The sequence below is a fragment of the Saccoglossus kowalevskii genome, chromosome 7 (assembly GCF_978046115.1).
Source record: "Saccoglossus kowalevskii chromosome 7, keSacKowa6.1, whole genome shotgun sequence".
Lineage (NCBI taxonomy): Eukaryota > Metazoa > Hemichordata > Enteropneusta > Harrimaniidae > Saccoglossus > Saccoglossus kowalevskii.
In genome coordinates, this window is record NC_140647.1 from 13,533,211 (window position 1) to 13,677,389 (window position 144,179).

Genomic DNA, 144,179 nt, shown 5'->3' on the forward strand with positions numbered 1-144,179 from the left:
CATATAAGCACACTGTTAGTTTGTATTAGAAACACAACGAGATAGGAGTCAGGTTTTAGTAAATTGCACTCTGGCTTCCGCGAGACATTTACTCAAACAGGATCATAACTGTGGGTTTATATCTGAAAAGCCACACCAAAATGTTTCGAACTTTTACTACGAAAACGCTGAAATTAAAGATTCAGCAATTAGTTATATTGCTTTGTGCATGACATTTAACTGAAGTTAATTTACATACTGATCGCATATGCACTATACGCCTCCCCCTCCACAATATAAAACACCTTACAGCTTAATTCTTCATATTACTTAGTTAAAAAACGGCTACAGGGCTCTGAGTTAACGGCCTGTTTGGGGTCTACATGACTCAGACGTTTACTAGAATCCCGACATCGAAAAGACCGATAACTGTCGTAGCCGTTCATTAACTATGTCTCCGTCTTATTAAATGTTGAAGTTGCTAGTGTGATATAAATGAAATCAGCCAAATTACATATTGCTAGTAGATAATTGTGACGTCATAAGTTAATTATCCAATCATCAAACAAGTGATATCGGGTCATAGTATATTTTATCACGCTCAACCACATTTCATCGACTATTTATTCATTTGGGGAGACGTTTTATTAAAGGAAGAGCATGATGTAGAAAGTATATTTATTAAATTAATAACCGTTTGCGTCAATAGGTCATTTCGCTTTTGGTGGCCACTAGGTAAGTTCATCAGTACATATCCCACATTGAAACGTGCAAGATTGTACTTGACAGGTAATTATGATTGTATCCGTTACTTTTACAACATATCGAAGAGATATGTTAAAGCTCAACTTTCATTGATATTTCTGCTAAAAAGAAATACATCCCCCAACTTGACCAATTCACTCTGCAGCAAAGTGTTGCCTTTATATCTCTTGACGGTGCGGGTATACTAAACAGTATTGGCTTTTCAGATTGAATAATCACGATGGACACTGTTGTAACAAAAGTGATTACCATTCTCGTTATGTGTATGACATATGTCTAAGCTGACGGTAAGTTTAATTTCTTCTTCAAAAATTCATAGTCGAGGTAGGCATCGTTGAGATTGCATTGATGAACTGCCGTCCCCGGCTCAACCTCCACCATCCTCCGCCAAATTAGTTGTAACATAAAGTGCTCAAAGCGCGCGTCGAATTTCATGAAAGAAACACTATTTATCACAGATGTTGTATACTAGTATATTCCTTGGAACCTGAGTCATACAACGAACTCATTGCTTTAAATTGCGAAATGCTTTCAGCAAAAACTACAAAGGAACAAAACATACAAATACATACAAATTAACAACTAACAAGTCAGGTTGCCAATGCCTTATGGTTGTATTATCTGTTAAACTATTTCAAAAGACTTTATTGGTGCCGTTTGTAATTCTATTTTTATAGCATTTTGTTGTGGATTTAAGCTTGTTATTTTTAAAAACTGCGGTAATTTTTCATTATAATAGATCAAATCAAGTATCTTTCTGTATATTTATATTTTTCATATGTCAGGGTATATGTATCTGAAAATACAATTTTATTAAGGAAATTACCTTGAAATTCGTTTTTTACTTTGTATTGTTTTTGCTTTATTACATTTACCTCATCAATATAGACGATACGCATTGGCATTCATTATCTCATTACTTAACTAGGTATGGAAAGGAACTTCACCATTTTGTCATCCGAGTGGAACAGCCTGTGATGATGCCTCCATGGATGATATTTTGACAGCTCGGTGCGACGGTCGTGATGGCACCTGCTGTTGGACAGGACTCCAAGAGAAGAAACTTTGTTATCCAAGAGACGAAGTGGTGCCGGTGGAAGTACCACATACTAATTCTGGTAAGAAATCAAGTACTTGGCACGTGACAGGTATGCCGAACGACTGGCAAAGAATCGTGAAAATGAAACAAGTACATCATAGTATATTGTCAAATTAGAAAGAAAAATTTTAAAACATGGAGTTTCATAAATAAGTGTTAGCACATCCCACTTTCACGTGGCTACACCGGACAACAATTGTAGTCACATAATATTCAACCACAAGCTCATTATCTAAATAAGAATAAAATGTCTCTTTAAAAACGTCGTAAAACATATACCCTAGTGGTAGAGAGCAATATTACTATCAAGGAATGGAAATACGAAATCTCAAGTTCTAGTATTGAGTGTTATTTAATTTGTTATTTAAATTGCTACAATGTTTATCTGTGAACATTATTATCTAATCTTAGCATTGTTCGAGTTTGAAATACTCTTGCTTTTAAACATTGTTTATAATTTATTAAACGTTGATATGTAACAGGCTAGTACACACAGTGTTTACACGGACTGAGCTGTATTAATATGTGTCTAATCGCAGAGTAACGACATAACGCAATAATTTAGTAAACGAAGTGCACGACTTTCTTTTCAAATCACATCAGGTTGTTGAAGCAAATTTGACCAGTAAGCATGCGAGCAGATTCTATAAAAATATTAATTATCTTTCGTATCTTATAGGTCTTGAATGTGCTATGTGTGATGTGTTCGGGTTTATCTGTAACACTACCATTGAATTGGAACCTGGTCAGCTGTTTCTAGATGGCGATCACGCTCGATATTTGCCTCCACCACCAGTGCCACTATGTGACACAGAGTACAACGAACTTACTGTAATTAGTTACAACGTCTACGAAATACCATACCCCGTTGGACAGTTTGGTCAGAGAGAGCGGCTGTGTCGTATCCCTAATCGTCTACCCGAGGAACATCCTGGAGTTGATGTGATAATTTTCCAAGAGGTATTCAAGGGTGGGTGTGGATATGAATTTGGTGTTTCTCTCTTGGCCGCAAATGGATTTATTTACTCCACTACAACTGTTGGAGACCCACCAGAAATGTATTTCCGACCTTACAATTGTTTTCATCGCATCAAGATGGCCAATTCTGGAGGAAAGTTCAACTACTTTCGATCCTGTACCTACAGAGGATATATACCTAACAAAGGGAGTGGCATACGCCAAGATTGAGAAATCAACCAATGCCGGAAGTAAAGTTTATCACATTTTTGGCACCCATTTTCAGTTTACACCAAGTGGGGCAGACCATGCTGGTTATGACCCAATAAGAGTATTACAATCACAACAAACAGCACAATTCATCACAGCACAGAATATCCCACAAGACGAGCCAGTGATCTAGGGTGGTGACTTAAACGCCGATAGTATTAAATATTCCGACCATCGTGATGAACTATTTGGCATAATTGGTGCAACGGTTCCTCCTATTATTGGTGATTTGGATCATGTTATAACCCAACTCCCGGGAGAAGGGTTTATTGGTGCAATACCCGAATGGCTCGACTACGTGTTGACGTTAAACGCTCATCAGTAACCATCGTCTTCAAGTCTTGAGGCATTCCGTTTAGTGTCCCACTATGATGACCCTATAATGTATTGTTACCCCGATATGGTCTATAGCGATTTTCTATTCCCTCCAATCTCGTATTCCCCTGAGGTTCTTGCCACAATGTGTACCTTTGCGTACGATCTCTCTGACCATTTCCCAGTGATCGGAACCGAGTGATAATCTTTCAAAAATTATTCATTGGAAGGTGTGGGTAGAAATTTGGTGTTTCTCTCAGAGTTCCTGTGCGCGGCCACTATCTTGTCGCAGAGCAGTCATCACCTTACTTCCTAAAAACTACAAAAAACTACAACTGACTACAAAATTCTCACTAAAGCCCTATCCTCACGTCTCAAGTTAGTACTATCACAAATTATTCAAATTGATCAGAGCTATACAATTCCACACAGACAAATATTTGACAATATCCATCTATTACGTGATTGTGTTACATACTCTAATCAAGCAAACGTCCCGTTAGAAATTGTTGCTCTTGATCACGAAAAAGCTTTTGACAGGGTCAACCATCAATACCTATTCAATACCCTTTCTGCATTCGGCTTTGGTGAGAACGTATTATCATACATAAAACTCAAATACACAGACACTGAAAGCTTAGTACGTGTAAATAACTCTTTGACTGCTCCCGTTTCTTTTCAACGCGGTATAAGACAAGGGTGCGCTCTCTCTGGCCAACTGTATACCATCGCTATTGAACCACTATTGCATAAGATTCGCACCAGAAGCAAAGTTCAAGGATTAATTATTCCAAAATCCAACAACCGGAAGTGTCAATTGACAGCGTATGCCGATGATGTTAGTCTTTTTAGTCACAGAAAATGGAGACTTTCAAAAGTTGTCACATATGCTCGAAATTTATGAGAAGGAAAGTAATGCCCGTGTTAACTACGGAAAATCACAAGGTTTATGGGTTGGATCTTGGAAGCATCGCATTGATTCGCCAATGGGCATTCAGTGGAATAGTGTTGGTCTTAAAATGATTGGAACATTCATTGGCAATACAATCGAATATAACAAACAGAACTGGGATGAAGCTCTTAAAAAGATTACTTCAAAATTGGAATGGTGGCAGCGTTATTCCCATGCAATCTCGTACCAAGGCAGGGTTATTATCATTAATCAACTAGTTGGAACAAAACTTTTTCATCGACTTGTTTGCCTCTGTCCGCCACATACTTTCATTAATGATATTACAAAACTATTCGTCGATTTTCTTTGGCAAGGTCGCCATTGGTTACCAGCTACACTTATTTACCTACCATTGAAACAAGGTGGGCAAAGCTTGGTGCATATCTCTAGTCGGATAAAAGCATTTCGTCTGCAATATTTACAGCGGTATTTATACTCTGGTCTAAACCACCCATGTTTTGTATTCACTGATTAATTTTCACAACAAGCAAATCCATTTAAATATGTCAAACAGCTCTTCATTATTGATCTTCTCAGAACTGATATATCTTGTTACCAAACCTTCTACCACGTGATACTTAGCAGCTGGAGATCACTCAAAATTGTTGGAAGAGATCGACCAGATTCTTCATCAATTTTGAATGAGCCGCTTTTCAACAATAACTAAATACTGCACTCACTACGACAAGAGCTCTTTGTTCTTAACCACTTCGTAGATGGTGGCATATGTGCAATAGGAGACTTAATGCATCCAAGCGAAAAACGATGGTTAAACTCAGCTGAAATAAAACAACGTGTTCCTGTATATTCCATGCGTCCTTTAGACAAAACAATAAAGACTTTATTCAATTCTATTCCCCAATCTTTCATAGAAGCCACACAATCTCATCTTACAGGTAATTCATCGAAAAATGACAATAACAATAATCCTTCGAACTACTTATTGGAAATAACATGCAATAACTCGAATAAAAAAATAGTATGTCCACTCTACAAAATCGAACAAGGTGCAATTTACAAGATTCTTATACAGGCACAAATGAAGGAAAAATAACCATAATATTTGGACGCAGTATGGAGAGACTTGTTATCACTCCCTGCTGAGATATATCCAGACTTCACCACATGTTATCTTGCAATTGCTCCCATTCCAAAGCAAGATGACGACCTCCAATCCTACATGGCGCTTATGCAACAGGTAATTTTTTATACAAGAACAAATACCGCTCTAGTTCTGATTGCCCATTCTGCCAAGAAAAAGACGACCTGCCCCATTTCTTCTTACAATGTTACCGCCTGGCACCACTGTTCAAAGTAGTAAAGCTAATATGTGAAACCCTAATGGGAGACAACTTTACTCTACCCTACTGGTGGTTTGCAATAAGTATACCAATAAAATCCTTTGGAAAAAAGGAAAAACATGTAAAATAACTGGTAAACTACATTCTGACGTCAGCAAAACTGGCCATTCACTCATCCCGAAGAAATGCCATAACTGAAGAAACTCCACTTGATGTTGTCAAGGTTTTCAACTCAAGACTACGTTCAAGGATTGACGGAGAATACAACTACTACTTGAGCAACGGAAATACAGAATGTTTTGCAGACAGGTGGTGCATCAACGAAGCCATTGTTAGATATGATGGTGAACAGCTAATTTATGCAAGATATATCATATAAGTACAAACATTTGCTATACTGTAAGTCATTAACAATATACTCACAATATATAAAATGAATTTATCTGAATGTTAATTTAGAAGTGACGCTCACCTGTATTGTATCAATCTATGTATAACGACAATGTGTCTTTCAATAAATGTACTTTTTAAAAATAAAAAAAAATCCTTTGCGCGGCTTTATGAAAACAAAGCAGTTGCAATGTTCGTCACTTGGTGGCGCTATCAAAGTCGTTTGTATATACCAGTATATTTTTTGTGGTCTCGTATTCCTAAGAGTTGTTAGTTTTCTTCGGAATTTCGCTAGAGGGCGCATCTGAAATACCCGGATAACGAGCCTGCGTGGGATTGTTTTTATTGACGTTCTGTATTCTTACATGCGTGTATAAGGCAATGGGTTGGAAAAACAAAAAAAGTTCCAGAATTTAACTCGGCAAATTTCTTCAGCATCGTGGTATAACTTGCAGCGATGTTTGTAATGCTAAACTTATTGAACTTGTTGAGTTGGCAAACGATTCAAACAAACGTCGTCGTACTGTAAAACACAGTAAAAGTCGACGATAACTTTGGTAGATCCGTATAACGTAAAAACTTGGTAAGAAAAACTTCATATTTCCTTCGTTTGAAATAGCTGATATGTTCGCATATTTGTTGCTAAAAGACTATCGACTTGACAATGGTTATTCACTTCATAAAGATGGACACATCATCATAAAGCTTCATCATGTGCAGAATACAAAATTTATTATCATGATGGCACAGTGTATTCGGCAAACATCCATGACGGAAAATCCTTATAAGCTATGGTTTATTATTAAATCAAACTCTGAAATAGTTTCTGGTGGTTGTTACTGTGAGGTATAAGTTCAATTTCATTTTCTATTTTATTCACCAGGAGATCGGCAGGCGCAGATATATAAATGAACGTACGTTTTTCCATTCCGTAGTTAGCAATTTGGCATTTTATCTTCAACTTCGCAATAAATGCCATTCTGAACAAAAAGATCAATGTGGGAATCGGCAAGAAACAAATTTACCATCAAATCCAGCTCACTGTTTCCGTTTGCGCTCGTCTTTGGAAGCTGACAGAGTTTTTGTATTTCAATCAATGTATAACTACGGTTGAAAGCCGGCTGTCTCCAGTTATTGGCACAGGATGGTTTTCTGCTAGCCCTTTTCCATCTGGAAATGCTGTGAACAAACCCGGGAGTATTTATTTGGCGTCCACTCAGGTTCCCGACGAAGCATTCGAATCCACTGGCGTCGAAGACTTAGACGAAGGAAAATTAATGCATCTCGGGATATTTAGCTATTTTTGTTTTGGCTTTTTAATCGCACTCAAGGAACAGCCTGGGGCATTACAATACTAGTTAACCATTTTGACAGTCAATTCTTGCAATTCGATTGTAAAAAATAATTAACAGTAACCCTATTGCTTACAGCAGACGCCGCTCAAATTCCAACCACACCACGAACGTTGAACGGGCTGTCATCCGGATACTTTGGGAACGCCCTCTATCGGATTTTGTGGGGGGAATAGTAACTCGGAAATTAGGAAAAAAGGCTTTACCTTGGTAATTAATATTCATGACAAAAGTGTGTTGACATCCAGTACCGGGCAAGTGCCGGCTGTCCCTTGCAACCGGTGAGACAGATTATGGCTTCTTAATATATGTATAATTCTCTCTCAAATCGAAGTTATTGTTCTAGCTGTCATTAACAGCTGCTCGGGGGCCGAACCATACGAGCAGCAATATGAATTGTTGTCTAGGGTAGGTAAAAAACGGATGCAAATAGTTTAAAGCCTGCGCCTAACACATTTTTTTTTTCAATTGTTGATACCGGTGAAGTGTGCCACATGTGGTAGAATATGGGAGATTTTTGTTTTAGAGGATGTTTTAATGATCAAGTCAATTTTTATTTTATTATGTATTTGAATGCATTGATTAATGTTTTGAATATGATGATTGTTGTATTGAATAATCATAATACAAAAATTGACACGCAAAGCATAGCTGTTATTGTTCCGGGTGTTTTTGAATATGCGAATGTAGATGGTTTCTATGATAGTGTTTTGAAACTGTAGTAAATATTATAGCAACGGGGCAACGGCCAGACACTTGTTCATATTTTAACGCGAGTTATTTCTCCGTAATTATTTGAAATCTGAATTTAAATGGAATAATCACTGTTCTATTGTCTTTTCTTGGTGGAAGACATTCATGCGCATCCAGTGGTTCTTAACATTGTGCGAGAAAAGAAAGTGAAAGTCCAGTGCAAAAAACGGAGAAAAGTTTAAAAAAGAGACGTAGGAAAACCGCCAGATTCAATTTGGAAAGAAGGGGTAAAATTGAAGTTTGGCAGGGAACAACAGGAAAGAGATAGGGGACTCCGAAGGAAGGAAACATATAGAGTTAAGTATATTTGGCTTATTGGTATAATGAGTAACATAAGAATTATGAACTAAGTTTACAAAAAAAGGTTTTGGTGAAATCAGACAGAAAAAATGTGAAAAAACTAATGCGTTTAGCCAAGCAATAAATCAAAAGATACAAGTGTGTTACTGCAAAATCAATTAAGTATACACTATAATAACCTGCATAAAACAAGTAAATTGCAATCAGCTGAATGTGTAAACCCGTGTTTGAACGTTATGTCGCATAAGTAGGTTTCAATAAATTGTTGCAGATGTTTTTGTTATTTTACTGCAGAATGCTCTAGACAACAGCATGTGAAAAGTGCACGGCAAACTCTAATAGCATAACCATAAGTATGTATAGTTAATCGCACGAGTTGGAGTACGTTTATAACTATAAAGGCCACAGTTTTTGTAAGTTGTAAATGCACGACAACGACTTGCGATTAACGGCTTATACCATGCATCCCCTTGCATTAAACGATTAAATTGCAAGAGATTTTTAGTGACTGTTTCGGTTGTGTGTGAGATTGTGCCACTTCAAATTTGCATGAGAATGCTCTTTGAGATTCAAATTAGTAAAGCTCTTCTGCGTTCATCGAATACGATTGGATGTTAAATGATATGACCAATAAGCCTTATTTGCTGAATGGTCTTTTCAAATAAACTCCACTCATTGGTCAATATTTTGAATACATTTGAATTTTCCACGTGTCAAAGCATGGTCTTGTCATTTCGAAGGCAGGCAGCGCTCAGTGATAGTCGAATACAGTGACATCTCCGATTCGGAGTACAACTATGACATTGAGAGATTTTGCTCTCAATACGACGAAAAAGAAGATTTTAAGTTAACAAAACAACAAGAACGTCAACGTTTCGGTTTACCTGTAGACAATGAACAGATAGCTGCCATTCAGAATTCGCGAGTGCCAAAAAAAACGCGTAGATGTACTAACTGGGGAGTGTCTGTGTGGGATGAATGGGGTCGAGCCAGAAATGAACGAGTCGAGAAGCACGGGGTAAGCAGTAGTGACGTGTTCACATTTGTTCCCAGATTATGCAGCGAACTTGGTGTACGTGAACTTTCATTTTGGTTGTGTCGCTTTGTTGTCGAGGCTCGTCGACAAGACGGAACAGAATATAAATCTAATAACCTGCGTGTGCTTTGTAGCGCAATTCAGAGATATTTACGTGAGGAATGCAAAAGAGTTGACTTGTGCTTTATGGATACACATGCTCGGGAATTTATGGAATTTCATCACACCCTGGACGGTGTAATGAACAGTATAGACAGACGGGGAATAGGTGTTATTAAACGTCAAGCTGAACCATACACAGATGATGATGAAAACAAATTGTGGGATAAGGTTTTTTCCCCATAGTCTGCTACAAATTTGAGTTATGCGGTCTACTTTTATGTGTGTAAAGTGTTCGCTCTCCGAACAGTCGACGAACATAGTAACCTTACAGCCGAACAGTTCGTACAAGGATCAGACAATGAAGCTGACTATATTAAATTTAATGGTACCGTGTAAAAATAATCAAGGACTGTATTACTCGCGGAAAATCCCGTATAAAAATGTGCGCCAATACGGCGATCCTTCCAACACGCGTTGTGTTGTTCAGTTATTGAAACGTTATTTGCAATGTATTCCACCGAAAGGTCCCTTCTACCGACGTCCACTGACGGCCAGCGGAGGGCTCAAATTTTCTAAACAGAAGATTGGAGTAAATACTTTACGACAATATCCAAAAAGAATGTGTGATCTGGCTGGAATAGATGGGTATCATACTGGACACTCGGGTAAGGTAAGTTTGTCTCAAGTGATTCTGGGGTGGGTGGGATCTTGGGATGGGTTCAAATGTGTTTGAATTTCGCAGATTGAAAACAAATATTGTATATTGGGAAAACTTATTTCAAACGCGATGCAAATAAATGTCGGTATATTTACTTCTCAAATCATTCTTTTCATACTTTTAGGTTACTGCGGCGACTTCGTTGTATGAAGGCTTTGGTGAGCAACTAATCAAAGAACGCACTGGTCACAGATCGGATGATGGGTTGAGAACATATAAACGAACAAGTAACTCTCTTCAGAAAATCGTATCTGATGCTCTCCAACCTCCACTCCCGAAAACAAGTACTTCAGCCATCGTAATTGACGATTCCGATTCCGATTCCGATTCCGTACACAAGCCTAAGGTTGAAAGATATGAACAGCCACCGCCTGGACCAGTGACTGCAACATCACATGCAGAAACAGAATTCAGAGAAATGTGTCGTTCAAAATTGTTGTTCTAAACAAATTAAAATTAAGATCCAGGACGGAAACAAATGTGTCAATATTGAATTGTAGTGTTGTAGTACTTTTTTCCCATAGAAAGTATAATTAAATTAGTGTGATTTGTGTGATTAAATGCATATACTTTGTTTAATTTGTAATGCAAATTGTAAACGGTAACGCTTTGATTGATATGCAAATTGTAAACGGTTACACTTCTATTGATATGTTAATTGTAAACGCTACACTTTTGATACAAAGTGTAACATTTACACTTTGCATATGAATGAAAGTGTAACATTTACACTTTGCATATGAATGAAAGTGTAACATTTACACTTTGCATATGAATGAAAGTGTAACATTTATACTTTGCATATGAATGAAAGTGTGACATTTACACTTTGCATATGAATGAAAGTGTGACCGTTTACACTTTGCATATTTGCGAATGCGTTGCTTTTTACAATTTACATATAAATTCACCCTGTTTGCAAGAATAAATAGTTGGCGAGAACAATGATGCACGTGACCAAAAGTGGTATAAATATAAGAGGTTGATATCATTCTGGTCACAGGATATTGATAAGGAAATACCTGCTATGTGTACTAAACAGTCGCATGCTGGGATGATACATTAATTTTCTGGAAAATTTTCGGCGAGTATGTTAAGCAATTACAACCACTGACATATATTTATATATACGTGGTTTAAATGGCTTATTGCAGTTATATTTGATTTAATGAGTTTTTATACCAGTATATCACGCTTGGTTTAAGTACTCTTGTTGTCAACAACAACAATCCGGTCAACACAACCTGTTATATTTATCTATATACCCATATGCTACGACTATTGGAAAATGTCTTTATCATTGTTAATACATACACATTATGTCCATTTTTCTCGTATTACTGTTATTTTCATATGTCGTGACTGGGAACACTTTTGTGTTAGCAGACGGTCGGGTGAACGAAATCAATGGTGTTATTTTCCAATTTATTATTTCAATTCACTAACATATGGTGCATTGACAAATGATACCCTGAATGCCATAAATCAGCGAGTTTTATGCCGACATACGTTTTTGATTTTAATGAAAATTGTCATTTCAGTGAACTTTTACCTTCTCCGTTTCTTCACCGATATTCTCCAACTCAAACACCGAAAAAGCTTGATTCGGCGAACCTTGAATAAATAGATACATGATATCAATGACACAATTTGCGTAAAACATAATATTTATATTATAATGCTGTAGTGTGTATTTTTATTTTTTATAGTTATTTGCTGATGCATGCACGATTGCAATCCACGTGAATGCGGCTTCATCATGTGTCAGGTCATCAACCCCACTGAACCACCGAATTTGGTCTATAGTATGTTACAATTGTCTATGTAAAATAACACAATCAAGAAAATTGCTTTTACACTATAGGCAGGCGCGTTAATTACCAATCAGCTCTCATTGCACCAAAACACGCAGTTAAGAAAAATTGCCACAGGAAGCCGAATCTCGAACATCACAAAAAATTACACAATTATTTTATAAGAATAGTTCAGTTATGCAGATCGTGATAAGGTGATTTAAGTAACAATTTTAGTATATAAACTTTCTAACGTGAAAAATATTAGAACCCAACACAAGATACATCTAATATATTTCTGCGATAAACTGCAATAGAAAATGATAAAACAATCATACATCCTATTTCTAGAACATCAAGTAAAATGTACTGATCGAATCTCATATGCACTGTGAGATATGTTCATATCCTTCTGGCATTATAACAGTAATCTTAATAGTACCTTCAGCAATATAAAATGTACAACCAGGATGTCGATTTATTCGTTGAACAGTTTTAAAAAAACATTGTCAGTTAATCCCCATATGTTCTTCCCTGTGGGTGTCCACCAGGTTAGTTTAATGTATTCATTCAACTATCTATTTTACATTGAAGGACACTATTGTATTTTATTTTCTTCCAGTCAAATTAATATAAATACATGTACGATCACGAGTGATTAGGTATACGTGTGTTTACTAAAATATATTAATTGTTATATGATTTATTGTAAAATTGTATTCTCGGCAAACATAGAAGTATTCTTTAAGCAATAATGAAAACGCGCGTGTGCCTGTTTACCTTTGTGTAAATGTAAATCCAAGCACAGGTATTTGCGTTTTACATTATATATCATTGAACGAATACAGTAATATTTGCTAATAAAACATTATTTACAGTTTTTATAAATCTCGTCACATTTAGTTTACTAAAATACAATACCACAGATTTTATTGCTCAAAATACTCCTTTAGATCACAAGATACGTAAATGGTTTCTTTTTAAAATCAGTGAAATTCACCACCGTTCGATTGATTCGTGCAGGAACGACAACCTACAACATTTGCAATGTATTTGCACATCTGTAATATATATTTAAAATCAGTGATACCGTTAGGCGATCACTGTGATCCGCCAATAAACTTTGTGTAAAAGAGCCCACATAACATGTTGGTTAAGATTTTTTGGTTTGTTTTTGTGGTAATTTTTGTACTTTTGTTCTAGGTGACAGTAACCAAAATGTCATTGTCTCTCTATGCTCTACTATACACACATTAACAGTGTATAATTAATTTTACCATATGAACTATATATATTACATGATTGGGACTATGTGCAGATGTGTGAGCAACTTTTTATCATAATGAGATATGAGATAGCCCTGCCCGATTACTTTTAACCTTTCCGTTTCTTCATCGAGATTTCCCCCACTCAAACACCATGAGAACCTTGACCCGGCGAACCGTGAATAAATATACAAGTTTATATTAATGCCACAATTTGAGTAAGACAAGTAATGTTCTGAAATTAATGTATGCTATTTATATTTTTTATGCTGTAGTGTGTAATTTTAATTTGCTGGTGCAATTAAAATCACTTGTGTATGTGTGTGTGATTTTCAGTGGTTTCACGTATTAATTCCTCTGTGATTTGTTTTTGCTTGGCGAAGCGCCAATATTCCAATTCAACTGACATACGGTGAATTAAAAAAAATGTTAAACCTCGAACGCTAGAAATCAACAAACTGCGTGTACACCACGTGTAAGGTTGCCTATAGCCTAGGTCATGTTATAATTGTTCACCCAAAAGAAAAATAACACAATCAATAACATCATCTCGTCGTTATAGACAGAAGCGTTAATAACAAAACAACGAACATCACAAATAACCATGAAATTGTTTTGTACGACTTGTTCACGGTTATGCAGATCGTTGTAAGGTTATTTAAGTAATAATTTTGGTATATAAACTTTCTAACGTAAAAAAATAACAATTTGTATTGCGTGATTGGCATTGTCTAAATTTCAGTATTGCAGTATTGTTTAGGATAAACAACTTGCATGTTTAAAGTATACATTGTAAACGTATATCACAGGCTAACTGGAATTTTATAAATACATTGTTTAGTAATTGTATTCAGTAGTGGCAACTTTGCAATGCTTTAACCATAAGACACACCTCCTGGTAATCACGTGACCATGCCAACAGCTGCGGTGATTGGCTGATCGCAGGTTTACTCTGACATGCCTCAGAGTTTAATTGTAGAGTTTGTAAGATTTTGTAAGAGGGGAAGGAGACAAAAATATAATGAACTAATGTGCAATTCTTTGGGTTCGAACCAGATATATCTAAAGTGTAAGAGTCATCTGCACGCACGCCTTACTCACTAAGTTTCTATTCGTGAAAATGACAAAAAATCGTACATACGATTTCTAGAACATCCGAACGCGCGCGGTATTGATCAAATCTCATCTGCGACATAAGTCCCTCTAACATTCTAACACAAACCCCTGATTAATTAATGGTATTTCCCTTCAGAAATTAATATGCTATGTAAAACCGGGTGTGCTAATTTATTCACGGAACAGTCAGTATACTTGTTTAAAAAGGATTGCCAGATGATTGATCTCGATATGTTGTTTTCTCTCTGGTTGCCCATCAGGTTAGTTCAATGTATTCGTTCAACTATATATTTCACATCGCATGACACTATTGTATTTTATTTTCATCCATTCTACATGAATGTGAAAAAAATGTTAAACTTCAAATCAACAAGTTGCGGGTAATCATTCTTATCATAGTAGTGACTCTGAGGTATATATGCAATTAAAGATACACTGCTACCATTTCGCTAGTATTTCGTACACGTTTATTAATTCAATGCACTACAATTTGGTTTCAGATATATCAAATCACGATGGACCCAATGCTAGCAAAAATTATTGTTGTCATAGTTACGTATCTTCAATGTGCATATGCCGAAGGTGAGTGTATTTATACGAAAATACAATAATTAGTGTTTCTTCGTTGGAATTTGAAAATCTTGTACTATACGTACCAATTGATTCAACTCGGCAAAATATTCAAGACGGAATTTTAAACTTACCATTAATAATTTGTATATATAGCAAATGAAAGTGTCGATCATTTATTATGCAAAATGAAATATTTGAATGGTTGCATGCATGCGTGTGTGTGTGTGCCTGTGTGAGCTCACCGAGAACGGCGTAGGTTTTTTAACACGCCCTTCCTTGCTTTATCAGAATACACTGTTGGCTGGAACGCTAATATTCCTGGAGTGCCCCAAATGGTATGCACTGGAGTCGGTGAATTGTCATGTACTGAAAATGGCGATACCCTCGTTTCTGTTACAAACGAAGATGCCGGCACGCCATGTATACCCCCTGGTGTCATCGTGACTTGCGACGAAAGGGAGACTGTACCTAATGAAGTAAGCACAGCAGTTTAAATGTTCACATTAATCGCTATATCGTGTAGTATAAGTGTATGTATATATATATATATATATATATATATATATATATATATATATATATACACTTATTGTATTTTATTGCACAGACCATTGTCAAAATAATATATATGATGTCATATTAAATTATTAGTAGTTATTAAAGAGGTAAGTAGGTAGATTGCTTAGAACGCTTACTTTTAGCAGTATGCATTTCTCCCATGTGAAGACAAATAAAGACAAAGATACATTGTGTTCGATCATCGCGAATAGCATTAGTATACCACATTCTCATTCAATTGATACCATTGTCATAAGGTATGGAAAGGAACTGCACCATTTTGTCATCCGAGTGCAACAGCCTGTGATGATGCCTCCATGGATGAAGTGTTGACAGCTCGATGCGATGGTCGAGATGGTGCATGTTGTTGGGCAGGACTACCAGAGAAGAAACTTTGTTATCCGAGAGATGGGGTGAACCCGATAGAAGTACCGCCCATCAACACAGGTAGGGCAAAACTAACATGTCTCACGACGGTCCAATCCCAGCTCACGTTCCCTGTTAGTAGGTGCAAGTGAGTGAAATTCATGTAGAATGTACCTCGCTACTTGGATGAGGACGCAAAATTAAAAATTATATCATTAATCGTTCTTACTATTTCTTACTACCGATGTCGGTCACTGTATACTTTTATACAGATACAACCAAGCTCCAATCTGATTAAAATAGTATGTATTGTACGGCGTGTATTTTCATTTATATATTTATTTTACTTTTACTACTTTTTTAATTATTTTTTTTGTTTTTCTTGCGTACCTGATTCGCTATATTTTTAACTATCGCCACATACATCTTGTTTGGCATTCCCAATTACCAAACTTTAAAAAACATATCAATAAATAAATAATAGATCCAAATTAAATTAAATTAAATTAAATTTCATATTTATTAAATTTTCTTATAGGTCTCGAATGCGCTATGTGCAATGTGTTCGGGTTTATCTGTAACACTACCACTGAATTAGAACCTGATCAGCTGTTTCTAGATGGCGATCACGCTCGATGTTTGCCTCCACCACCCGTACCACTGTGTGACACAGAGTACAATGAACTTAATGTAATTAGTGATAACGCTTACGAAATACCATACGTTGCCGGACAGTTTGGTCAGAGAGAACGTCTGTGCCGTATTCCTAATCGTCTACTCGAAGAACATCCGGGAGTTGATGTGATAATCTTTCAAGAAGTTTTCAAGGGAGGGTGTGGGTACGAATTTGGTGTTTCTCTCAAAGATCTTTTGACTGCAAATGGGTTTATTTACTTTACGTCAATTGTCGGAGACCCACCAGAAACGTATCTCCGACCTTTCAGTGGCGGTGTTTTCATTGCATCAAGATGGCCAATCCTCAAAGAAGATGCTACTGTTTTTTGACCTGTTCCTACTCAAGATATATACCTAACAAAGGGTGTAGTATATGCCAAGATTGAAAAATCGACCAACTCCGGAAGTAAAATATATCACATATTTGGTACCCATTTACAGTTTTCACCTAACGAAGAGGATCATACGTTGTATAATGGAGTCAGAGTATTACAAGCGCAAGAGATTGTCACTTTCGTCGCATCCCAAAATATTCCTCAAGACGAGCCGGCAATTTTAGGTGGTGACTTAAACATTGATAGCATGAACTATCCAGACCATCGCGATTTAATATTCTATGGTATACTAGGTGTCACGATGCCGCCTATTACTGGTGATTTGGATACAACATACAATCCTGATATAAACCAACTTCCGGGTGAGGGACTAGATGGTGCCATACCCCAGTGGCTCGACTACGTTCTAACATTTGACAATTATCAGCAGCCATCGTCTTCAAGTCTCGAGGCATTCCGTTTAGTGTCCCACTATGATGACCCTATAATGTATTGCTATCCCGGTGTGATCTATACCGATTTTATATTCCCTCCAATCACACAACCCCCTGAGGTGCTTGGCGCAATGTGTACCTTTGCACACGATCTATCTGATCATTTTGGTGTCATTGGAACTTTCTCCTTCTAGCTTACGTACATGGTGATGTATATATTGTTAGAGATATATTGTTACTGTCTAAATCGAATCAATATTAATTCATCATTATTATTATTATTATCATCGTTATTATTATTATTGTTGTTGTAAGTATGAATGTACTAATCAGAAAAAAAGATGCCACTTAATCGTGTGTACACGGTGCGAAATACATTGCATTTCTGACATGATAAAGTGTTGAAAATTGTAAATTACGATATTGTGAATAGCTTAAAATAAAGTTCAATACATGCATATTTGTTGTTCGCTCTCTTATTTTGCCCTCTTACAGAAACAATCTGTACCATGCAAGATCGAAAACAAGGCTTGAAATGTTATTTAGTGACGTCGGTTCATTGTGGGAATTCATATCGCACGATCATTAGTGACCTTCTATGCTATTCACACCTCCTAGCTGAGTATAGATAGATGCTCTATGCTCCACACTGCGTTTTGGTAATGATGGTCAACCTGAGTGAGTGCGCGCCATTGTGGGGTATAATAATACGCTTAAGTTGAACTTGATGGCAGAATAAAACAGTCAGTGAGGATGCAAAACACGGTATGGTTTATTGCTGGATAAACTGGCATAGAAACATGTAACACATGAATAAGGAGCCCCGAAACTCCGAAACTAGCCCTTTATATAGGTGCGTATCGAACGTGAGAGAAAACACGTAAGCGGGAAATACAAAATGTAAGTACGCGGGAGAAAAAGATACAATACAGAGTAAAATGATTGGCTGAAATTAAATGATTCTAATTGGTCGAGAATTACTCAGAGGAATCCTTCATGCGAAAGGTAAACGAATTAACTATAGCGAAATGACATGTAATAATAACAATAATAGCAATATAAAACGAATACAAATATATATTATGAATCTCCGACATTCTCCCGACTTTGAGAAAAAGTACACATTCAGGAATAATATATATATATGAGAATAAACGAATAACGATTGATAAAATAGTTCACTAATAATTATTAGTTCATTTTTTCAAGTTCAGGGGAACACAAATTGAACTTGTAAACTTCTGGTCTAGTGTGATTTTCACTAAGGTTCAAATTAAATCTTTGAGTCTGACATTGGCGGCAGCTGCGGCGTCACGGTGTGATCTGCGTTGTGGCAATGGTTTCATCATCTGTACTTCCACTAGTAGACATGTTGATTTCATCATGCATGTTAGTGATACCATCTGTGGCAGTGGGTTGCGTTGTGTCATCGCTGGATGTCAATTCTTTCGACACAATTTCTAGCGGGAACAATTTATGAATAGGGCGGGACATATGACCATTGGAAGTTTTCACCTCAGCTGATCGGATAAGTCCATCTTTGCCGTAAACTAGACTGTTTACTATAGCAAGTTGACACTTTACTCGGCGATTAATGTCGTCGTGTACTATGACAACATCACCTACTTTAATAGTATTGTTCTTTGTACCGGTAGTAGGGTGACGTTCGCGTAGTGCAGTGAGATATTCTGTCTGCCATCGACGCCAGAATTGTATGTGTAGACGAACTAAATGTTCATAGCGTTTGTTGACTTTCGTATGACTGTCATAATCGGGGTCATAGAGTTCATCATCGGTAATGTTTATGTACGGTAACTGTGTCAATGACCGGCCGTTGAGCAGATGAGACGGTGTCAACTGACGTTGTCTTCGATGCTGGAAGACACGTATGTTAATGGACGATCATTAACAGTAGCTTCGATTTCGGTAACTATGGTAGAAAGTTCATCAAAGGTGATCAGCGCACGGCCCAATACCTTTTTGATGGCGTTCTTGGTTATGCCGATTAACCTTTCCCAGAATCCTCCGAACCATGGAGGCTGGCAAATCATTAATCATAGAAGGCCCGGTTTGGAGACAATCGTTCAAACTCGGGGAATTGGCGTTTCGGCGGCAAGAGCAATCGTACACAATACGAATCGGGGTTGTAGTAGAGTCCTTTGCTACCGAGCGATGGGGGTAGATAATGTCCGACAGTATTGTCATCATTGTAGACTTCTTCGATGAAGTCGCTGTTAAGTTGATGTTCGATGATAGAGTTGTATGTGTCGAGTAACTCAGGAGACAAACGTCTGAGCATGGCGCGCGTTCGACCACAGGGAGCCCAGGAACTATAATCAACTGTAATACGCAGTCTCTATGAGCGCGGGGGGGGGGTATCGGCTGGTATCTAGTGTAAGAAATAGACAAGGGATGAAGGCTCCAGCCAGCTCACATTTTTTAGACTCGAAAAAACAGACGAAAAAAATAAAAAATAAAATCTAAAAAAAATACCAGATTGAAGAATATTAGTTGCTCCTTCGAATTTCGCCAAAGCCTGTATGAAATGTAGCAGTAATGTCCGGTTGATACCGTGAATTGTTGATTGACGAATCGTCGAGCGGGTTCCCGGATTGGATCGCGGTTATTTCGCGTAGCAGTGCTTTACGTAGATTAGATAAACTCCAAGCTTCTCCCCCGATTTCGTGAGCGATTTGCTTTCGAATGGTTGCCGGTAGTTTGTCGCAGATGATCGGAACGAGGAGGTCGCCGTAAGAACTTTCCGGGTTTCCGAGTGTTTGTAGACCACGGATATGTCCTTCCAGCGCGTCATAAAATCTACGCAGACTTTTGATGTCGCTGGTGGGTTGTTGTAATTGCCAGAGCGAAGTCATATGTGCCTCAGTAACTAGGTGGTCACGTCCGTATCGTTCCAAGAGCAGTTCAATAGCGTGGTGGTAGTTACCATCAGTGAGAGATAGTCCAGCAATAGTTCGCGCTGCCTCGCCCTTTAGCATGGTGCGTAGGTAGGTGAACTTTTGTACTTGCTGAGAGAGTCGTCATAATGAATCGAAGATCTGGAAATGTCATAAAAGCTAGCCCGTTCCAGTACGTCACCTTCAATCTGTGGTAGGACGATCTTGGGTAGCGAGACAGTCTTTGTTGAGGAGGTAGACGATGTACCTGTCGATGAGGTGCCTCTAGATGAGTTGGCGGACGCGATGCTTGCGGTGTCAAGTAGCGGTTCGTTTTCTGTCTTCATCTTGTTAATGAAAACGTTCAGAGCGTGATTCTTGCAGAATACGTCGTCAGTATATTCGGAGCTCTCTTCGCTGACTGAATCAAAGAGTGCTTCTTCAGTGAGTTCGAGAATTTGTTCTTCGAGCGTGATGAGCGTTGCGTAGCGGTCGGTCAGGAGAGAGTGGAGCGCGACGAGTTGTTCAATCTCTGTAAGCTTATTTTCCCGGCCTTCCGCGTCGGCGATTTGTTTCTTCTGGGTTTCGGCTTTGTTGAAAAGTCGTGTGAGCTGCCCTCTTTGGCTCCTTCACTTCAATTTCAGCTTTGCCAATGCGTTTGTCGTCTCCACTGCTTGGGCATCAGCAGCGGCGTTCTGTGGTGGCTGTTCTTCTGACATCGTGTTGAGCTGAGATATCCTGGTCTAGGTCACCAAATTATGTGGGGTATAATAATACGCTTCAGTTGAACTTGATGGCAGAATAGAACAGTCAATGAGGATGCAAAACACGGTATGGTTTATTGCTGGATAAACTGGCATAGAAACATGTAACACATGAATAAGGAGCCCCGAAACTCCGAAACTAGCCCTTTATATAGGTGCGTATCGAACGTGAGAGAAAACACGTAAGTGGGAAATACAAAATGTAAGTACGCGGGAGAAAAAGATACAATACAGAGTAAAATGATTGGCTGAAATTAAATGATTCTAATTGGTCGAGAATTACTCAGAGGAATCCTTCATGCGAAAGGTAAACGAATTAACTATAGCGAAATGACATGTAATAATAACAATAATAGCAATATAAAACGAATACAAATATATATTATGAATCTCCGACAGCCATCTCACTGCCAATGTTAGGGTTGAGAACAATACGCATTGGTGATATTGTCCTCGTACAGTGACATTACCAAAGTGGTGACAGCATAACAAGTGACCCAGAGATCCACATGCAATTGGGCAAAACAAATCATCCAATTTCTAATTATACCCTGAAAATCATTACTATACCACTGGAAAAAAGTATACTAGAAATCTATAATTAATACCAGATCAATGTTCGATACACCTTCTGAAGATGATGACGATTAATACGTTGTGGTAGATAATCTGGATGACACAGCGCCCCAAACATACGATCTAGATGAAATGCTGCTGAAACAGATAGGTTCGAAAGCAACATAGACTTTGGAGAAATTTGCCAACCATTCTAACACTTATTTTGTCTTACTATTCTATGATCTTCTATCTTTCAATATAATTAGTTGTTTTAACATTTCTCGGATTCATAGGTAAGTTCTCTGCTTTCTAACAGTCTAAACCAAGTCTTATAACACACGAATCATTTGCCATACTGTGCCTTGGAAAAGTCGATCGTTGTTGAAATAAATATAATACAAACTGCTCAAATCCAACGTAAGAAGCAGCTTTTTTCGTCATCAGTAATAATCAGGTGGCAAAGTAACTTCCATGCAAACTCATTGATTATTGTATTATTGTATAATGTTATAAATCATAAATGGAAATGAACGTATCTGCATAATGATTTACATTGCAAACTTTCCGCGACCATGCAGATGCAATTCTTAGTTGGAATCTATATCGGAGCCTAACTTACTTTCTTTCGGAAATTAGTTTCGTTGCCCGTGCATTGAACATAGGTAAATTTACATATACATAAAAAAGAGAACGTTCATCGGAATCCGTAGTAGCTGTGACGTTAGTGGTCACGTGGTTGCTGTTCTCAGTTAGATCCTTTGGTGAATATGATAAAGAACTGTGTTTTGTAACACAATGTCGGTTCATAGAAATAAGAGTAATGATTGAGCAAAGGGTCACGTGACCAAAATTGAAGTGAGTCACTGTACAAATAATTACAAACAAATATACGAATAAGGAGTGACCAATAAATCCTTGATATATACAAGACTTATTTGTGAATGTCGGAATGAATTGAATTCATTAATTTCGACACTATAAAATATCTTTACGGGCTATAATGTTACTATTTATATACTAAAAGCACGTTTCCTTTCGTGTTAACACATCTGGGCAGATTGTAGAGGGCGTGCTAGCGTTAAGGTTACAACTCCCGCGCATACATTACGCTAGCTAATCATTGAAATTCTATTATTGTTATCAATAAGCTGATTTTCCATGGTATATCATATTTTTTATTTTATCAAACTATTTTTATGAACCAGATGGCATTACATTTATACACATGTGACGTAATACACACCTCTAACTTAACACCCGCAATGTGACGTAACTGAGTAAAATGAAAGCAGTTCTCGTCATCGCTTTTATATTGAGTCACAAACAATCAGTCACTGAATAATATTAGTAATGAAAATTTAAATTTTTTTTGAAAAATGATGGACGACTTTAGAACCAAACAAAGTGTTAGTTCAAACAAATTAGCCGAGTATGAGTCTTATCAAAGCTGATGTAGGAAAATGGTGTAAACATAAAATATAATTTGTATTTTTCTCAAAAAAATTGTTGTTGTGATAGAATGTTGGTTGATGACGAACGCAAGTTAATAGCGATGTGAATTAGATAATTTATATATAAATGACTTGGGTGGCATTGTTCTCGATATTCTCTTTCAACCAAACGCAGGGAAAAAAGTAATATTGCAAGACAATAAAATATCAGAGATGATTGAATATATAAAAAGTTTGCATAGAATGTTACGTCATGTCAATCGTCATGTCAACTGATATATTAGTTTTTAGCTAATTATGGAATTCATGTATTCAGATCAGTGTATGATCACGAATAATGGTGACAATTCATGACACTTATTATAATTTGCTGGAATAGTTTTAATAGAATTTTATACATACATATCAAACATTACATCTTTCTTGTGTGGGCGACATATATGTACAGTTCTGGTCACAGTTATTTTGTCACTTTGATGTTTGGTGACATACCCTGGAAACTATAGTTGGGCAAATAATACACCAACACACAAGGTTTTTAATGGAGTAATTTGAAATATATCTTATTAAATATTGACGTCAAATCTACATATGATACTCACATTTACATAATTAGTACATTATTATACCATTCCGTTTATTCAGCATTATTGAACACATGTTATATACTGTTTTTGAATAGTAGTGAGATGTGCATATGTTAATTGTATAATAGAAATACAAGAATATAATATACAACTTTACTTATGTGAGTGAAGCACACCACACGACGTCATAGCTAGATTACTGCATTGCTTCTAATACTGCATATTGTGCAATCATTGATATTAACATTATGTATGACTATGTTACATCAGATCACACATCTATGACCATTGCCTGCCAGTGTGGTAGTATGAAATCATGTGACTTCATGATTGAGATGTAAGAAGCGATCAATGCGTCTTGACTGGTCTAACATCTCGATGAAACAAATGAACCATAACGTTCACAACACGGATATAGGCCTGCATAACATTGTTATACCAGTGGATGCCCTGTGTTGTAGGCATGTTAACTGTTAGGATAAACTTAATTTGTTCACTTTGTACACGTCATATAATACTAAATGTGATTTCTGATTGGCTGCGGCGATGATGTCATGTATAAATAATAAGTTGTACCACAATTCCTTGCGTTGTGTTCTTCAGTGTTATCTGTTAATAAAGTACACGCATAGATCACTTTGATTCATTATCTAGTCTATGTCTTGTATTTTACAAGATGGATCAACAATGTCCAACAGGTTATGGGCCCAGGGCGCAGTTGCTGTTTGACGGAGATGAATCGAAGTATGAACTTTAGGAGGTGAAATTCCTCGGTCATGTGCGCCTACAAAAATTGGATGAAGTGATTGCACCAGCCCAAGATGGCGCCGAAGAACCAGATGCGGGTAAAAATAAGGATGCGTATGCCGAACTTGTGCAGTGCCTCGATGATAAGAGTTTATCGCTAGTTATAAGGGAAGAACACAACGACGGACGAAAGGCTCTCAAAGTTTTACGCGAACATTACGTTGGGCAAAGCAAACACCGAGTTATCGCTTTATACAATGAGCTGATGGCCCTGTTGATGAAAGACAGCGAGGGTGTGACCGACTATATAATTAGAGCTGAAAGTGCTGCTACGTCACTCAAGGCTGCAGGTGAGGTGATCAGTGACTGTCTTTTAATCGCCATGATGTTGAAAGGACTCACCCCGACATTTGTTGTCGTCATAACTCAGAGGGAGAAACAGCAAACATTTTCAAATTTCAAAGTAGTGGTAAAGAGCTATGAGGAGACCGATAAATGAAGGCCAGCAGCGGGAAAAATTACCCGTGCAAGATGGTGTGATGAAGGTCACGCAAAGCCAACAGTTTTCAAACAGAGAGCGGGCACGCCAGTTCCCTTAACATACGGAAACAAAATGTTACCGATGTAGCAAAATGGGGAAAGTGTTAAATAATATATGCAAACACGAATGAGCAGAATTGTTCCATGAGTTCAGAGAGTATGAAACCATTACCAATCAATGTAGTACTTTAGACAAATCCTCAAAGTATTTTATGAATTGTTTGTTGAAACACTTGTTTGATAAGAAAACAGGTTTTTCAATCATTGAAGTTTTATTTACATTTACAAATTCACAGTTTTTGTGAAATAGTTTGTCTCAACAGAATAAAAATCTACTTGGCATCAACAATTTGCTACTATGGCAATATTTTTTACCCTAGGCCAACAATCCAATTTGTGATATATTATGATATATCTGTACCATTTGAAAAAGTGGTAAAATTCACAGTTATGCAGTTATCATTTATTTAATGACACCCTACCAAATAATTAAATATTACACTCGTCACCTATAGAACCTGGAATGCAGTGGTATGATGCATTATGTTGCTTTTTCTTCGGCTCCTATGTGTCTCCAATTTCATTCAACAATGTGTAAATTGTAGAAGTGTCTGTATGAAATTTGTATTACTGTGTGTCCCAAACATGATGTAAACATTATGTAGGTAGAAGCCTTGGTTGCTGTGATAACTGGTTTATGGCTGCAGGTATACATACCTTCATCTTACTACCTGTATTATTATAATTACCTATACAATAAATTCTGCAGCTGTCCTCTGTCTGTCAATTTTAACACATCTTGAAACAGTCTATGTATCTTGCTGTTTTCCTCTTAGAATGTGCCTCACAGCTGTATATATGCCTTTGATTAAGAAAGTGTTGGATGATTTTGTAGATGAATGGAACACACATCGTATACGTAAACAAAATAGAGTCCTACGACCTTGTGGTATTCCTGAAGACATATATAATTTCCCTGAGAATCATGGTTAATATGAACTATTATAATAATACAATTGATTACCGGTATTTTTTAAAAAAGCAATACGACTTTATTCTGGGCATGGGAACTGTTATATATGCAATGTCAGTTAACATATTGTTCAATATATAGGAAGGAGATATATCTGTTGAATGGTCTAGAATATAAGATTTATTAAAAGACTGTAGTCATTTTCATTTAATTTGTTATTAGCTTTTGTCAAGTAACAATTAAAAATTATGAGCACAGATTCAAAACATAGTAGAGCAGTCATTTGCATAAAATGTGACATTTGTTACTCTGAAATTCTAATGATTGATTCATACAGGCACACAATATTATCGATTAGGGGGCATTGAATGTGGTTTCAAACCTTGTCAGTCAGACATTGATGAAATTGCAAGAAGACACAATTTTTTTATGAACATACAGATGGTTATCTACCGGAAGATTTTAGAGAGAAAGTTAAACATTTAATTTTGAATGTTAACATTTCAAATGCAAGACAATGTTATCTTGAACTTAGAGATCATTTTGCGTCAACTTGTACATAGATAGTATAAACCATTAGCCATGGTTTCACCTTCAAATTCGACAGAATGCTGATTTAAGCACATATTGTGGTGAAAATACTTCAAAATATGTCTCAAATTATTTGTTTTTAGTATTAGTGAACAGTATGTAAACATTCTTAGTTCCCTGTCAATCTATATTTTTTAAACCCGAAGATTTCTAAAATACCAATTTTGACTGGTTACGATAAAGTGGTATATATATATATATATATATATATATATATATATATATATATATATATATATATATATATATATATATATATATATATATATATATATATATATATATATATATATATATAGTCTTCTGAAACTGAAGTGACTTTCGGCGAGTAGCAGTTTTTTGTAAAGTTTGATTCACCATCAGTCAAAAATAGTTTAAAATGATCACAGGATTTAATCAGGTATATTTCTATCAGTCTGCAGTAGTAGACACAGTTTAATATTTATTTGTTCACAGTTTTTAAAATAAGTTTACTTCAGATGGAAGTTACTTAGTTTAACTATTCAAAACTGAATTACAATGTTCTTGTATGGTCATCGAATCATTTTTGTGTCATTCTTATAAAGCCACTATACCCTAATTCGACCATTTCAAGTTGATTATATTTATTGACAGAAGTTTATTCCCCTGTATTAATTGTCAGCAGTGATTAAGATCGACATTACTGAAATCTCCAATATGATTAATTCATGTACAAATTCTGTCCTTCACTTGTGTACCAGAATGTAAGCTATTAATAAACAATATATCTTGTAACTATGCCACATTTCTTTATAGCTAATTTACCTACTATTGCTTGGTGTTATGTTTATACAATGACTAGTTAGGGTGCAGTTTAGTGTACGACATTGTCAATGACATAGTCTCTGTCTAGTTTTTATACTCTTAATTGTAAATAATGACAGATGTTGATAGAATATAATTAATGTTGCTGAAGGTCAAATGAAAACAAATAAATGTTTGGACTCATTCAGCAGAGACTTAAAAACGGTGCAGGTTAACATACATTTATTCCACACAAGTCACATTTAGGTAGCAATAAAATAAGGGAATTATACCAACCAAGTTTGACACACTATTTAATAACAAATTAAAACAGTTTGTATGTGTACTTCTGAGATCAATAAACAAACACAATGAAAACAATGTAACTCACTGTACATAACCAACACTTGTATAATTACCTTAAATGAATATCTTGATGTAAATCCAGAAATTGCAAAATCATGAACTGTGAGTAACCCGCATGAAATAATGCCTCAATTGCCTCATATTTTGCATCCAAACATAACAATGAAACAAAACATAGCATGAAATGTAAGTTTACATTAAAGAATCATTAAACAAATTGTCGCATACGACTTGCTTACCACTTCCGTGTGACTGAGAATGTTCTAGATTTTGTTTAGAAACTGGTTGAATAGGTAATAGGACACTGTAGGAGGCAATAGACGATAATGGAACATTCTAGAAATTTGTAGTAAGTTCCAGACTCATTATGTATGCTGATGTAATGGTCTATTTATAGACTGTGGGTATATATAGGGGAGTTGTTCAGCACTGAGATCAGATCGGAGATCTCGTTGAATTGTGTTGGAGTTTAAGTATCTAGTTATTGGAGGTTTGGAGTTTTACCGAGTTATTGTACTTGATGTTTGCAGAGTATAATAATACCAGTACCAGTTGAAACCTCATCTGTTGACTCCGTGTTCGTATGTTATCATCGCCGCCAGGGAAGTCTTTATGTTACTGTTGCCATTTTTGTATTTGAACCATCACACCTGTACTATACCAATTACGGTAATATTACGTTGCGTGTGACAGTGATTTTATTTATTATTCATTAATTATTTAAAATAAATGCAAATATGCTGTTTTAGTCATCACAACAATGCGGGGTGTTAAGTATGTATGCATGATAGAGTTAAAAGAAACGACAGAACAATTAGATATACCTATGGATTCTAAAAAATATGAAATGTAAGTTCATTTTGATTGACATGTGCCATAAGTAATTTACTACATTGTACATGCTGAAAATATGTTCAGAATAACACAGATATGCGTATTTCATTATGAATGGGCTGTGCACATTGTATATCAGTGTTCTTATTTTTGAAATGTTGTGACTGACTACCATATTGTTAAAGCCTTTTCGTTTTTAGCGTGCGTATCGGCACGTGGAATTCAGCGAGGAAGAAGCTGAGGCTGCAATAATGGTATGCACATTTTTCCAAAATCGGGGACTATTAATTTGAGTTACATCCGTCTGTACGTGCCACATTCAGTTTTAACAACCATACTATGTTTGGTGACTTACATATGACCATCAATTTTCATTACCATTTGATCAAGTATGGTTGAATGGCGACCACTTTGGCCCTCCGCCCTGGGCGGGTTTGTGCATGAGTGTGGTCTTTCAACCGAAATATTCTTCGCCTTCTTTAACACGAACCTTGGCGTTACGTAATCATCGTCTCCTCTGCTCACATTTATAGGATATTACACTATTGGCAAGAGTCTTCTGTTTTACGTAGATTACCCCTTTATAAACCAATTTATTCTGATTGCGAACGGACTGAAAGTATTCCATGTTTTTTTTTTTCGATGCAATGTAGTAAGATAGCGTGAACACGTAATGATGTACTGAGACTGACCAAAATCCTCTGTTTCCAATTATTTTATATCTTAATTTTCTTTGATGGTGGGGTGTCGCCGATATTTCACACTTTTCCACCAATTAAATTCCACCAAAAGCAATTACATTATTGTTTGCATGTTTTGGTAACTGACAGCATAGAAATGAGTTTGTTTGCATGTGTTACGTTTTTAAACTGTTCAGATATTTTTGGAAAAATCATATAGGGAAAACATACTCTCAAGTTGAAACCATATTTAAAAAAACAATGGAAAGTGCTCATTAGAATAAAATTAAAAAATTGGTTCATTTCATTACACAAATTTGGTTTCGACCATTGTTACCATGATGTGAAACAATGTGTTCATTCTGTCTTTTCATATTTATTGAAATTTACTTGTGCATGTACGTTGTGGATTAAAGTTTCAATTGTAAAAAACGTAAAATATTTACTATTTGGGCAGTTTCGTTATTACAAAGGAATTTAACTATTTAAAGCGAGCCTCAATGTGGCCTTAATTTATAGTTGTGTAGATTTAAAACTGTATTTGAAATACAATTGCAATGTTTTTTTTTTATTATAACTGTAGCGTTGAGAGGCATTTGAAATGCTTAAAATCAAACCCCATGGAGGCCATTCCTGGAACCTGGTTATTGAGACTATTGTGATAGGGATGTGAACGACGTGACCTGTTGGCGACCGTGAAGGTTAAACACTTCTTCCACACTCAGATTACGTTTCGAAAATATTGAATTGCCAGTTTTTAGGGAAAAATCCTTTTTTCGTCGAAATCAGTGCTACAAATCGCATTTTAACATCGCGGCAATTAACTTCTGCATTGAGTTGAAAAAAATGATCATCAATAATCAGAAAATTTCGTCAGTACGACACAGCATTGTGATTGGTTAATGAAAGACGTGACCTGTTAGGTCAAAGAACTTTGTTTCAGGTCAAATCGTGATGGCAAAGAACACCATGACGAAAGTTGTTTGGTATCGAGACTTTGCGTGCGATCGAAAACATACCAAAAAGAAGATAATGACAATTAAAAGATCTTGCTTTCGACTGTTTCCCCGCAGACCCTAAGATGGCGTTGACGGAAGTCCTTCACAGTTTTATGGTTTCTCATATTACAATCATCACAACTCTGAAGATAATCATCCTTTTTTATTTTATTAATCAAATTTATAATCAATATACATAACTTAAGAAATACAAATTAGGCTCTATTTAGTTCCCCTTCATGAAAATGTCCACACAAAAAAAAATATTGTGACAAACGGTAACTTTACTGTTAAGTATTACAGTAATTTTTGTTTACAATAGTGGTTTCTAGTCTATGGATTACAGTTAATTAGTTTGTTTAAGTGGCCATACTCTGTACATTAAGTAAGGAAATTTTCAAAAATACTGAAGACAAGGTTTTAAATTTGTGAAATATTCCCGGCCTGTACGAGCGATACACTTTAGCGTCAGATGATTAACACCAGAACAGACCCCATTTATGACGGTACAATCTTTTGATCTCTCGCGTTCGATAATCAAGTCTGTGACTGTAAGCTACCAGAGTATCCTGTGGTTAGAGCACCACCAGTGGCAGTAATCTATTATTAGTGCGGTTCGTGTATGGCGAGAGTCTCGTGTTTTGCGAGAACCGCCATTTTTACTTTACTTGTTGTGCACTGAATTCTACATCAAAAAGGTCTCATGCCACTAATTAACCAATGGCTGCTCGTAGCCCGCAATTTAAATGCCTAGCAAGAACCAATGAAATTTTTTAAATATTATTTTTCTCAGGTGCTCCCTGTTTGAGGGCGTAATCACCTGGGTCAGAGGTGAGACCAACATGTGGTCTTTTGTTTACTACTTAGCGGCTGTGTGCCTGTGGGTTAATTCTGTGTGTTAATGGATGTTCTAATCTTGGTGTTTTTCCAGTGATTTCTCTTGGTGCAATCCAAATACAGTAGGTGTGTCTTGTTTACCTGAGATCAGTGCTACAAATCGCATTTTAACATCGCGGCAATTAACTTCTGCATTGAGTTGAAAAAAATGATCATCAATAATCAGAAAATTTCGTCAGTACGACACAGCATTGTGATTGGTTAATGAAAGACGTGACCTGTTAGGTCAAAGAACTTTGTTTCAGGTCAAATCGTGATGGCAAAGAACACCATGACGAAAGTTGTTTGGCATCGAGACTTTGCGTGCGATCGAAAACATACCAAAAAGAAGATAATGACAATTAAAAGATCTTGCTTTCGACTGTTTCCCCGCAGACCCTAAGATGGCGTTGACTGAAGACCTTCACAGTTTTATGGTTTCTCATATTAAAATCATCACAACTCTGCAGATAATCATCCTTTTTTTATTTTATTAATCAAATTTATAATCAATATACATAACTTAAGAAATACAAATTAGGCTCTATTTAGTTCCCCTTCATGAAAATGTCCACACACAAAAAAATATTGTGACAAACGGTAACTTTACTGTTAAGTATTACAGTAATTGTTGTTTACAATAGTGGTTTCTAGTCTATGGGTTACAATTAATTAGTTTGTTTAAGTGGCTATACTCTGTACATTAAGTAAGGAAATTATTCAAAAATACTGAAGACAAGGTTTTAAATTTGTGAAATATTCCCGGCCTGTACGAGCGATACACTTTAGCGTCAGATGATTAACACCAGAACAGACCCCATTTATGACGGTACAATCTTTTGATCTCTCGCGTTCGATAATCAAGTCTGTGACTGTAAGCTACCAGAGTATCCTGTGGTTAGAGCACCACCAGTGGCAGTAATCTATTATTAGTGCGGTTCGTGTATGGCGAGAGTCTCGTGTTTTGCGAGAACCGCCATTTTTACTTTACTTGTTGTGCACTGAATTCTACATCAATAAGGTCTTATGCCACTAATTAACCAATGGCTGCTCGTAGCCCGCAATTTAAATGCCTAGCAAGAACCAATGAAATTTTTTAAATATTATTTTTCTCAGGTGCTCCCTGTTTGAGGGCGTAATCACCTGGGTCAGAGGTGAGACCAACATGTGGTCTTTTGTTTACTACTTAGCGGCTGTGTGCCTGTGGGTTAATTCTGTGTGTTAATGGATGTTCTAATCTTGGTGTTTTTCCAGTGATTTCTCTTGGTGCAATCCAAATACAGTAGGTGTGTCTTGTTTACCTGAGATTTGCAAGAGTTTGAGCTGGCCAACATGTTAGTTTTTTTCATATAGTTGATTACTGGCATGTTGATTTCCCATTTTTGAGCCATATTTTCAACTTTCTTCGTCATTTTCATATAGCAATCTCGTCATATGTTAACATTGTCGTCTATGGAAATTCAATTAGTGGTATGAGCCCAAAATTACTCTACTAGATTTCCTAGCGTGGTAAGTTTAGTTACATAAATCGTTAATTATTTGAGTTGTCTACTACAAGGAGACTTATTCAAGATTATTGCGAGATATGAGTTTATATTTCGCGTAAATTCTGTCGAGTTTACATTCTTTGTGATAGACTTTGAACTTGTGCGGTTTTGCTGAATAGATCTCAAGTTCGTCTACGACTTATGTAAACAAAGTTTAAGGTTCTCTGTTCTACCTTTTGTAGTTGAGAATACCATTTCAAACGTTTATTATTGTTAGTTAAGGTATATATATTTGAAAGTACAGTGAGAAATTCTCGTTCACCACTCGTTTTATGAAGGGTTTTCTACGCAACACGTTTGGCCATCTAATTCAATTTGTTGTTTTGCATGGTGCACTCCTTACGAATTGTTATACCCTTTGAATTATTGTGATATTTCTGCATTGTATTCTTATTAGTGTTTGTTATTTTTTCTGTATTTGCAGTTTGAACATTTATTCATTCATTCACTGTCAATTACCATTCGTTTACCACTTATTCAACAATTCATTGGTTCGCCATTTATCAAGGGAACATTCTGCTGTTCATCATTCTACCAGTGAACATTTAACCAATCAGTAACTACTACTCATTGTGGCATTTGTGGTATTTATTGATATTGTCAACAACAACAACTTCTACTACTATTACTATCAGCTAACTTTAATAACAATTATCAACATAACAACAACTACCTGTAAACATTAGTGGTGAATGCGTTCAGCACAAGGGAAATAAATATATTCAACGACCAATCTGTTAATGTTGTCATTGTATTGGCTACAGTGACAATTCACGCATAATTAGCGGAACACTTGCGTGTTCAATGATTAACACTAGGTCAGAACCATTACAATGGATTCAGAATCTTTCTAACTATTTTTATTTTAAATAATGTTATAAATAATAAATTAATGTTAGTTTGGGAAACATCTTTTTTCACATTATGAACCTAAAGGCTCTTCATCAAAATTAGGTTATAGAGCAATGTGGCGTTTGGTGAAACAAAAATACAGCTTAAATGTATCTAGGTAATTATTATTATTATTACTTTATTATTGTTGATATACTTGTACCAATAAATAATTTATAAATAATGAAGAACACAATTCCGCATTATTATCACTGCCAATGAGTGTGTTCCTCCTGACCAAAAGAATTTTTATGAGACTGTTATGTCACATTATATGCTACCATAATTATACTACGTGCTAACATCATTATACTGTGATCTACCAACATTGTGCTACATGCTAACATAATTATACTGTATGCTAACATAATTATACTGTATGCTAACATCATTATACTGTATGCTAACATCGTTATACTACATGCTAACATCGTTATACTGTATGCTAACATCATTATACTGTATTCTAACATCATTATACAATATGCTAACATCATTATACTGTATGCTAACATTATCATACTACATGCTATCATCAAAATACTACATGCTAACATCATTATACTGTATACTAACATCATTATACTATGTGTTTGTAATATATAGTTAGACAGCAATATAAGGCAGCATTGGCTTTTCATATATACATAATGATACTGTGTTTTTTTTAAACTCTGTAGACAAACTATTGCAAAATTAATGCGTGCCTTGGACCCAGAAGGTGTTAAGATGAGGTCAAAGAAACAATTCAAAAGAGGATTGTATCGTAGTGTGGTAAAATTGTATAACTTTCTGTGAAATTAGACATGTATACTTGACATTTGAACTGTAGAAACAATGTTGTATGATGTACCTGAACATGACTTTGAAATATTGGTGTCATTAACATACTTTTCTCATTTTCAGGGCCCAAATCAAACTTGGCATATGGATGGATGAGTGTTACTTCATATGTTGTAGCTAAATTGATACAGAGTTTATATGATAGAGAGGGGCAGTTGGCTAGGATGACTCTAAGATTATGGTTCTTATACATGTAGTACTTGAGAAAGACTACAATATATTACATAACATTATACTATCTAATGTAGTTATCCTTTGTTATAGATATGGCAAGCTGAAGCCATATGATATATGTAAAAGTGGATGTATAAATGGGTAAGTTTTTTTTAACAATTCTCAAACAGATATGTGCACATATTGTGTGAATAATGCCTTTGTTATAATGTATTGCAAATAAAATAAAATATCTTATCAATTTCAGATACTCAGATTTTAAGATTTTATGGGTGAAGGCAGCCAGCACAAACAGTGACCCTAGCGTTATTGCCCATTACTACCTCAACTGTGTGGATGAAATGAAAGGTACATGTTTAATTGTATATTAAGACATTATTGTATATTACTGATCATTATTACATGTTATAAATCCCCACTATTTGAATTTGAGGTTTTTATCAGGTAATAAATAATAAAAGTTGGTATAATCACCATAGAAAATAATAGGACTCTACATAATTTTCATTGACTATTATTATTTATTGATATATTTGCACCATACATTCAATCAACATTTGTGATTTTAAATTAATTTGTTGCTGATTTATTTAATTCTTTATCTTCATTTAGAGAATAGAATGTTTTTGGTAATATCTTTTGCGCTCCTGGACTGAATGGTGGCGTCAATATTTTGCATCAATGGTTGAAGAAATGTTGTTTTCTTCTATAAATCATTTACACAAGTAAATATAGTTTTATTACCATAATTTCAACCTGTAGTTGTGTTAAACAAGTGTCCCAGTTTGAATATGTATCAAGGAAATGATATTGTATTATGAGGTAAATAACACAAAGCATGGCTCTCAATATTCATTGCTATGACAATGGCCTTATAAACTACCTTTTTGTGATATGACAAGTTAAAGTTATCCAAAACATTTAGCTAATGACACAGTACATTGCCATTTTTTAGAAAGATAGTCTACAAAGACAGCAGAAGTCTTCCATCCATGAGGTTGATTCTTTAGTAGTCTATTGTGTAGATTGATGTTTAACTAGGAACTTGGACATTCGCATTGCATTGTCTTGTTTTAGGTGTCTAATTCGCCATGCTATTTAGAAATAGTACAGATAGAATTAGATCAAGTGATAACACAGTGGAACAATCATCCTATCAGGCATCAGAAGGAGCTTTATGTACCATGCTAATATCCTATATCACTGTCCTGAATTATGTGGTAAAGCCAAAGTTCATTTGTTATGGATTCTAAACGTTGTTCTTAAACCTTCACTTGTTTATCTTAGATTGGCCATACTTTTCAAAATGTAGAGCAAATTTTAAAAGGTTTTGAAAATCATTGGTATTAATCTACACACATGTAGATACCTTAATTTGTGCATATTAATTACGTAATTTCTCTTACATGTAGCAGATATTAATTAAACTTGATACATAGCTTAGTGATTGCCAAATTTGTAAATAAATGTAATGCATTAAGCACTACTGCAAACCAAGCAAGGCTAACAGAGTCGTAACCTCAGTGTGGTTCGTAACCAGTCTTGTGATTGGTTGTTGACAAAATGCTGAACAAGCCACGCCTCCAACTGTGCCGTGCGTTCTGGCAAACCGTTAGGAATTCTTAAATGGAGTCAATTTGTGTAGTTTTCTTGATTTATTCTGCAGATATCGGTAAAATGTGGGTAAGGCTTTGGCGAAATTTGAAGGGGCAACTAATATTCATAAACCTGTTTTTTTAGATTTTATTTTTCATTCTTTTGTCTGTTTTTTTAGAGTTTAAAAGATGTGACCTCGCTGGAACCTTCTTACACTAGATACCAGCTGATACATCCTCTCCCTCCCCGCTCATAGAGACTGCGTACTAGAGTTGATTATAGTTCATGTGCTCAAACAATGTTTTTGATGATTGTCTACAAATGTGGTAATCTTACCAATCAACCACGTTAAATTTTGGAGTAACTAGCAAGTACGATTCTCATGACAAGTTTAACTTAATTGTTTCCAGGTGGGATAGATAGGATTCAACTGGTAACCACAGAGCAAGTTCGCCATCATGCACAAGCACCTAATTATGTAGGGGATGAGCAGATTGATGAATACTTTGACCATGCAATGGAGCGCGCCAAACTTTTACCAGCAAAAACACCAGAACAGGCAATTTGAAAGCATTTATATTGCCAGTTAAAGGCAATGGTAGAAGCAGATTCACAGTGATTGTATAAATTTTATTTCGAACTAATAAACATAACAGTTTTGTGGTTTATAACAAACATTACAAATTCAGTTTCTAGTCCAACTCATAAAGATCAGAAACCAAACCACCGATTAGTAAGCTGCATATTATAATATTATACATCTGTCACGGTAACGCCATACTAAGTTACAGAGTGCTATAATTTTACGGGGTATTTTATTCGTACCATATAAGAAAATGCGAATTCCAAATATGGAATCTAATAATAAAAACAAACATTGCTGCCACCAGGGTTTGACCGACTCCACAAAACAAGGTTTGATGATTCTGTACTAAACTTTTTTTGGAATTCGGCATTCCCATGATGTATCCTTGGAAGGAAAAGATGTATAATAAGGTTATTACGAGGATACCTCAAAGTATGAACTCAGACAGTATGCTGTCGCATCAACCTTTGCTGTGCGCTGGTCGATACTCCTGCTGTCTTCATGCATACTTTGAGCTATCCTTGTAATAACCTCATTACTACCAAACATGACTAATATGTCAAACGAAATTGCACATGTAGTGATGTATGCAGAGATTGAAATTGTACAGTTTTTACCACACTTATTGAAATCAGAAATGATTAATATATAACTGCTACAATTTGACTTTTCTCTATTGTTCAAAAAGTTTTGTTCAGCATCCTTTGTCCAAGTAAAAAATCACCGCCTAAAACTTTGAAGTATCAATTTGAGATGTAACGTATTGTACAACTACTTGTACATACATGGGAATTAACAGCTATTTTTGAAGCCATCAGATGAAAGTTTTAGACGCTCGACAGGTTGGACTTTTACCAGACCTTGGCTTCAAAAGTAGTCGTTGATTTCTGTCATTATCAAAGTATAGGTACGATACCTGACAAATAATGGGCTTGTTTAATAGAAACTTGACTGCCTTTAGACACTTGATATCTATTTTTAACTATCATGATCAGATAATGGAATACATTATTTAATATACAAATGTGAGTTTCTAATGTACGAATACCAGAGTGCAGGTTATTTGCAATAAAAACAGGCAGTGAAACATGTTCAATAAACATGTTTACTACTATCTTACTTGATTGGAATACTTTCAGTCATACCATACTAAATTCTAATGTATAGGATATTGCATAAACTAGAGGGCTAACGAGTTAGCTGCAAGTTAGGCCTGAAGTTGTAAATGTACTGAGTAGCACCAACATGTGCAAATACAATTGGCCCACTATTTGATTTTAGTAAGGTAAGTAAGGATTTTAGTAAGGTAAAATTTCAAATTATCCAGAGGGGAAATTTTAGCAATTATTCATTATAATCCATGGAAGGATGAAAATTACATTTTTCCAAAACCATGTAATTCAAGTAAGGCTCTATTCATTAATGCACTAAAACTGTCTATGTCAACACCACAAGGAAGCCAAAGTCTTATATCACATGTGGATGAAGATGGGAATCTTTTTTTCAGTTTCACATGTTGAGTAGAACTGTATAGTGATTGTTTTTGCAAATCCAAGTGGAGGTACTCTGTTGGACCCTATTGCACAAACTAGGATGTCTTCAAGAGACACAGGATGCTCTCCATCTAGAAATAGTACAAAATGTAAGAAAAGATAGTAAGAAATAATTTCCAAAAATAATTCCCAAATTAGAGATTGATCACTTTATTTACATATTAAGTAGAATGTATATACCATTAATAATTAAAATGTCTTACTTTCAACAGCTTGCTAATATAGCTCCAGGCTATAAATTGTATCTTACTCTTCATTGAGTCTGTTACTGCCGTTTTCACTGAAGTCAATTTAGTACAGGCTCGTTATGTCCTTTCGGCAGAGTCGTTTCCCCCGATCAATGAACATGTCACCCAATCATTATATAATGCCATGTAACCAAAACATCACATACTGTCATGTCACACAATCATTATATAATGTCATGTCACCCTTACATCACATACTGTCATGTCACCCAATCATTATGTAATGTCATGTCAACTTTACATCACATACTCTCATGTAACCCAATAATTATATAATGTCATGTCACCCAAACATCACACACTGTCATATAACCCAAACATTATATAATGTCAAGACACCCTGACATCACATACTGTTATGTAACCCAAACATTATATAATGTCATGTCACCCTAACATCACATACTGTCGTGTGACCCAATCGTTATATAATGTCACGTTACCATAACATCACATACTGTCATGTCACACAATCATTATATAATGTCATGTCATCCTGACATCATATACTGTCATGTAACCCAATTATTATATAATGCCATGTCATCCTGACATCATATACTCTCATGTAAACCAATTATTATAGAATGTCATGTCACCCAAACATCACACACTGTCATATAACCCAAACATTATATAATGTCAAGACACCCTGACATCACATACTGTCATGTAACCCAAACATTATATAATGTCACGTTACCATAACATCACACACTGTCATATAACCCAAACATTATATAATGTCAAGACACCCTGACATCACATACTGTCATGTAACCCAAACATTATATAATGTCACGTCACCCTAACATCACATACTGTCGTGTGACCAAATCATTATATAATGTTACGTTACCATAACATCACATACTGTCCTGTAACCCAATCCTTATATGATGTCACGTTACCCTAACATCACACACTGTCATGTGACCTAATTATTATATAATGTCATGTAACCAAAACATCACATACTATCATGTCACCCAATCATTATATAATGTCATGTCACCCGTATATCACATACTGTTATGTAACCTAATTATTATATGTCATGTAACCAAAACATCACATACTGTCATGTCACCCAATCATTATATAATGTCATGTAACCAAAACATCACATACTGTCATGTAACCCAAACATTATATAATGTCACGTCACCCTAACATCACATACTGTCGTGTGACCCAATCATTATATAATGTCACGTTAAAATAACATCACATACTGTCCTGTAACCCAATCCTTATATGATGTAATGTCACCCTAACATCACACACTGTCATGTGACCTAATTATTATATAATGTCATGTAACCAAAACATCACATACTATCATGTCACCCAATCATTATGAAATGTCATGTCGCCTTTACATCACATACTGTCATGTCACCCAATCATTTTATAATGTCATGTCACCCTTACATCATATACTGTCATGTCACCCAATCCTTATATAATGTCATGTAACCGAAACATCACATACTTTCATGTCACCCAATCATTATATAATGTCATGTCATCCTTTCATACATAATGTCATGTCACCCAATCATTATATAATGTCATGTCATCCTTACATCTGACATTGTCATGTCACCCAATCATTATATAATGTCATGTAACCAAAACATCACATACTGTCATGTCACACAATCATTATATAATGTCATGTCACCCTGACATCACATATTGTCTTGTAACCCAATCATTATATAATGTCATGTCACCCTGACATCGCATACTGTCATGTAACCCATCATTATATAATGTCATGTCATCCACACATCACATACTGTCATGTAACCCAATAAATATATAATGCCATGTCATCCAGACATCATATACTGTCATGTAACCCACTTACAATACAGTGTCATTTCACCCTGACATCACATACTGTCATAACCCAAACATTATATAATACCATGTCACCCTGACTTCACATATTTTCATGTCACCCAATCATTATATAATGTCATGTCACCCTGACATCACATACTGTCGTGTAACCCAATCATTATATGATGTCATATCACCCTAACATCACATACGGTCGTGTGACCCAATCATAATATAATGTCACGTTACCAGAACATCACATACTGTCATATAACCCATCAGTATATAATGTCATGTCATCCTGACATCATATACTGTCACGTAACCCAATTATTATATAATGCCATGTCATCCTGACATCATATACTCTCATGTAAACCAATTATTATACAATTTCGTGTCACGGTGACATCACATACTGTCATGTCACCCAATCATTATATAATGTCATGTCATCCTTACATCTGACACTGTCATGTCACCCAATCATTATATAATGTCATGTAACCAAAACATCACATACTGTCATGTCACACAATCATTATATAATGTCATGTCACCCTGACATCACATATTGTCTTGTAACCCAGTCATTATATAATGTCATGTCACCCTGACATCGCATACTGTCATGTAACCCATCATTATATAATGTCATGTCATCCACACATCACATGCTGTCATGTAACCCAATAAATATATAATGCCATGTCATCCAGACATCATATACTGTCATGTAACCCACTTACCATACAGTGTCATATCACCCTGACATCACATACTGTCATAACCCAAACATTATATAATACCATGTCACCCTGACTTCACATATTTTCATGTCACCCAATCATTATATAATGTCATGTCACCCTGACATCACATACTGTCGTGTAACCCAACCATTATATGATGTCATGTCACCCTAACAACACATACGGTCGTGTGACCCAATCATAATATAATGTCATGTTACCATAACATCACATACTGTCGTGTAACCCAATCATTATATGATGTCATGTCACCCTAACATCACACACTGTCCTGTAACCCTATCATTATATAATGTCATGTAACCAAAACATCACATACTGTCATGTCACCCAATCATTATATAATGTCATGTCACCCGTATATCACATACTGTCATGTAACCTAATTATTAGATAATGTCATGTAACCAAAACATCACATACTGTCATGTCACCCAATCATTATATAATGTCATGTCAACCTTATATCACATAATGTCATGTAACCCAATCATTATATGTCATGTAACCAAAACATCACATACAGTCATGTCACCTAATCATTATGTAATGTCATGTCACCTTTACATCACATACTGTCATGTCACCCAATCATATACTGTCATGTAATCAAAACATCATATACTGTCATGTCACCCAATCATTATATAATGTCATGTCACTAAAACACCACATACTATCATGTAACCCAATCATTACGTTATGTCATGTCACCTTTACATCACATACTGTCATGTCACCCAATCATTATATAATGTCATGTCACCCTTACATCTGACATTGTCATGTCACCCTATCATTATATAATGTCATGTAACCAAAACATCACATACTGTCATGTCACACAATCATTATATTATGTCATGTCACCCTAACATCACATACTGTCATGTTACCCACTCATTATATAGTGTCATGTAACCAAAACATCACATACTGTCATATCACCCAATCATTATATAATGTCATGCCACCCTTACATCACATAATGTCATGTCACCCAATCATTATGTAATGTCATGTCACCTTTACATCACATAATCTCATGTAACCCAATAATTATATAATGCCATGTCACCCTGACATCACATACTTTCATGTAACCCAATAATTTTATAATTTCATGTCACCCTAACATCACATACTGTCATGTTACCCACTCATTATATAGTGTCATGTCACCAAAACATCACATACTGTCATATACCCCATCAGTATATAATGTCATGTCATCCTGACATCATATACTGTCATGTAACCCAATTATTATATAATGCCATGTCATCCTGACATCATATACTCTCATGTAAACCAATTATTATACAATAATTATATACCTAATTATTATATAATGTCATGTAAACAAAACATCCCATACTGTCATGTCACCCAATCATTTTATAATGTCATGTAACCGAATCATATAATGTCATGTAACCAAAACATCACATACTGTCATGTCACCCAATCATTATGTAATGTCATGTCAACTTTACATCACATACTTTCATGTAACCCAATAATTATACAATGTCATGTCACGGTGACATCACATACTGTCATGTCACCCAATCATTATACAATGTCATTTCTCTCTGACATCACATATTGTCTTGTAAACCAATCATTAAATAATGTCATGTCACCATGATATCACATACTCGCATGTAACCCAAACATTATATAATGTCATGTCACCCTGACATCACATACTGTCATGTCACCCAATTATTATATAATGTCATGTCCCCTGACATCACATACTGTCCGGTAACCCAATCGTTATATGATGTCAAACACCCTGACATCACACACTGTCATATAACCCAAACATTATATAATGTCAAGACACCCTGACATCACGTACTGTCATGTAACCCAAACATTATATAATGTCACGTCACCCAAACATCACATACTATCGTGTGACCCAATCATTATATAATGTCACGTTACCATAACATCAAATACTGTCATATAATCCAATCATTACATAATGCCATGTAACCAAATCATCACATACTGTCATGTCACACAATCATTATATAATGTCATGTCACCCTCACATCACATACTGTCATGTCACCCAATAATTATGTAATGTCATGTCAACTTTACATCACATACTCTCATGTAACCCAATAATTATATAATGTCATGTCACCCAAACATCACACACTGTCATATAACCCAAATATTATATAATGTCAAGACACCCTGACATCATATACTGTCATGTAACCCAAACATTATATAATGTCACGTCACCCTAACATCACATACTGTCGTGCGACCCAAACATTATATAATGTCACGTTACCATAACATCACATACTGTCATGTCACACAATCATTATATAATGTCATGTCATCAACACATCACATACTGTCATGTAACCCAATCATTATGTAATGTCATGTCTCTCTGACATCACATATTGACTTGTTACCTAATCATTATATAGTGTAATGTCACCCTAACATCACATACTGTCATGTCACCCACTCATTATATAATGTCATGTCACCCTTATATCACATAATGTCATGTAACCCAATCATTATATAATGGCATGTAACCAAAACATCACATAATGTCATGTCACCCTTACATCATATACTGTCATGTCACCCAATCATTATATAATGTCATGTAACCCAATCATTATATAATGTAATGTCACTAAAACTTCACATACTGTCATGTAACCCAATCATTATGTTATGTCATGTCACCTTTACATCACATGCTGGCAAGTCACCCAATCATTATATAATGTCATGTCACCCTTACATCTGACACTGTCATGTTATCCACTCATTATATATTGTCATGTAACCAAAACATCACATACTGTCATGTCACACAATCATTATATAATGTCATGTAACCCAATTATTATATAATGCCATGTCATCCTGACATCATATACTCTCATGTAAACCAATTATTATAGAATGTCATGTCACCCAAACATCACACACTGTCATATAACCCAAACATTATATAATGTCAAGACACCCTGACATCGCATACTGTCATGTAACCCAAACATTATATAATGTCACGTCACCCTAACATCACATACTGTCGTGTCACCCAATCATTATATGTCATTTCTCTCTGACATCACATATTGTCTTGTAAACCAATCATTAAATAATGTCATGTCACCTTGATATCACATACTCTCATGTAACCCAAACATTATATAATGTCATGTCACCCTGACATCACATACTGTCATGTCACCCAATTATTATATAATGTCATGTCCCCTGACATCACATACTGTCCGGTAACCCAATCGTTATATGATGTCAAACACCCTGACATCACACACTGTCATATAACCCAAACATTATATAATGTCAAGACACCCTGACATCACGTACTGTCATGTAACCCAAACATTATATAATGTCACGTCACCCAAACATCACATACTATCGTGTGACCCAATCATTATATAATGTCACGTTACCATAACATCAAATACTGTCATATAATCCAATCATTACATAATGCCATGTAACCAAATCATCACATACTGTCATGTCACACAATCATTATATAATGTCATGTCACCCTCACATCACATACTGTCATGTCACCCAATAATTATGTAATGTCATGTCAACTTTACATCACATACTCTCATGTAACCCAATAATTATATAATGTCATGTCACCCAAACATCACACACTGTCATATAACCCAAATATTATATAATGTCAAGACACCCTGACATCATATACTGTCATGTAACCCAAACATTATATAATGTCACGTCACCCTAACATCACATACTGTCGTGCGACCCAAACATTATATAATGTCACGTTACCATAACATCACATACTGTCATGTCACACAATCATTATATAATGTCATGTCATCAACACATCACATACTGTCATGTAACCCAATCATTATGTAATGTCATGTCTCTCTGACATCACATATTGACTTGTTACCTAATCATTATATAGTGTAATGTCACCCTAACATCACATACTGTCATGTCACCCACTCATTATATAATGTCATGTCACCCTTATATCACATAATGTCATGTAACCCAATCATTATATAATGGCATGTAACCAAAACATCACATAATGTCATGTCACCCTTACATCATATACTGTCATGTCACCCAATCATTATATAATGTCATGTAACCCAATCATTATATAATGTAATGTCACTAAAACCTCACATACTGTCATGTAACCCAATCATTATGTTATGTCATGTCACCTTTACATCACATGCTGGCAAGTCACCCAATCATTATATAATGTCATGTCACCCTTACATCTGACACTGTCATGTTATCCACTCATTATATAGTGTCATGTAACCAAAACATCACATACTGTCATGTCACACAATCATTATATAATGTCATGTAACCCAATTATTATATAATGCCATGTCATCCTGACATCATATACTCTCATGTAAACCAATTATTATAGAATGTCATGTCACCCAAACATCACACACTGTCATATAACCCAAACATTATATAATGTCAAGACACCCTGACATCGCATACTGTCATGTAACCCAAACATTATATAATGTCACGTCACCCTAACATCACATACTGTCGTGTCACCCAATCATTATATGTCATTTCTCTCTGACATCACATATTGTCTTGTAAACCAATCATTAAATAATGTCATGTCACCTTGATATCACATACTCTCATGTAACCCAAACATTATATAATGTCATGTCACCCTGACATCACATACTGTCATGAAACCAAATCATTATATAATGTTATGTTACCCTGCCATCACACACTGTCATTACCCAAACATTATATAATGTCATGTCACCCTTACATCATATACTGTTATGTCACCCATTCATTATATAATGTCGTGTAACCAAAACATCACATACTTGTATGTCACCCAATCATTATGTAATGTCATGTCATCCTTTCATACATACTGCCATGTCACCCAATCATTATATAATGTCATGTCATCAACATATCACATACTGTCATGTAAATCAATCATTATGTAATGTCATGTCTCTCTGACATCACATATTGACTTGTTACCTAATCATTATATAGTGTAATGTCACCTTGACATCACATACTGTCATGTAACCCTATAATTATATAATGTCATGTCACCCTGACATCACATACTTTCATGTACCCGAAAAATTATATAATTTCATGTCACCCTAACATCACATACTGTCATGTCACCCACTCATTATATAATGTCAAGTCACCAAAACATCACATACTGTCATGGCACCCAATCATTATATAATGTCATGTCACCGTTATATCACATAATGTCATGTAACCCAATCATTATATAATGGTATGTAACCAAATCATCATATACTGTCATGTCACCCAATCATTATGTAATGTCATGTAACCAAAACATCACATACTGTCATATCACCCAACCATTTTATAATGTCATGTAACCCAATCATTATATACTTTCATGTCACCCAATCATTATATAATGTCATGTCCCCTGACATCACATACTGTCCTGTAACCCAATCGTTATATGATGTCAAGACACCCTGACATCACACACTGTCATATAACCCAAACATTATATAATGTCAAGACACCCTGACATCACATACTGTCATGTAACCCAAACATTATATAATGTCACGTCACCCTAACATCACATACTATCGTGTGACCCAATCATTATATAATGTCACGTTACCATAACATCAAATACTGTCATATAATCCAATCATTATATAATGCCATGTAACCAAAACATCACATACTGTCATGTCACACAATCAGTATATAATGTCATGTCGCCCTTACATCACACACTGTCATGTCACCCAATCATTATATAATGTCATGTCACCAAAACATCACATACTGTCATGTAACCAAATCATCATATAATGTCATGTCACCCTTTCATACATACTATCATGTCACCCAATCATTATATAATGTCATGTCATCAACACATCACATACTGTCATGTAACCCAATCATTATGTAATGTCATGTCTCTCTGACATCACATATTGACTTGTTACCTAATCATTATATAGTGTAATGTCACCTTGTCATCACAATCACATACTGTCATGTAACCCTATAATTATATAATGTCATGTCACCCTGACATCACATACTTTCATGTAACCCAATAATTTTATAATTTCATGTCACCCTAATATCACATACTGTCATGTTACCCACTCATTATACAGTGTCATGTCACCAAAACATCACATACTGTCATATACCCCATCAGTATATAATGTCATGTCATTCTGACATCATATACTGTCATGTAACCCAATTATTATATAATGCCATGTCATCCTGACATCATATACTCTCATGTAAACCAATTATTATACAATGTCATGTCACCCTAACATCACACACTGTCATATAACCCAAGCATTGTATAATGTCAAGACACCCTAACATCACATACTGTCATGTAACCCAAACATTATATAATGTCACGTCACCCTAACATCACATACTGTCGTGTGACCCAATCATTATATAATGTCACGTTACCATAAAATCACATACTCTCATATAATCCAATCATTATATAATGCCATGTCTCCCTAACATCACACACTGTCATGTGACCTAATTATTATATAATGTAATGTAACCTAAACATCACATACTGTCATGTCACCCAATTATTATGTAATGTCATGTCGCCTTTACATCACATACTGTCATGTCACCCAATCATTATATAATGTCATGTAACCCAATCATTATGTTATGTCATGTCGCCTTTACATCACATACTGTCATGTCACCCAATCATTATATAATGTCATGTCACCCTTACATCTGACACTGTCATGTCACCCAATCATATATTGTCATGTAACCAAAACATCACATACTGTCATGTCACCCAATCATTATGTTATGTCATGTCACCTTTACATCACATACTGTCATGTCACCCAATCTTTTTATAATGTCATGTCACCCTTACATCTGACACTGTCATGTCACCCAATCATTATATAATGTCATGTAACCAAAACATCACATACTGTCATGTCACCCAATCATTATGTAATGTCATGTCAACTTTATATCACATACTTTCATGTAACCCAATAATTATACAATGTCATGTCACGGTGACATCACATACTGTCATGTCACCCAATCATTATACAATGTCATTTCTCTCTGACATCACATATTGTCTTGTAAACCAATCATTAAATAATGTCATGTCACCATGATATCACATACTCGCATGTAAACCAAACATTATATAATGTCATGTCACCCTGACATCACGTACTGTCATGTAACCCAAACATTATATAATGTCACGTCACCCAAACATCACATGCTATCGTGTGACCCAATCATTATATAATGTCACGTTACCATAACATCAAATACTGTCATATAATCCAATCATTAGATAATGCCATGTAACCAAATCATCACATACTGTCATGTTACACAATCATTATATAATGTCATGTCACCCTCACATCACATACTCTCATGTAACCCAATAATTATATAATGTCATGTCACCCAAACATCACACACTGTCATATAACCCAAATATTATATAATGTCAAGACACCCTGACATCATATACTTTCATGTAACCCAAACATTATATAATGTCACGTCACCCTAACATCACATACTGTCGTGTGACCCAAACATTATATAATGTCACATTACCATAACATCACATACTGTCATGTCACACAATCATTATATAATGTCATGTCATCCTGACATCATATACTGTCATGTAACCCAATCATTATATAATGTCATGTCATCCTTTCATACATACTGTCATGTCACCCAATCATTATATAATGTCATGTCATCAACACATCACATACTGTCATGTAACCCAATCATTATGTAATGTCATGTCTCTCTGACATCACATATTGACTTGTTACCTAATCATTATATAGTGTAATGTCACCCTAACATCACATACTGTCATGTCACCCACTCATTATATAATGTCATGTCACCCTTATATCACATAATGTCATGTAACCCAAGCATTATATAATGGCATGTAACCAAAACATCGCATACTGCCATGTCACCCAATCATTATGTAATGTCATGTCATCCTTACATCATATACTGTCATGCCACCCAAGCATTATATAATGTCATGTAACCCAATCATTATATAATGTCATGTCACTAAAACCTCACATACTGTCATGTAACCCAATCATTATGTTATGTCATGTCACCTTTACATCACATACTGTTATGTCACCAATCATTATATAATGTCATGTCACCCTTACATCTGATACTGTCATGTTATCCACTCATTATATAATGTCATGTAACCCAATTATTATATAATGCCATGTCATCCTGACATCATATACTCTCATGTAAACCAATTATTATAGAATGTCATGTCACCCAAACATCACACACTGTCATATAACCCAAACATTATATAATGTCAAGACACCCTGACATCGCATACTGTCATGTAACCCAAACATTATATAATGTCACGTCACCCTAACATCACATACTGTCGTGTCACCCAATCATTATATGTCATTTCTCTCTGACATCACATATTGTCTTGTAAACCAATCATTAAATAATGTCATGTCACCTTGATATCACATACTCTCATGTAACCCAAACATTATATAATGTCATGTCACCCTGACATCACATACTGTCATGAAACCAAATCATTATATAATGTTATGTTACCCTGCCATCACACACTGTCATAACCCAAACATTATATAATGTCATGTCACCCTTACATCATATACTGTTATGTCACCCATTCATTATATAATGTCGTGTAACCAAAACATCACATACTTGCATGTCACCCAATCATTATGTAATGTCATGTCATCCTTTCATACATACTGCCATGTCACCCAATCATTATATAATGTCATGTCATCAACATATCACATACTGTCATATAAACCAATCATTATGTAATGTCATGTCTCTCTGACATCACATATTGACTTGTTACCTAATCATTATATAATGTAATGTCACATTGACATCACATACTGTCATGTAACCCTATAATTATATAATGTCATCTCACCCTGACATCACATACTTTCATGTACCCGAATAATTATATAATTTCATGTCACCCTAACATCACATACTGTCATGTCACCCACTCATTATGTAATGTCAAGTCACCAAAACATCACATACTGTCATGTAACCCAATCATTATATAATGTCATGTCACCGTTATATCACATAATGTCATGTAACCCAATCATTTTATAATGGCATGTAACCAAATCATAATATACTGTCATGTCACCCAATCATTATGTAATGTCATGTCGCCTTTACATCACATACTGTCATGTCACCCAATCATATATTGTCATGTAACCAAAACATCACATACTGTCATATCACCCAACCATTTTATAATGTCATGTAACCCAATCATTATATAATGTCATGTCACTAAAACCTCACATACTGTCATGTAACCCACTCATTATGTTATGTCATGTCACCTTTACATCACATACTGTCATGTCACCCTATAATTATATAATGTAATGTCACCCTTACATCTGACACTGTCATGTCACCCAATCATTATATAATGCCATGTAACCAAAACATCACATACTGTCATGTCACACAATCATTATATAATGTCATGTCATCCTTACATCACATACTGTCATGTCACCCAATCATTATGTAATGTCATGTCAACTTTACATCACATACTCTCATGTAACCCAATAATTATATAATGCCATGTCATCCTGACATCATATACTCTCATGTAAACCAATTATTATAGAATGTCATGTCACCCAAACATCACACACTGTCATATAACCCAAACATTATATAATGTCACGTCACCCTAACATCACATACTGTCGTGTCACCCAATCATTATATAATGTCATTTCTCTCTGACATCACATATTATCTTGTAAACCAATCATTAAATAATGTCATGTCACCTTGATATCACATACTCTCATGTAACCCAAACATTATATAATGTCATGTCACCCTGACATCACATACTGTCATGAAACCAAATCATTATATGTCATGTTACCCTGCCATCACACACTGTCATAACCCAAACATTATATAATGCCATGTCACCCTGACATCACATACTTTCATGTCACACAATCATTATATAATGTCATGTCCCCTGACATCACATACTGTCCTGTAACCCAATCGATATATGATGTCAAGACACCCTGACATCACACACTGTCATATAACCCAAACATTATATAATGTCAAGACACCCTGACATCACATACTGTCATGTAACCCAAACAATATATAATGTCACGTCACCCTAACATCACATACTATCGTGTGACCCAATCATTATATAATGTCACGTTACCATAACATCAAATACTGTCATATAATCCAATCATTATATAATGCCATGTAACCAAAACATCACATACTGTCATGTCACACAATCAGTATATAATGTCATGTCGCCCTTACATCACACACTGTCATGTCACCCAATCATTATATAATGTCATGTCACCAAAACATCACATACTGTCATGTAACCAAATCATCATATAATGTCATGTCACCCTTTCATACATACTATCATGTCACCCAATCATTATATAATGTCATGTCGCCCTTACATCACACACTGTCATGTAACCCAATCATTATGTAATGTCATGTCTCTCTGACATCACATATTGACTTGTTACCTAATCATTGTATAGTGTAATGTCACCTTGTCATCACAATCACATACTGTCATGTAACCCTATAATTATATAATGTCATGTCACCCTGACATCACATACTTTCATGTACCCGAATAATTATATAATTTCATGTCACCCTAACATCACATACTGTCATGTCACCAACTCATTATATAATGTCAAGTCACCAAAACATCACACACTGTCATGTCACCAAATCATTATATAATGTCATGTCACCCTTATATCACATAATGTCATGTAACCCAATCATTATATAATGTCATGCAACCAAAACATCACATACTGTTATGTCACCCAATCATTATGTAATGTCATGTCGCCTTTACATCACATACTGTCATGTCAACCAATCATTATATAATGTCATGTAACCAAAACATCACATACTGTCATGTCACCCAATCATTATATAATGTCATGTCACCCTTATATCACATAATGTCATGTAACCCAATCCTTATATGATGTCATGTCACCCTAACATCACACACTGTCATGTGACCTAATTATTATATAATGTCATGTAACCAAAACATCACATACTATCATGTCACCCAATCATTATATAATGTCATGTCACCCGTATATCACATACTGTCATGTAACCTAATTATTATATAATGTCATGTAACCAAAACATCACATACTGTCATGTCACCCAATCATTATATAATGTCATGTCACCCTTATATCACATAATGTCATGTAACCCAATCATTATATAATGTCATGTAACCAAAACATCACATACTGTCATGTCACCCAATCATTATATAATGTCATGTCACCCTTATATCACATAATGTCATGTAACCCAATCATAATGAAATGTCATGTCTCCTTTACATCACATACTGTCATGTCACCCAATCATTATATAATGTCATGTCACCCTTACATCATATACTCTTTTGTCACCCAATCATTATATAATGTCATGTAACCCAATCATTATATAATGTCATGTCACTAAAACATCACATACTGTCATGTAATCCAATCATTATGTTATGTCATGTCACCTTTACATCACATACTGTCATGTCACCCAATCATTATATAATGTCATGTCACCCTTACATCTGACACTGTCATGTCACCCAATCATTATATAATGTCATGTAACCAAAACATCACATACTGTCCTGTCACACAATCATTATATAATGTCATGTCACCCTTACATCACATACTGTCATGTCACCCAATCATTATGTAATGTCATGTTAACTTTACATCACATACTCTCATGTAACCCAATAATTATACAATGTCATGTCACCCAATCATTATATAATGTAATTTCTCTCTGACATCACATATTGTCTTGTAGCCCAAACATTATATAATGTCATGTCACCCTGACATCACATACTGTCATGAAACCAAATCATTATATAATGTCGTGTTACCCTGCCATCACACACTGTCATAACCCAAAAATTATATAATGCCATGTCACCCTGACATCACCACATACTTTCATGTCACCCAATCATTATATAATGTCATGTCCCCTGACATCACATACTGTCCTGTAACCCAATCATTATATGATGTCATGTCACCCTAACATCACACACTGTCATATAACCCAAACATTATATAATGTCACGACACCCTGACATCACACACTGTCATGTAACCCAAACATTATATAATGTCACGTCACCCTAACATCACATAATATCGTGTGACCCAATCATTATATAATGTCACGTTACATAACATCAAATACTGTCATATAATCCAATCATTATATAATGCCATGTAACGAAAACATCACATACTGTCATGTCACCCAATCATTATATAATGTCATGTCACCAAAACATCACATACTGTCATGTCACCCAATCATCATATACTGTCATGTCACCCAATCATTATATAATGTCATGTTACCCAATCATTATATAATGTCATATCACTAAAACGTCACATACTGTCATGTAACCCAATCATTATGTTATGTCATGTCACCTATACATCACATACTGTCATGTCACCCAATCATTATATAATGTCATGTCACCCTTACATCACATACTGTCATGTCACCCAATCATTATGTAATGTCATGTCAACTTTACATCACATACTCTCATGTAACCCAATAAATATACAATGTCATGTCACGGTGACATCACATATTGTCATGTCACCCAATCATTATATAATGTCATTTCTCTCTGATATCACATACTCTCATGTAGCCCAAACATTATATAATGTCATGTCACCCTGACATCACATACTGTCATGAAACCAAATCATTATATAATGTCATGTTACTCTGCCATCACACACTGTCATAACTCAAATATTATATAATGCCATGTCACCCTGACATCACATACTTTCATGTCACCCAATCATTATATAATGTCATGTCCCCTGACACCACATACTGTTCTGTAAGCCAATCGTTATATGATGTCATGTCACCCTAACATCACACACTGTCATATAACCCAAACATTATATAATGTCAAGACACCCTGACATCACATACTGTCATGTAACCCAAACATTATATAATGTCAGGTCACCCTAACATCACATACTATCGTGTGACCCAATCATTATATAATGTCACGTTACCATAACATCAAATACTGTCATATAATCCAATCATTATATAATGCCATGTAACGAAAACATAACATACTGTCATGTCACCCACTCATTATATAATGTCAAGTCACCAACACATCACATACTGTCATGTAACCCAATCATTATATAATGTCACGTCATCAACAAACCACATACTGTCATGTCATCCAATCATTATATAATGTCATGTAACCAAAACATCACATACTGTCCTGTCACACAATCATTATATAATGTCATGTCACCCTTACATCACACACTGTCATGTCACCCAATCATTATGTAATGTCATGTCAACTTTACATCACATACTCTCATGTAACCCAATAAATATACAATGTCATGTCACGGTGACATCACATACTGTCATGTCACCCAATCATTATATAATGTCATTTCTCTCTGACATCACATATTGTCTTGTAACCCAATCATTAAATAATGTCATGTCACCTTGATATCACATACTCTCATGTAGCCCAAACATTATATAATGTCATATCACCCTGACATCACATACTGTCATGAAACCAAATCATTATATAATGTCATGTTACCCTGCCATCACACACTATCATAACCCAAATATTATATAATGCCATGTCACCCTGACATCACATACTTTCATGACACCCAATCAGTATATAATGTCATGTCCCCTGACATCACATACTGTCCTGTAAGCCAATCGTTATATGATGTCATGTCACCCTAATATCACACACTGTCATATAACCCAAACATTACATAATGTCAAGACACCCTGACATCACATACTGTCATGTAACCCAAACATTATATAATGTCACGTCACCCTAACATCACATAATATCGTGTGACCCAATCATTATATAATGTCGCGTTACCATAACATCAAATACTGTCATATAATCCAATCATTGTATAATGCCATGTAACGAAAACATATCATACTGTCATGTCACCCAATCATTATATAATATCATGTCAGCCTTACATCACATACTGTCATGTCACCCAATCATAATATAATGTCATGTCACCAAAACATCACATACTGTCATGTCACCCACTCATTATATAATGTCAAGTCATCAACACACCACATACTGTCATGTCACCCAATCATTTTATAATGTCATGTAACCCAATCATTATATAATGTCATGTCACTATAACATCACATACTGTCATGTAACCCAATCATTATGTTATGTCATGTCACCTTTACATCACATACTGTCATGTCACTCAATCATTATATAATGTCATGTCACCCTTACATATGACACTGTCATGTCACCCAATCATTATATAATTTCATGTAACCATAATATAACATACTGTCATATAATCCAATCATTATATAATGGCATGTCACAATTACATCACACACTGTCATGTCACCCAATCATTATGTAATGTCGTGTAACCAAAACATCACATACTGTCATGTCACCCAATCATTATATAATGTCATGTCACCCTTACATCACATAATGTCATGTCACCCAATCATTATATAATGTCCTGTCTGAAAAACATCACATACTATCATGTAACCCAATCATTATGTAATGTCATTTCTCTTTAACATCACATATTGTCTTGTAACCCAATCATTATATAGTTTAATGTTACCTTGACATCACATACTTTCATGTCACCCAATTATTATATAATGTCATGTCACCCTGACATCACACACTGTCATATAACCCAAACATTATATAATGTCAAGACACTCTGACATCACATGCTGTCATGTAACCCAAACATTATATAATGTCATGTCACCCTAACATCACACGCTGTCATGTAACCAAAACATCACATACTGTCATGTAACCCAATCACTATGTAATGTCAGGTCATTCTGACATCACATATTGTCTTGTAACCCAATAAATATATAATGTCATGTCACCGTGACATCACATACTTTCATGTAGCCCAATAATTATATAATTTCATGTCACCCTAACATCACATACTGTCATGTCACCCACTCATTATATAATGTCAAGTCACCAAAACATCACACACTGTCATATAACCCAACCATTATATTATGTCATGTCATCCTTACATTACACACTGTCATATAACCCAATCATCATATAATGTAATTTCACCCTAACATCACACACTTTCATGTAACCCAATAAATATATAATGTCCTGTCACCCTAACATCACACACTGTCATATAACCCAATCATTTTATAATGTCATGTCATAGTGACATCACACACTGTCATATAACCCAACAGGTATATAATGTCATGACACCCTGACATCACATAATGCCAAATAACCCAACCATTATATAATGTCATGTCACCCTAACATCTCATAATGTCGTGTGACCCAATCATTATATAATGTCATGTCACCCTTACATCACACGCTGTCATGTAACATAAATATTATATAATGTCATGTAACCAAAACATCACATACTGTCATGTCACCCAATCATTATATAATGTCATGTCACCCTTATATCACAGACTGTCATGTCACCCAATCATTATATAATGTCATGTCACCAAAACATCACATACTGTCATGTAACCCAATCATCATATAATGTCATGTCACCCTTACATCACATACTGTCATGTCACCCAATCGTTATATAATGTCATGTCACCAAAACATCACATACTGTCATGTAACCCAATCATTATGTAATGTCATTTCTCTCTGACATCACATACTGTCATGTAACCCAAACATTATATCATGGCATGTCATCCTGACATCACATACTGTCATATAATCCAATCATTATATATTGTCATGTCACTCTAACATCACATACTGTCATGTCACCCAATCATTATATAATGTCATGTCACCCTGACATCACATACTTTCATGTCACGCAATCATTATATAATATCATGTCACACTGATATCACATACTGCCCTGTAACCCAATCATTATATGATGTCATCACACACTGTCATATAACCCAAACATTATATAATGTTAAGACACCCTGACATCACATACTGTCATATAATCCAATTATTATATAATGTCATGTCACCGTAACATCACATACTGTCATGTAACCCAATCATTATATAATGTCATGTCACCATAACATCACACACTGTCATGAAACCCAAACATTATATAATGTCATGTTACCCTGCCATCACACACTGTCATAACCCAAACATTATATAATGCCATGTCACCCTGACATCACATAGTTTCATGTCACCCACTCATTATATAATGTCAAGTCACCAAAACATCACACACTGTCATATAACCCAACCATTATATTATGTCATGTCTCCCTTACATTACATACTGTCATATAACCCAATCATCATATAATATAATTTCACCCTAACATCACACACTTTCATGTAACCCAATCAATATATAATGTCATGTCACCCTAACATCACACACTGTCATATAACCCAAACATTATATAATGTTAAGACACCCTGACATCACATACTGTCATATAATCCAATTATTATATAATGTCATGTCACCGTAACACCACATACTGTCATGTAACCCAATCATTATATAATGTCATGTCACCGTAACATCACACACTGTCATGAAACCCAATCATTATATAATGTCATGTTACCCTGCCATCACACACTGTCATAACCCAAACATTATATAATGCCATGTCACCCTGACATCACATAGTTTCGTGTCACCCAATCATTATATAATGTCATGTCACCCTGATATCACATACTGCATTGTAACCCAATCATTATATGATGTCATGTCACCCTAAAATCACACACTGTCATATAACTCAAACATTATATAATGTCATGTCACCTTGATATCACATACTGTCATGAAACCCAATCATTATATAATGACGTGTAACCAAAACATCACATACTTGCATGTCACCCAATCATTATGTAATGTCATGTCACCCTTACATCACATACTGTCATGTCATCCTGACATCATATACTGTCATGTAACCCAATCATTATGTAATGTCATGTCATCCTTTCATACATACTGCCATGTCACCCAATCATTATATAATGTCATGTCATCAACATATCACATACTGTCATGTAAACCAATCATTATGTAATGTCATGTCTCTCTGACATCACATATTGACTTGTTACCTATTCATTATATAGTGTAATGTCACCTTGACATCACATACTGTCATGTAACCCTATAATTATATAATGTCATGTCACCCTGACATCACATACTTTCATGTACCCGAATAATTATATAATTTCATGTCACCCTAACATCACATACTGTCATGTCACCCACTCATTATATAATGTCAAGTCACCAAAACATCACATACTGTCATGTCACCCAATCATTATATAATGTCATGTCACCGTTATATCACATAATGTCATGTAACCCAATCACTATATAATGGCATGTAACCAAAATATCATATACTGTCATGTCACCCAATCATTATGTAATGTCATGTCGCCTTTACATCACATCCTGTCATGTCACCCAATCATATATTGTCGTGTAACCAAAACATCACATACTGTCATATCACCCAACCATTTTATAATTTCATGTCACCCTTACATCATATACTGTCATGTCACCCAATCATTATATAATGTCATGTAACCCAATCATTATATAATGTCATGTCACTAAAACCTCACATACTGTCATGTAACCCAATCATTATGTTATGTCATGTCACCTTTACATCACATACTGTCATGTCACCCAATAATTATATAATGTAATGTCACCCTTACATCTAACACTGTCATGTCACCCAATCATTATATAATGCCATGTAACCAAAACATCACATACTGTCATGTCACACAATCATTATATAATGTCATGTCACCCTTACATCACATACTGTCATGTCACCCAATCATTATGTAATGTCATGTCAACTGTACATCACATACTCTCATGTAACACAATAATTATATAATGCCATGTCATCCTGACATCATATACTCTCATGTAAACCAATTATTATAGAATGTCATGTCTCCCAAACATCACACACTGTCATATAACCCAAACATTATATAATGTCACGTCACCCTAACATCACATACTGTCGTGTCACCCAATCATTATATAATGTCATTTCTCTCTGACATCACATATTGTCTTGTAAACCAATCATTAAATAATGTCATGTCACCTTGATATCACATACTCTCATGTAACCCAAAAATTATATAATGTCATGTCACCCTGACATCACATACTGTCATGAAACCAAATCATTATATGTCATGTTACCCTGCCATCACACACTGCCATAACCCAAACATTATATAATGCCATGTCACCCTGACATCACATACTTTCATGTCACCCAATCATTATATAATGTCATGTCCCCTGACATCACATACTGTCCTGTAACCCAATCGTTATATGATGTCAAGACACCCTGACATCACACACTGTCATATGACCCAAACATTATATAATGTCAAGACACCCTGACATCACATACTGTCATGTAACCCAAACATTGTATAATGTCACGTCACCCTAACATCACATACTATCGTGTGACCCAATCATTATATAATGTCACGTTACCATAACATCAAATACTGTCATATAATCCAATCATTATATAATGCCATGTAACCAAAACATCACATACTGTCATGTCACACAATCAGTATATAATGTCATGTCGCCCTTACATCACACACTGTCATGTCACCCAATCATTATATAATGTCATGTCACCAAAACATCACATACTGTCATGTAACCAAATCATCATATAATGTCATGTCACCCTTTCATACATACTATCATGTCACCCAATCATTATATAATGTCATGTCATCAACACATTATATACTGTCATGTAACCCAATCATTATGTAATGTCATGTCTCTCTGACATCACATATTGACTTGTTACCTAATCATTATATAGTGTAATGTCACCTTGTCATCACAATCACATACTGTCATGTAACCCTATAATTATATAATGTCATGTCACCCTGACATCACATACTTTCATTTACCCGAATAATTATATAATTTCATGTCGCCCTTACATCACACACTGTCATGTCACCCAATCATTATATAATGTCATGTCACCAAAACATCACATACTGTCATGTAACCAAATCATCATATAATGTCATGTCACCCTTTCATACATACTATCATGTCACCCAATCATTATATAATGTCATGTCATCAACACATTATATACTGTCATGTAACCCAATCATTATGTAATGTCATGTCTCTCTGACATCACATATTGACTTGTTACCTAATCATTATATAGTGTAATGTCACCTTGTCATCACAATCACATACTGTCATGTAACCCTATAATTATATAATGTCATGTCACCCTGACATCACATACTTTCATGTACCCGAATAATTATATAATTTCATGTCACCCTAACATCACATACTGTCATGTCACCCACTCATTATATAATGTCAAGTCACCAAAACATCACATACTGTCATGTCACCAAATCATTATATAATGTCATGTCACCCTTATATCACATAATGTCATGTAACCCAATCATTATATAATGTCATGCAACCAAAACATCACATACTGTCATGTCACCCTATCATTATGTAATGTCATGTCGCCTTTACATCACATACTGTCATGTCACCCAATCATATATTGTCATGTAACCAAAACATCTCATACTGACATGTCACCCAATCATTATATAATGTCATGTAACCCAATCATTATATACTGTCATGTCACTAAAACCTCACATACTGTCATGTAACCCAATCATTATGTTATGTCATGTCACCTTTACATCACATACTGTCATGTCACCCAATCATTATATAATGTCATGTCACCCTTACATCTGACACTGTCATGTCACCCAATCATTATATAATGCCATGTAACCAAAACATCACATACTGTCATGTCACACAATCATTATATAATGTCATGTCACCCTTACATCACATACTGTCATGTCATCCAATCATTATGTAATGTCATGTCAACTTTACATCACATACTCTCATATAACCCAATAATTATATAATGCCATGTCACCCGGACATCACATTCTTTCATGTAGCCCAATAATTTTATAATTTCATGTCACCCTAACATCACATACTGTCATGTTACCCACACATTATATAGTGTCATGTCATCCTGACATCATATACTGTTTTGTAAACCAATTATCATATAATGCCATGTCATCCTGACATCATATACTCTCATGTAATCCAATTATTATAGAATGTCATGTCACCCAAACATCACACACTGTCATATAGCCCAAACATTATATATTGTCAAGACACCCTGACATCACATACTGTCCTGTAACCCAATTCTTATATGAATGTCATGTCACCCTAACATCACACACTGTCATGTGACCTAATTATTATATAATGTCATGTAACAAAAACATCACATACTATCATGTCACCCAATCATTATATAATGTCATGTCACCCGTATATCACATACTGTCATGTAACCTAATTATTATATAATGTCATGTAACCAAAACATCACATACTGTCACTTCACCCACTCATTATATAATGTCAAGTCACCAAAACATCACATACTGTCATGTCACCAAATCATTATATAATGTCATGTCACCCTTATATCACATAATGTCATGTAACCCAATCATTATATAATGTCATGCAACCAAAACATCACATACTGTCATGTCACCCAATCATTATATAATGCCATGTAACCAAAACATCACATACTGTCATGTCACACAATCATTATATAATGTCATGTCACCCTTACATCACATACTGTCATGTCATCCAATCATTATGTAATGTCATGTCAACTTTACATCACATACTCTCATATAACCCAATAATTATATAATGCCATGTCACCCGGACATCACATTCTTTCATGTAGCCCAATAATTTTATAATTTCATGTCACCCTAACATCACATACTGTCATGTTACCCACACATTATATAGTGTCATGTCATCCTGACATCATATACTGTTTTGTAAACCAATTATTATATAATGCCATGTCATCCTGACATCATATACTCTCATGTAATCCAATTATTATAGAATGTCATGTCACCCAAACATCACACACTGTCATATAGCCCAAACATTATATATTGTCAAGACACCCTGACATCACATACTGTCAATTCTTATATGAATGTCATGTCACCCTAACATCACATACTGTCATGTCACCCACTCATTATATAATGTCAAGTCACCAAAACATCACATACTGTCATGTCACCAAATCATTATATAATGTCATGTCACCCTTATATCACATAATGTCATGTAACCCAATCATTATATAATGTCATGCAACCAAAACATCACATACTGTCATGTCACCCAATCATTATATAATGCCATGTAACCAAAACATCACATACTGTCATGTCACACAATCATTATATAATGTCATGTCACCCTTACATCACATACTGTCATGTCACCCAATCATTATGTAATGTCATGTCAACTTTACATCACATACTGTCATGTAACCCAATAATTATATAATGCCATGTCACCCGGACATCACATTCTTTCATGTAACCCAATAATTTTATAATTTCATGTCACCCACTGTCACATACATCACATACTGTCATGTTACCCACTCATTATATAGTGTCATGTCATCCTGACATCATATACTGTCATGTAAACCAATTATTATATAATGCCATGTCATCCTGACATCATATACTCTCATGTAATCCAATTATTATAGAATGTCATGTCACCCAAACATCACACACTGTCATATAATCCAAACATTATATATTGTCAAGGCACCCTGACATCACATACTGTCCTGTAACCCAATTCTTATATGATGTCATGTCACCCTAACATCACACACTGTCATGTGACCTAATTATTATATAATGTCATGTAACCAAAACATCACATACTATCATGTCACCCAATCATTATATAATGTCATGTCACCCGTATATCACATACTGTCATGTAACCTAATTATTATATAATGTCATGTAACCAAAACATCACATACTGTCATGTCACCCAATCATTATATAATGTCATGTCACCCTTATATCACATAATGTCATGTAACCCAATCATTATATAATGTCATGTAACCAAAACATCACATACTGTCATGTCACCCAATCATTATGAAATGTCATGTCGCCTTTACATCACATACTGTCATGTCAACCAATCATATATTGTCATGTAACCAAAACATCACATACTGTCATGTCACCCAATCATTTTATAATGTCATGTCACCCTTACATCATATACTGTCATGTCACCCAATCATTATATAATGTCATGTAACCAAAACATCACATACTTTCATGTCACCCAATCATTATACAATGTCATGTCATCCTTTCATACATACTGTCATGTCACCCAATCATTATATAATGCCATGTCATCAACACATCACCATACTGTCATGTAACCCAATCATTATGTAATGTCATGTCTCTCTGACATCACATATTGACTTGTTACCTAATCATTATATAGTGTAATGTCACCTTGACATCACATACTGTCATGTAACCCTATAATTATATAATGTCATGTCACCCTGACATCACATACTTTCATGTACCCGAATAATTATATAATTTCATGTCACCCTAACATCACACACTGTCATGTCACCCACTCATTATATAATGTCAAGTCACCAAAACATCACATACTGTCATGTCAACCAACCATTTTATAATGTTATGTCACCCTTACATCACATACTGTCATGTCACCCATTCATTATGTAATGTCATGTCAACTTTACATCACATACTCTCATGTAACCCAATAATTATATAATGCCATGTCACCCTAACATCACATACTGTCATGTTACCCACTCCTTATATAGTGTCATGTCACCCTGACATCATATACTCTCATGTAAACCAATTATTATAGAATGTCATGTCACCCAAACATCACACACTGTCATATAACCCAAACATTATATAATGTCAAGACACCCTGACATCACATACTGTCCTGTAACCCAATTCTAATATGATGTCATGTCACCCTAACATCACACACTGTCATGTGACCTAATTATTATATAATGTCATGTAACAAAAACATCACATACTATCATGTCACCCAATCATTATATAATGTCATGTCACCCGTATATCACATACTGTCATGTAACCTAATTATTATATAATGTCATGTAACCAAAACATCACATACTGTCACTTCACCCACTCATTATATAATGTCAAGTCACCAAAACATCACATACTGTCATGTCACCAAATCATTATATAATGTCATGTCACCCTTATATCACATAATGTCATGTAACCCAATCATTATATAATGTCATGCAACCAAAAAATCACATACTGTCATGTCACCCAATCATTATATAATGCCATGTAACCAAAACATCACATACTGTCATGTCACACAATCATTATATAATGTCATGTCACCCTTACATCACATACTGTCATGTCATCCAATCATTATGTAATGTCATGTCAACTTTACATCACATACTCTCATATAACCCAATAATTATATAATGCCATGTCACCCGGACATCACATTCTTTCATGTAGCCCAATAATTTTATAATTTCATGTCACCCTAACATCACATACTGTCATGTTACCCACACATTATATAGTGTCATGTCATCCTGACATCATATAGTGTTTTGTAAACCAATTATTATATAATGCCATGTCATCCTGACATCATATACTCTCATGTAATCCAATTATTATAGAATGTCATGTCACCCAAACATCACACACTGTCATATAGCCCAAACATTATATATTGTCAAGACACACTGACATCACATACTGTCAATTCTTATATGAATGTCATGTCACCCTAACATCACATACTGTCATGTCACCCACTCATTATATAATGTCAAGTCACCAAAACATCACATACTGTCATGTCACCAAATCATTATATAATGTCATGTCACCCTTATATCACATAATGTCATGTAACCCAATCATTATATAATGTCATGCAACCAAAACATCACATACTGTCATGTCACCCAATCATTATATAATGCCATGTAACCAAAACATCACATACTGTCATGTCACACAATCATTATATAATGTCATGTCACCCTTACATCACATACTGTCATGTCACCCAATCATTATGTAATGTCATGTCACCCTTATATCACATAATGTCATGTAACCCAATCATTATATAATGTCTCGTAACCAAAACATCACATACTGTCATGTCACCCAATCATTATGAAATGTCATGTCGCCTTTACATCACATACTGTCATGTCAACCAATCATATATTGTCATGTAACCAAAACATCACATACTGTCATGTCACCCAATCATTTTATAATGTCATGTCACCCTTACATCATATACTGTCATGTCACCCAATCATTATATAATGTCATGTAACCAAAACATCACATACTTTCATGTCACCCAATCATTATACAATGTCATGTCATCCTTTCATACATACTGTCATTTCACCCAATCATTATATAATGCCATGTCATCAACACATCACCATACTGTCATGTAACCCAATCATTATGTAATGTCATGTCTCTCTGACATCACATATTGACTTGTTACCTAATCATTATATAGTGTAATGTCACCTTGACATCACATACTGTCATGTAACCCTATAATTATATAATGTCATGTCACCCTGACATCACATACTTTCATGTACCCGAATAATTATATAATTTCATGTCACCCTAACATCACACACTGTCATGTCACCCACTCATTATATAATGTCAAGTCACCAAAACATCACATACTGTCATGTCAACCAACCATTTTATAATGTTATGTCACCCTTACATCACATACTGTCATGTCACCCATTCATTATGTAATGTCATGTCAACTTTACATCACATACTCTCATGTAACCCAATAATTATATAATGCCATGTCACCCTAACATCACATACTGTCATGTTACCCACTCCTTATATAGTGTCATGTCACCCTGACATCATATACTCTCATGTAAACCAATTATTATAGAATGTCATGTCACCCAAACATCACACACTGTCATATAACCCAAACATTATATAATGTCAAGACACCCTGACATCACATACTGTCCTGTAACCCAATTCTAATATGATGTCATGTCACCCTAACATCACACACTGTCATGTGACCTAATTATTATATAATGTCATGTAACAAAAACATCACATACTATCATGTCACCCAATCATTATATAATGTCATGTCACCCGTATATCACATACTGTCATGTAACCTAATTATTATATAATGTCATGTAACCAAAACATCACATACTGTCACTTCACCCACTCATTATATAATGTCAAGTCACCAAAACATCACATACTGTCATGTCACCAAATCATTATATAATGTCATGTCACCCTTATATCACATTATGCCATGTAACCCAATCATTATATAATGTCATGCAACCAAAACATCACATACTGTCATGTCACCCAATCATTATATAATGCCATGTAACCAAAACATCACATACTGTCATGTCACACAATCATTATATAATGTCATGTCACCCTTACATCACATACTGTCATGTCACCCAATCATTATGTAATGTCATGTCAACTTTACATCACATACTCTCATGTAACCCAATAATTATATAATGCCATGTCACCCGGACATCACATTCTTTCATGTAACCCAATAATTTTATAATTTCATGTCACCCACTGTCACATACATCACATACTGTCATGTTACCCACTCATTATATAGTGTCATGTCATCCTGACATCATATACTGTCATGTAAACCAATTATTATATAATGCCATGTCATCCTGACATCATATACTCTCATGTAATCCAATTATTATAGAATGTCATGTCACCCAAACATCACACACTGTCATATAATCCAAACATTATATATTGTCAAGGCACCCTGACATCACATACTGTCCTGTAACCCAATTCTTATATGATGTCATGTCACCCTAACATCACACACTGTCATGTGACCTAATTATTATATAATGTCATGTAACCAAAACATCACATACTATCATGTCACCCAATCATTATATAATGTCATGTCACCCGTATATCACATACTGTCATGTAACCTAATTATTATATAATGTCATGTAACCAAAACATCACATACTGTCATGTCACCCAATCATTATATAATGTCATGTCACCCTTATATCACATAATGTCATGTAACCCAATCATTATATAATGTCATGTAACCAAAACATCACATACTGTCATGTCACCCAATCATTATGAAATGTCATGTCGCCTTTACATCACATACTGTCATGTCAACCAATCATATATTGTCATGTAACCAAAACATCACATACTGTCATGTCACCCAATCATTTTATAATGTCATGTCACCCTTACATCATATACTGTCATGTCACCCAATCATTATATAATGTCATGTAACCAAAACATCACATACTTTCATGTCACCCAATCATTATACAATGTCATGTCATCCTTTCATACATACTGTCATGTCACCCAATCATTATATAATGCCATGTCATCAACACATCACCATACTGTCATGTAACCCAATCATTATGTAATGTCATGTCTCTCTGACATCACATATTGACTTGTTACCTAATCATTATATAGTGTAATGTCACCTTGACATCACATACTGTCATGTAACCCTATAATTATATAATGTCATGTCACCCTGACATCAAATACTTTCATGTACCCGAATAATTATATAATTTCATGTCACCCTAACATCACACACTGTCATGTCACCCACTCATTATATAATGTCAAGTCACCAAAACATCACATACTGTCATGTCAACCAACCATTTTATAATGTTATGTCACCCTTACATCACATACTGTCATGTCACCCATTCATTATGTAATGTCATGTCAACTTTACATCACATACTCTCATGTAACCCAATAATTATATAATGCCATGTCACCCTAACATCACATACTGTCATGTTACCCACTCCTTATATAGTGTCATGTCACCCTGACATCATATACTCTCATGTAAACCAATTATTATAGAATGTCATGTCACCCAAACATCACACACTGTCATATAACCCAAACATTATATAATGTCAAGACACCCTGACATCACATACTGTCCTGTAACCCAATTCTAATATGATGTCATGTCACCCTAACATCACACACTGTCATGTGACCTAATTATTATATAATGTCATGTAACAAAAACATCACATACTATCATGTCACCCAATCATTATATAATGTCATGTCACCCGTATATCACATACTGTCATGTAACCTAATTATTATATAATGTCATGTAACCAAAACATCACATACTGTCACTTCACCCAATCATTATATAATGTCATGTCACCCTTATATCACATAATGCCATGTAACCCAATCATTATATAATGTCATGTAACCAAAACATCACATACTGTCATGTCACCCACTCATTATATAATGTCAAGTCACCAAAACATCACATACTGTCATGTCACCCAATCATTATATAATTTCATGTCACCCTTATATCACATAATGTCATGTAACCCAATCATTATATAATGTCATGTAACCAAAACATCACATACTGTCATGTCACCCAATCATCATATACTGTTATGTCACCCAATCATTATATAATGTCATGTAACCCAATCATTATATAATGCCATGTAACCAAAACATCACATACTGTCATGTCACCCAACCATTTTATAATGTTATGTCACCCTTACATCACATACTGTCATGTCACCCAATCATTATGTAATGTCATGTCAACTTTACCTCACATACTCTCATGTAACCCACTCATTATATAGTGTCATGTCATCCTGACATCATATACTGTCATGTCATCCAATCATTATATAATGTCATGTCATCCGCATATCACATACTGTCATGTAACCTAATTGTTATATAATGTCATGTAACCAAAACATCACATACTGTCATGTCACCCAATCATTATATGTCATGTCACCCTTATATCACATAATGTCATGTAACCCAATCATTATATAATGTCATGTAACCAAAACATCACATACTGTCATGTCACCCAATCATTATATAATGTCATGTCACCCTTATATCACATAATGTCATGTAACCCAATCATAATGAAATGTCATGTCTCCTTTACATCACATACTGTCATGTCACCCAATCATATATTGTCATGTAACCAAAACATCACATACTCTCATGACACCCAATCATCATATACTGTTATGTCACCCAATCATTATATAATGTCATGTAACCCAATCATTATATAATGTCATGTCACTAAAACATCACATACTGTCATGTAACCCAATCATCATGTTATGTCATGTCACCTTTACATCACATACTGTCATGTCACCCAATCATTATATAATGTCATGTCACCCTTACATCTGACACTGTCATGTCACCCAATCATTATATAATGTCATGTATCCAAAACATCACATACTGTCATGTAACCAAATCATCATATAATGTCATGTCACCCTTTCATACATACTATCATGTCACCCAATCATTATATAATGTCATGTCATCAACACATTATATACTGTCATGTAACCCAATCATTATGTAATGTCATGTCTCTCTGACATCACATATTGACTTGTTACCTAATCATTATATAGTGTAATGTAACCTTGTCATCACAATCACATACTGTCATGTAACCCTATAATTATATAATGTCATGTCACCCTGACATCACATACTTTCATTTACCCGAATAATTATATAATTTCATGTCGCCCTTACATCACACACTGTCATGTCACCCAATCATTATATAATGTCATGTCACCAAAACATCACATACTGTCATGTAACCAAATCATCATATAATGTCATGTCACCCTTTCATACATACTATCATGTCACCCAATCATTATATAATGTCATGTCATCAACACATTATATACTGTCATGTAACCCAATCATTATGTAATGTCATGTCTCTCTGACATCACATATTGACTTGTTACCTAATCATTATATAGTGTAATGTCACCTTGTCATCACAATCACATACTGTCATGTAACCCTATAATTATATAATGTCATGTCACCCTGACATCACATACTTTCATGTACCCGAATAATTATATAATTTCATGTCACCCTAACATCACACACTGTCATGTGACCTAATTATTATATAATGTCATGTAACCAAAACATCACATACTATCATGTCACCCAATCATTATATAATGTCATGTCACCCGTATATCACATACTGTCATGTAACCTAATTATTATATAATGTCATGTAACCAAAACATCACATACTGTCATGTCACCCAATCATTATATAATGTCATGTCACCCTTATATCACATAATGTCATGTAACCCAATCATTATATAATGTCATGTAACCAAAACATCACATACTGTCATGTCACCCAATCATTATGAAATGTCATGTCGCCTTTACATCACATACTGTCATGTCAACCAATCATATATTGTCATGTAACCAAAACATCACATACTGTCATGTCACCCAATCATTTTATAATGTCATGTCACCCTTACATCATATACTGTCATGTCACCCAATCATTATATAATGTCATGTAACCAAAACATCACATACTTTCATGTCACCCAATCATTATACAATGTCATGTCATCCTTTCATACATACTGTCATGTCACCCAATCATTATATAATGCCATGTCATCAACACATCACCATACTGTCATGTAACCCAATCATTATGTAATGTCATGTCTCTCTGACATCACATATTGACTTGTTACCTAATCATTATGTAGTGTAATGTCACCTTGACATCACATACTGTCATGTAACCCTATAATTATATAATGTCATGTCACCCTGACATCACATACTTTCATGTACCCGAATAATTATATAATTTCATGTCACCCTAACATCACACACTGTCATGTCACCCACTCATTATATAATGTCAAGTCACCAAAACATCACATACTGTCATGTCAACCAACCATTTTATAATGTTATGTCACCCTTACATCACATACTGTCATGTCACCCATTCATTATGTAATGTCATGTCAACTTTACATCACATACTCTCATGTAACCCAATAATTATATAATGCCATGTCACCCTAACATCACATACTGTCATGTTACCCGCTCCTTATATAGTGTCATGTCACCCTGACATCATATACTCTCATGTAAACCAATTATTATAGAATGTCATGTCACCCAAACATCACACACTGTCATATAACCCAAACATTATATAATGTCAAGACACCCTGACATCACATACTGTCCTGTAACCCAATTCTAATATGATGTCATGTCACCCTAACATCACACACTGTCATGTGACCTAATTATTATATAATGTCATGTAACAAAAACATCACATACTATCATGTCACCCAATCATTATATAATGTCATGTCACCCGTATATCACATACTGTCATGTAACCTAATTATTATATAATGTCATGTAACCAAAACATCACATACTGTCACTTCACCCAATCATTATATAATGTCATGTCACCCTTATATCACATAATGTCATGTAACCCAATCATTATATAATGTCATGTAACCAAAACATCACATACTGTCATGTCACCCACTCATTATATAATGTCAAGTCACCAAAACATCACATACTGTCATGTCACCCAATCATTATATAATTTCATGTCACCCTTATATCACATAATGTCATGTAACCCAATCATTATATAATGTCATGTAACCAAAACATCACATACTGTCATGTCACCCAATCATCATATACTGTTATGTCACCCAATCATTATATAATGTCATGTAACCCAATCATTATATAATGCCATGTAACCAAAACATCACATACTGTCATGTCACCCAACCATTTTATAATGTTATGTCACCCTTACATCACATACTGTCATGTCACCCAATCATTATGTAATGTCATGTCAACTTTACCTCACATACTCTCATGTAACCCACTCATTATATAGTGTCATGTCATCCTGACATCATATACTGTCATGTCATCCAATCATTATATAATGTCATGTCATCCGCATATCACATACTGTCATGTAACCTAATTGTTATATAATGTCATGTAACCAAAACATCACATACTGTCATGTCACCCAATCATTATATGTCATGTCACCCTTATATCACATAATGTCATGTAACCCAATCATTATATAATGTCATGTAACCAAAACATCACATACTGTCATGTCACCCAATCATTATATAATGTCATGTCACCCTTATATCACATAATGTCATGTAACCCAATCATAATGAAATGTCATGTCTCCTTTACATCACATACTGTCATGTCACCCAATCATATATTGTCATGTAACCAAAACATCACATACTCTCATGTCACCCAATCATCATATACTGTTATGTCACCCAATCATTATATAATGTCATGTAACCCAATCATTATATAATGTCATGTCACTAAAACATCACATACTGTCATGTAACCCAATCATCATGTTATGTCATGTCACCTTTACATCACATACTGTCATGTCACCCAATCATTATATAATGTCATGTCACCCTTACATCTGACACTGTCATGTCACCCAATCATTATATAATGTCATGTATCCAAAACATCACATACTGTCCTGTCACACAATCATTATATAATGTCATGTCACCCTTACATCACATACTGTCATGTCACCCAATCATTATGTAATGTCATGTTAACTTTACATCACATACTCTCATGTAACCCAATAATTATACAATGTCATGTCACCCAATCATTATATAATGTCATTTCTCTCTGACATCACATATTGTCTTGTAGCCCAAACATTATATAATGTCATGTCACCCTGACATCACATACTGTCATGAAACCAAATCATTATATAATGTCGTGTTACCCTGCCATCACACACTGTCATAACCCAAAAATTATATAATGCCATGTCAGCCTGACATCACCACATACTTTCATGTCACCCAATCATTATATAATGTCATGTCCCCTGACATCACATACTGTCTTGTAACCCAATCGTTATATGATGTCATGTCACCCTAACATCACACACTGTCATATAACCCAAACATTATATAATGTCAAGACACCCTGACATCACACACTGTCATGTAACCCAAACATTATATAATGTCACGTCACCCTAACATCACATACTATCGTGTGACCCAATCATTATATAATGTCACGTTACATAAAATCAAATACTGTCATATAATCCAATCATTATATAATGCCATGTAATGAAAACATCACATACTGTCATGTCACCCAATCATTACATAATGTCATGTCACCCTAACATCACACACTGTCATGTGACCTAATTATTATATGTCATGTAACAAAAACATCACATACTATCATGTCACCCAATCATTATATAATGTCACGTCACCCTAACATCACATATTATCGTGTGACCCAATCATTATATAATGTCACGTTACATAAAATCAAATACTGTCATATAATCCAATCATTATATAATGCCATGTAACGAAAACATCACATACTGTCATGTCACCCAATCATTATATAATGTCATGTCACCCTAACATCACACACTGTCATGTAACCTAATTATTATATAATGTCATGTAACCAAAACATCACATACTGTCACTTCACCCAATCATTATATAATGTCATGTCACCCTTATATCACATAATGTCATGTAACCCAATCATTATATAATGTCATGTAACCAAAACATCACATACTGTCATGTCACCCACTCATTATATAATGTCAAGTCACCAAAACATCACATACTGTCATGTCACCCAACCATTTTATAATGTTATGTCACCCTTACATCACATACTGTCATGTCACCCAATCATTATGTAATGTCATGTCAACTTTACCTCACATACTCTCATGTAACCCACTCATTATATAGTGTCATGTCATCCTGACATCATATACTGTCATGTCATCCAATCATTATATAATGTCATGTCATCCGCATATCACATACTGTCATGTAACCTAATTGTTATATAATGTCATGTAACCAAAACATCACATACTGTCATGTCACCCAATCATTATATGTCATGTCACCCTTATATCACATAATGTCATGTAACCCAATCATTATATAATGTCATGTAACCAAAACATCACATACTGTCATGTCACCCAATCATTATATAATGTCATGTCACCCTTATATCACATAATGTCATGTAACCCAATCATAATGAAATGTCATGTCTCCTTTACATCACATACTGTCATGTCACCCAATCATATATTGTCATGTAACCAAAACATCACATACTCTCATGACACCCAATCATCATATACTGTTATGTCACCCAATCATTATATAATGTCATGTAACCCAATCATTATATAATGTCATGTCACTAAAACATCACATACTGTCATGTAACCCAATCATCATGTTATGTCATGTCACCTTTACATCACATACTGTCATGTCACCCAATCATTATATAATGTCATGTCACCCTTACATCTGACACTGTCATGTCACCCAATCATTATATAATGTCATGTATCCAAAACATCACATACTGTCATGTAACCAAATCATCATATAATGTCATGTCACCCTTTCATACATACTATCATGTCACCCAATCATTATATAATGTCATGTCATCAACACATTATATACTGTCATGTAACCCAATCATTATGTAATGTCATGTCTCTCTGACATCACATATTGACTTGTTACCTAATCATTATATAGTGTAATGTCACCTTGTCATCACAATCACATACTGTCATGTAACCCTATAATTATATAATGTCATGTCACCCTGACATCACATACTTTCATTTACCCGAATAATTATATAATTTCATGTCGCCCTTACATCACACACTGTCATGTCACCCAATCATTATATAATGTCATGTCACCAAAACATCACATACTGTCATGTAACCAAATCATCATATAATGTCATGTCACCCTTTCATACATACTATCATGTCACCCAATCATTATATAATGTCATGTCATCAACACATTATATACTGTCATGTAACCCAATCATTATGTAATGTCATGTCTCTCTGACATCACATATTGACTTGTTACCTAATCATTATATAGTGTAATGTCACCTTGTCATCACAATCACATACTGTCATGTAACCCTATAATTATATAATGTCATGTCACCCTGACATCACATACTTTCATGTACCCGAATAATTATATAATTTCATGTCACCCTAACATCACACACTGTCATGTGACCTAATTATTATATAATGTCATGTAACCAAAACATCACATACTATCATGTCACCCAATCATTATATAATGTCATGTCACCCGTATATCACATACTGTCATGTAACCTAATTATTATATAATGTCATGTAACCAAAACATCACATACTGTCATGTCACCCAATCATTATATAATGTCATGTCACCCTTATATCACATAATGTCATGTAACCCAATCATTATATAATGTCATGTAACCAAAACATCACATACTGTCATGTCACCCAATCATTATGAAATGTCATGTCGCCTTTACATCACATACTGTCATGTCAACCAATCATATATTGTCATGTAACCAAAACATCACATACTGTCATGTCACCCAATCATTTTATAATGTCATGTCACCCTTACATCATATACTGTCATGTCACCCAATCATTATATAATGTCATGTAACCAAAACATCACATACTTTCATGTCACCCAATCATTATACAATGTCATGTCATCCTTTCATACATACTGTCATGTCACCCAATCATTATATAATGCCATGTCATCAACACATCACCATACTGTCATGTAACCCAATCATTATGTAATGTCATGTCTCTCTGACATCACATATTGACTTGTTACCTAATCATTATGTAGTGTAATGTCACCTTGACATCACATACTGTCATGTAACCCTATAATTATATAATGTCATGTCACCCTGACATCACATACTTTCATGTACCCGAATAATTATATAATTTCATGTCACCCTAACATCACACACTGTCATGTCACCCACTCATTATATAATGTCAAGTCACCAAAACATCACATACTGTCATGTCAACCAACCATTTTATAATGTTATGTCACCCTTACATCACATACTGTCATGTCACCCATTCATTATGTAATGTCATGTCAACTTTACATCACATACTCTCATGTAACCCAATAATTATATAATGCCATGTCACCCTAACATCACATACTGTCATGTTACCCGCTCCTTATATAGTGTCATGTCACCCTGACATCATATACTCTCATGTAAACCAATTATTATAGAATGTCATGTCACCCAAACATCACACACTGTCATATAACCCAAACATTATATAATGTCAAGACACCCTGACATCACATACTGTCCTGTAACCCAATTCTAATATGATGTCATGTCACCCTAACATCACACACTGTCATGTGACCTAATTATTATATAATGTCATGTAACAAAAACATCACATACTATCATGTCACCCAATCATTATATAATGTCATGTCACCCGTATATCACATACTGTCATGTAACCTAATTATTATATAATGTCATGTAACCAAAACATCACATACTGTCACTTCACCCAATCATTATATAATGTCATGTCACCCTTATATCACATAATGTCATGTAACCCAATCATTATATAATGTCATGTAACCAAAACATCACATACTGTCATGTCACCCACTCATTATATAATGTCAAGTCACCAAAACATCACATACTGTCATGTCACCCAATCATTATATAATTTCATGTCACCCTTATATCACATAATGTCATGTAACCCAATCATTATATAATGTCATGTAACCAAAACATCACATACTGTCATGTCACCCAATCATCATATACTGTTATGTCACCCAATCATTATATAATGTCATGTAACCCAATCATTATATAATGCCATGTAACCAAAACATCACATACTGTCATGTCACCCAACCATTTTATAATGTTATGTCACCCTTACATCACATACTGTCATGTCACCCAATCATTATGTAATGTCATGTCAACTTTACCTCACATACTCTCATGTAACCCACTCATTATATAGTGTCATGTCATCCTGACATCATATACTGTCATGTCATCCAATCATTATATAATGTCATGTCATCCGCATATCACATACTGTCATGTAACCTAATTGTTATATAATGTCATGTAACCAAAACATCACATACTGTCATGTCACCCAATCATTATATGTCATGTCACCCTTATATCACATAATGTCATGTAACCCAATCATTATATAATGTCATGTAACCAAAACATCACATACTGTCATGTCACCCAATCATTATATAATGTCATGTCACCCTTATATCACATAATGTCATGTAACCCAATCATAATGAAATGTCATGTCTCCTTTACATCACATACTGTCATGTCACCCAATCATATATTGTCATGTAACCAAAACATCACATACTCTCATGTCACCCAATCATCATATACTGTTATGTCACCCAATCATTATATAATGTCATGTAACCCAATCATTATATAATGTCATGTCACTAAAACATCACATACTGTCATGTAACCCAATCATCATGTTATGTCATGTCACCTTTACATCACATACTGTCATGTCACCCAATCATTATATAATGTCATGTCACCCTTACATCTGACACTGTCATGTCACCCAATCATTATATAATGTCATGTATCCAAAACATCACATACTGTCCTGTCACACAATCATTATATAATGTCATGTCACCCTTACATCACATACTGTCATGTCACCCAATCATTATGTAATGTCATGTTAACTTTACATCACATACTCTCATGTAACCCAATAATTATACAATGTCATGTCACCCAATCATTATATAATGTCATTTCTCTCTGACATCACATATTGTCTTGTAGCCCAAACATTATATAATGTCATGTCACCCTGACATCACATACTGTCATGAAACCAAATCATTATATAATGTCGTGTTACCCTGCCATCACACACTGTCATAACCCAAAAATTATATAATGCCATGTCAGCCTGACATCACCACATACTTTCATGTCACCCAATCATTATATAATGTCATGTCCCCTGACATCACATACTGTCTTGTAACCCAATCGTTATATGATGTCATGTCACCCTGACATCACACACTGTCATGTAACCCAAACATTATATAATGTCAAGACACCCTGACATCACACACTGTCATGTAACCCAAACATTATATAATGTCACGTCACCCTAACATCACATACTATCGTGTGACCCAATCATTATATAATGTCACGTTACATAAAATCAAATACTGTCATATAATCCAATCATTATATAATGCCATGTAATGAAAACATCACATACTGTCATGTCACCCAATCATTACATAATGTCATGTCACCCTAACATCACACACTGTCATGTGACCTAATTATTATATGTCATGTAACAAAAACATCACATACTATCATGTCACCCAATCATTATATAATGTCACGTCACCCTAACATCACATATTATCGTGTGACCCAATCATTATATAATGTCACGTTACATAAAATCAAATACTGTCATATAATCCAATCATTATATAATGCCATGTAACGAAAACATCACATACTGTCATGTCACCCAATCATTATATAATGTCATGTCACCCTAACATCACACACTGTCATGTAACCTAATTATTATATAATGTCATGTAACCAAAACATCACATACTGTCACTTCACCCAATCATTATATAATGTCATGTCACCCTTATATCACATAATGTCATGTAACCCAATCATTATATAATGTCATGTAACCAAAACATCACATACTGTCATGTCACCCACTCATTATATAATGTCAAGTCACCAAAACATCACATACTGTCATGTCACCCAATCATTATATAATTTCATGTCACCCTTATATCACATAATGTCATGTAACCCAATCATTATATAATGTCATGTAACCAAAACATCACATACTGTCATGTCACCCAAACATTATGTAATGTCATGTCGCCTTTACATCACATACTGCCATGTCACCCAATCATATATTGTCATGTAACCATAACATCACATACTGTCATGTCACTCAACCATTTTATAATGTTATGTCACCCTTACATCATATACTGTCATGTCACCCAATCATTATATAATGCCATGTAACCAAAACATCACATACTGTCATGTCACCCAATCATTATGTAATGTCATGTCAACTTTACATCACATACTCTCATGTAACCCACTCATTATATAGTGTCATGTCATCCTGACATCATATACTGTCATGTCATCCAATCATTATATAATGTCATGTCACCCGTATATCACATACTGTCATGTAACCTAATTATTATATAATGTCATGTCACCCTTATATCACATAATGTCATGTAACCCAATCATTATATGTCATGTAACCAAAACATCACATACTGTCATGTCACCCAATCATTATATAATGTCATGTCACCCTTATATCACATAATGTCATGTAACCCAATCATAATGAAATGTCATGTCTCCTTTACATCACATACTGTCATGTCACCCAATCATATATTGTCATGTAACCAAAACATCACATACTCTCATGTCACCCAATCATCATATACTGTTATGTCACCCAATCATTATATAATGTCATGTAACCCAATCATTATATAATGTCATGTCACTAAAACATCACATACTCTCATGTAACCCAATCATCATGTTATGTCATGTCACCTTTACATCACATACTGTCATGTCACCCAATCATTATATAATGTCATGTCACCCTTACATCTGACACTGTCATGTCACCCAATCATTATATAATGTCATGTATCCAAAACATCACATACTGTCCTGTCACACAATCATTATATAATGTCATGTCACCCTTACATCACATACTGCCATGTCACCCAATCATTATGTAATGTCATGTTAACTTTACATCACATACTCTCATGTAACCCAATAATTATACAATGTCATGTCACCCAATCATTATATAATGTCATTTCTCTCTGACATCACATATTGTCTTGTAGCCCAAACATTATATAATGTCATGTCACCCTGACATCACATACTGTCATGAAACCAAATCATTATATAATGTCGTGTTACCCTGCCATCACACACTGTCATAACCCAAAAATTATATAATGCCATGTCAGCCTGACATCACCACATACTTTCATGTCACCCAATCATTATATAACGTCATGTCCCCTGACATCACATACTCTCCTGTAACCCAATCGTTATATGATGTCATGTCACCCTAACATCACACACTGTCATATAACCCAAACATTATATAATGTCAAGACACCCTGACATCACACACTGTCATGTAACCCAAACATTATATAATGTCACGTCACCCTAACATCACATACTATCGTGTGACCCAATCATTATATAATGTCACGTTACATAAAATCAAATACTGTCATATAATCCAATCATTATATAATGCCATGTAAAGAAAACATCACATACTGTCATGTCACCCAATCATCATATACTGTCATGTCACCCAATCATTATATAATGTCATGTAACCCAATCATTATATAATGTGATGTCACTAAAACGTAACATACTGTCATGTAACCCAATCAGTATGTTATGTCATGTCACCTATGTTATGTCATGTCACCTATACATCACATACTGTCATGTCACCCAATCATTAAATAATGTCATGTCACCCTTACATCTGACACTGTCCTGTCATCCAATCATTCTATAATGTCATGTAACCAAAACATCACATACTGTCATGTCACATAATCATTATATAATGCCATGTCACCTTACATCACATACTGTCATGTCACCCAATCATTATGTAATGTCATGTTAACTTTACATCACATACTCTCATGTAACCCAATAATTATACAATGTCATGTCACCCAATCATTATATAATGTCATTTCTCTCTGACATCACATATTGTCTTGTAGCCCAAACATTATATAATGTCATGTCACCCTGACATCACATACTGTCATGAAACCAAATCATTATATAATGTCGTGTTACCCTGCCATCACACACTGTCATAACCCAAAAATTATATAATGCCATGTCAGCCTGACATCACCACATACTTTCATGTCACCCAATCATTATATAACGTCATGTCCCCTGACATCACATACTGTCCTGTAACCCAATCGTTATATGATGTCATGTCACCCTAACATCACACACTGTCATATAACCCAAACATTATATAATGTCAAGACACCCTGACATCACACACTGTCATGTAACCCAAACATTATATAATGTCACGTCACCCTAACATCACATACTATCGTGTGACCCAATCATTATATAATGTCACGTTACATAAAATCAAATACTGTCATATAATCCAATCATTATATAATGCCATGTAACGAAAACATCACATACTGTCATGTCACCCAATCATCATATACTGTCATGTCACCCAATCATTATATAATGTCATGTAACCCAATCATTATATAATGTGATGTCACTAAAACGTCACATACTGTCATGTAACCCAATCAGTATGTTATGTCATGTCACCTATGTTATGTCATGTCACCTATACATCACATACTGTCATGTCACCCAATCATTAAATAATGTCATGTCACCCTTACATCTGACACTGTCCTGTCATCCAATCATTCTATAATGTCATGTAACCAAAACATCACATACTGTCATGTCACATAATCATTATATAATGCCATGTCACCCTTACATCACATACTGTCATGTCACCCAATCATTATGTAATGTCATGTCAACTTTACATCACATACTCTCATGTAACCCAATAATTATATAATGTCATGTCACCCTGACACCACATACTTTCATGTAACCCAATAATTTTATAATTTCATGTCACCCTAACATCACATACTGTCATATACCCCATCAGTATATAATGTCATGTCATCCTGACATCATATACTGTCATGTAACCCAATTATTATATCATGCCATGTCATCCTGACATCATAAACTATCATGTAAACCAATTATTATACAATGTCATGTCACCCTAACATCACACACTGTCATATAACCCAAACATTATATAATGTCAAGACACCCTGACATCACATACTGTCATGTAACCCAAACATTATATAATGTCATGTCACCCTTACATCTGACACTGTCATGTCACCCAATCATTATATAATGTCATGTATCCAAAACATCACATACTGTCATGTAACCAAATCATCATATAATGTCATGTCACCCTTTCATACATACTATCATGTCACCCAATCATTATATAATGTCATGTCATCAACACATTATATACTGTCATGTAACCCAATCATTATGTAATGTCATGTCTCTCTGACATCACATATTGACTTGTTACCTAATCATTATATAGTGTAATGTCACCTTGTCATCACAATCACATACTGTCATGTAACCCTATAATTATATAATGTCATGTCACCCTGACATCACATACTTTCATTTACCCGAATAATTATATAATTTCATGTCGCCCTTACATCACACACTGTCATGTCACCCAATCATTATATAATGTCATGTCACCAAAACATCACATACTGTCATGTAACCAAATCATCATATAATGTCATGTCACCCTTTCATACATACTATCATGTCACCCAATCATTATATAATGTCATGTCATCAACACATTATATACTGTCATGTAACCCAATCATTATGTAATGTCATGTCTCTCTGACATCACATATTGACTTGTTACCTAATCATTATATAGTGTAATGTCACCTTGTCATCACAATCACATACTGTCATGTAACCCTATAATTATATAATGTCATGTCACCCTGACATCACATACTTTCATGTACCCGAATAATTATATAATTTCATGTCACCCTAACATCACACACTGTCATGTGACCTAATTATTATATAATGTCATGTAACCAAAACATCACATACTATCATGTCACCCAATCATTATATAATGTCATGTCACCCGTATATCACATACTGTCATGTAACCTAATTATTATATAATGTCATGTAACCAAAACATCACATACTGTCATGTCACCCAATCATTATATAATGTCATGTCACCCTTATATCACATAATGTCATGTAACCCAATCATTATATAATGTCATGTAACCAAAACATCACATACTGTCATGTCACCCAATCATTATGAAATGTCATGTCGCCTTTACATCACATACTGTCATGTCAACCAATCATATATTGTCATGTAACCAAAACATCACATACTGTCATGTCACCCAATCATTTTATAATGTCATGTCACCCTTACATCATATACTGTCATGTCACCCAATCATTATATAATGTCATGTAACCAAAACATCACATACTTTCATGTCACCCAATCATTATACAATGTCATGTCATCCTTTCATACATACTGTCATGTCACCCAATCATTATACAATGCCATGTCATCAACACATCACCATACTGTCATGTAACCCAATCATTATGTAATGTCATGTCTCTCTGACATCACATATTGACTTGTTACCTAATCATTATGTAGTGTAATGTCACCTTGACATCACATACTGTCATGTAACCCTATAATTATATAATGTCATGTCACCCTGACATCACATACTTTCATGTACCCGAATAATTATATAATTTCATGTCACCCTAACATCACACACTGTCATGTCACCCACTCATTATATAATGTCAAGTCACCAAAACATCACATACTGTCATGTCAACCAACCATTTTATAATGTTATGTCACCCTTACATCACATACTGTCATGTCACCCATTCATTATGTAATGTCATGTCAACTTTACATCACATACTCTCATGTAACCCAATAATTATATAATGCCATGTCACCCTAACATCACATACTGTCATGTTACCCGCTCCTTATATAGTGTCATGTCACCCTGACATCATATACTCTCATGTAAACCAATTATTATAGAATGTCATGTCACCCAAACATCACACACTGTCATATAACCCAAACATTATATAATGTCAAGACACCCTGACATCACATACTGTCCTGTAACCCAATTCTAATATGATGTCATGTCACCCTAACATCACACACTGTCATGTGACCTAATTATTATATAATGTCATGTAACAAAAACATCACATACTATCATGTCACCCAATCATTATATAATGTCATGTCACCCGTATATCACATACTGTCATGTAACCTAATTATTATATAATGTCATGTAACCAAAACATCACATACTGTCACTTCACCCAATCATTATATAATGTCATGTCACCCTTATATCACATAATGTCATGTAACCCAATCATTATATAATGTCATGTAACCAAAACATCACATACTGTCATGTCACCCACTCATTATATAATGTCAAGTCACCAAAACATCACATACTGTCATGTCACCCAATCATTATATAATTTCATGTCACCCTTATATCACATAATGTCATGTAACCCAATCATTATATAATGTCATGTAACCAAAACATCACATACTGTCATGTCACCCAATCATCATATACTGTTATGTCACCCAATCATTATATAATGTCATGTAACCCAATCATTATATAATGCCATGTAACCAAAACATCACATACTGTCATGTCACCCAACCATTTTATAATGTTATGTCACCCTTACATCACATACTGTCATGTCACCCAATCATTATGTAATGTCATGTCAACTTTACCTCACATACTCTCATGTAACCCACTCATTATATAGTGTCATGTCATCCTGACATCATATACTGTCATGTCATCCAATCATTATATAATGTCATGTCATCCGCATATCACATACTGTCATGTAACCTAATTGTTATATAATGTCATGTAACCAAAACATCACATACTGTCATGTCACCCAATCATTATATGTCATGTCACCCTTATATCACATAATGTCATGTAACCCAATCATTATATAATGTCATGTAACCAAAACATCACATACTGTCATGTCACCCAATCATTATATAATGTCATGTCACCCTTATATCACATAATGTCATGTAACCCAATCATAATGAAATGTCATGTCTCCTTTACATCACATACTGTCATGTCACCCAATCATATATTGTCATGTAACCAAAACATCACATACTCTCATGTCACCCAATCATCATATACTGTTATGTCACCCAATCATTATATAATGTCATGTAACCCAATCATTATATAATGTCATGTCACTAAAACATCACATACTGTCATGTAACCCAATCATCATGTTATGTCATGTCACCTTTACATCACATACTGTCATGTCACCCAATCATTATATAATGTCATGTCACCCTTACATCTGACACTGTCATGTCACCCAATCATTATATAATGTCATGTATCCAAAACATCACATACTGTCCTGTCACACAATCATTATATAATGTCATGTCACCCTTACATCACATACTGTCATGTCACCCAATCATTATGTAATGTCATGTTAACTTTACATCACATACTCTCATGTAACCCAATAATTATACAATGTCATGTCACCCAATCATTATATAATGTCATTTCTCTCTGACATCACATATTGTCTTGTAGCCCAAACATTATATAATGTCATGTCACCCTGACATCACATACTGTCATGAAACCAAATCATTATATAATGTCGTGTTACCCTGCCATCACACACTGTCATAACCCAAAAATTATATAATGCCATGTCAGCCTGACATCACCACATACTTTCATGTCACCCAATCATTATATAATGTCATGTCCCCTGACATCACATACTGTCTTGTAACCCAATCGTTATATGATGTCATGTCACCCTAACATCACACACTGTCATATAACCCAAACATTATATAATGTCAAGACACCCTGACATCACACACTGTCATGTAACCCAAACATTATATAATGTCACGTCACCCTAACATCACATACTATCGTGTGACCCAATCATTATATAATGTCACGTTACATAAAATCAAATACTGTCATATAATCCAATCATTATATAATGCCATGTAATGAAAACATCACATACTGTCATGTCACCCAATCATTACATAATGTCATGTCACCCTAACATCACACACTGTCATGTGACCTAATTATTATATGTCATGTAACAAAAACATCACATACTATCATGTCACCCAATCATTATATAATGTCACGTCACCCTAACATCACATATTATCGTGTGACCCAATCATTATATAATGTCACGTTACATAAAATCAAATACTGTCATATAATCCAATCATTATATAATGCCATGTAACGAAAACATCACATACTGTCATGTCACCCAATCATTATATAATGTCATGTCACCCTAACATCACACACTGTCATGTAACCTAATTATTATATAATGTCATGTAACCAAAACATCACATACTGTCACTTCACCCAATCATTATATAATGTCATGTCACCCTTATATCACATAATGTCATGTAACCCAATCATTATATAATGTCATGTAACCAAAACATCACATACTGTCATGTCACCCACTCATTATATAATGTCAAGTCACCAAAACATCACATACTGTCATGTCACCCAATCATTATATAATTTCATGTCACCCTTATATCACATAATGTCATGTAACCCAATCATTATATAATGTCATGTAACCAAAACATCACATACTGTCATGTCACCCAAACATTATGTAATGTCATGTCGCCTTTACATCACATACTGCCATGTCACCCAATCATATATTGTCATGTAACCATAACATCACATACTGTCATGTCACTCAACCATTTTATAATGTTATGTCACCCTTACATCATATACTGTCATGTCACCCAATCATTATATAATGCCATGTAACCAAAACATCACATACTGTCATGTCACCCAATCATTATGTAATGTCATGTCAACTTTACATCACATACTCTCATGTAACCCACTCATTATATAGTGTCATGTCATCCTGACATCATATACTGTCATGTCATCCAATCATTATATAATGTCATGTCACCCGTATATCACATACTGTCATGTAACCTAATTATTATATAATGTCATGTCACCCTTATATCACATAATGTCATGTAACCCAATCATTATATGTCATGTAACCAAAACATCACATACTGTCATGTCACCCAATCATTATATAATGTCATGTCACCCTTATATCACATAATGTCATGTAACCCAATCATAATGAAATGTCATGTCTCCTTTACATCACATACTGTCATGTCACCCAATCATATATTGTCATGTAACCAAAACATCACATACTCTCATGTCACCCAATCATCATATACTGTTATGTCACCCAATCATTATATAATGTCATGTAACCCAATCATTATATAATGTCATGTCACTAAAACATCACATACTCTCATGTAACCCAATCATCATGTTATGTCATGTCACCTTTACATCACATACTGTCATGTCACCCAATCATTATATAATGTCATGTCACCCTTACATCTGACACTGTCATGTCACCCAATCATTATATAATGTCATGTATCCAAAACATCACATACTGTCCTGTCACACAATCATTATATAATGTCATGTCACCCTTACATCACATACTGCCATGTCACCCAATCATTATGTAATGTCATGTTAACTTTACATCACATACTCTCATGTAACCCAATAATTATACAATGTCATGTCACCCAATCATTATATAATGTCATTTCTCTCTGACATCACATATTGTCTTGTAGCCCAAACATTATATAATGTCATGTCACCCTGACATCACATACTGTCATGAAACCAAATCATTATATAATGTCGTGTTACCCTGCCATCACACACTGTCATAACCCAAAAATTATATAATGCCATGTCAGCCTGACATCACCACATACTTTCATGTCACCCAATCATTATATAACGTCATGTCCCCTGACATCACATACTCTCCTGTAACCCAATCGTTATATGATGTCATGTCACCCTAACATCACACACTGTCATATAACCCAAACATTATATAATGTCAAGACACCCTGACATCACACACTGTCATGTAACCCAAACATTATATAATGTCACGTCACCCTAACATCACATACTATCGTGTGACCCAATCATTATATAATGTCACGTTACATAAAATCAAATACTGTCATATAATCCAATCATTATATAATGCCATGTAAAGAAAACATCACATACTGTCATGTCACCCAATCATCATATACTGTCATGTCACCCAATCATTATATAATGTCATGTAACCCAATCATTATATAATGTGATGTCACTAAAACGTAACATACTGTCATGTAACCCAATCAGTATGTTATGTCATGTCACCTATGTTATGTCATGTCACCTATACATCACATACTGTCATGTCACCCAATCATTAAATAATGTCATGTCACCCTTACATCTGACACTGTCCTGTCATCCAATCATTCTATAATGTCATGTAACCAAAACATCACATACTGTCATGTCACATAATCATTATATAATGCCATGTCACCTTACATCACATACTGTCATGTCACCCAATCATTATGTAATGTCATGTTAACTTTACATCACATACTCTCATGTAACCCAATAATTATACAATGTCATGTCACCCAATCATTATATAATGTCATTTCTCTCTGACATCACATATTGTCTTGTAGCCCAAACATTATATAATGTCATGTCACCCTGACATCACATACTGTCATGAAACCAAATCATTATATAATGTCGTGTTACCCTGCCATCACACACTGTCATAACCCAAAAATTATATAATGCCATGTCAGCCTGACATCACCACATACTTTCATGTCACCCAATCATTATATAACGTCATGTCCCCTGACATCACATACTGTCCTGTAACCCAATCGTTATATGATGTCATGTCACCCTAACATCACACACTGTCATATAACCCAAACATTATATAATGTCAAGACACCCTGACATCACACACTGTCATGTAACCCAAACATTATATAATGTCACGTCACCCTAACATCACATACTATCGTGTGACCCAATCATTATATAATGTCACGTTACATAAAATCAAATACTGTCATATAATCCAATCATTATATAATGCCATGTAACGAAAACATCACATACTGTCATGTCACCCAATCATCATATACTGTCATGTCACCCAATCATTATATAATGTCATGTAACCCAATCATTATATAATGTGATGTCACTAAAACGTCACATACTGTCATGTAACCCAATCAGTATGTTATGTCATGTCACCTATGTTATGTCATGTCACCTATACATCACATACTGTCATGTCACCCAATCATTAAATAATGTCATGTCACCCTTACATCTGACACTGTCCTGTCATCCAATCATTCTATAATGTCATGTAACCAAAACATCACATACTGTCATGTCACATAATCATTATATAATGCCATGTCACCCTTACATCACATACTGTCATGTCACCCAATCATTATGTAATGTCATGTCAACTTTACATCACATACTCTCATGTAACCCAATAATTATATAATGTCATGTCACCCTGACACCACATACTTTCATGTAACCCAATAATTTTATAATTTCATGTCACCCTAACATCACATACTGTCATATACCCCATCAGTATATAATGTCATGTCATCCTGACATCATATACTGTCATGTAACCCAATTATTATATCATGCCATGTCATCCTGACATCATAAACTATCATGTAAACCAATTATTATACAATGTCATGTCACCCTAACATCACACACTGTCATATAACCCAAACATTATATAATGTCAAGACACCCTGACATCACATACTGTCATGTAACCCAAACATTATATAATGTCACGTCACCCTAACATCACATACTGTCGTGTGACCCATTCATTATATAATGTCACGTTACCATAACATCACATACTGTCCTGCAACCCAATCCTTATATGATGTAATGTCACCCTAACATCACACACTGTCATGTGACCTAATTATTATATAATGTCATGTAACCAAAACATCACATACTATCATGTCACCCAATCATTATATAATGTCATGTCACCCATATATCACATACTGTCATATAACCTAATTATTATATGATGTCATGTCACCCTAACATCACACACTGTCATATAACCCAAACATTATATAATGTCAAGACACCCTGACATCACATACTGTCATGTAACCCAAACATTATATAATGTCACGTCACCCTAACATCACATAATATCGTGTGACCCTATCATTATATAATGTCACGTTACCATAACATCAAATACTGTCATATAATCCAATCATTATATAATGCCATGTAACAAAAACATATCATACTGTCATGTCACCCAATCATTATATAATATCATGTCAGCCTTACATCACATACTGTCATGTCACCCAATCATTATATAATGTCATGTCACCAAAACATCACATACTGTCATGTCACCCACTCATTATATAATGTCAAGTCACCAACACATCACATACTGTCATGTAACCCAATCCTTATATAATGTCACGTCATCAACACACCACATACTGTCATGTCACCTAATCATTATGTAATGTCATGTCACTAAAACATCACATACTGTCATGTAACCCAATCATTATGTTATGTCATGTCACCTTTACATCACATACTGTCATGTCACTCAATCATTATATAATGTCATGTCACCCTTACATCTGACACTGTCATGTCACCCAATCATTATATAATTTCATGTAACCATAATATAACATACTGTCATATAATTCAATCATTATATAATGGCATGTCACAATTACATCACACACTGTCATGTCACCCAATCATTATATAATGTCGTGTAACCAAAACATCACACGCTGTCATGTAACATAAATATTATATAATGTCATGTAACCAAAACATCACATACTGTCATGTAACCCAATCATCATATAATGTCATGTCACCCAATGATTATATAATGTCCTGTCTGAAAAACATCACATACTATCATGTAACCCAATGATTATGTAATGTCATTTCTCTTTGACATCACATATTGTCTTGTAACCCAATCATTATATAGTTTAATGTTACCTTGACATCACATACTTTCTTGTCACCCAATTATTATATAATGTCATGTCACCCTGACATCACACACTGTCATATAACCCAAACATTATATAATGTCAAGACACCCTGACATCACATGCTGTCATGTAACACAAACATTATATAATGTCATGTCACCCTAACATCACACGCTGTCATGTAACCAAAACATCACATACTGTCATGTCACCCAATCATTATATAATGTCATGTCACCAAAACATTACATACTGTCATGTAACCCAATCATCATTTAATGTCATGTCACCAAAACATCACATACTGTCATGTAACCCAATCATTATGTAATGCCATGTCTCCCTGACATCACATACTGTCATATAATCCAATCATTATATAATGTTATGTCACCCTTACATCACACTGTCATGTCAGCCAATCATTATATAATGTCATGCAACCAAAACATCACATATACTGTCATGTCAGCCAATCATTATATAATGTCTTGTCAGCCTTACATCACATACTGTCATGTAATCCAATCACTATGTAATGTCAGGTCATTCTGACATCACATATTGTCTTGTAACCCAATAAATATATAATGTCATGTCACCGTGACATCACGTCCTTTCATGTAACCCAATAATTATATAATTTCATGTCACCCTAACATCACATAATGCCACATAACCCAACCATTATATAATGTCATGTCACCCTAACATCACATAATGTCGTGTGACCCAATCATTATATAATGCCACATTACCGTAACATCAATTTCTGTCATATAATTCAATCATTATATAATGGCATGTCACAATTACATCACACATCATGTCACCCAATCATTATATAATGTCGTGTAACCAAAACATCACATACTGTCATGTCACCCAATCATTATATAATGTCATGTCACCCTTACATCACATAATGTCATGTCACCCAATGATTATATAATGTCCTGTCTGAAAAACATCACATACTATCATGTAACCCAATGATTATGTAATGTCATTTCTCTTTGACATCACATATTGTCTTGTAACCCAATCATTATATAGTTTAATGTTACCTTGACATCACATACTTTCATGTCACCCAATTATTATATAATGTCATGTCACCCTGACATCACACACTGTCATATAACCCAAACATTATATAATGTCAAGACACCCTGACATCACATGCTGTCATGTAACCCAAACATTATATAATGTCATGTCACCCTAACATCACACGCTGTCATGTAACCAAAACATCACATACTGTCATGTCACCCAATCATTATATAATGTCATGTCACCAAAACATTACATACTGTCATGTAACCCAATCATCATTTAATGTCATGTCACCAAAACATCACATACTGTCATGTAACCCAATCATTATGTAATGTCATGTCTCCCTGACATCACATACTGTCATGTCACCCACTCATTATATAATGTCAAGTCACCAAAACATCACACACTGTCATATAACCCAACCATTATATTATGTCATGTCACCCTTACATTACACACTGTCATATAACCCAATCATCATATAATGTAATTTCACCCTAACATCTCACACTTTCATGTAACCCAATCAATATATAATGTCATGTCACCCTAACATCACACACTGTCATATAACCCAATCATTTTATAATGTCATGTCATTGTGACATCACACACTGTCATATAACCCAATAGGTATATAATGTCATGACACCATGACATCACATAATGCCACATAACCCAACCATTATATAAAGTCATGTCACCCTAACATCACATAATGTCGTGTGACCCAATCATTATATAATGTCACATTACTGTAACATCAATTTCTGTCATATAATCCAATCATTATATAATGTCATGTCACCCTTACATCACACGCTGTTATGTAACATAAATATTATATAATGTCATGTAAGCAAAACATCACATACTGTCATGTAACCCAATCATCATATAATGTCATGTCACCGTAACATAACACACTGTCATGAAACCCAGTCATGTTATAATATCCTAACACCATACCATCACACACTGTCATGAACCGAATCATTATATAATGTCATGTAATCAAAACATCACATACTGTCATAAAATTCAATCATTATATAATGTCATGTTCCCCTTACAGCACATACTGTCATGTCACCTAATCATTATACAATGTCATGTAACCAAAACATCACAAACTGTCATGTCACCCAATCATCATATAATGTCATGTCATCCTTACATCACATACTGTCATGTCACCCAATCATTATATAATGTCATGTCACCAAAACATCACATACTGTCATGTCACGCAATCATTATATAATATCATGTCACACTGATATCACATACTGCCCTGTAATCCAATCATTATATGATGTCATCACACACTGTCATATAACCCAAACATTATATAATGTTAAGACACCCTGACATCACATACTGTCATATTATCCAATTATTATATAATGTCATGTCACCGTAACATCACATACTGTCATGTAACCCAATCATTATATGATGTCATGTCATCCTAAAATCACACACTGTCATATAACCCAAACATTATATAATGTCATGTCACCTTGATATCACATACTGTCATGAAACCCAATCATTATATAATGTCATGTCATCTTGATATCACATACTGTCATGAAACCCAATCATTATATAATGTCATGTCACCCTGACATCACATACTGTCATATAACCCAATCATTATATAATGTCATGTCACCCTAACATCACATACTGTCATGTCATCCAATCATTATATAATGTCATGTCACCTGACCTCACATACTGTCATGTCACCCTTGCATCACATACTGTCATGTCACCCAATCATTATATAATGCCATGTCACCCTTACATCAGATACTGTCATGTCACCCAATCATTATATAATGTCACGTTAGCCTAACATCACATACTGTCATGTCATCCAAGCATTATATAATGTCATGTCACCTGACCTCACATACTGTCATGTCACCCTTGCATCACATACTGTCATGTCACCCAATCATTATATAATGCCATGTCACCCTTACATCAGATACTGTCATGTCACTCAATCATTATATGATGTCAAGACACCCTGACATCACATACTGTCATGTCACCCAATCATTATAAAATGACATGTCACCCTGACATCACATATTGTCTTGTAACCCAATCATTATATAATGTCATGTCAACCAGACGTCACATACTTCATGTAACCCAATAATTATATAATGCCATGTCACGGTGACATCACATAGTGTCATGTAACCCAACCATTATATAACATAGCAATTACAATAGGGTTTCGCCCCTTAGGGCTCGAAACCCTAACAAATACTTTTCTACTAAGGTTTACTGTTACTTTCAGGTAGGTGTACATCCCGGGTGTACATAAACCTTACTTCTTTTTACCTGCCGAGGTGTCGGCGTGTTAGACTCAATGAACATTTATAATTAATTTTTCGGAGCTATCGATTTTGCGTGCAGGTCAAGGTTGTAATGTCCTCCAATAAAAAGCCCCAAAGAATGAGCATGAACACCAAATTGAAAGGTGCGCCTCTGGAGGCCTTCACATTTTTGGACAGCAGCTATATTAACGACAACATAAATGTACGGTCATGATTTGGAAAATACTGCCATTCGTGTAAAATGGCGATTCACATTTTGAAAATGCCATTACAATAAATACACAGTTATGCAAAAATTAAAAATAGTTTCACATCGGTATACGAAAGCTTGCTAGATATTCGTCCAAATAAAATACGAAAGAAAATGATGAAAAGGTTTACCTTTACAGCGGCACCAAATAAACTGACTCAATGCTATAGTAACAAAACTCTGCTCGAGGCCGCCATTATACACGCAAAGTAGGAAGGATCCGGAAGTGACGTTGTTACCCACATCACATTTTTTAGCATGTAAACATCCCTGAATAAACAGCAGAGTAAATATGTCTTGCGAGCTTGGATTAAAGCGACACCCATAAACGATGTCTAATTGTCAAGCTTCCTGTTACGGCACTTCTCCTCTCGGGCACCACGAATTTATCAGAAAAAAAAGGTGTCTTATTTTTATTATTAAATCCAAGTAAGTACGTTACCTGCTTTATAATAGTTTTTTTTATATACAGTGATAAGCTATCCACCATCTTTCTACGGATGTATTTTCTGTAACTGAAAAATTTGAATTTGACTGAAACTGTTTTATTACACGTTTGTTGGCCCTTGCTTGCCTAACAAAGTGTAGACAATGCTGACTGCACATTGTTTAAAATTCGGAGCTCATCTGGTTGTAAACATACTAAATCAATCTCACTGTTATTCCTGAAAAGTTTCATAATGTACATTTTCCAAACGCTCTGCTTCATTTGAAATGCTGTATATACATAATAAAGATTATTTATTCAAAAATGGTTCCAAAATCACAATTTTATTATGAATTGATGTATATTCCCCACGGAGCAGTAGTAAGTGCTCGAGTTGGTTTCAGAAATTCCATGCGCCTTAGACTCGTTCGGATGATACAAAACTTCACAACCAACATACACTTGGTAGAGGTAGAAAATATCCGCACAGTACAGGTTCCAAAGTAAATCTGACATCTGGGAGTAAATAATAAAGCCATCAAGGGGGCTAATCTTCTCACTTTTATAGGAATATTGTCTCATCGAATTGCTCCAGTATATCAACAAAATATCATCTTGTTTAAATAATGTCTCGGTTTTTGCAAGACAACGACATTACATGTGCTGTGAGTATAAACGAATTAATTCGACATGCTACTTAGTCTTGGTTTCTGGGTTGGTGTAGTCACAGGTATACGCCTGTTACTCTAGAAATGTAACATAACTTGTAGAATCTGTTCGAAGACACTGCGAAATAACATAAAGCTTACAGAAGGTTCTGATAGTCATGTTAAGTGCGACTGCATGGTTCTTTGCTTTTCGATAATATCATCCCAATCAAACAGTGCCAATCCACGGAGCCCTGGCGTCACAAAATTATTGTTCCTTTGCTGGCTGATGTATATCTTTATTTGTATGAAGTGAAATTCCCATTGCAATTAGATGTGCTTTTGATCAATAATCCGAAAATTAGAGATATATACGAGTAATAGTTTTTTGTCTTGAAATATGCTACATTTTGAAAGATTTTATATTATAATTCTTTGTTAATTGGACACCGGGAACGTAATTTTCTATTGGCTAATAAGAAAATTGTTTCACTTTGTGATATGTGAAAATACCTTATTTCAAATAGTTAAATTAATGATTGCGTTCCATTTAAATTTGTCAACCATTAATTTTATAGGTTTTCGTGAAAATATTTACCACAACTGAAAAAAATCCCTCCCACTTTTAAGCGCACTGATACCATTGTTTAAGCTGGTCTTACAAATGTTTAAAAGAACAATAAACAGTTTTTTTCTCTGGTTTTATGAAAAGTATTTTACAGTGTGTTGTGGGAAAATGTAAACGATGAAGTGATGAAAATCAAAATAAAATATTAAAAATACTGCAATTGAAAAATATCATATATTAGAATTGTTAATAGTTATGTTGTGTCATTTGTTTAATTGTTTAAGTTAAGCATCTAAATATCACTGAATAAACGGCAGAGCAAATATGTCCTGTGAGCTTGGTTTAAAGCGACGCTCATAAACGATACATAAACGTCAAGCTTCACGTTACGGTACGTCTCCTCTCGGACGCCGTGAATTTCTTATTTTAATTATTAAATCCAAATAAGTACGTTTTCTGCTTTATAATTGTTCTTTCGTTATACACAGTAATAGGTTATCTACCATTTGTATACGCATGTATGTTCTGTAACAAACTCAGCAGTGAAATATGTTAATTCGACTGGAACTGCCTTAAGGTATTAATACATTGTTTGTGGGCACTCGCTTCCCTAACACATTGTTCATGCCTTTTTATATGCAGACAATGCTGACTGCACACATTTTAAAATTCGGCGCTCACTGGGTGTAAACATACTAAATGAATCTCACGGTTCATCCTGAAAAGGTCAATAAGGTATATTGTATACGCTCTGCTTAATTTACAACGTTGTGTTTATATTATTTATTTGAAAAAAAATGATTTCAAAATCACAATTTCAATTTAAGTTAAAATGAATTGATGGGTATTTTTCCATGGAACAGTAGATTCAAACAAGTATTTGCAATGCTAAATATTTGCATTTGCTTCACAAATCGAAAAGTTCCTAACACTACAAACAGTACATAATCATTTAACTTGAAAAACGTATTAGACTCGTCCGGATAAGACAGGGCTTCATCAACCAACATCGACTTGGCGGAGGTAGGAAATTTCCGTCACAGAGTAAATCTGACATTTGAATATATACTAAAGGCATCTAGGACACTAATCTTCTTACTTTGGTAGGAATCTTGTCTCGTCGAATTACTCCAGCATACCAACAAAATATAATCTTGTTTAAATAATTTCTCGGTTTTTTTCAAGACAACAGCAGTATATGTGCTATTAGTGTATAAATGTATTAATTTGACATGCTACTTAGGATTGGTTTCTTGATTGGTGTAGTTACGGGAACCCGGTCACGGTAATTTATGCTAATTCATGAACATAATACCTATATGACGTTATATTAAGACTTATTTTTACGGACATTGTCATAATTTATGCTAATTTATGCACATATCACATTGTGACGTCATAAGTATTCGAATGTACCTTCAATGTACACTAAACTACTATATTCAGGTAATATTTGCTTCTGCTAAAATGTGCTACATTTTGAAATATTTTCTATTATAATTCTCTTTGTTAATTGGACACCGTAGACGTATTGGCTAAAAAGAAAATTGTTTGATGATGTGATATGTGACAAGAACTGATTTCAAATAGTTAAATTAATGATTCCGTTGCATATTGATATGTCAAACATTAATTTATGGGTTTCTGTGACACAAAGCAAAATTACTAATCTCTGTCTGGAAACGTCAGTAATAAAAAATATTTACCACAAATGATTATAAAATCCCTCTCTCTTCTAAGCGCACTGATAATATTGTTTATGCTGGTCATACATATGTTTAAAATAGCAATAAACAGCTTTTATTCCCTGGTTTCATGATTTTTATTTTACAGTGTGTTGTGAGAAAATTAAAACAATGCAGTGATAAAAATCAAAATGAAATATAAAAAATAATGCAATTGGAAAATGTCATATATTAAAACTGTAGTTCTTAAGTTAGAATGAATTAATGGATATTTTCCCATGGAGCAGTAGATTCAAACAAATATTTGCATTCCCGAGTCCTGGAGCTTAATTGGCTTCACAAATCCAATATTCCCTAACACTGCAAACAGTACTAGATTATTCAACTTGAAAAACTGCTTAGACTACTTCGGTTAAGACAGGGCTTCACTAACCAACATCCACTTGCCGGAGGTAAGAAATATCCGTCACAGTATAGGTTCCAGAGTAAATCTGATATTTGAGTGTATATAATAAAGCCATCTAGGGGACTAAACTTTTATAGGAATCTTGTCCCGTCGAATTGCTCCAGCATATCAACAAAATACAATCTTGTTTAAATAATTTCTCGGGTTTTTGCAACACAACAGCATTACATGTGATGTGAGAGTATACATGAATTAATTTGACATGCTACTTAGTCTTGGTTTCTTGGTTGATGTAGTAACAGGAACACGTCTGGTACCCAAGAAATGTATGATAACTTGCAGAATATGTTAGAAGACACTTGGAAATGCTATAACGCTTACAGAAAGTTTTAATGAGAATCACGTTGAACGCGGCTGCATGGTTCTTTCTTTTCGATAACATCATCCCAATTAATCAGTTTCAATCCACAGAGTCCTAGCGTCACAAAATGATTGTGTTTCTATGCTGGCTGATTTACGTCTTTATTTGTATAAAGTGAAATTCCTTTAGCGATTGCCGCTTCCCATGACCCCTTGTGACCTTTGCGTGTTTATATTCGGGTATTTTCGTTGGTACGGAAAAGAAACATGGCGGACAGCTGCAACCAGATACGTGATGAGCTCTCGGAAGATGACATACCGGGGCAAAATTAACCGTCAATGACCCAGCCAATGTCACGGTTAAGCAGTTAAAACGTTGGTTACAATGCAGAAGGGGAGCTTCATTGTAAAGAGGTTGGTGAAGAAGTATGTAGGACAACATTTCTATTTCATTCCAGCTGTTAACTATAACCTGTCTCCTTGATGACACGCTTGTCAAAACTGTTTACAAAAATATTTTACGTTAAATACATCAGAACAGTGTTCAACATTTTTACATTTTGGAATGTCATTTTCTTGCATGAACCAGATGGCTGACAGTTTTCAATGCATTAATAAAACATTTCGAATAAGACAGGGCTTCATCAACCAACATCCACTTGGCGGAGTTAAGAAATTTCCGTCACAGAGTAAATCTGACATTTGAATATATACTAAAGGCATCTAGGGGTATAATTTTCTCACTTTGATAGGAATCTTGCCTCGTAGAATTATTCCAGCATATCAACAAAATATAATCTTATTTAAATAATTTCTCGGGTTTTTGCAAGACAACACGTACTGTGAGAGTATGAATGAAGTAATTTGACATGCTACTTAGGCTTGGTTTCTTGGTTGGTGTAGTTACGGGAACACGTCTGTTACCCGGTCACGGTAATTTATGCTAATTCATGAATATAATACCTATATGACGTTATAATAAGAGATATTTTTACGGACATTGTCATAATTTATGCTAATTTATGCACATATCATATGGTGACCTCATAAGTATTCAAATGTACCTACAATGTACACTAAACTACTTATATCCAAGTAATATTTGCTTCTGCTGAAATGTGCTACATTTTGAAATATTTTCTATTATAATTCTCCTAGTTAATTGGACACCGTGTACATAATTTTGTTGGCTAAAAAGAAAATTGTCTGATGATGTGATATGTCACAGAACTGATTTCAAATAGTTAAATTAATGATTCCGTTCCATATTGATATGTCAAACATTAATTTTATGGGTTTCTGCGACACAAAGCAAAATTACTAATCTCAGTCTGGAAACGTCAGTAATACAAAATATTTATCACAAATGATTATGAAATCCCTCCCTCTTCTAAGCGCACTGATAATATTGTTTATACTGGTCATACATATGTTTAAAATAGCAATAAACAGCTTTCATTCCCTGGTTTTTATGATTTTTATTTTACAGTGTATTATGGGAAAATTAAAACAATGCAGTGATAAAAATAAAAATAAAATATAAAAAATAATGCAATTGGAAAAGGTCATATATTAAAATTGATAAAAGTAATGTTGTGCCATTTTTTTAATTGTTTTATGTTTAGCATGTAAATAATACTGAATAAACGGCAGAGCAAATATGTCCTGTGAGTTTGGTTTAAAGCGACGCTCATAAACGTTACCTAATCGACAACTTCACGTTATGACACGTCTCTTCTCGGGTATCGTGAATTCCTGAGATAAATGGTGTGTTATTTTGATTATTAAATTCAAGTAAGTACGTTACCTGCTTTATAATTGTTTTTTGTTATACACAGTGATAAGTTATCTACGATTTCTATACGCATGTATACTCTCTGACATACTCAGCAGTGAAATATTTGAATTCGACTAGAACTGCCTTAAAGTATCAATACATGTTTGTGTGCACTCCCTTCCCTAACAAATTGTTCTTGCCTTTCAATATGTAGTCAATGCTGACTGCATACTGTTAAAATTTGGTGCTCATCTGGGTGTAAACATACTAAATCAATCTCACGGTTAATCCTGAAAGTTTAATAATGTATGTTTTTCAAACGCTCTGCTTAATTTAAAATGCTGTGTATAAATAATACATATTATTGATTTGAAATAAAAATTGTTACAAGATCCATAATTTTATTTCTTAAATTAGAAAAGAATTTATGGTTATTTTCCCATGGAGCAGTAGATTCAAACAAATATTTGCATTCCCAAGTTCTGGAGCTCAGATGGCTTCACAAATTCAATACTCCATAACACTGTAAACAGTACTAGATTATTCAACTTGAAAAACTCGTCCGGATCAGACAGGGCTTCACCAACCAACATCCACATGGCGGAGGTAGGAAATATCCGTCACAGTATAGGTTCCAGGGACAATCTGATATTTGAGAGTATATAATGAAGCCATCTAGGGAACTAATCTTCTCACTTTGATATGAATCATGTCTCGTCGAATGGCTCCAGCATATCAACAAAATAAAATCTTGTTTAAATAATATCTCGGGTTTTTGCAAGACAACACGTACTGTGAGAGTATAAATGAAGTAATTTGACATGCTGCCTAGGCTTAGTTTCTCGGTTTGTGTAGTCATGGGTACACGTCTGTTACTCAAGAAGACACTGGGAAATGCCATAACGTTTATAGAAAGTTTTAAATACAATCATGTTAAGCGCGGCAGCATGGTTCTTTCCTTTTCGATAACGTCATCCCAATTGATCAGTTCCAATCCACCGAGCCCTGGTGTCACAAAATGATTCTGTTTCTTTGCTTGCTGATTTAAGTCTTTATTTGTATAAGTAAAATTCCCTTAGCAATTGGGTGTGCTTTTCATCAATAATCCGAAAATTAGAGATATACTAATATTTTTTCTCCTGAAATGTGCTACATTTTGAAATATTTTCTATTATAATTCTCTGGGTTAATGGGACAATGTGGTCATAATTTAACATTGGCTAAACATAAAACTGTTTGATTTTGTGATATGTGACAGGAACTGATTTCAAACAGTTAAATTAAGGACTGCGTTCCATATAAATGTGTCAATCATTAATTTTATAGATTTTCGTGAAAATATTCACCACAACTGATCATAAAATGTCTTCCTCTTCTAAGCGCATTGATAGCATTGTTTATGCTGGTCATACAAATGTTTAAAATAGCAATAAACAGCTTTTATTCTCTGGTTTTATGATAAGCATTTTACAGTGTGCTGTGGGAAACTTAAAATAATGCAGTGATAGAAAGAAAAACAAAATATAAAAAAATACTGTAATTGTAAAAGAATATAAGAATTGATAATTGTAATGTGTCATTTGTTTAATTGTTTTAAGTTGAGCATATAAATATCATAGAAAATATGTAATGTGAGCTTGGTTTATAGTGAAGCTCATAAACGATACCTAATCGTCTTTCTTCACGGTACCACATATCTTCTCTCGGGCACCGTGCATTCCTGTGCATATTCATTATTAAATCTTCATTTTGTTATTTTTATATACTCAAAACAAATCGCACATATAAGTGACTCTTTAAGAACCATAGTCAGGAGGAAATGTATTTGGTTTGTAAAAAACGCATATTTTGAGAACAGAATTTTTTTGTGATATTTCATTTTTAACTTTCTCTTATGATTTGAAATGTAACAACTTCTGACAGTATTTATTGAATAAACTGCGATATATATATCTTTTTTTCTTTAGACAGGTTTACCTGTTTCTAGTTGAAATTTAGCCAATCGTATTACCCAAGACAGTTGGACATTTGCCACATGTCACAACACTCATTTCCAAGTGCCATAGCTTAAAACAAGTAGTCAAATCTGATATTGGCTGGAGCTTTTGTTTATATGGACATGGTAAATGGCAAACTAATAAAAAGAAAGTAATAAGAATAATCACAGCTTTACTCCACCCACCCCACTATGAAGTAAAAGGCTGTTTTTAAGGTCATTTATGATGGTTTCATGTTTCGTATGCAAAACAATTTTACAGGTGTCACTATTACTAAGAAAAATGTACTTTTTTTCATTAAAATTACTGAATGCTTATACTTATGTTGTGAGAGGTTAGTTACTGAACATTTAATATCAGGCAATGCATTGGTTCACTACCCCGGCTACGTGTTAAAATGGGTCTGAATTCACTTTAGATAAGTATGTACATGACCGACCAATCTTGAACTTTATTTTGATATGTTGCTCAGGGTTCAAACACTGTGTATTTTTCGGTGGGTACCATATAATTTCATCACCTTGGCTACGTGTTACAATGGGTCTGAATTCACTTCGGATTAGTATGTACATATCAAACCAATTTTGGACTTTATTTCGATATGTTGGTCAGGGTTCAGACCCTGTGTATTTTTCAGTGGGTACCGTTTAATTTCATTACCCTGGCTACATGTTGAAATGGGTCTGAATTCACTTTAGATAAGTATGTACATAACCGACCAATCTTGGATTTTATTTTGATATGTTGGTCAGGTCTCAGACCCTGTGTATTTTTGGGTGGATACCATATAATTTCATCACCTTGGCTACGTGTTAAAATGGGTCAGAATTAACTTTGGATTAGTATGTACATAACAGACCAATTTTGGACTTTATTTCGATATGTTGGTCAGGGTTCAGACCCTGTGAATTTTTCGGTGGGTACCATATAATTTCATCACCTTGGATACGTGTTAAAATGGGTCTGAATTCACTTTGGATTAGTATGTACATAACCGACCAATTCTGAACTTTCATTTTGCATGCAGTCAAGGTACACCTACAGACATTACTGTGGACATAATGCTTATACTTATGTTCTAAGAGGTTAGTTACTGAACATTTAATATCAGGCAATGCATTGGTTCATTGCCCTGGCTACCTGTTAAAATGGGTCTGAATTACTTTGGATAAGTATGTACATAATCAACCAATCTTGGACTTTATTCCGATATGTTGGTAAGGGTTCAGACCCTGTGTATTTTTCGGTGGGTAGCATATAATTTCATCACCTTGGCTACATGTTAAAATGGGTCTGCATTCACTTTGGATTAGTATGTACATAACCGACCAATCTTGGACTTTATTTTGATATGTTGGTCAGAGCTCAGACCCTGTGTATTTTATGGTGGGTACCGTTTAATTTTATTACCATGGCTACGTGTTAAAAAGGGTCTGAATTTACTTTAGATAAGTATGTACATAACCGATCAATCTTGGACTTTATTTCAAACAGCGTCCGGATAACTTTCGGAAATTCCATCGCGTTTCGGAAAGATTTAATTTTCACAACTTTTGAATATTTATTCATACTTTTAGGCTAGTGAGGAGGTTATAATAATTTTTCATTTCACTTTAACTCTGTTTTTTTCACCCCTCAGACCCCTTTGAAAAGTCACTTCTGGCCATTGTAATGGCCACTTTTTTTTAATGGCCAGAATACCAACCAGAAATGTTTTAATGGTCAAAATATTGGCCAGTATTTTCAAACTGGTAGTTATAATGACCACTATTTTTACACTGGTCAGAATAATAGTAATTTTTTATTTAATGATGGAGTGGGTGACAATCTATTTTTTTAATGGGTATTATAATGATCATTTTATTTTTCATTACATGAATAAAATGGTCATTTTTTTTTCATGTCACAGATATACCCGGTAATGGCACATGGGGATTGACAGCTCTCCTCTTTTTCCTCACTCGCTTCAGTTTGCTTCAATTTTAAGCCAGTACAATTGTAGGTAAACGTAAAATACAAGATTTTGACAAATTGGAAATATGGAATTATATATCTTGAAAAACTATGACGTTTTGGGTTAATTTGTTTTTAAAATCACAACAAATCATGCACTTGATACTGTTGACTTAATAATATATAGTATAATGCAATAGGTTATTGAACATAGAAAATGACCCGTTTTCAAAATTCTGCCTAGACCCTTATCACGGGCACTAACGAAGTGTGTGCAAACATTGAGTCCAGGTTAATCACCCAAAATACCATTGTACTTGATGTCCATTTGAAAATTTAACTATTATATTCATAACTATTCTTATTCATAACTATACTAAACTTGACAATCAATACAAGCACATTCTGTGACATTATTCTTGAGATAAAAATGGACTGACAATGAGACTCTGTACTACATCCTGTTCTTATAAAGGCAATGTCCAGCATTTTAATACCTTGAACAAACAAACAAGACATTCACTACTGAACCTTTGAAAAGTGTGCAACCTCAAAAATACTCAGCAACTGACTTTCCACCAAAAAAAGTCACATAAACAGCTGGTTACTCCAAAAAGTCACATAAACAGCGAGTTATTAATCCGAAAAAAGAGCCTGTCTTTATGAGTGGGGTTAAGCTCAAACATAAACAAAATTCCCATTTTAATAATGACAAAAAACTAAAGTTTTGTCTTCAAATACACCCAAACTATAACATTTTAAATTGAAATACTTAACCAATAACTTTTCATAACATGTGTTATAAACTGTAGAAGTTTATGTTGAAGGGTTGATGGAAGGTGATTTTAAAGTGGCTAAGACACAGTCAACTAAAAAATACTCATGATGCTCTGCTTTATTTTTATTTTTTGCTATTTTCTCTATTATGAATGGTTTAATGTGATATGAAAATTATCTGTGAAAATATTCCACGACTACTGCATGTGTACAAAACTGGGTTGGGTGGTTCAGTAAGTTATATGGGGGAGGGGGTCTAGCATAGAGCTCCATGTGTGTAGCTAGCTGACTTAGCAGTGAATGGCATGTTTTTTTGTTCACGGTATTATAATGCTGGACAATAATAGTGTTCATGCTACTAGAAGTACTGGCTAAGATGTTAGCTGATGTTTGCATTTTGACTAGACCCAATTGCATCCATGCATTGGGAGGGCCAGTCCTTAGCACGGGGGCTAAGGGGCGCTGTTTACGAACGCAAAATTTCTGCTGCTGACATGTTTCATTCTAATTTATGAAGCGAAGTGCACTGGAACACAAGCGTAGACAGACCGACTTATTTGGATGCACAGGAACAGTATATAACGGCGTTACAGAATGCAGAGTTTTATTAGTGCATGTCGTAGACAGCGAACCAAATTGGCGTTGTTGTATGCTCTACTACAGCGACCCAATCAGTGTGGAAGCGTGTACGGAGTAATTAATGACTGGTGGGATACTAGTAGACGACTTCCCCAGAAGTCGAAGATATGGTGTTTCGCATGCGCACGCATGCCGTTTTGGGGTGTCACGTAAATTGCACATGTGATATTGCTTTTGAGTGTACCAATCAACATCACAAAAATTCCCTTCTAACAACTATCAGCAAACTAGTATCGGAAGCACCACAATGGTTTAAAAAAAAAACAATTGAAAAAACTGGTGATGATATTAATAAAAAAAATAAGCATTATAAATCAATAAAACATGGAAAAGGAATGAAAAAAAAAATATTAAGGGAGAGAAATATATGGTGGTTGTTTCGATAATTTGTGGTTGGTTTATTTCGGTTAACAGTGTAGTTATGGCACTGTACCATTGCTGTTTAATTGTTTGTTCATAATTGCTGCCTCCCTTGGGAAACAAGTTTGGGTGTTCTTAGCCAGTGCACAGACCCTCAACACTGTGGCCTGTGCTATAACTGTTGGACCCTCCTGTGAGTGAACACAATTGGGTATAGCTGATATGCAAACATTTGGGATTAGCTTAAATCTTAGCCTGCACTTGGTCAAAGTCCCTCTTATGATTAAGACTTGGTGTAGCCTGAAACCAGACTACTGTGGATTAGTGATGTTTTGTAATGGATTACCTCCCTGATGAGTACATTTAAATAACAATGGAAACTAGCATATCACTGGCAACACATATAAGGATTTTGGCAAATTTTCACCGTTTTGTATGAAACTATTTTCACAACAACATTAATGTTTTACAATAAATTATATCAAACATATGTATAATTTAGTAGTATTAAAACTTTTTAAGTTTTTTTGAATTAAGAATGCACCAATCTTACTAGGAATCTATTCAAATCTAACCCTTAGTATGCTAATTTAATAATGGCTCATCAAAGGTATTGAATTACTGAACACACATCTTTGCATAGTTTCCAAAACTAAAATATTATTTCATGCTCTGGCCCCTCTCATGTAACAGTTTAAGAATACGTATATTATTTAAAATCATTTTAAAAATGCGACTGGAATGTCCAGGCCCAAACTTCTGCTGCTGCAACATCCGTCCATTCTTGCATATACATGCAATTGTTTCTCTGAGATTCTGCATGCAACCAGTTTATTTTTTGAACTGAATAACAGATTCCTAGAAGTTTATTTTGACATTTCCAAATAACACTATATATAATTTAACAATTTCAGGAATAGATTAGATTGCTTGCTATTCCATTAGAAACTCTTACTTAAAAGTGTGATTTTCAACAAGCGTTCATATGTTTAGCTAACCAAAGGGAAACAAAAGCATAGTGACAGGAAGTCAACACAGCAGAAAGTATGACAAAGGTTTACACTTCAAAAATAACTGGAAAGTAAATAATTTATAACCAAAGACCATCTATGCATAAACAACTAAAGATCTGGGAGGTACAGCTTTGCAAAGTAAAAAAGTCATATGGGGGGAGGGGGGGTTAAAACATTGCTTCAAACACAGTCCCTCTATCGCTGTGCTTCAAAACATCATCTTAATTATTCAGCTCAGTGTACAAACACATAAAGTACAGAAATTGGATAATTAATGAAAACATTAGACAAAACAAGAATATGTAAGCAATATTAAAAGTATGCCATGTTTTGTTTTGTTTTTGAAAAATCATGATGTAGTGCACAGCCATACAGACTTTTTAGTGGATAATAATATTTTAGGTTTGCAATGTCATACTCCTCCAGATATTCATCAAGTTTTCTTGAGAAACGATTAGCTTAAGGAGGAGGCTGTGCAAAATGTTTTTTCTCCTCTTTGTTTTTGTGCTATTCTTTTTCTAGTGTAAAATATTTTTTCTCAAAGATGTAGGCGTGTCAAATTTGTTCATGTTTTTGATCTCTACAGGATTTTTTCAATAATATTTTCCTGTTAATTATCATTAAGAAGATGAAAGTTTGTGGAGTGAGTGCGGGTGGGTGTGTACAAAAGGGTCAGCAAGAAGAACTATATAAGATAGCTGAAAATCATGAAATACCAGTTGAAAGATGTCACTTTTATTTGAGGGAAAACATAAAAAAAGGAATGTACAGTAAAACTCTACACACTTGGAACTTTCAAAATCTGTGTGCAAATGTAAAACTGATAAACATGCAAATGCTAAACCATTGCATCCATCAATACTGGTTAAACTTTTTTTTTCCCCTTAACGTCACGTCCATAAATTCTGGTTCTTCAACTTCTTACGTTCCATTTATATAGTATTTCCTTTTTTTAAATTGTCACTATCTGCAAAAAATAATTCAGATTGCTATTAGCTTACAATGACCAGATTAGTATGTACATAACCAACCAATCTTGGACTTTCATTTTGCATGCAGGCAAGGTACTCATACAGACATTACTGTGGACATAATGCTTATATATATGTTCTAAGAGGTTAGATACTGAACATTTAATATCAGGCAATGCATTGGTTCACTACCCTGGCTACGTGTTAAAATGAGTCTGAATTTACTTTGATAAGTATGTACATAACCGAACAATCTTGGACTTTATTTCGATATGTTGGTCAGGGTTCAGACCCTGTGTATTTTTCGGTTGGTACCATATAATTCCATCACCTTGGCTACGTGTTAAAATGGGTCTGAATTACTTTGGATAAGTATGTACATGACCGACCAATCTTGGACTTTTTTCCGATATGTTGGTCAGGGTTCAGACCCTGTGTATTTTTGGGTGGCTACCATATAATTTCATCACCTTGGCTACGTGTTAAAATGGGTCAGAATTCACTTTGAATTAGTATGTACATAACCGATCAATCTTGGACTTTATTTCAATATGTTGGTCAGGGTTCAGACCCTGTGTATTTTACGGTGGGTACCATTTAATTTCATCACCTTCGTTTAATGTTAAAATGGGTCTGAATTCCCTTTGGATTAGTATGTACATAACCGATCAATCTTGGACTTTATTTCAATATGTTGCTCAGGGTTCAGACCCTGTGTATTTTTCGGTGGGTAACATTTAATTTCATCACCTTGGCTACGTGTTAAAATGGGTCTGAATTCACTTTGGATTAGTATGTACATAACCGACCAATTTTGGACTTTATTTTAATATGTTGGTCAGGGTTCAGACCCTGTGTATTTGTCGGTGGGTACCGTTTAATTTCATTACCCTGGCTACGTGTTGCAATGGGATTGAATTCACTTTAGATAAGTATGTACATAACCGACCAATTTTGGACTTTATTTCGATATGTTGGTCAGGGTTCTGACCCTGTGTATTTTTCGGTGGGTACCGTTTAATTTCATTACCCTGGCTACGTGTTGAAATGGGTCTGAATTCAGTTTAGATAAGTATGTACATAACCGATCAATCTTGTTCATTATTTCAATATGTTGCTCAGGGTTCAGACCCTGTGTATTTTTCGGTGGGTACCATTTAATTTCATCAGCTTGGCTATATGTTAAAATGGGACTGAATTCACTTCAGATTAGTATGTACATAACCAACCAATCTTGGACTTTCATTTTGCATGCAGGCAAGGTACTCATACAGACATTACTGTGGACATAATGCTTATATCTATGTTCTAAGAGGTTAGATACTGAACATTTAATATCAGGCAATGCATTGGTTCACTACCCTGGCTACGTGTTAAAATGAGTCTGAATTCACTTTGATATGTACATAACCGAACAATCTTGGACTTTATTTCCATATGTTGGTCAGGGTTCAGACCCTGTGTATTTTTCGTTTGGTACCATATAATTTCATCACCTTGGCTACGTGTTAAAATGGATCTGAATTACTTTGGATAAGTATGTACATGACCGACCAATCTTGGACTTTTTCCCGATATGTTGGTCAGGGTTCAGACCCTGTGTATTTTTCGGTGGGTACCGTTTAATTTCATTACCCTGGCTACGTGTTGAAATGGGTCAGAATACACTTTGAATTAGTATGTACATAACCGATCAATCTTGGACTTTATTTCAATATGTTGCTCACGGTTCAGACCCTGTGTATTTTACGGTGGGTACCATTTAATTTCATCACCTTGGTTTAATGTTAAAATGGGTCTGAATTCACTTCGGATTAGTATGTACATAACCGATCAATCTTGGACTTTATTTCAATACGTTGCTCAGGGTTCAGACCCTGTGTATTTTACGGTGGGTAACATTTAATTTCATCACCTTGGCTACGTGGTAAATGAGTCTGAATTCACTTTGGATTAGTATGTACGTAACAGACCAATTTTGGACTTTATTTTGATATGTTGGTCGGGGTTCAGACCCTGTGTATTTTTTCGGTGGGTACAGTTTAATTTCATTACCCTGGCTACGTGTTAAAATGAGTCTGAATTCACTTTAGATTAGTATGTACATAACCGACCAATCTTGGACATCATTTTGATATGTTGGTCAGGGCTCAGACCCTGTGTATTTTTGGGTGGCTACCATATAATTTCATCACCTTGGCTACGTGTTAAAATGGGTGAGAATTCACTTTGAATTGGTATGTACATAACCGATCAATCTTGGACTTTATTTCAATATGTTGGTCAGGGTTCAGACCCTGTGTATTTTATGGTGGGTACCATTTAATTTCATCACCTTCGTTTAATGATAAAATGGGTCTGAATTCCCTTCAGATTAGTATGTACATAACCGTCCAATCTTGGACTTTCATTTTGCATGCAGGCAAGGTACACCTACAGACATTACTGTGGACATAATGCTTATACTTATGTTCTAAGAAATTAGTTACTGAACATTTAATATCAGGCAATGCATTGGTTCACTACCCTGGCTACGTAATAAAATGAGTCTGAATTCACTTTAGATAAGTATGTACATAACCGACCAATCTTGGACTTTATTTCGATATGTTGGCCAGGGTTCAGACCCTGTGTATTTTTCGGTGGGTACCATATAATTTCATCACCTTGGCTACATGTTAAAATGGGTCTGAATTCACTTCGGATTAGTATGTACATAACCGACCAATCTTGGACTTTCATTTTGCATGCAGGCAAGGTACACCTACAGACATTACTGTGGACATAATGCTTATACTTATGTTCTAAGAGATTAGTTACTGAACATTTAATATCAGGCAATGCATTGGTTCACTACCCTGGCTACGTGATAAAATGAGTCTGAATTCACTTTAGATGAGTATGTACATAACCGACCAATCTTGGACTTTATTTCGATATGTTGGTCAGGGTTCAGACCCTGTGTATTTTTCGGTGGGTACCATATAATTTCATCACCTTGGCTACATGTTAAAATGGGTCTGAATTCACTTCGGATTAGTATGTACATAACCGACCAATCTTGGACTTTCATTTTGCATGCAGGCAAGGTACACCTACAGACATTACTGTGGACATAATGCTTATACTTATGTTCTAAGAGATTAGTTACTGAACATTTAATATCAGGCAATGCATTGGTTCACTACCCTGGCTACGTGATAAAATGAGTCTGAATTCACTTTAGATGAGTATGTACATAACCGACCAATCTTGGACTTTATTTCGATATGTTGGTCAGGGTTCAGACCCTGTGTATTTTTCGGTGGGTACCATATAATTTCATCACCTTGGCTACATGTTAAAATGGGTCTGAATTCACTTCGGATTAGTATGTACATAACCAACCAATCTTGGACATTCATTTTGCATGCAGGCAAGGTGCACCTACAGACATTACTGTGGACTTAATGCTTATACTTATGTTCTAAGAGGTTAGTTACTGAACATTTAATATCAGGCAATGCATTGGTTCACTACCCTGGCTACGTGATAAAATGAGTCTGAATTCATTTTGATAAGTATGTACATAACCGACCAATCTTGGACTTTATTTCGATATGTTGGTCGGGGTTCAGACCCTGTGTATTTTTCGGTGGGTACCATATAATTTCATCACCTTGGCTACATGTTATAATGGGTCTGAATTCACTTCGGATTAGTATGTACGTAACCGACCAATCTTGGACATTTATTTTTCATGCAGGCAAGGTGCACCTACAGACATTACTGTGGACCTTATGCTTATACTTATGTTCTAAGAGGTTAGTTACTGAACATTTAATATCAGGCAATGCATTGGTTCACTACCCTGGCTCCGTGTTAAAATGAGTCTGAATTCACTTTGATAAGTATGTACATAACCGACCAATCTTGGACTTTATTTTGATATGTTGATCATGGTTCAGGTCCTGTGTATTTTTCGGTAGGTACCGTTTAATTTCATTACCCTGGCTACGTGTTGAAATGGGTCTGAATTCACTTTAGATAAGTATGTACATAACCGATCAATCTTGTTCATTATTTCAATATGTTGCTCAGGGTTCAGACCCTGTGTATTTTTCGGTGGGTACCATATAATTTCATCACCTTGGCTACATGTTAAAATGGGTCTGAATTCACTTCGGATTAGTATGTACATAACCGACCAATCTTGGACTTTCATTTTGCATGCAGGCAAGGTACACCTACAGACATTACTGTGGACATAATGCTTATACTTATGTTCTAAGAGATTAGTTACTGAACATTTAATATCAGGCAATGCATTGGTTCACTACCCTGGCTACGTGATAAAATGAGTCTGAATTCACTTTAGATGAGTATGTACATAACCGACCAATCTTGGACTTTATTTCGATATGTTGGTCAGGGTTCAGACCCTGTGTATTTTTCGGTGGGTACCATATAATTTCATCACCTTGGCTACATGTTAAAATGGGTCTGAATTCACTTCGGATTAGTATGTACATAACCAACCAATCTTGGACATTCATTTTGCATGCAGGCAAGGTGCACCTACAGACATTACTGTGGACTTAATGCTTATACTTATGTTCTAAGAGGTTAGTTACTGAACATTTAATATCAGGCAATGCATTGGTTCACTACCCTGGCTACGTGATAAAATGAGTCTGAATTCATTTTGATAAGTATGTACATAACCGACCAATCTTGGACTTTATTTCGATATGTTGGTCGGGGTTCAGACCCTGTGTATTTTTCGGTGGGTACCATATAATTTCATCACCTTGGCTACATGTTAAAATGGGTCTGAATTCACTTCGGATTAGTATGTACGTAACCGACCAATCTTGGACATTTATTTTTCATGCAGGCAAGGTGCACCTACAGACATTACTGTGGACCTTATGCTTATACTTATGTTCTAAGAGGTTAGTTACTGAACATTTAATATCAGGCAATGCATTGGTTCACTACCCTGGCTCCGTGTTAAAATGAGTCTGAATTCACTTTGATAAGTATGTACATAACCGACCAATCTTGGACTTTATTTTGATATGTTGATCATGGTTCAGGTCCTGTGTATTTTTCGGTAGGTACCGTTTAATTTCATTACCCTGGCTACGTGTTGAAATGGGTCTGAATTCACTTTAGATAAGTATGTACATAACCGATCAATCTTGTTCATTATTTCAATATGTTGCTCAGGGTTCAGACCCTGTGTATTTTTCTGTGGGTACCATTTAATTTCATCAGCTTGGCTATATGTTAAAATGGGACTGAATTCACTTCAGATTAGTATGTACATAACCAACCAATCTTGGACTTTCATTTTGCATGCAGGCAAGGTACTCATACAGACATTACTGTGGACATAATGCTTATATATATGTTCTAAGAGGTTAGATACTGAACATTTAATATCAGGCAATGCATTGGTTCACTACCCTGGCTACGTGTTAAAATGAGTCTGAATTCACTTTGATAAGTATGTACATAACCGAACAATCTTGGACTTTATTTCGATATGTTGGTCAGGGTTCAGACCCTGTGTATTTTTCGGTTGGTACCATATAATTTCATCACCTTGGCTACGTGTTAAAATGGGTCTGAATTACTTTGGATAAGTATGTACATGATCGACCAATCTTGGACTTTTTTCCGATATGTTGGTCAGGGTTCAGACCCTGTGTATTTTTCGGTGGGTACCGTTTAATTTCATTACCCTGGCTACGTGTTAAAATGGGTCAGAATTCACTTTGAATTAGTATGTACATAACCGATCAATCTTGGACTTTATTTCAATATGTTGCTCAGGGTTCAGACCCTGTGTATTTTACGGTAGGTAGCATTTAATTTCATCACCTTGGTTTAATGTTAAAATGGGTCTGAATTCACTTCGGATTAGTATGTACATAACCGATCAATCTTGGACTTTATTTCAATACGTTGCTCAGGGTTCAGACCCTGTGTATTTTACGGTGGGTAACATTTAATTTCATCACCTTGGCTACGTGTTAAAATGAGTCTGAATTCACTTTGGATTAGTATGTACGTAACAGACCAATCTTGGACTTTCATTTTGCATGCAGGCAAGGTACACCTACAGACATTACTGTGGACTTAATGCTTATACTTATGTTCTAAGAGGTTAGTTACTGAACATTTAATATCAGGCAATGCATTGGTTCACTACCCTGGCTACGTGATAAAATGAGTCTGAATTCACTTTGATAAGTATGTACATAACCGACCAATCTTGGACTTTATTTCGATATGTTGGTCAGGGTTCAGACCCTGTGTATTTTTCGGTGGGTACCATATAATTTCATCACCTTGGCTACATGTTAAAATGGGTCTGAATTCACTTCGGATTAGTATGTACATAACCGACCAATCTTGGACATTCATTTTGCATGCAGGCAAGGTGCACCTACAGACATTACTGTGGACTTAATGCTTATACTTATGTTCTAAGAGGTTAGTTACTGAACATTTAATATCAGGCAATGCATTGGTTCACTACCCTGGCTACGTGATAAAATGAGTCTGAATTCACTTTGATAAGTATGTACATAACCGACCAATCTTGGACTTTATTTCGATATGTTGGTCAGGGTTCAGACCCTGTGTATCTTTCGGTGGGTACCATATAATTTCATCACCTTGGCTACATGTTAAAATGGGTCTGAATTCCTTTCGGATTAGTATGTGCATAACCGACCAATCTTGGACATTCATTTTGCATGCAGGCAAGGTGCACCTACAGACATTACTGTGGACTTGATGCTTATACTTATGTTCTAAGAGGTTAGTTACTGAACATTTAATATCAGGCAATGCATTGGTTCACTACCCTGGCTACGTGTTAAAATGGGTCTGAATTCACTTTGATAAGTATGTACATAACCGACCAATCTTGGACTTTATTTCGATATGTTGATCATGGTTCAGGCCCTGTGTATTTTTTGGTAGGTACCATATAATTTCATCACCTTGGCTACGTGTTAAAATGGGTCTGAATTAACTTTGGATTAGTATGTACATAACCGACTAATCTTGGTCTTTCATTTTGCATGCAGGCATGGTACACCTACAGACATTACTGTGGACATTCAGTTCTTTTTGTTTAGATAATGGAATTTTTTGGGGGAATCATGTTTATTTGGAATGCTCTGATTGGATGGAAGTTCGAGCCTAACAAGGTGTGATGGAATTGGCCTGTTGTGTTCAGATTCAAATAAGCATGATCCACTAATTTGAAAGGGAATTGATACTTATAATGCGGCAAGCTGTTCTAATTGCTGTTGTGGTAGATTTTTTCTATTTTCCTGTCAAATGCATTCATTGGTCCACTGAAAAATCAAAATAATGTTCCCTGTAGCTTAGACTGTTATTGATCAAGGCATTTTTAAAATCATGGGTGTTAACTCCCCTCAAGTTGTGCCCTATAAAATAATGGTTCCATCTAATATTAAAATAAAGATGGCGGAGTATAGCGTTGATTCATCTCGTTCTACTCTGGATTACTTGGAGTCAATAAAGATCCTAGAAAGTTAGTATTTATATGCCTGTGGGTTTTTCTGTTTGTTTTTTCGCTGTATTTGACTTTCCCAGCATGTTTGTTGCTGTTGACAACAATTCAGTCCTTTGCAAGGCCTTAGTCAATGTTTTTCTTCACTACCTACCCAGGTCCTCGTCGGGCGCTATGTAGCTGGTGTGGTATATATATCACAGACAGTAGGGCAATTGTCACATTTAGTGCTCCAAAAAAATATTCTCTGTCCATGTGTATTTATATAAATAGATGCAGTTTCTTTGGCTTGAATAACATTCACTGGCTTCGTACATACAGGTATACTGGTTTACCTGTTTCTACTTGAAATTTAGCCAATCTTATTACCCAAGACAGTTGGACATTTGCCACATGTCACAACACTCTTTTCCAAGTGCCATAGCTTGAAATAAGTAGTCAAATCTGATATTGGCTGGAGCTTTTGTTTATATGAACATGGTAAATGACAAACTAGATGGTCAGAAAGTAATAAAAATAATCACAGCTTTACTCCACCCACCCCACTATGAAGTAAAAGGCTGTTTATAAGGCCATTTATGATGGTTTCATGTTTCTTATGCAAAACAATTTTAATTAGAAACTTCTATGCTCCTGTACCAAACCGTGGGGATCTATCATACTAAACAACAGGTGTCACTATTACTAAGAAAAATGTATTTTTTTTCATTAAAATTACTGACTTACTTTGATTATTATATCAAGGTAAGTAAGTTACCTGTTTGGTAATATTTTTTCGCTATATACAGTGCGAAATAATCTCCCAATTTTCATCGTATATGTGTTTTTAACGAGCTCAAAATTGAATCATCTTTTTACATTAAACTATAAAAGATCGAATCTACTAGGCAGGTCGCAGTTCGCGTCGTTTATTTCCGTGTTATTCGGGTGGGATGGGTGTTTGTGTCTATTGAATATGTGTCTCATGTAATTCACGATACCGCCGGGAAAAGAGTGTAAAACGTTTTTTGTAGCTAATATGTTATTTTAGCTAAGCCGTCCGTCATTTCGATCTTGAGCGCTACGAGAATATGTTCTATATCTCTGCGTCACTAGTTGTTCGGATGTAAAGATTTTTTGTGCAAAAACAGTAGGCCTAGTGAAAGATTGGTATTATTTTGATGTATGAATCAAATAAAATGCGTGTTTTCAACGTCCCTTATTCAGCCTTATCCCCCATATAGTATTTTTTTTCTAGTGTACGTCAGCTGACTGTGGTTTCCGTGTAGGAAGGTACAACTTATACTAATGCATTCGGCCTGAACATTAGTTCGATTGAATGCGAATAAAATCCAATTTCCAAACAAAGTTAAAATAATTACAATGGTTGACAGATACACGTCGGAAATCGAGCAGTGTGCAACAGTATGAATCCACACCTTCAAAAATAATCTATTGATTGATGCATTGTGCTGGAATGGTGTCACGACCCCTTAGCGCACATGTAAAACATTTGTAGCACAATCTTCACGGCTGTAAGGGAAAAACACGTCTGATGGAGACAGTTACGATTTTTGTTGTTGTTCGAATAAAAGCAGAAATTTAATCTGAGTAATCTATAATCGCAGCATTAGCAATTTTTTTTGTTATCGCATGTTTATCGCTAATGGCAGAAAACGTATGACACGATCCCCTTCCAATAGAAATGAATGAGAAGGCGTTACCGAGTATATAAGAGTATATTCTAGAAGGAGGTCTGGCGTTACCGAACCTGATTCTTTGCAAAACTCGTTTTCATTGTCAAACCAAGAAAACGACGCGATTGGACGATAATGTACATTTACATTGGAGATTAAGTCCCCCCGCTTCAATCAAAGGCTTATTTACAAGGAAAATGAATATGGTATTTTCAATCTCAATTACAAAGGCTAATCGATAAAAAGTTCAGTCAGTTAATTAACTGATAGCACTTGGGTTCAAGAAAGTCTACATTCCTGTTATCATTGATCGAGTGTATGCGAGTAGATCGATCATTCCCTGGTAAATTTCAACTCTGAAAAAATTTATCCCAATACGATGTTATATTAAGACTTATTTTAGGGACATTGTCATAATTTATGCAAATTTATGCACATATATTGTGTGCCGTCATAAGTATTCGAATGTACCTACAATGTATACTAAGCTACTTATACCCAAGTAATATTTCTTTCTGCTGAAATGTGCTACATTTTGAAATATTTTCTATTATAATTCTCTTTGTTAGTTGGACACCGTGGACGTAATTTTATTGGCTAAAAAGAAAATTGTTTGATGATGTGATATGTGACAAGAACTGATTTCAAATAGTTCAATTAATGATTTCGTTGCATATTGATATGTCAAACATTAATTTTATGGGTTTCTGTGACACAAAGCAAAATTACTAATCTCTGTCTGGAAACGTCAGTAATAAAAAATATTCACCACAAATGATTATAAAATTTCTCCCTCTTCTAAGCGCACTGATAATATTTTTTATGCTGGTCATACATATGTTTAAAATAGCAATAAACAGTTTTTATTCTCTGGTTTTATGAAAGGAATTTTACAGTGTGTTGTGGAAAAATGAATAAACAATAAAAGCAGTAATAAAAATAAAAATAAAATATGAAAAACACTGCAATTGAAAAATATCATATATTAGAATTGTTAATAGTAATGTTGTGCCATTTGTTTAATTGTTTAAGTTAAGCATGTAAATATCACTGAATAAACAGCAGAGCAAATATGTCCCGTGCGTTTGGTTTAAAGCGACGCTCATAAACGATACCAGAACGTCAAGCTTCACGTTACGGCACGTCTCCTCTCGGACGCCGTGAATTCCTGAGAAACATCGTGTGTTATTTTGATTATTAAATCCAAGTAGGTACGTTACCTGCTTTATAATTGTTTTTTTTTGTTATATACAGTAATAAGCCATCTACCATTTGTATACGCATGTATGTTCTGTAACAAACTAGTAGTGAAATATTTTAATTCGACTTGAACTGCCTTAAGGTATTGATACATGTTTGTGGGCACTCGCTTCCCTAAGAGTTCATGCCGTTTAATATGTATACGATGCTGACTGCATACTGTTAAAATTTGGTGATCATCTGGATGTAAACATACTAAATCAATCCCAAGGTTAATCCTGAAATGTGTAATAATGTATGTTTTCCAAACGCTCTGCTTAATTTAAAATACTGTGTATAAATAATAAATATTATTGATTTGAAAAAAATGGTTCCAAAATACATAATTTTATTTCTTAAGTTAGAATGAATTCATGGATATTTTCCCATGGAGCAGAAGATTCAAACAAATATTTGCATTCCCAAGTTCTGGAACTCAGTTGGCTTCACAAATCCAATACTCCCTAACACTGCAAACAGTACTAGATTATTCAACTTGAAAAACTTCTTAGACTCGCCCGGATCAGACAGGGCTTCACCAACCAACATCCACTTGGCGGAGGTAGGAAATTTCCGTCACAGTATAGGTTCCAGAGAAAATCTGACATTTGAGAGTATGTAATAACGCCATCTAGGGAACTAATCTTCTCACTTCGATAGGAATCATGTCTCGTCGAATGGCTCCAGCATATCAACAAAATACAATCTTGTTTAAATAATTTCTCGGGTTTTTGCAAGACAACACGTACTGTGAGAGTATAAATGAAGTCATTTGACATGCTACCTAGTCTTGGTTTCTAGGTTAACTTGCAGAATCTGCCAGAAGACACAGGGAAATGCCATAACGTTTACAGAAAGTTTTAAAGACAATCATACAATCATGTTAAGCGCGGCAGCATGGTTCTTTCTTTTTAGAAAACGTCATCCGAATTGATCAGTTCCAATCCACCGAGCCCTGGCGTCACAAAATGATTCTGTTTCTTTACTTGCTGATTTATGTCTTTATTTGTATAAGTGAAATTCCCTTAGCAATTGGATGTGCTTTTCATCAATAATCCGAAAATTAGAGATATATACGACTAATATTTTGTTTCTCCTGAAATATTTTCTATTATAATTATCTTTGTTAATTGGACAATGTCGACATAATTTTCCATTGGCTAAAAATAATACTGTTTGATTTTGTGATATGTGATAGAAACTGATTTCAAATAGTTAAATTAATGATTCCGTTGCATATTGATATGTCAAACGTGAATTTTATGGGTTTCTGTAACACGATGCAAAATTACTAATCTCTGTCTGGAAACGTCAGTAATAAAGAATATTCACCACAAATGATTATAAAATCCATCCCTGTTCTAAGCGCACTGATAATATTGTTTATGCTGGTCATTTATATGTTTAAAATAGCAATAAACAGAATTTATTCTCTGGTTTTATGAAAGGCATTTTACAGTGTGTTGTGGGAAAATAAATATACAATAAAAGCAGTAATAAAAATAAAAGATGAAAAACACTGCAATTGAAAAACGTCATATATTTGAATTGATAATAGTAATGTTGTGTCATTTGTTTAATTGTTTAAGTTAAGGTAGCAGGATAGTTTTTTTGCATGAAAAATGTAAACACCTATAATCGGAATAAATTTTACAAGAAACCATACAATCTATATATGTTTAGAAAGCTCTTGTCTTGTATTTTCCTACTATTAATATTTTGTGAACATTGTGTTTGTTTTAGCGTCACGTGATTCTGAAAATCAGCGGGGCTGATAATTTAACTAACGTGAATAAAATTTTAATTGTCATCTCCACAGTCATTCATGCGATCAAAAACTTTACACTGTTTTGAAGCAAAGGTCATGAAGTTTAAATCCGTATTTCTATTTTTTGCATTAAGTTTTTTTTTCTTTCCGAAAATCACAAATTTCAAGCACGTTTTTAGGTGTTAAAGTTAGAGTATACCGGTGGTTTGCACGAGGTTTGTGAAAAAACGCAATAGAATTTTGCAAATATGCAAATACGGATATGAAGCCAACATATCCAAGAGTAGGAAAAGTTAAACGGCGACATCGTAGCGCTATTCACTGAAACGCCATTTAAAATTAGGTCAACGGTAATTGCCAAAAACCGAACACCGAGAAATCGGCACTTTTATGATTTCAAACTTCAATCAACGTTAACTCCCGTTTTAGGAGCAAAATTTACATGGGCTAATTGTAAATGAAATGCTTTGAAAGTTGTTTTCGGGAAAAATCATGAACCGACATTTATATCCTCGAAAATCTTTGTTTTTTTGCCGTTTTCTTTCACGCTAAGGAGTTTTGTGACGGTCTGTGCTGATAACGAACGGTGACGTCATTCATTAAAGCTTGGATTATGCAAAGTGGGTGGTTCTGTTTGCGAGTAACAAACAATACAGACACTACACTTGGCAGTTGAAGTGTTTGCAAATACAGTGTATTGATTTTTGGGCCGTTGTGTTTGTAAACTTATTAGTTCAAGCATGATGCCACAAGTTTCGAAGTCTCCTGGAGGCAGCTCGTACATACTGGCGAAAGGGTGTACCCGTTACTGGTTGAGGTAACCCCTAATAGCTTGACAGTTTCACCAGAGCGCGCCGTTCCTTTCCAGTCGCTCGCATTCCAATGGCAGCCTTTCTATTTATTTCGAAAACTGACCCCTTCTTTCGGGATGACGGGAAGCTAGGCTGGCTCAGTTGCGATCGAATACAATCTTCTTGCGTTCAAAGAAATTCAAACTGACTGCCTAGACCGTGACGCCTCGCCGTCTTCAAACGATCGGCCGTGACATTCACTCTCACTTTCTTCTTCTACGTCGGAAGGTAACAATATTTTCCTGCGAGATACAGACATCTCTCGAACGTTTTGAACAGGACTCTCAGTGTCACGGTAAAACTTTCTTCGCCCACTTCATGGCTGACACTGGTTTCGACGGGGAAATCCGTTCTGTACGAACCCAGCATCGTCTCTTTCTTTTTTGACAGGAGTGATCATTCTTTTGACGTTTTTCTTCTTTCTTCCTCGCTTTCTTTTTCTTGGAAATTTTCGCGTGCTTACTATCTCGTCCATAATTAGTGAATGACAACTAAACTAAAGAATTACTGACAACCCTCTCCTTCTTTGCATATTTTGCACATTAATGAAGGAAGCTGCCCTGTTTTTTAATTGGTGTGAATAGAATAATTGTAAAATGTGACCCAGTGATGTATGCCGGCATGTAGCATTTCCTGTGCTATTAAAAATCAAATCCCGCAAAACAGAGTTTTACCGTCGCAGTAACCTCCGGTCTTATACTTGTAGATGAATCTCTTCAAAATTTAATTGTAACCGGACTCACTGTTATCATCTATAAAAACTACCTAGATTTTAGATGATACTTTTATTTTTTACCGAAGTCGTACGAAAAAGTCAACCCTTGCCTTGCGTGAAACACTGGCCCACTATCCGATGTCAAGACGTCGGCTCGGGGGGGGGGGGGCACGCTACTATTTCGTTGCCGTGCATTTTGTTCGCATGAGCACATTAGATAAAACAACCAAGTATTTATCAGACAGATTTATTACATGTAACATAATTTACGAATTTAGAAAAACCTAAGCATGCAAGTATGCCTACTTGGTGAAAACTCCTCTGAAAAATGGATTATATAAACCAGGTCCAAGCATATTCTTATCATTGATCAACCTTTACATGTAGTTTGTGGCCTGTTACCAGAATTTTCTTGCAATGCATAGCCACCACTAATGACCGTATGTTATTGTTTGCAACCATATTTTGTAAAAGGGAGCCCCTCCTCCAATGTAACTGCATTACTTCTGGACTAGGAAAGTAACCCCGTGGTCAGACACCTTTCAATGACAAAGCCAAGAAAAAATATTACAGAAATTTATTGTAAGTTTTTATTCTGTTAACATATAATTACATTGAAGTGGTACATTCATGTACTTTTTTGTTTATTCAAAAGTTGTTGTTCAAAAGCGATTGTTTTGTCTTTGCTGTACTTCCTGTCTAGAAAGGCAGCAGTGCACACATCTTATCAGATGTGTGTAAACTGTTTGTAAATAGCAAATAAAGAAAGTGGCTCAACTTAAAACTATTTACCCTCAGTTCAGTTATGTTTGTAAACCATGCATATTAATGAGATGCACTAGTTGGGTGTACACTGGATAAACAAAAACTTGGCCATTTGTTTGCACACAAGAAAAAAATCAGTATACTTGTACAAGATATTTTTTTTTTCAATAAAATAAAAACACCAATGTATGTAGCATGCCTTAGGGAGCTATTCGTGTGATTTTCAAAAATAAATGTGAAAAGTGCCCAAAAAACTATTCTGCTACCTTAAGCATGTAAATATCACTGAATAAACGGCAGAGCAAATATGTCCTGTGAGTTTAGTTTAAAGCGACGCTCATAAACGATAGCCAAGCATCAAGCTTCACGTTACGGCACGTCTCCTCTCGGACGCCGTGAATTTCTGAGAAAAATCGTGCGTTATTTTGATTATTAAATCCAAGTAAGTACGTTACCTGCTTTATAATTGTTTTTTTGTTATATACAGTAATAAGCCATCTACCATTTGTATAAGCATGTATGTTCTGTAACAAACTCAGTAATGAAATATTTTAATTCGACTTGAATTGCCTTAAGGTATTAATACATGTTTGTGAACACTCGCTTCCCTCAGTGTTCATGCCGTTTAATATGTAGACAATGCTGACTGCATACTGTTAAAATTTGGTGCTCATTTGACATGCTACCTAGTCTTGGTTTCTCGGTTGGTGTAGTCATGGGTACACGTCTGCTACACAAGAAATGTATGATAACTTGCAGAATCTGTCAGAAGACACAGGGAAATGCCATAACGTTTATAGAAAGTTTTAAAGACAATCATACAATCATGTTAAGCGCGGCAGCATGGTTCTTTCATTTTCGATAACTTCATCCAAATTGATCAGTTCCAATCCACCGAGCCCTGGCGTCACAAAATGATTCTGTTTCTTTGCTTGCTGATTTATGTCTTTATTTGTATAAGTGAAATTCCCTTAGCAATTGGATGTGCTTTTCATCAATAATCCGAAAATTAGAGATATATACGACTAATATTTTGTTTCTCCTGAAATATTTTCTATTATAATTCTCTTTGTTAATTGGACAATGTGGACACAATTTTCCATTGGCTAAAAATAATACTGTTTGATTTTGTGATATGTGACAGGAACTGATTTCAAATAGTTAAATTAATGATTCCGTTGCATATTGATATGTCAAACGTGAATTTTATGGGTTTCTGTAACACGATGCAAAATTACTAATCTCTGTCTGGAAACGTCAGTAATAAAAAATATTCACCACAAATGATTATAAAATCCATCCCTGTTCTAAGCGCACTGATAATATTGTTTATGCTGGTCATACATATGTTTAAAATAGCAATAAACAGATTTTACTCTCTGGTTTTATGAAAGGAATTTTACAGTGTGTTGTGGGAAAATAAATAAACAATAAAAGCATCAATAAAAATAAAATATGAAAAACACTGCAATTGAAAAATGTCATATATTTGAATTGATAATAGTAAAGTTGTGTCATTTGTTTAATTGTTTAAGTTAAGCATGTAAATATCAATGAATAAACGGCAGAGCAAATATGTCCTGTGAGTTTGGTTTAAGGTATAGATGCAGGTTCGTGGGCACTAGGAGTGAATTTTTTTTTTTGCTTTTTCTGACCCAGACAGTCTTGGCTAGATAGTGTTAAAATTTCGGAGCATTGTCAATGCTGGAACATACTCAAAAATCGATTTTAAAATATAGTGAACCGAGGCACGCGTATGTGATTAAAAGTCCCAAAATTGTGTTTACGTTGCTCTTTGATTGAGAAGTCACTGTTGATGTTATATGTAAATGAGTTGCTGGCCTTAGTTACGGTGCAGCGATGTGTTACTTCCTGTCCGCGACCCTGTTTAACTTACCTCAAGCGCTATCAACTAGTCTCGCAAACTACAAACAATAACAGATAAGACGTAGACGCTTCCAGCATGCAAGCGGAATACAAAAAACATACAGTTGTAAATGATAAGTGAACTTGTTCACGCTTATCTCGCAACATGTCGACAACTTCTAGCCTGGCATCTTATAGTGGTGTATTGTTAACTATTATTTTCACGCATTTTTTTTTTCTTCGAAGGCATTATAAAACTGACTAATTATACATTTTTCGTTTCGCTGAACAATCACCGTGCTGATAGCATTGCGATGCAATGGATAAACACCATTGCTGTGCTGTCATCGATAACTAACTTTTCAGTGGAAAAATACACAAACGTAAAATGCTCGGTTAATTAAAAATAAAAAGTACCCCGGAAATTAAAGAAACATCGGCAACGAGATGCTGTTTTTAAACACCGCGGAAAAATCATGCACTCTGCGATGCCATCTTGGTTATCTTAATCGGAAACCCCCTTGTCAGCTAGCATGCATCTGTAGTGATGTCGCAAAGTACGTTGTACGGCCGTGCTCGGCGACCTCTGGTACTGAGGCACTCTATGATTGAGGTATTTCTAGAGGTCAGGGTTCGTTTTAATTTGTATCGAACCGTCTCGTCTGCTCTTAGTTGAATGAAACCTGTTTCGATTTACAATAGTTGTCTTCCATTTCGACTTTTTCTCACCGGCGTTTGAGTGATTGAGTACAAAAACTGCGAATAACCGTTGTGTAGCAAAATAGTACGGCCCATTTCAACTTGGCCGTCTAACTTCGCACGGACCATTTCACCGGAGATCGTGAAAAACTGCGTCATACAGAGTATATTTTTAAAGGTTTGAGGAAAGGTAAATTTAGACTTAACCCACCCAATGGCGATCGCTATGTTTATCTAACTGTATGAATATCTCATCGGATTTACGTAATCCATTGTGCCCCTCTCTAAGTGGAAATGATAACACGACGCCATGACAGTTTTCACGCAAGGTTTTGACACCGCTTCCCTGGTATTGTAAATATTTTTATTTAATTTTTTTATCTGACGATTGAACATCAGCAAGCGTCGGTGTATGATGGATTTGGGCATGTCGTCGTGATGCAATAGCCGTTGTTGTGGATGATTAACGTCACTTTCATAAAACAGGCGTTATCTTTGTTCATGTTTTCTGGTTGGTTAGAGAGATTAAAAATTAATTAGCTCCCACAGTTTTTGTCAGTTTGTCTTGATATTTTCACACTATTTTGACAACGTTTCTACGAACAAAAGGACGTCTGGGCTTATTTTTAGGGCTTTGCATTCTCGGACAATGACATTCGAAGTATGAAATACTGACCGGGATTGAATATACGGCACGCATCCTGCTTGACAACTTTGTAATATGAAAACAAAACAAATTACATATACGCCTGGACGTCCTTTAGTTAATAAACAACTGATAAACGTTGTGTGAAAGTTTCACTCAAAATAATCAAAAATTGTGCGAGCTATTTAGATTTGAACTTACATGGTAAACTGAAAAACACAAGTGGAGATAATGGCTAATTTGCATAACCATTCACTCAGTTAAAAGTTTGCTAATGCTCATAATTAAAATGGCTGTAACAGTTCCAAATTTAAACCTATTATCTTTTTGTAAAAAGTAAAATATGGTGCATAATATGGAGATCCCGTCATTACTTTTTGTCTCCATGTTTCTTTTTGATTATTTATGTACAGACTTGCTAAATCTTGCTAAGCATTCAAAAGAGAGAATGTTTGTAACTGTTTTCTATATTTTAAAATCGTCTTTCGAGTATGTTTCACTATTCATGATGCTGCGAAATGTTAACAGTCTATAGCCAAGACTGTTTGGGTAATAAAAAGCAAAAAAAAGAAAATTCACTCCTAGTGCCCACAAACCTGCATCTATACCTTAAACCAAACTCACAGGACATATTTGCTCTGCCGTTTATTCAGTGATATTTACATGCTTAACTTAAACAATTAAACAAATGACACAACTTTACTAAAATTCACTCTCAAGTGCCCACAAACCTGCATCTATACCTTAATGCGACGCTCATAAACGATACCTAAACGTCAGGCTTCACGTTACGGCACGTCTCCTCTCGGACGCCGTGAATTTCTGAGACAAATTGTGTGTTATTTTGATTATTAAATCCAAGTAAGTACGTTACCTGCTTTATAATCGTTTTTTTTATATACAGTAATAAGCCATCTACCATTCGTATACGCATGTATGTTCTGTAACAAACTCAGTAATGAAATATTTTAATTCGACTTGAATTGCCTTAAGGTATTGATACATGTTTGTGGGCACTCGTTTCCCTAAGTGATCATGCCGTTTAATATGTAGACAATGCTGACTGCATACTGTTAAAATTTGGTGCTCATCTGGATGTAAACATACTAAATCAATCCCAAGGTTAATCCTGAAAAGTTTAATAATTTATGTTTTCCAAACGCTCTGCTTAATTTAAAATGCTGTGTATAAATAACAAATGTTATTGATTTGAAAAAAAAAATGTTCCAAAATTCATAATTGTATTTCTTTAGTTAGAATGAATTTATGGATATTTTCCCATGGAGCAAAAGATTCAAACAAATATTTGCATTCCCAAGTTCTGGAGCTCAATTGGCTTCACAAATCCAATACTCCCTAACACTGCAAACAGTACTAGATTATTCAACTTGAAAAACTTCTTAGACTCGTCCGGATCAGACAGGGCTTCACCAACCAACATCCACTTGGCGGAGGTAGCAAATTTCCGTCACATTATAGGTTCCAGAGAAAATCTGACATTTGAGAGTATGTAATAACGCCATCTAGGGAACTAATCTTCTCACTTCGATAGGAATCATGTCTCGTCGAATGGCTCCAGCATATCAACAAATAAAATACAATCTTGTTTAAATAATGTCTCGGGTTTTTTCAAGACAACACGTACTGTGAGAGTATAAATGAAGTCATTTGACATGCTACATAGTCTTGGTTTCTAGGTTGGTGTAGTCATGGGTACACGTCTGCTACTCAAGAAATGTATGATAACTTGCAGAATCCGTTAGACGACACTGGCAAATGCCATAACGAGTATAAATGAAGTCATTTGACATGCTACCTAGTCTTGGTTTCTAGGTTGGTGTAGTCATAGGTACACGTCTGCTACTCAAGAAATTTATGATAACTTGCAGAATCCGTTAGAAGACAATGGGAAATACCATAACGTTTACAGAAAGTTTAAAGACAATCATACAATCATGTTAAGCGCTGCAGCATGGTTCTTTCATTTTTGATAACGTCATCCAAATTGATCAGTTCCAATCCACCGAACTCTGGCGTCACAAAATGATTCTGTTTCTTTGCTTGCTGATTTATGTCTTTATTTGTATAAGTGAAATTCCCTTAGCAATTGGATGTGCTTTTCATCAATAATCCGAAAATTAGAGATATATACGACTAATATTTTGTTTCTCCTGAAATATTTTCTATTATAATTCTCTTTGTTAATTGGACAATATGGACATAATTTTCCATTGGCTAAAAATAATACTGTTTGATTTTGTGATATGTGACAGGAACTGATTTCAAATAGTTAAATTAATGATTCCGTTGCATATTGACATGTTAAACATTAATTTTATGGGTTTCTGTAACACGATGCAAAATTACTAATCTCTGTCTGGAAACGTCAGTAATAAAAAATATTCACCACAAATGATTATAAAATCCATTCCTGTTCTAAGCGCACTGATAATATTGTTTATGCTGGTCATACATATGTTTAAAATAGCAATAAACAGATTTTATTCTCTGGTTTTATGAAAGGCATTTTACAGTGTGTTGTGGGAAAATAAATAAACAATAAAAGCAGTAATAAAAATAAAAATAAAATATGAAAAACACTGCTATTGAAAAATGTCATATATTTGAATTGATAATAGTAATGTTGTGTCATTTGTTTAAATGTTTAAGTTAAGCGTGTAAATATCACTGAATACACGGCAGAGCAAATATGTCATGTGAGTTTGCTTTAAAGTGACGCTCATAAACGATTCCCAAACATCAAACTTCACGTTACGGCACGTCTCCTCTCGGACGTGTGTTATTTTGATTATTAAAATTCGAGTAAGATCATCCCAATTGATCAGTAGAAGTTGATCAGTAGAAATCGACGAAACTCTGGTGTCACTAAATAAATGTGTTCACTTGCTGGCTGATTTTTTTTTTATTTGTATAAAGTGAAAATAATATTGATAGGAAATAATTTTAAAAAAGTACACCACAAAACACAGACTATTGTCTCTCTACACACGACATTAATAGAAATTATTTACCACAACTGATCAGAAAATCGCTCTAGCTTCTGAGAGCCACTGTACAACTGTTTACGCTGGTCATAAAGACGTGAACATAGAAATAAACAGTTTTTATCGTCTGGTTTTGTGAAAAGCATTTACAGTGTGTAGTGGGAACAATACAGTGATACAAATTAAAATAGAAAACATACTGCAAATGTTATAGGTCATATATTAGAATTTATATGAATATTGTTGTGTCTATTTTTAATTGTTTAAAGTTACATATATAATATCACTGAATAAATGGCAGAGTAAATATGCACTGCGGAAGAAATATTTTTTTTACCATTTGCTTTCACCATGGAGACAACACTACATGTAGTTCAGTGGAAGATACTAGTAACACATACACAAACTCCATGCTACATCACATGAGACTTCCTCTTACAGCCTCTGGTCTTTGTACGTTTTGTCATATTTTTGAAGAGGCACTACTACACTTGTTTGTCATTTGTGAATATGTTAAAAGCCTTTGGACTACATTGTGTGATCAATATGGAACAAATTTAAGAATCCCAGGTGCTCTCACATGTGAACAAATATTATTAGGTGATACTCTGTTTTCTAAGCTATTGAATCATCTAATTATCATTATCAACTGGACAATTTACACTAGCAAGTTAAAAAACTGTTTACCCTCCATTAACATAGTTAAAATGAACATACATAAAACACAACAAATTGAACATTATATTTTAACTAAGCAAAATAAAACAAACCTCTATTTTGAAAAGTGTGGAAATCTTAAAATTGGGTAATGTTTTTTTTTGTTCTACATGTTATTATTGTCATTCTTGTTAACCGTTCTTGAGGGTTTGGAGTAATGTGGCACCACACCACATCCAGCTACTTTATTTTGTTATTTTATATAAGTAAGTTACCTGTTTGGTAATAGTTTTTTGCTATATACAGTGAGAAGTAATCTCCCAATTTTCATCGTATGTATGTTTTTAACGAGCTCAAAATTGAAATATTTAAATTTGCCTGGAATTGCCTTAAGATATAAGTACGTGCTGCGAAGAATGGAGTGACGGATTGATTGCCATGGAGCAGTTAATTTAAATAAATCAGTTGGCTTTAAAGGCCCCATAATCCCCAAAACAGCAAAAAGTAATATTCATTCAAAAACCTTTTATGCTCGTCCTGATTAGAAGTGAAGTGAGCGTATTTATCTATTAGCTACCATATTCGCCATTTATATTGAGTGAATGAAAATATGAAAACGGCTTTATTTTGTGATGTGTGACAAGAAGTGATTTATAGTTGAATTAATGATTCCATTCTTTAATAATTGTTCAATCATTAATTTCATAGGTTTTCATGACACCACGAAACATATATATTCTCTCTCTGGGCACGTTAATAAAAATTATTTACCTAAACTGATCAGAAAATCGCTCCAGCTTCTAAGCGCCAGTTTACAGTGTGTTGTGTTAAAACTATAACAATACTGATACTGATGAAATGCCCGGCCAGAATAGCAGAGACACTAACCTGACCTGACTGACGCCCGACCTGAATGGGAACAAAGAACAATGCTCTAGTCATACTGGTATGATTTACCAATTTAATGTGATCGTAGTAGACGCTGTTGCAATTGTGTGCATTTTATTTTCAGTGTTAACTTTTGAACACCATAAATTTACTCAATTCTCTGCGTACAAACACATAACAAATCGTTCATGAATTATATAATTATGCGTATCAAAGAAGAATCGAATGTCTTACCGAGCTTGTATTAGGTACCAAATTACACCATACAAAGATATATTATCTACTGTATTGTCTACTACCAAAGCTCAAAAACTACTGTGATGTCATCTTCTCTAGAAACGGTATCAATATCATTACTCGCTTACCTATCAAAATCAAGTGTACCTGCTATAAGCGTATTATGTACAAGAGATATAGCTACTTCAAAATAAAAAATGTCGTGGATCTAGATTAGGTAGGTTTCTGTAAACATTTATTTAATGCCTAGCACAATTTTGTGAGGGTTTCTCCAATATGAAAATATGAAATTTAGGATCTGTGAAACAAATATAGTAGACTGGGTTAAAGAAACCATACAGATTGGTTTCATCTTTTGAATTGAATCATGAAGTAAAGTCCCTCCTGACGAAGTTGTTACAACTCATTGATGAAAAACAATAAATCTCGAATTTCATATTAAACTATTTTACCAATGATTTGGTCATATTAGTTTCATTTTGTTTCATTGATTTTAAATAAAATTGTCATTGTGTGGGCATTAGCACATGCGCATTGAATACTGCTTTGTAATACCACACCCACTGCATATGTACTGACTTCTATAAATGAAGTGTTTATTCTAACCAACTCTCAATTTTCCAGTTGCTGTTGTTGGTCCACCTCTACATGTAAGTATAGTATTATTGAACGTTTTTCTGATAAATGTTTGTGCATGTTTCACTCGTACAATATAATTCTGCATTACAAAACATGATTGTTCATGCCGTAATTTTCTACGTTTGCGGATCTAAAACATCCTAATTTGTTTCTTCTATGGTTATTGTATTTATGACAGATTGTATTCAGATTCCGTAGCTGTCTGAAAAAGTGGTCGTAATGGCAAAGCTTCAAACAGTGTATGCCTTACTTGTAGTGTTGGCGATGTTTGTATGTGTTATATACTCGGTAAGGAACTAATGACTCTTTTTTTGTGTGTTATATTTTATAGTGGTGATACAGCTGCTGAACGTAGAATTGCGGCGATAAGGCAACATCGAAACAACATTAGTTACTGAAACGAGAACTGTACATTTACATGTTCATATCGCACTAAATACGCCATACTTTAATAAAAGAGTAAATTACATGATTGCAACAAGCTCGTCTGATCCCAATCCTTAATAGTAATAGAATTACAGTCAGTAAAAATTACTAAAATACGTTGCCATCCACCTGTTACTGTAGTAATCTAACATTTATTGTATACATTACGTGCATCAATATTGTTTCAGGATGAACCACCTGAGGAGCAAGAGAGTCCGGGTACCTTTGAGTCCGACATGAAGTTAACAGATGCACAAACGGCTATAATTGAAGAAGAAATAGCAGCAGAACAAAACGGAGTAGCAACTAGAAAAGCTCATGCTGATCTTTCAAAGCGTTGGCCAGGTGGCGTTGTGCCATATACAATATCTAGTGGAAGTAAGGGTCCTGTACAAGTATTTTGCCAGAGCACAGTGGTGTGTGTGTGTGCATTCAGTTGATAATCATTGTAATAATTATTTATTTTTTAGGCTCAGGTGACACGGCAGTAATACAAAGCGCTATTGCCCACTGGGAGAGCCTCACTTGTTTGACATTTCCGCCATACAATGCAGCCGCAGGACACACGGCAAGAATTAACTTCATCAAAGATAGCGGGTAAGGTCCAACATCTTACCTATTAATTAAAAAGGTGTAAGACTACGTTTAATAGAACCATGCACTTTAATTGAATACTTACCCAGTTTTTAATCATTCGTACCCATAACATCATTGCTACATGAATTGGTTTTTGTTAAATCATCACATGATTCATCAGTACTGGCCTATCATGTTGCTATTTTAAATGATAAATACAATGTTTAAATTTGTATATCTCACCTTGAGATAATTAATGTATGGTGTTTATAGTTGTATTAATTGTGTAGCATGGGTGGTTGATGTAGAATTAATTGTAACAAATCACTGTATGTGTTATGGTATTAGGTGCTGGTCTTGGGTCGGACGTCAAGGTGATGGCTCCCAAGATATTTCGATAGGCTGGGGCTGTGAACAAGTGAGTAACATTTTTGTTGTACTTTGTATACATATTATTTTTTACCCCGCGGTGTACAATGTACAGCAAATTACAACTCGACGTTGTTATTAAGATAATGTCTAAACCAAGATTCAAGGAATATTATGAGAATCGCACTATGAATAGAAGATGTTTCGTTTCTTATTTTATTTATCTCTTAAATTAGATGGGCACAATAGCGCATGAAATTGGTCATGCAATAGGATTCTGGCATGAGCAAAGTCGTCCTGATAGAGACAATTATGTTACGGTACATTTGGATAATGTTCAACCGGGAAAAGAACATAACTTCAATAAATACGGTACAGGTACTGCTAACACGTACAATGTTCCATACGATATAGGATCAGTGATGCATTATGGAGAAAAGGTAAATATTTGCCATTTATTTCTTTAGTTGCATTATAGGTGCATGCGCACTATTCGCGCAATTTATGTTATCTTATTAATATTTATAAACTAAGCCAGTTTGTATTTATATTTATTCTGCTTTATATTGATATTGGCGAGATATATAACTATTAATGGTCCGTTTAACCAATGTTCGCTTTTAGTATTTCAGCGTAAATGGTGATAATACAATCGATGCTATAAACTCAGCCGATCAATCAAAAATGGGAAACCGAGCCGGTCTTACTAATGCCGATGTTACGTTAGCTAAATTAATGTACGATTGTCCAGAATGTGAGTACAACTACATTTCAATCGCTCACTCTATTATATGTAGATTGCATTACTGATATAAGATATGATATAAACAGGGACAGATTATTATGATTTTAATCATCGCAAGTCAAATATAATAACTTTTCTATTGACGAATCTAGTTTTCTGGATATATTTTTTTTGAAAAAAAAACTCCAATATACAACCATTAGTTTATGGGTGAGTGTTTTTGTTTTCCTAATTCAAGTCGGATTGTGTACTGACACCTGTCATTACCCTGATGATGATTTATGTGATGATGGTGGTGATGGATCTCAGTACAGTGTATGTAACTATGGCACAGATTGTGCAGACTGTGGAATAAGACCTAATCCTCGTAAGTCATAGTTACATGATTATTACTCATTCATAATATTCATAAAAATATACAATTTTATAACCCATACAAACATATCATTCCATGTGCCGGTTGCTAGGATTATTAATGTGTTTACAAATATCTCAAAAATACGACAATAATTATATTCTATTAATTATATTTGTTTTTTCTTGTATAGAATGCAATGACGATTGTTATTGGAATGGTGATGGCGAGTGTGACGACGGAGGTGCTGGGTCCTTGTACAGTGTATGTGTATATGGTTCTGACTGCACTGACTGTGGAAAAAGAACGGATATAGGTGAGTTTTAGTGTGTATAATATTACCATGGTGTATATGGTTTTATTGTTTTTACTCAATTGCAATATATGTTCAGTAACACAGAGATTTGTGGCAAATCTTCATTAGTTTAGAATTGTTTTATTTACTGTTGTAATAAATAAAGTGAATACGATTATGGTAATACAAGTACTCGTGTTATTGTTATGTCACTACTGCTATGATATTCATGCTTGGTATAAGCCTAGCTTAACAAACACATATATAGATGAATTTGACCAAATTAATATTAATGTATATTTCTTTGCATAGTTTGTGAAACTACTTGTGTGTACAACGACGATGGCGAATGTGATGACGGTGGTGCAAACTCCCAATATAGTGTGTGTACCTTTGGAACAGACTGTATGGACTGTGGATTTAGAGGTAAGAGACAATCAAAATATCAATTGTTGACAGGTGAATCTAGCCCTTATAACCATTTAAATTTGCATAATAATTATGTTTTTCTTTGTTGACAGTTGGGTCAGCAAAACGGTCAGCAAAAAGATGGAAAAAGGGAATGGAGGAGAAAAAGCGTGATAAGAAAGGACAAAAAACACGTTAAATGTCCTTAATATAAAAGCATGTTAAAGTAGTTTAGTTGGAATAAGGGTATAATTATGCATCATAAAAATACCAACGAATATATAATATTGCTATAATTGATTTCAAGATACAACAGATCACTCCCTGTGACTGACTGTAAGTAAATGAGAATGTTATAGTTCATAAATTATGGTCAAGTGTATTTATGCGTGTTATTTCGTGAGTGGTGCAAGGTGTGGTTATACGTCATGACATATTGAACATGTGTGAAACATGTTTGAAATATTGGTAGTTTTGGTACTACCAAATAAACGCAACTTACTGGGAAACTAAATATGGTCTTTGTAATTCCACGTATACTCCCAATTCCTTCTATCATGTCGCCATTTGGCGACGCATGTCAAGCTATAAACCGGCAACAGTACTCATATCGCCCAGTCCTCCGCTTTTATCGCCTTTTAATCGACCACATATTCCCTTAATTTCCGACCGAATAACGACGGGTTTGCGCGGTCGAAAACAAATTGGACATTATTCTACAAGCGGTTTGCTCAGCATAACAGGTCTTTTATAGAAATACTACCGGCCTAGATCCATCATTCAAAAGTACACCAAGGACAGGAAAAATACAGTTTTGAATATTAACACCGTTCGCATTTTTTGAATTAGCCAAAACAAAATAAAAATTGTATGCTGCTTATATGGGAGTTACTACCGAAGATAATGTACGACATATTACAAATCGGGAAAAAATGTAAAATTGGTTACCATTCATGTAATTCTGAAGTGTACTGTTGTATTGACAATTTCGTTAACCGGAAGCTATAACCCAGATCTGGTCTATGATTATTATTGCAAAAGGTCATGTTTTCTTCCCGGATCAATGAATCCAGAATCAATTCGATATTAGTATGTTATTTTAGAGTGTTTTTTTATTTGGTTTCACGTGATAGTTAGTCTGATTTATCATATAGCCTTACAAACAGGAAGTCCGTGGCATGGGTCAGGGTATATTGATGAATGAATTTTGATGGATGGTCTGGGGGTAGTCACAGTGTGGCTAGTCGGTCAGAATAGAAAATGATTTTCGATGATGTTATTTATTTTTGACGACGGACGTTTACTATTGAGTAGAAAATATCACGTTTAGGGGTAAATTGTTAATGGGTGAAGTGATGTTAAAAACGTCAGTTGTTCATCGTCTACACAAAAAGGATTATTTTTCAACACAAATCTCCAACCGAGAGAGCGGCGTTAGGTGCTGATGCTGCCTGCAGGGGAAGACGTAAAGCACTGATTTTAATAAAGCAGCTCACTGTTATACTATCTACAATATATATATTAAAGTAACATCTACCATTCATAGTTTAGTCATCGGAGAGAATACGAAATTTTTTTGAGAATTGTACCGGATTTTATATTCATTTATTTGTCAACAAACTTTCCATCCTACCATCTCCCGGCACCACAGTGCATTGTGTGCGTTCCGGGCGTCGAATCCCGGCATTCAATCATCTGCACAGGGAACCTCTCACTGTAATCAAAACATCTTAATCAATTGTGTGCATCTCACTGTCAGAATACTGTGATTCAAACGCTTAAGATTCTAACCCAAATTCTGAAAAGCTCATTGTGAATGTCAGCATCCTTTACTCTATGACCTCAAATCCTGCAAAAAGAAGTGTGCATGGAATCATGGGAAAAAACGGTGTGCATTGCCGTCATTGACACGCAGATCGTCGCAAACCAACCGATCTGACACATACCGTGCGTGGAACTATGGGAAAGGTGGTCGGGACTATTTCCACATTGTGTCAACACAGGTGGCGCTATTCGGTTGGTTTGCGGCGATCTGCGTATCAATGCCAATATTAAAAAAATATACCTTTGACCTCCCAATTTACAAGCTTAATGATAATGAAATAAGACATTCTGATGAGTGTTGTGCGTTATTTTAATTGATCGGGAGAGAAAATACATATAGTTCTATAGTACATAGGTCTGCGGAAGAAACGCTGAGTAAAATTATGGCGGATGGATATTTAGCTGTCAGAGGCGAGTTATGCGTCATAAGACACAGATCTGTGCTGAATATCGCCACCTGTGTTGACACAATAGCATTGCCATGTGGAAACTATCATAAAGGTGATTGACAGGTCATACTTATATTTACAACTCTGGAAGGACAATTGGAATCTACCAGGTGTACTTGTGATTTACATAGCAAAAGATGTTTACGATCTATTGACTTGGCTATGTGAACCAGCTGCTAGCAAGACCGCATTCTGAATGGCTCATGTAGAAACCCAGATGGTGTACCTGAATCTGCGCCATTTATGCCTATAAATAGCCTAGACCGAGGACAGTTTGGGTCTATCATTTCAACTAAGTATTCTATGTGTTGCTGCTGAGATATTGTAAGACAAATGATACAGGCTTTAATCATCATTGTCAGCATTCCTTATTTAATGTTTTTGTCATATTACCTCAAACCCTGCACATGGAAGTGTGCATGGAATCATGGGAAGAAACGGTGTGTATTGTGATAACTGTCATAAATTTGATTGACAGGTCATACTTGTTTTCAACTCTGGAAGGACAGTGGGTTCTACCAGGTGTGCATGTAATTTACATAACAAAGGGTGTTTACAACTTTGGAAGGAGAATTTGAACCTACCAGGTGTGATGTTATTTGAATAACAAAGGATGTCTATGATCTACTGAGTTGCCTACGTGACACAGCTGCTAGCAAGATTACATTTCGATTCACTCATGTGGAAAACCAGGTTGTGTCACTGCCTATAATTGGACAGACTAAAGACAGTTTGGGTCGATCATTTCAACTTGGTGTCCGTCACTTCAACTTGCTTTCCTGTGTGTTCTGCTACGATATTGTTTGACTAGTGATACAGGCTACAATCATCATTCTGTGAGACTTTTATGAACTGCTCTGTGATCTCCTGCGTTCAGAAGTGCCCTCCAGAATTCCAGCGTTCCCCTGCAAGCAAGACTCCTGTATTTCTTCGTTGTTGTGTTGCAGAAGCCATTGACTGTCGTCTATTAATACATCCTGAAACTGTGAGTTATCACCAATGCACACTTCCCTAAGCAATCTCCTATTTTAGTGACTTTATTCATTGTATTTTTCTGTGCTTTATTTCTTGTAATTATTTTGAGAGGTATTAAAGCCAGGAGCTTTAACTCGATATTTTGATGTATGTGTATTTCATTTCCAGTACTATTGTCTTGTCTACCCCATACTAGCAGTGAAAAACCCTCCTGTCCAGTGTGAGTTCTGTGGATGGCCCTCTCAATTGCGATAAGCAGGCCTTACACTGTGACAATCATTTTGTGAGACTTGTATGAACTGCTCTGCGATCTCCTGCTATCTGTGGTGCCCTCCTGAATACCAGCGTTCCTCTGTAAGCAAGACTCTTGTATTTCTTCCCCGTTGTGTTGCAGAAGCCATTGACTGCACTCCATTTCCACATCCTGGAACTGTGAGTTATCTCTAATACGCACTTTCCGAGGCAATCCCCTATTTTAGTGAATTTATAATTAAAATTAAAAAAGGTATTAAATCCAGGATAATTATTTTAACTTGAAATGTTGGTGTATATGTATTTCATTTCCAGTACCGTTGTCTCGTCTACCCCATTCTAGCAGTAAAAGAATCCCTGTGCAGTGTGAGTTCTATTGGTGCCCCTATCAATAGCAATTAACATGTCTTACATTGTGACAGTGCATATACAAAGCGAGTTTTAATAGTATACAATGCTAGGCTGCATGAATGGCTATGTACAATGGCGTATACGAATGTGATCAGACAGTAAATCATCATAACTTTGAAAAGTAACCGGATGTTAAATATAGAGTTAAATTTTACGCATTCCAAATGCCTCTCTATGCTACAGTTACAATTAAAAAAATAAACCACTGAAATATAATTTCAAATACGGTTTAGAATATACACAACTAAAAATTAAGGCCGCATTGTGGTTCGCTTCAAATATCTGCGTCATTGTCATCAACTCGATATTTGTAAGACTATGACCGATAATTTGGCCGTTAAAGCCACTTTCCAGCTGTACCACCTTCAAACGAATGATGATGTGCCAGTTTCATAATACACATTTTTTTACTATTCCATGGCGTTTTTCCTTGAGAAGAAGCCAAAACCTATTAAACCCCTGAAATAAGATGTAATCTTCATCGTCTAAAAGGAATTCAATGACATTAATTGCTTGATTGATTGATTATATTTCAACAAATTCTGTCGAGAGCTCTCAACATAGTAAGCCAACAAATACACTTTCACCGTGTTCACTGGGTTCTAAAGTTATAATGAGTTCAAGCACAAGGCAGAACGCCGATATATTCAGTTGTGTCTGGCGATGTACAAACAAGTGTTATAAATAATCATTATACAAACTCGTTCATAAACAGATACAAAAACACTTTTAAATTATAAAATCACTTATTATACGTGTGTGTTCATTAATCAGAAACAGGATGGAAATATGTATCTGCTTTTGATAATTTGTATGGAATCAGGAAGTGTGTTCCAGTTTTTTTGCTGCTGTATTGGTGATACTGTGTTGATTAGTAGTAAGTTTCATTCTACGAATATAATAATTGGAACTAGTAGCTTGACGTGTTGCATAGTTATAAGAAAAATGTTTAAAGTAGTGGTCAACATTATGGGCAAACGAATTCTTGTCTGGGGTAGTAGAATTTTGTCAAGAAAGAAAGGTTTTGTAGATGTTACCCCACATTTCAATACAGTAAGTAATATGTGGTAAAATGAGAGAATTGTAAAGCAAAATGAGAATAGATCGTGGGACAAAATGACGGATTTTAGACAAAATACCAAGGTGAAATAGTTTTACAAATTTGTTCTATGTGTTCTTTCGAATTAAATGTATTGTCAATTGTCACACCCAGATACTTTGTAGATGAGACGCCCTCTATAGTTTCATTTTGGACCTTAACGCTACCACAAGTATGAATTGCTCTCTGGGGTGTTTTAATTAACATATTATTACTTTTGTCTGATGGTTAATTTATTTATTTGGGTCTAAATGATTGATATCGGTGAGAACATCATAATCAGAAACAGGATGGAAAAAGAATGAATTAGACTGGCATCTATTGAGATAGTCCAATATTAGTAAAAAATTCAACAAATTCCTCGGCGATATCAGTGTTGTTAGTTAGAATGGTGTCATCAGCAGTGACGAGCCTTTGTGTTACTAGTGGTTTTATTGAGAATGTCATTGATCACCTGCCATTTCTTATTATTATTGGCAGAGTTTAATTTATTAGTGTAGTAACGTTTCGTGGCCACTTTGAGCAGTTTACATAGATTCTTATACTTTCTATAGTAAGTGTGTATCTGGATATTATGTGGATTTTTTTTTTATTTTAGCAAACCCTTCGATAGCCATGGCTTTTTTGCGTGTTTTTTGGTAATGTTTTTTTTTTCAGGTGCTCAGAAGAAATAGTGTGGAAAATGTTATAGAATGTGTTATACGCTTTGTTAGAATCCAAACAGTCATATACGGGTTGCAAAGAGACTTTGCCCAAATCGCTCAAAAATGCTTCCGAGTTGTAACTGTAAAAATCGAAAATGCCAGATGTAGATTTTAATTTGAATACGTGATGTAGGTTTTTTTATGGTGCCAAAGATCGGATAGTGATCAGTAATGTCACTTTTGATAACCCCGCTCTCAATAAAAGAGTCGGAGATATCAGTTAACAGCTGATTAATGGTAGTATTTAATGTGTTCGTTACTCGTGTGGAGCTGTTAGTTAATTTAGTGAAGTTATATGAATTGAGAAGTACAAGATAATTATTAACAGCTGTGGATTTAGTGGATGTGTCAATGTTAAAATCGCCGAGAAGAATGATTGGCCTTTGGTCGACAACTGGTCAAGACATTCTTCCAAGGTAATTAAGAATTCGTGGTAGGGAGTGTTTAGTTTGTGGTAATTAACACCTACGACCAACCTTTTGTTATTAACGGTAGTTTCCACAAGGATTAATTCACAGTGCATAATTTTTATTATATCTATAATTTCAAAGGACAGAGAGCTGTTTATATACAATGCAACACCTCCACCCAGTGAGTGTCGATCGCTTGTCACTAGAGTGTATGATGGCAAATGTTGGTTTGGAATAATGTTATAATAATAATAAAAGAGATTTGTCTGTTATTTTCTTCCCAAAGCATTTCAACTTGAATAGTATTTGTTCTGCTCACCTCAATGTACTTTATTCACAATAATAAGATCAGGACAAAATAAAAACATTCTTACCATAAGTTTGACTCAAATGTAACAGCTTTGCTGAAGCTGAATGTTCTGTAAGCAAAATAATCAAAATGAAATTTTATCTTGAAAGTTATTATTACATACAGTTCATCAAAATAAGGCACGTTTCATGGAACATTTATGCTATACTCATTGAATTTATGCTATACTCACCGTTTTCAACTACATATGGATTATTACTATCATTAACTTCAGAACTTGTGGGCTGAAAAAGAAAAATGTAATAGATTTAATACCAAATGAGACAATAAAGATTGTTATGATTGATCCTGAATATAAGTCAAATTTTCAAACATGCCCCAAATAATATCATTATTTAAATCAAATGAATATTGCTGCACACATTACTTATAACTATGTAGTTAATACCTTAATAAATCATCATCGTCATCTTCATCGACATCTTTTGATTCCTGAAATTGAATAACATGAATGTTACTCAAAAGTAAAAGGCTAGCTTCTCAATATGAAATTTTGTTATTTTAGGGTCATTAAAAAAGGCAATGAACACCTTGCAATTGACAAATGTATGATGTAGGTTTAAATACACGAATGACCATCAAAATTATTCCCCTCAGAAAATACCTTCTTGGAGTGGTTTTTGTTCATGTAAAACATTATATTACATGTACCTTATAAAAATGGAAACAAGTTTTCCCCTGTATCTGATAATCTTCTGTGAATTCTGGTCCTAAGACTCAACCCATAATTTTACATGAGTTAATTTGAGAAATATTAAAGTATTCACAACAGCTAGATTTAACATTTTCAACTGTCAATGGCTGATTGAATGGGACCTATACACAGAAGATGAGTATTAGTGCCTGTTATATATAACATATATAGCATAAAAATAAAAATATTTTAAATACACAATATGACTGACTGAATGAATGAAATAATGAATGGGTTCTTTTCAATGCAAGTATATTGCATTAATAAAAGTTTAAAATCTATAGTTCCAAAAAGCCTTGAACCTGGTGCATTTTTACAAAACAGATACAAGGCAGACATTTTGAATCAGAACATGAATATGTATAACACAATGTATGTATACATAACCACAATAAGTCAAGACATGCCTGCGAATAACATACATTTGCAATGATTTAGTCATTTAAAATCAGATTTGTGAAACAAATTTACATACCAAATACCAAATGTACCAAATTTGAATTAAATCTGTCTATACAGTTCCAGTATGATTGATCAATAAATTTTCAACATTATAAACTGCTAGTGTTCACCCATCATAGAACAAAAGTGCATACTGTGAGATGTATGAATGATGTTTAAATGTGATTGGCCCATATATACACTCAGAAATAGCATGTCTTAAAAACAACATTTTTAATCTGTTCTGAACAAACAGTTGGACACCAAAACGCACCTTCCTGATTTTCACCTTACAGGGATAAAAATAGCACAAAATAAAGATCTTAAATGTATGGTGACACTGCCTGATAAAAAGTTGAAGTATATTTTCCAGTACAGGGCCTATTAATTTCCAATGAGTAAGTGAATGAAATTAGAGTTACACTGTATGTTGAAGTGACCAGTGACTAAACTGAAATTAAATATAGTAAAAAAAAATGTTTGATATTTGTGAACTACCTCTTTCTCACATGAAACTAATGGTGATAATGACCAAAAAAATAAAATAATTAAACTTACCAAGACCTTCAAACCTGGGCACTTGCGGTACATTGACCCATCAAACATCAACTTTGTGATTGTCAGAGTCTAAAACAAAAGAAAATAAGGTACTAATATATATTGTCATTGGTGGTTTAAACTGTCAACAGTCATTTACATCCAAGTATGACTTTGACTAGAGGCAAATTTAACTAGCTTCCTATTTATTGGATGACTGAAAAAATCTACAGTTTGTATTTAAATACTATTGCTGAACATGCCAGATCATTAACATATAAACTAATTTGACCACTGACGCATCTTACACATATGTATTTTTTTTCTGCCAAAACTGTTAGTTTACCAAAAATCTAAAGAGAGACACGCCAAATTTGAAAGCATCTCAAATAGTTGTTTTGAATAGTCATTTAGACCAAACTTTTTTTATTCCTTGTTTCTCGAGTTTTTATAAGGCAATTTTTTGAGAAGGGCGACAAAAAAAATAATTCTATTTTTTCATTAGATTTGTGTGATTCTCAAAGAATTATAAGTGAGATCATTGATCACAGAGAAGAAATAAAATAAAATGTTATTCCATGTATAACCTTGTTTCTCATCTGCGCGAGACTTCGGTACTTTGATCATGGTACTCCCACGAAAATGCAACTTGGATTTGTTATGCGGCGGGCGGTAAAAGGTACGCAGA

General features: G+C 34.9%; 1 protein-coding gene, 1 long non-coding RNA gene and 3 pseudogenes across 4 annotated transcripts; 4 read left to right on the top strand and 1 right to left on the bottom strand.

Annotated features, from left to right (window-relative positions):
• Nucleotides 1–9,655: 9,655 nt before the first annotated feature.
• LOC146740255 (uncharacterized) lies at nt 9,656–10,734 on the top strand (annotated as a pseudogene).
• Nucleotides 10,735–14,965: 4,231 nt separating this feature from the next.
• Nucleotides 14,966–17,862, top strand: LOC146740256 (uncharacterized; annotated as a pseudogene). Its single transcript, XR_014929977.1, has 4 exons — nt 14,966–15,045; nt 15,325–15,512; nt 15,852–16,041; nt 16,499–17,862. The product of XR_014929977.1 is annotated as an uncharacterized LOC146740256 (transcript).
• A 15,678-nt stretch (nt 17,863–33,540) lies between these two features.
• On the top strand, nt 33,541–36,763 carry LOC144364525 (uncharacterized; annotated as a pseudogene). Its single transcript, XR_014929978.1, has 7 exons — nt 33,541–33,584; nt 34,147–34,240; nt 34,373–34,407; nt 34,574–34,624; nt 34,731–34,831; nt 35,096–35,208; nt 36,490–36,763. The product of XR_014929978.1 is annotated as an uncharacterized LOC144364525 (transcript).
• LOC146740257 (uncharacterized) lies at nt 36,689–95,595 on the bottom strand. Its single transcript, XR_014929979.1, has 2 exons — nt 95,515–95,595; nt 36,689–38,289 (listed from the first exon to the last, which is right to left on the bottom strand). It is a non-coding gene; the product is annotated as an uncharacterized LOC146740257 (long non-coding RNA).
• Nucleotides 95,596–132,048: 36,453 nt separating this feature from the next.
• LOC102808347 (protein SpAN-like) lies at nt 132,049–135,707 on the top strand. Its single transcript, XM_085501126.1, has 11 exons — nt 132,049–132,162; nt 132,330–132,439; nt 132,766–132,955; nt 133,048–133,174; nt 133,502–133,571; nt 133,759–133,962; nt 134,147–134,276; nt 134,506–134,634; nt 134,816–134,938; nt 135,230–135,343; nt 135,439–135,707. Exons 2-11 carry the CDS (start codon nt 132,371–132,373, stop codon nt 135,522–135,524), a joined length of 1,242 nt encoding a protein of 413 aa, XP_085357252.1. The 5' UTR covers nt 132,049–132,162; nt 132,330–132,370; the 3' UTR covers nt 135,525–135,707.
• The last annotated feature ends 8,472 nt before the right edge of the window (nt 135,708–144,179 follow it).

What these genes read in the sequence shown, in the direction of transcription:
- LOC102808347 (XM_085501126.1), top strand. Translation starts at nt 132,371, where the DNA reads ATGGCAAAGCTTCAAACAGTGTATGCCTTACTTGTAGTGTTGGCGATG. An exon ending in TTGTATGTGTTATATACTCG is followed by an intron (nt 132,440 to 132,765) that starts GTAAGGAACTAA and finishes ATATTGTTTCAG; the next exon opens with GATGAACCACCTGAGGAGCA. An exon ending in TAGGCTGGGGCTGTGAACAA is followed by an intron (nt 133,572 to 133,758) that starts GTGAGTAACATT and finishes CTCTTAAATTAG; the next exon opens with ATGGGCACAATAGCGCATGA.